The 130242-nt window shown below is 44.9% G+C and overlaps 3 protein-coding genes and 1 pseudogene across 21 annotated transcripts; 1 reads left to right on the top strand and 3 right to left on the bottom strand.

The window, feature by feature from the left end:
• Nucleotides 1-6: 6 nt before the first annotated feature.
• On the bottom strand, nucleotides 7-3807 carry LOC140629648 (protein DGCR6-like). Its single transcript, XM_072819155.1, has 3 exons — nucleotides 3615-3807; nucleotides 3357-3517; nucleotides 7-3069 (listed from the first exon to the last, which is right to left on the bottom strand). Exons 1-3 carry the CDS (start codon nucleotides 3722-3724, stop codon nucleotides 3035-3037), a joined length of 306 nt encoding a protein of 101 aa, XP_072675256.1. The 5' UTR covers nucleotides 3725-3807; the 3' UTR covers nucleotides 7-3034.
• A 21717-nt stretch (nucleotides 3808-25524) lies between these two features.
• On the bottom strand, nucleotides 25525-111911 carry LOC140629651 (nebulin-like). 3 transcript variants are annotated; one of them, XM_072819161.1, is made up of 23 exons: nucleotides 111760-111911; nucleotides 110781-111093; nucleotides 109366-109470; nucleotides 109155-109259; nucleotides 108211-108318; nucleotides 107324-107431; nucleotides 105974-107225; nucleotides 105195-105300; nucleotides 104994-105098; nucleotides 101641-101747; nucleotides 99966-100166; nucleotides 99557-99661; nucleotides 98823-98927; nucleotides 97788-97894; nucleotides 89582-89708; nucleotides 89380-89484; nucleotides 88426-88537; nucleotides 81258-81362; nucleotides 80515-80621; nucleotides 77297-77418; nucleotides 50171-50360; nucleotides 27240-31191; nucleotides 25525-27073 (listed from the first exon to the last, which is right to left on the bottom strand). In XM_072819161.1, the coding sequence occupies exons 10-17, from the start codon at nucleotides 101683-101685 to the stop codon at nucleotides 88532-88534; spliced, it is 801 nt and encodes a 266-aa protein (XP_072675262.1). In that variant the 5' UTR covers nucleotides 101686-101747; nucleotides 104994-105098; nucleotides 105195-105300; nucleotides 105974-107225; nucleotides 107324-107431; nucleotides 108211-108318; nucleotides 109155-109259; nucleotides 109366-109470; nucleotides 110781-111093; nucleotides 111760-111911; the 3' UTR covers nucleotides 25525-27073; nucleotides 27240-31191; nucleotides 50171-50360; nucleotides 77297-77418; nucleotides 80515-80621; nucleotides 81258-81362; nucleotides 88426-88531. The 3 variants fall into 3 exon arrangements, with proteins under 3 accessions (XP_072675262.1, XP_072675260.1, XP_072675261.1); XM_072819159.1 differs by lacking the exons at nucleotides 25525-27073; nucleotides 27240-31191; nucleotides 50171-50360 and having other exon boundaries at nucleotides 77363-77418; nucleotides 105974-106078; XM_072819160.1 differs by lacking the exons at nucleotides 25525-27073; nucleotides 27240-31191; nucleotides 50171-50360; nucleotides 81258-81362 and having other exon boundaries at nucleotides 77363-77418.
• Nucleotides 49862-78299, top strand: LOC140629653 (uncharacterized). Of its 17 annotated transcripts, XM_072819168.1 has the most exons (13): nucleotides 49862-50290; nucleotides 51808-52143; nucleotides 65221-65495; nucleotides 66727-66810; nucleotides 67315-67431; nucleotides 69445-69515; nucleotides 69981-70005; nucleotides 70930-70998; nucleotides 71412-71474; nucleotides 73760-73813; nucleotides 75587-75636; nucleotides 76026-76114; nucleotides 77275-78299. In XM_072819168.1, the coding sequence occupies exons 4-13, from the start codon at nucleotides 66747-66749 to the stop codon at nucleotides 77363-77365; spliced, it is 693 nt and encodes a 230-aa protein (XP_072675269.1). In that variant the 5' UTR covers nucleotides 49862-50290; nucleotides 51808-52143; nucleotides 65221-65495; nucleotides 66727-66746; the 3' UTR covers nucleotides 77366-78299. The 17 variants fall into 17 exon arrangements, 13 of the variants coding, with proteins under 13 accessions (XP_072675269.1, XP_072675270.1, XP_072675267.1 ...); XM_072819169.1 differs by lacking the exon at nucleotides 51808-52143; XM_072819166.1 differs by having other exon boundaries at nucleotides 49862-52143; nucleotides 65221-65450.
• A 7090-nt stretch (nucleotides 111912-119001) lies between the features above and the next one.
• On the bottom strand, nucleotides 119002-122969 carry LOC140629644 (peroxisomal trans-2-enoyl-CoA reductase pseudogene; annotated as a pseudogene).
• Between the last annotated feature and the right edge of the window lie 7273 nt (nucleotides 122970-130242).

Raw genomic sequence — 130242 nt, 5'->3', positions numbered from 1 at the left:
CAGCAAGGAGAGGAGTCACTGTGCCCAAGCATGGCATGGCCTCTGCTCATGGAGGCATGGTAGTGTCAGTCCCTCAGTGTTGCCCTTCAGGGTGGGCAGAGCTGTCCCATCTCATTCCTAGTGCCTTGAGGGAGTAGGGCAGGTACAAACTCTGAGAGACCCAAGGATGGGATGAGCCGTTAGAGGCCCTGTGCTGGGGAATCTGTGTTGCTTGGAGAGGGGCTCACCGAGACCACTGAGGACAGCTCCCACGGTCATCGTTAAATCACACCATAAATATAAGCAAAACCGTCCACTCTATTAGGACTGGTCAGAGAAGAAAGATATCATGGAATGAAAAGAAACCAATTACAAAATAGAATAAACTACACAGCCTAGGGGCATCTGGGTGGCTCAGTCAGTTAAGCATCCAACTCTTGATTTTGGCTCAGTTCATGATCTCGACATGAGTCGACAGTTCGAGCTCTGGGTTGGGCTCTGCACTGGGCATGGAGTCTGCTTAAGATGCTCTCTCCCTCTGCACCCCCCCACCCCCGCTTTTTCTCTCTCAAAACAACGGCCAAAACCAAAACCAAAACCCAACAACAGAATCCAAACTACGTGGCCCAAATCCTAGACCGGTATCAAGTGGCCAGATCTCTCCTATAAGGAAACACAAACAAAACGCTATGTCTTCATCAGGGGTTTGGCACCTCCTGTGCCCAGAAACTTCCCAATCTCCTGTTTCTTGGCATCCTGTGCATCCCATCAGCATCCCATCAGGATGAACCTTCAACAACGGCATTTATCACTTTAAATGAGTTTAAAACCAAGATCCACACTTAAGACATCTCAGGGGGTCTTCTGAGACAAGGCAAGCAAGATGCTCCCTGGTTAATGTTTATAAGGAGAGCACATATCCCTGCCTTATCTGTTTCCTCCCATCCCACCTGGGATATAGCATCTCCTTTACTCCATTTATCAAACATTGCTGCAAATCCCAAATTCCACTGGGTGGGCAACCATAGGTGAGAAGAGAGCTGTGGCCACTGCCCAGGCAGAAGGGGCCTGGCTTTAGCAATGACTAAGGAAAGCAATAGGAGCCAATCGCTACCACCTGCTCAGTCAAGGGGGGAAGGAAAAGCAGACAGCCAAAGCCACAGGGTGCTCACCCACTGCTGGTGGCATTAAAACCCACCTGAAACTTCCAAAGAACAAGTAGCAAAGTGTCTAGAGGGTTATCAAAAATGACCCACTAAAAGGAGCCAGGATTTTGTGGAAGAATTGCTGCCCACCTTCCACTTTTATTAATCTGAGTGCTTATTCACTCTCTGAACTACTAACCTCTGTGGAGATAAACATAGATCACCCAAAGGAGAAAAGGAATTACTTACTGACAGCAAAGATTAAGAGGCCACCACTGCCTGTATTTGGCAGAGACTCAAGCACAGGCAGGAGAGGTGGGAAAGCTTTATGGTGGTCAAAGGGGAAGGTTCATCCTGATGGGAGGCTGCTGCAGAAGCTGGAGGTGAGCCGAGGCAGGGAAAGAATGAGAAAACACCTTCCTGTGCCAGAAAGCAGGTAAATGCTCCAAGAATGATGGGGACACATCAAAAGTACAGGGGAGCCAGCCTCAGGGCTCTCCCACCGACCAAACGTGGCACAATTTGAGCATTACAAAGAATAATGAGCTATGTACCTTGGATTTGTGACCGTATGCATCTTACACCCAACAGGGATGTTTGCAAAGACAGTCACTCCAACAATGGGGAAAAGGTAATACCAATTCCATAAAAGTTGTTCTAGAAAATGAAAGAGAACAGTGACCCAATGCATTCTATGAAGCCAGCCTTACCCTAATACCCCATCCAAAGACGTTATAAGAAACTACAATGTCCATTATGAACACAGAGGCAAAGATTCTTCACAAGATTTTAGCAAATCAAATCCAACACAAGCAAAAAGGGTAATACATCCTGACCAAATGGGATTTATCCCAGGAATGCGGTTTATCCCAGGAATGAAAGAAATGAGTGTAACTCACCGTAGTGACCAAAAAGCCACATGATCATCTCCACAGATGCAGAAAAAGGGATTCAACACAACCCCATGTCCACTCCTGAGACACACACTAGTTTTGGCCACAAAAGCTTAAGCTGCCTATCATCATGCCTAGACCTGCTGTCCAGTTTACAGGGAACACAGAGGATGGACAGACGGTTCCACGACAGCAGGAGGAAGCAACCCGACAGGTCCAGAAGGGGGACATCCTACCGGTAGAACCCTTCCCAAACTCAATACCAGGGTACGTGGGGCTATTTCCCAGAAGCGGAAGAGGCCAAAGTAACCAACCGCAATGCATAAACCCAGGCTGGCCTCACAAAGCCACGATTGGCGACCGGCTGGATAATGCGACTGTGGACTGAAGCTCAGAAGACCCCCTGAGATGAGTAAGTTTCCAGGATGCCTCCGCTGCGCTCACGCTGGAGCCTTCTTGCTTTGGAGCATGGTTCTCAGTCCCGAGCCGAGGCTGACCCCCAAGGATGTCTCGGGACGTTTCTGACTGTCGCTGTGGGAACGTACCACCATCCTCTCACGGGCGGAAGCCTGGGATGCTGCTCAACATCTTGCAACACACAACAACATACTGTCTTACCATTAAGACTTGTTCAAGCCACAAAAGGCAGCGCTGCGCTGAAAACCCCAGGCTAGAGGGACGCTGAAGCCTCTCGGTGAAGCCCTTGGTGTTGCTTATGTTCAGGGGTGTCAAGAGCTTTGGCAAAATGTTGATTCCTGAATCTAGCTGGAGAGGATACCCTAACATTACCCTGTACTAAATGTTCTAACTTTTTTTTTTTTTTCCTTAATAAGTAAGCTGGGGAAAAACAACAAAGGTGGGAAAACGTGATGGGGCAGAGCTGCGCAGCATACCTTGCAGGGCTCCCCGAGACCCCTCAGTGGGGGCGCCTGCGAGGGGCCGCGGCTCACGAGGCTTCGGCTAAAGTGAGGACGTTTCCGGGTCCCCAGGGTGGCAGCGGGCATCCTGCAGGGGGCTCTACGGCTCTCTGTGCGGGTGGCGTGCGCTCCGCGCTGCAGGAGGGGGTCTGACCGTCAGGGCTCCAGCCGTACCGCTGACCGCCACCCCGGGGCCTGCCGGGGGACTGAGCGGGCGCGCGGGCAAGTCCCGGCACCGGGCGGGGGGCGGCCCGGAGGGACCGTGCGGCTGAAAAGACTGAACTGCCGACGCCTCCATCACCACCAGAGCGCTGGCAGTCTCCTGACCCTTGACCTGGTCACGTTACGGGGCGCCACCGGGGCGACCCCAGGGAGGGGGCTCGGCCTGGCGCGCAGGCCGAGGGGCGGGGGGCGGGGCGCACCTCGGTGCTCGTTCTGCAGCCGCAGGCGCTGGTTGTACAGGCTCTTCTCGGTGAGGTGCTGGATCTCCAGCAGCCCCTGCACGATCTCGAACACGGTCCCGTCCAGGAGCGCCAGGGCCAGGTCGCTGAGCGTCGTGTAGGACAGGCGCTGCTGGAACGAGCTGCGGGCAGAGGGGCGGTGAGCGCGGGCGGGGCCCGGGCCCGCCTCCGCCGCCCGCCCCGCCCCGGCCCGGCCCGGCCCGCCCCGCGACCGCGCACCTGGGCAGCTCTTTCACTAGGCTCTGCAGCGCGGACAGCAGCTGGTAGTGCCGCTCCTGCTGCCGGGCCCCATCCACAGCCTCGTCCAAGGCGCCCGGGTAGCGCTCCATGGCGCCCGAACCCCGCCAGCCGCGGCCAGGGCGACGTGCGTCCTCTACGTCCGTCCCGAGGGAGGCGCGCCCCGCCCACGTTACGTCCGTCTTGAACGCGGCGCGCCCCGCCCCTTTTGCGACAGGCACGTCCGGCGCTGCCCCCTTTTACGACAGTTGGGCGCGGCGCGCCCGTCCCCTGCGCCCGCCGGCACGAGGCTGGCTCCGCCCCTCCGCGGCGGTGCGGGGCGGGGTCCCTCTCGGTCGCCGCCTCTTGCTGCGCCCTTTTCCCCAAGCGACTTCAGAGGCGTCACCGCGCAGCCTCCATATCGCGAGATTTCAGAGAAGCGCGCTCTGCCGCCCTGGCGGGCTCGGAGCGCGGCCCCGCCCCCCGGCCGCGTGCCGGGGTGGACGCGGGGGTGCGAGGGGTCGCGTTGGTGTCGGCTGCTGGCGACCGGGCGCTCCGTGGTGCTCGTACCCAGGGCAGCCTTGCAGAGTGGGAGTCGGTTCTGCGGACTCTGCACAGATCCTGCATCCCTGCACCGCGGCCCCTTTGTTCCCCAGCCCACCGAGCAATGACAGTGACCGGTTGGTTGGGCAGAGAGGCTGCCTGGTGTCCGGTGAGTGGATCATTCCGTCCCCTCCATGCCTGGAGTCCCCCTCTGCCGATGTCACCCTTGGCCGCGCATTCACCGTGTTCATACGTCTCTCTTTTTTTCTCTCTCTCTTCCTACTCAATAAAGGTCTGTCCACACACCTCTTTCCCCAAGCTGGTCCCCAGTCCTGTTCCTTCCAAGTCCCTGACCGTCCCGCCAGGCCATTGGCCATAGCCCAGCCCTTGGCAATGGCACATCTGGTCATTTCTACTTTCAAGCAGAGTGCACCACCCGCAGGTGCATGGCTGGAAGTCCTGCCCCCTGGAAGGGACTCCCTGCACCACTGTCCTCCGAGGATGCTACAGGAGAGGGGCCCTAATGCTGTTGCTATCCATTTCCTGAGTATCATTCAGAGCCACCTGTAAACCAGGCCCCCATCATCAGCATAGGAAACTCCCTGCGTAGGCCATAGGTGCAGGCTGGGAGAGAAGGCAGTGTAGCAGGAGTGGGGACCATGGGCATTTGGGCCACTTCTTCATGTAACATACGTGTGTTTAAGGTCTGCTCGGGCCCAATGACACCTGTACACTTCCACTGGATGGTGAAGTGCTGCTGTGCATGCCCAGTGTTATGGTTTGGTGGATCAGATAGCATCCAGTTCATGAGGGGCAGCTTGGGTGGCATGATAACTTGATGGCCATACTCAAGTGCTCAGTCTCTATGAAGATCCAATAGCAGGCCAAGAGCTAGTTCTCAAAAGGAGTGTAATTGTCTGCGGATCATGGCAGGCCTTACTCCCAAATCCTGAAGGCCTGCACTGCAGTTCACCAAGAGGGGCCTACCGAAGGCTGCCGACAGCACTCTCCACCATTGATGCTTCAAGCACCAGCGACTCCTGGCCTCGAGGCATAGACTTCTTGTCCTGGCCAGCCCAGCCATGGCTACCTTCCGGTGGGGGAGCTGCCCTCTGTGTCCGTCCCCTTTAAGAGCACTCCTTTTGGATACTCTTGGGAAAGCCCACCCCTGAAGTCCTAGTGCAGGTGGATGGGTTCCGTGGAGTATTCTGAGTCAGAGTGACTGGGCTGGATTGGTGTCATCTGGGCAGGCTGGTGGCTCAAGGTGTGTGGGGCAGGTTGGGCCTGGGGAGAAGGGCAGTACGTAATGCCTCTGTGGCACGAGCTGAAGAATGGTGACAGAAGTCAATGTAATGCGGTGTGCATTTTGCCACATTTTTTTGTGCTAGCATTTGGGGAAAAATAGTGGCTTAGAGTGTAAAATTATTAGGTCAAAGGAATGAATCACTGATATATGATAAAGCATGGATGTGTCTCAAAAGCATGATGCTGAGTGTAAGAAGTCAGGCATAAAGGATATGAATAGGGCAGCCCAGGTGGCTCAGCAGTTTAGTGCTGCCTTTGGCCCAGGCCGTGATCCTGGAGACCCGGGATCAAGTCCCGCATCGGGCTCCCTTCATGGAGCCTGCTTTTCCCTCTGCCTGTGCCTCTCTCTGTGTCCTCTTCGTGAATAAATAAATAAAATCTTAAAAAAATAAAAAGGCCTGAATAGCGTGGTTTCATTTTCATGAAATACCCAGGCAGATCCAGAGATGCAGAAAAAAAAAAAAAAAATCAGATTGGTGGTTGTCAGAGCCTGGGGAAAGTGTGGGATGGAAAGTAATCATTTAGCAGGAGGGAGTTTCTTTTGGGGTGATGAAATGCTTTGGAATCGAGTAGTGGTGACAGCTGCACAGCTTTGTGAATAGATTATAAATCACTGAATTGTTCATTTTTAAGAGGGTGAATCTTATGGTATATGAATTATATCTCAATTTTTAAAATTGTTAAATAAATACATATATACATTTTTAAAAAGAATTAACATGGGGAACAGGTTAAGACTTTCTGAGTGCTTTGTTTGGTTCCCCCACTACTGAGATGAAGGAAGACCTCCCAAGTGACAACAAGCACCATGTATTCAGGGATCCCTGGGTGGCGCAGCAGTTTAGCGCCTGCCTTTGGCCCAGGGCACTATCCTGGAGACCTGGGATTGAATCCCACATCGGGCTCCCAGTGCATGGAGCCTGCTTCTCCCTCTGCCTGTGTCTCTGCCCCTCTCTCTCTGTGACTATCATAAATTTTTTTTAAAAAAAGCACCATGTATTCAGAACTTGCTCTATGTGGTGAGGGGCTCAGCCACTAGCACTTGCAGGGATTCCAAGGCAGGCAGAGGAGTGGGGAAGTTTTCTGGTGGGAAAAAAAAGGAAGGCATGTCCCAATGAGAGGATCAGGATGACGAGAAGAGGGGCATGATTTGTGAGGGGTAGCAAATCTGGCGTTCTCCCATTTGCTGTGTTGGAAGCCAGGACAAAATTGAGGGAAACTGCCAGCTATTGATCAAGTCCTGACTGCTCCCGGCCAGTTGTTGCAAAGACTGTGGTCTGACCTTCCAGGCTGGGAGCTGCAGGTAGTTGGAGAAGGCAGGCTCCTGGGCTCCTGAGCAGATTTAGAAAATTCTGTTAACCACATAGAATATTACTCAGCCATAAAAAAGAACAAAATTTTGCCTTTGCAACAACATGGATGGAACTTGAGGGCATTATGCTAAGTGAAATAAGTCAGACAGAAGCCGATAAATACTGTATGATCTCACTATATGTGCAATCTAGAAAAACAAAGCAAAACAAAACAAAAACAAGCTCATGGCTATAGAGGACAGATTGGTGGTTGCCAATCTAGAGGAAGGAATGGGAGGCTCGAGGGGGGTGGGTGTGTGAAGGGAGTCAGAAGGTACAAGGTTCCAGTTCTAAAGGAATGTCATGGGGATGCACCGCACAGCATGGGGACAATAGTTAATAACATCTTGCATATTTGAAAGTATCCAGAAGAGTGGATCTTGAAAGTTCTCATCTCATGCCTGGATATACAAATATCAAATCATCACGTTGTATAGCTGAAACTAATATGCAATGTTATGTCAATTCTATTTCAATTTCTAAAAAATTTTGTGGACTGAAACCCATGCTTCATCATTTCAAGTCAATCATATGCTCTTCTTGGATAAAGAAACTTCAGTGTTTTTACAACTACGATTAACCAGAAAAAAACAGTAACAATTACGATAATGATGAGTAATAGGAATGTTAATAGTAACAATCATTCTTCCTATAAATCTCAGGACTTCCATTCTCTATTTTAGTAACTTCCTTCAATTGCCTACCTTCATAGCCTATATGCCCTCCTGGCCTCCCATGGTTACTTGGAAACGTTCCCCACAAGGTGCCTCAGAAGAACCAGCTTCCAGAGGGACAGCTGACCCCCTGGGGTTCCCTTCTCAGTGCTCCAGGCCGCCCTGTGAACGAGGTCTTGGAGTATTTTCTGAGGGCACCTGCACGACTGGAGCCCAGGCAGGACGTGGCGGGCAGGTGGACGGCGCACTGAAGGGGCTCGTCCTGTGCTGGGCCATCCTTCAGCCCAGGCCGGCGCGCCTCCCCCAAGCTGCAGGCTGCTCCCCGGGTCACCCCGGGTCAGCTCTTGGAGCCCACTTGAGTGATCCCGCCCTCTTGGATGGCATCTTGGGGCTTGGCCTCGGGCATGGGGGCAGGGGCAGATCCCATGCCCATTTCAGTCCGCGCTCTGGAACTAAACTGTGAAAGGGGTCGCTAGGCGGTGCAGCACCACCAAGAAGGACTGCACTGGGGTGGATCTGGGTCCCTGCAACCAGTAGGGTGCCCTGCCTGCCTGTTGGGCCTGGCCTTGTCCAGGCCCCCAATGACGAGATGATGAGAAGGAAGACGGGGAGACCCAGTAAAGCCCTACGCAGGCCTCTTTGCATCGGCCATACTGGCCAGGCCACAGCTCTGGAGAAGGACTTGGAGTATTTGGGGGTGTTCAAAGATTGGGTCCCACAGAGGCCTGCACAATGGATGGAGCCCCCGACCTAGACTCACCTATGGGGCTCCAGCTGGCCTCCACCTCCAGGGTGGGACTCAGAAAAGCTGATGGGAGAGTCCGGCCACGGGGATCCATGCAGGCCCACCTGCCCAGGCCACCTGTGTGGTTAGGGCCAGCTGGGGTCTCTGGAGTGGAACTGAGGGAGGCTTGGAGGCACCTCTGGGCACCGGACCTCAGGAGCCCTGTTCTGTGCCCCTGCAACCCGCTCCGCTGCTGGACCACCAGGAATGGGGCTTGGGAAATGGGCAGCAGGTGCCTCTGACAGCTGGGATCTCTGCGGGCTGTTGGCTGAGCCTGCGAGGGGCATGCGGGCCTCCCCAGAAGGCCGGGTCCCCCACCTGGCCGGGGCGGACATGGCTGAGGGCCCTGATGCCACTGGCGGGGCGGGACACGGCCGAGAGCACCGAAGGCCCCTGGCCGGTCGGCGTGGGCGCGGAGCGCTGTCCCTGTCACCCCGCAGCGGCTCTGCCCGGTCCCTGCGTATCTACTCGGCAGCGCATGGCCGGTGCACCCAGGCACGACTGGCAGCAGGACCGGGAAGCCCCCGCGGGTGCCCTGGCCTTGCCGAGGGTCCCGGGCCTGGTTCTCCCGGGTCCGGGGAAACCATATCAAAGCGGCGGCCAGGTGGCGCCCGGCAGCCGTGCTTCACGTCTGAGCATTGGCACCAGATGGCCCGCGGCGAGGCCACACACCGCCACCCGGTGGCGCAGCGGCCTCCAGGCACCCGACCGCGTCTCTCCGCGAAGCCCGTGCCGGGTGTCGCGCGTGCATGGCCGTGCTCCTGGGTGCAGGGTGCCGGGTGCAAGGTCCCGGGTGCAGGGTCCCAGGTGCAGGGTACAGGGTGCTGGGTGCCGCGCGTGCATGGCCGTGCTCCTGGGTGCAGGGTCCCGGGTGCAGGGTCCCGGGTGCAGGGTGCCACGCGCGTTCATAGCTGTGCTCCTGGGTGCCGGGTGCAGGGTGCCGGGTGCCGCGCGTGCATGACGGTGCTCCTGGGGCTCCTTCTCCCCGAGGCGAGACCCCGGAGCGCGAGAAGCACTGGGATATTTTCCTGAGAGGCCGGCAGGCCGGGGCGCGCTGCCTGGGTTTCAATGAGCAGCCCCGGGGGCTCCCCGACTCTGGGGCACTTGGTCACTTCTATGGAGGCTCAGGGGGCAGGGACTGGGCAAGGGACACGTTGGAAGTACTCCGAGAGAACACGGATAAATCATTGTTATTTATCATTATGCAGTGGGGAAGGTCTTTCTAAAGCATGACACAGTCCAGAAGCCCTAAACCTCACCTCACAAAGTTTGAATAAGACAGATCTTTGCGCGTAGCAAAAGCAAAGTCAAATGACAACAGGGGTGGGGAACATTTATGCAAATACATGTAGACTACAATACTGATTTCAGTATTACTTATTATTATTATTATTATTTAAAGATTTTATTTATTCATTCCTGAGAGACACAGAGAGAGAGAGAGGCAGAGACACAGGCAGAGGGAGAAGCAGGCTCCATGCGGGGAGCCGGATGCGGACTCGATCCCCGGGTCTCCAGGATCACGCACTGGGCCAAAGGCAGATGCTTAACCGCTGAGCCACCCAGGCATCCCAGCATTACTTATTACAACCGAGGGAAAAAATTAGCTGTAAGATAAATTCCAGCACATCAATACTATGAATTTGTGTTTTACTTTATTTTTTTTTCACTTTTTAGAAGAGGCAGATCTATAGTTACTAACATGAGAAGATGTTGATGACCTGCTAAATGAAAACAGCAAATGGTAGAACTTCTCTTGAAAAACATGCACTTAAAAAAAGTACTTACAAGGGAGTGGGGCTCCTGAGTAGCTCAGTTGGTTAAGCAGCTGCTCTTGGTTTGGGCACAGGTCATCATCTCCTGAGTTGTGGGTTGAGCCCTGCTTGTGGCTCTGTGCTCAGTCCATAATCCCCTTCAGATTCTTTCTCTTTCTCCCTACTTCTCCAGTCCTCCCTGCACTTGTGTGCTCTTTCTCTCTCTCTCAAATAAACAGATACAATTAAAAAAAATTACATGGAAAGGCAAAGGAATTAGAATAGCTAAAGCGATTTTGAAAAACAAGGAAAAGCTCTCTCCTATTTTAACAGTTATTACATAGTTAATAAATTCTGTGTGGTATTGGCAGAGGGATAGACTAGACATGTTGATCAATGGAACAGAATAGAAACCCAAACAAAGATGTGCAACTGATTTTTGGCAAACATGCGTAAGTAATTCCTGGGCTGAAAGATGGTCCGTCTGTCAAACGGAAGTAGGGCAAGCAACCATCCACAGGCAAGCTAAACTACACTAAACCCCCAAACCTCACACCACATCAAACATTAACTCCAAGTGGACCACACACTTATTTATAAAATGTAAAACATTAGAAGAAAAAAGTCTATGAGAAAAACCGGGGATCTAGGGTTGGCAAAGAGATTTTAGACTTGACAACACAAGTGTGACCCATAAAAAGAAATGGATAAATTAAAATTTATTAGAAGTTAAAACCAAGGTTCTGTGAAAAACCCTTTTAAGAAGATGAAGCAACAAAATACATACTGAAGGGAAATATTTATATATCACACATCCAACCAAGGGCAGGTGTCTAAAATTAAAAAAAAACAACTCTCAAAATGTGCTGGTGAGAAACAAACGGTCTGATTACAAAATAGGCAAAAGACACGAAGAGGCACTTCGCTGAAGAGGATATGCAGATGATAAAGAAGCACATGAAAAAATTAAAATCACAGTAATATATCATGACATATCTATCAGAATGCCCTAGACGAGATGTGGGAAAACAGTTCCAGATGCTGGTGAGGGTGTGGAAAACCTGGCCACTCACACAGCGCTGGTACTAGTGTAAGATGGTATAGCCACTCTGGAAAATGGCGTGGCAGGCCCTCCACCTCCACCTCCACCTGTTTGCACTACAAATAAGCAAACACAACGATAAAAACATGCAAGTCCTGTCTGGCCCAGAAACTCAGCCCCAGGCATCTATTCCAGAGGAATGAAAATGGATTCAGTGCAGTCAAGGGTTGACTCAGTAGGTCTGGCATGTTTTACAGCTTGCACATTCCAAAGAAAGGTCTTGACCTCACCTGGCTCCTGGGAGAAAAGCTCTAAGACCTTTGAATGTCTTCCCTGGAAAGAGTGTCTTTGTTTAGTTGGGGCCTTGGATAGTGTAAGCCAACAAAGTGATTTATGGTGGGGAGGACTTGGGCCATGCAGAATCATTCTGACCTCCAGGAAGTCAGCTTCATGGAGTCCTGTGAGAGTCCTGTGAGTCTTTCTAGAGGGTGATGCATCTACCTGGAGGGTGGTCTGGAGGACTCCACCCTCAGGCCCAACAACACTTATATGAATGCGAGATCCTGGACATGAATGTTTATTTTATTTTATTTTATTTATTTTATTTTATTTTATTTTATTTTATTTTTATTTATGATAGTCACACACACACACACACACACAGAGAGAGAGAGAGGCAGAGACACAGGCAGGGAGAAAGCAGGCTCCATGCACCGGAAGCCCGACGTGGGATTCGATCCTGGGTCTCCAGGATCGCGCCCTGGGCCAAAGGCAGGCGCTAAACCGCTGTGCCACCCAGGGATCCCTATTTTTATTTATTTATGAGAGAGAGAATGAGCAGTGGGAAGGAGCAGAGGGAGAGGGAGAAGCAGACTCCTCACTGAGCAAGGAGTCCGATGTGGGGCTTGATCTCAGGTTTCCAAGATCATGACCTGAGCCTAAGAGAGATGCTCACCGACTCAGCCACCGAGGTGCCCAGACATGAATGTTTTTAGCATCTCTGTTCATCACAGCTCTCAAACTGGAAACAATAGAGAGGAATGTCAAGAAGTGAAATATTAAATAGTTGGGTGAAGGAGTGGGTGCCTGGGTAGTTGTGGAAATGGAGAGAAGTGTCTACCGACACATATCAGAGGAAGAATGGATAGGAGAGGGTAATGGATTGATTATGACATGGGCAGTGACAGGGTATAGAAATGCAAATGTTGGATAGGGTTACTAGGTGAACAGCGGGAGAATTTTTTTTTTTTAATTTTCATTTATTTATGATAGTCACAGAGAGAGAGATAGGCAAAGACACAGGCAGAGGGAGAAGCAGGCTCCATGCACCGGAAGCAGGCTCCATGCACCGGGAGCCGGATGTGGGATTCGATCCTGGGTCTCCAGGATCACGCCCTGGGCCAAAGACAGGCGCTAAACCACTGCGCCACCCAAGGATCCCTATTTTTTTTTTTATTTAAATTCAAGGGGCATGTGGGTGGCTCAGTGGTTGAGTGTCTGCCTTCGGCTCAGGTCGTGATCCCAGGATCCTAGGATCGAGTCCTGCATCAGGCTCCCTGCATGGAGTCTGCTTCTCCCTCTGCCTATGTCTCTGCCTGTCTCTGTGTCTCTCACAAATAAATAAATAGAATCTTAAAAAATAAAAGTGTCTGATAACCAAGGAATAGCAGAAATGGGAGGAGATGGGATTTTTTTTTCTTTTTTGCTTTAAACTCCCAGTTTATTTCAATGGATTTTTTTATAAATTTATTTTTTATTGGTGTTCAATTTGCCAACATATAGAATAATACCCAGTGCTCATTCCATCAAGTGCCCACAGGAGATGGGATTTCTAATCAAGAAAGAAACCTCTTTTCTTACCATGTTCGACTGATCCCTTTTCGCCCTGAAATTTTCCACTGTCACCTCTATTAGAGGGTGGGCCATTTTCTCTGCTAGAACTTGTTTTCATAAACAGAGAAGAATAGGGTGTGGGCCACCTTCCATTTTTGAGAAAAGACATTTCCTCTTAATGCCACAGTTGCCTGTGAGGACACCAGTGGGCCAGACAGCAGCAGCTGAACCCACAGTGTGCAGAGCTGCCCTCACTCTGAAAGTTCTATGATGACCAATCACCGATGTGATGATGCACATCTTTCATTCCATTCCAACTGTCACTCTCTGAGCCGATCAAGTGCAGTTTGGTAGCAAGTGAGAAGCTCCCCATGATGGGAAATCTGAATTGCTGTTCTACAGTATGTTCATACTGATTTTCTACAGGTATGATTTTCTACAGGCACTGAGGGGGACACTTGATGGGATGAGCACTGGGTGTTGTTCTGTATGTTGGCAAATTGAACACCAATAAAAAATAAATTTATTATTAAAAAATAGTAAGACATTCAGCATTGTAGGTTTAATTGCTTAAACCAGTAAGCCCCAGCCCAGATGCTACTTTCACGTTAATTCCCATTAACCACTCATCAGGATGGGTCTGTCAGTTGAAGGCAAGCTAATTCTTGGCAGGGTGGTAGTGTGACCATTGGTTTGGATGGCCTGGATTTTGAATCAGCTTGGGAGGCAAGAGGACCACCTGTCACAGTAGGTGGCCAGTGGGAAGGCTCTGGGTGACTGAGTTGACATTGCTGAGAGCTGGGGGAAGGTGGCCAAAGCTGCACTACCCTGGTCCTTTCCTGGGGCTTGATTTGGAAAAAACTGCATCGTATTTTCTGTCAGCGACTCAAACACAGGGCTGAGTTAGGACCGAGAATAATTTCATGGCACAGACACATTGCACAGGGCACCCACTCTCGCTCAAAGAGACATGTGCACACGGGCGCCTGGGAGGTACAGTCGATTGAGCATCTGCCTTCAGCTCAGGTCGAGATCCCAGGGTCCTGGGGTCCAGCCCTGCATCTGGGTCTCTGCCTGCATCCGGGTCCCTGCTCAGCAGGGAGCCTGCTTCTCCCTCTCCCTCTCCCTCTCCCCCTGCTTGTGTACACATGGGTCCATGTGCGGGCTCTCACTCTCTGTCACATAAATAAATCTTTAAAGAATAAAAAGAAAGAAAGACACATTGGCACAGGTGGATTTGAGAACGTGAGGACAGCTGTTGGTGCTAGAGTCCAGAACATTTTCTCAGGAGTTCTGGGCAGGTCTTGGGAGCTCAGGGATCTCTCTCACCAGGGAACCAATTACATTCCTGTCCAGAATCCATCACATATCAGTGTGGCCACTCTGGGAAGTTGCCTCATCTACCTATCAATGTCCACACTGTAAAGCATGGGTTACAGCCCCTGCTTCCCCTCCTGATGGTGCTGCTGTGGGGATTCCAACAGTGGGATGCTATGCATTCTCCATGAGCTGTAAAGTGCTGTTCCCACATGAAGGCTAAAAAAGGAGCTTCCATCCTCCCATGCTGGGGAGCCAGCCAAGCCCCCTGTCTAGATCCACCCATGACCAGATATCTAACCCCTTCAGTAGTGATCTAACCCCTTCAGTAGTGTAGTGTAGTGCACACCTACAGAGCAATTGTGAAGCACTCACCCTTGACTGTGCTCCAGACTCTAAATGTAGTAAATCCCATTTAGCCTCCTAACAGCACATTAGTGTGTAGGCAGTATGGACATTTCCACATCTCAGAAAAAGAAAATAAGGCACAGAGGGCCCTCCAGAACTCTCTCAGGTATGGGTGGGTTCTAAGTGGGATGAGAACCCAGGCCATAAGGTGTGGTCATGGTGCTTTGCTGTGTTTCTCTGCTAAATCAGAGTATTTGCCCACAAAACATGTCTTTGGGGAGTTTCAGTGCACACCACATTGCAATCTCTTCCTAAGTCCAACTCTGAGCCAGGGCACTGGCAGGGCAGCTGGTGAGTAGGGAGGGGGAACAGAAGGCCAAACTCTGAGTCAATTAGGACTAATCCCCCATGGCCTTCTGCCCACAAGATGCCAATACTACTCTCTATTGCTATGTATTTCCCAGGACCTTGTGTTGAGGTTGAGACTGAAATTATGCAGCCCTGTACAACCACATCACTCATCTCTGGAAGAAATTTAAGAAAGTGCGCTTCTGTCTGCCCAACCGTGTACACCTGATCAGTGACACAGATGAAGGTACTGTGGGAATTTACTCATTAAGTTGATTTAAGAATAATTCTTTCATTCAGTGACATAGACATAGCAGAAGAGCATAAAAATGCTGCGACACATTTTTCTATTATTTCAAATGTACAAATTTAAATGTATCAAGTCCATCACCATAGTATAACCATGGAAGTCAAGATGCATTTCTAACTGACATCTGTGCCCCCATGTTCGTGACAGCAGTCTTCCTAAGAGCTAGAGATAGATACAACCCCCAAATCCAGCATGTGATGAAAGGACATGTAAAATGTGATATGCACATTGGATGGAATGTTACTCAGCCATAAGAAGAACCCAAATGTTTCAATATGCTGCAGAATGGATAGACCTTGAATAACCAATAGTTTTTTGAAAGAAGGCATGCACAGAAAGATATAAATTCTTCAATTCCACTCATAGGAGGAAATTAGAGTAGGCAAATTCATAGAGCCAGAAAGTAGACACTTGGATGGCTGGAGGCAGGGGGTCGGGGGAGGAGGAACAGTCATCTCTTCATGGGTACAGAGATTCCTTAGGATGAAAAGGTTTGGATGTAGATGGTAGTGATAAGTACACGGCATAATGAATGTAAACAGGGCCGCTGAGCATATACTTACTTATTAATAAAAGCATGAAGCCATAAAAACCTAACAATCTGAAGGAATAGAGGACACATACATAGCAGCATGTATGAAGGCATGGAAGCTGAACTGGTCCTGTAACAGCTGAAGAAGTGGGAATGTGGCTGGCCTTTACAATGGGCAGGACAACTCAGGGGACTCAGTCATGAAATGCAAGGTGCATTGAATGTTTCCCATTTTGAGACTGATGATTTCCCACTGATTGGATCCCTTTAGCTTGAAAGCAAAGGCCCTGATTCCTTTTCCTTCCTGCTCCTCGACTTTGTATTTCTTTGTCCACCAAGGAGGTTGGCTCAGCAGCTTGCTCACTGTTCACACCCGTGCACTGTGTCCCCGTGTCCACATCAAGCAAAACTCCCCAAGTAATTCCTGGGCAACCAACCAATGTCCTGACAGCTACTCTATCTTCTTAGATCCCATGGAGGGACCAGCTGAGGACCTTTCCAGGGACTGGGCAGAGGAAGGCACCTCATCTCTGCCTGAGGTAAGCTCGCCTCTCTTTCTCTGAGATAGAGATGTTGCTTCACTAGTTTCTTCTCCAATGAATGCAGGACAAAATTCTGATAATACACCTTAGGGATGACACAAGCAGTCTCCTTTGTGGGGGGGGAATGAAAGTTTGTTACCAATGACAGTGGACACAAAAAGGGGGACGTAACAGGGCAGCCTCACTTAAAAAGTGTGTGGGATCCAACACCTTCGCCAGGAGAACATATTTGTCGTTCAAAAAGAATTTTGGATCTGTTGATCCGAATGGACTTCAGAGATCCGCCATGAAAAGCTCATGCATCTTTAAAAGCGTCCTCTTTCACTGGAGTGGGGGAACATTGACTCAACCCCTGTACTCCATCCAGTTTCCTGAAGGCCTCACCAAACAAAAGAGCTGTACAAACAGTATACAGGATGGTGTGACCCAGACTGTGTTTTCTTTTCTCCAATCGCAGTGGCTGCTGGGACCAACAAAAACTGTATGTATTTAAGAGTAATATCCATGGTGTTGCAATCTAGGGTAAAAAGATGTCTACCACATGATTCTTGGTTCCACCTGGGAATGAGGGGTGGGGTATAGTGAGAAGACATTGTCCACTAAAGCACTGAGAGTTTGTTATACAAGGCCTGGAGGCACTATGGTAAGAAGGAGGTGTTGGTGTGTGTGCATGTGGGTCGAAGAGCACCTGCGCCCACTCGAGCGTGTGTGTGTGTGTGTGTGTGTGTGTCTGTGTTGTGAATGTGAATGTCGATGTGTGTATTTCCCAGGAGGTATTCCCACACTTGCAGCACAATAAAGGTGTCACCTTTCCAAAGTCATCTCATCATTGTGACACCCATTACCTGCTCATCCTTCCCTCACCACAGCTATACCTGGAGGATGTTTCCATTTCCTTTCATTAGAAGGCAATGGTGCAGAGATGAATGACCCAAACCCTTGACCCCCTACATGGACAGCCAAGGTGTGAACCCAGGTGTCAGTTCGAATGTAGCTATAGGTTCTTGACCTGCACTAATCGCTCAGTCATGGGGTCATTATCTACAAATAGCTAGTCAGCAAAGCAGAGCCAGCATCTGGGTCCATACCTTAATATACTAGATTCTACCAAAGTCCCCTACATGGCCCAACATTACACAGTGGCCTCCACGGTCACGTAAACCAGGGCAGCTATAGGTGCACTTATCAATGATTTTGTCCTGTCACTGGTGTGAAGTGCACATAGGAAAGGCCATGTATTCCTGGTCAGCCCACAGATTCTGAAAATGTGAGTCCCCATCGAGGATAGCGCAGAGCAACATCTGTCATGGCTGAGGTTATTGTGTATACATGACCAATAGCAGATAAGAAACAAGGAGGTAATTTAGTCCACTTGATCACATAGGAACTGAATGTTAAACTTGGTTGTTAGCTTTGTGCCCAACACTCCCATTGCAAATCTCAGGCACGGCTGGGTTAGAGAGTGCCAGCTCTCACCCCAGGCCTCCTCTGTGTAAGGAACTTCCCATTTGTCTGATGGCCCCAGGCTAGCCTGACTCAATGGAGCCTGACTCAGGTCTTGTTTCCTTAGGACAGATGATTAGTAAAGAATCATATGAGGAAAAAAAAAAAAGAATCATATGAGGATACTTTCCCTAGGGTTGAATTCAGCCCCACAATTAAGGCTGCTTTTCATCAAGCACAAAATCTTACAAAGACATGATGAATACAGTAGCAGTATATGGGGATCCTGGGGCAAGAACTGATTTCCAAAGAAGAGAGGGACGGCTTAGCAAAACTTCAGTCAAGAGAGGTTATGGGACCGGGTCATCACATATAAGCCACTTTCGTGTTTAAACACTTTCCATGGACTATTTCACCTTGATCAGTCTCACTTAGCTACAAAGACAGCCCCTGTTCTCATTTATTTCCTGCTCCTCTCTCATTCCTTCCTCTGTCCACCAAGGAGGATGCCCAGCAGCAGTCTGTAACTTCCTAGCCAACCGCCAGTACACACTCAACTCATGTCCTCATCCATCTAAACTCCCTGATGAGTTCCCGGGCAGCCCCACCAGCATCCTCACAGTGGCGCTGTGTCCTCGTAGCTCCCCTCAAGGGCCTGACTCAAGAACTTCTCAGTTCAAGGCGGAGAAAGAAACCCCAGCCCTCCCTCAGGTAAAGTCATTTTCTGTGTTAAATGCAACTGATGCTTTATTTTCATATTCATGGATTTAAGACATGAACTTCCAAGCATGTGCATCCCAGAAGGTATATACAATTTCCTTGGTGCTGACAGTGGCCCTGAGTTTCAATCACCAACTGACACCATATTTAGAGGGGCTTTAAGAACACCGGTTACACAACAAATGGTAGCAAGCATTTTCCAGGAAATAATCTTCCTCCATAGTTTTGTGTTTGCTGATCAAACTGGACCTGTGAGATCTGACATTTAAAGTTTCTGCAGGTCACATTGAGCTTTTTTTTTTTTTTTTTTTTGTGATCACTGACTCAATGACTAGATCTCTGCTGCCTTACTAATGTCACCAAGAGAACAAAGGATATGTGCAGATGATGTGCACAGGGTGATGTGATCCTTATAGTGTTTCCCTCTCTCTAACTGCAGCAGGAGGCAGCCCAAGATGGTGGCTTTATGTATTCCAACATCTGTCACTTCTCAAGGAACAATCTAGCTTATGAACAAGGTGGGTCTTTCCCCTCTGCTTTGCTCTGGAGAGCTTCCCTGATCCTGGGTTCCTACTGGGAATGGAGGGTGTGGTTGTGAGAAAAAATGATTGTCCAGCTCTACAGACTCTGGAAGCAAGTAGGTCATTTAGGAGATACAGGTTGTCTATAGGAGGCTGGGTTTGTTCCTGTGTGACTGGATGTGATGTGATTGTATGAGTGGGTGCGTTGAGTGTGTGTGTTCCATCAGAAGACATTCTCACTTAGGCAAATCAATGCAAGTGTCAAATTTCTAAAAGTAAACCTCACCCCCACCAGGCACACCGCTTAGGACCCCACATTCCTCTCTCACCACAGCTGCACCTGGAGGTTTGCTTAGTATTCACTTTCCACAGACAGGGTTGGGGCAGAAATCAAGATCAGACATCTGTCCTGGCTGGGGATGTGTCTCATGCAGGGTCAAAGCAGAGAAGAATCAGGAGGATATTTCCATCTATTTCATAGCAGCATCATTAGCCTTAAAAATAATGAGTGAGAAAAAAAATAATGAGTGAAAATATCAGTGAGGGTGACAAAACATAAGAGACACCTAACTCTGGGAAATGAACAAGGGATAGTGGAAAGGGAGGTGGGCAGGGGGTTGGGGTGACTGGGTGATGGGCACTGAGGGGGGCACTTGGCGGGATGAGCACTGAGTGTTACGCTCTATGTTGGCAAATTGAACTCCAATAAAAAAAAATAATACTCAACATTTGTAAGCACACACTGAAGAGCGAGTGTCAAATAGGAGCTCAAAGTAAAGCTTTGCCATTAGCTTGGTGCCCACCACCCTACACGACCAGGGCCAGGGCCAGGTTAAACAGTGTCAGTGCTCACATAAGGCGCCCCTCTCCAAGTCCAGAACTTGCCACTTGCTGGTGGGCTCCTGGGAGAATGGGTCCCCACTGATGTGACAGACACCCACACATTGCACAGAAAAGGATGGATGGAAAGAAATAGCACTTTGTTGATGGTGGCCTTGTTGAAATGCAGGGACATCAGTATGTTGAAATCTTGTTAATAGCATTTTACTTATGATGATTAGTGAACAATTATAAAACCATAGGATAGTTTTTCTAGAATTGAATCAGCCTGCAGCACAGTGTTCTTGAAAGAGATGAGACACAGGTTGGAGCAGTGCCTGTTTATCCTGAGTCTTGAAGATGTCCACAATACAGTGGCAGCTTTGGTGAACTTCAAAGTGTCAGTAGGGCTCACCAGACTCTGTCAGTAACAGGTAGCATGCATTTTAGGGTTTAGCCTCATTTAGATTGACTATTTCATATGGATTCGATTCCCTGTAGGAAAGCGTCAGAGGCAGTGTTTCTATGTACTTTCCTGCTCCTCTCCTTGACCTTCCTTCATCCAGCAAGGATGGCCAGGCCTGGCAATCGGTCCATACTGATTGCCTACCCACCTAATAACATACAAAGACCCAAATTATCCACATCCTCAGCAACATTAGTAGTAGGTTTGGGTTTTGGGATTGAGTCCTCACCGTTCTAACAGATGAAATGATACTCATCGTCCTTTGGACTTGCATTTCCCCTCATGATGTGTTATGTTGTGCTTTTCGTAGGTCTGTTGGCCACTGATTTTTTTCCCTTAGGGCAATGTCTACTCAAGCCTTCTTATTGTTCTCCAATTTGGTATAAGTGTCTTTTTATTGTTTTTTTTTTTTAATTTTTTATTTATTTATGATAGGCACACAGTGAGAGAGAGAGAGAGGCAGAGACATAGGCAGAGGGAGAAGCAGGCTCCATGCACCGGAAGCCCGACGTGGGATTCGATCCCGGGTCTCCAGGATCGCGCCCTGGGCCAAAGGCAGGCGCCAAACCGCTGCGCCACCCAGGGATCCCCTATTGTTTTTTTTTTTCCATTTTGAAAAGGAACACCTTTTCTGATATAAGGGTTGCAAATATCTTCTCCAATATGTAGGATGCCTTTTCATTCTGCTCATTATTTTTTTTTTTTTATCATTCTGCTCATTATTGAAGAGGATAAACTTTTCCCATCATGTGGTCTCCTCAAGGATCAATATGGCATGAATGAGTGCATTTATTTTGGGGCTCTCTATTCTGCTGCAGTGTGTCCTTACTTTTATGCCAGGACACGCTGCTTGCCTAGTGTGGCTGTCTAATGTACTTGGAAGTCAGCAACTACCGAGCCATCACCTTGTTCTTCATTCTCAACAATGTTTTGGTACCTGTATTCCTTTGTGGTTCCATCTGTATTTTAGCAGCTTTTAGATTTCTATAATATGACAGACATTGTGATTGAAGAGTTGCTACATTGACCCTGTGGCCATTTATCCAAGAACGGGGTGTTCACCTCATTCTCTTAGTGTGCAAAGGCCTCCAATAGTGCCTGGCATGTGTGGGTGATCCCAGGAACAACCTACATGTGAATGGTCATATCAGGCCAGCAATTAATGTAATAGGAATGAGCAGGGGTTATGTCTTGCTCATTGTTGGACGCTAGTGCTCTGCAGTCCAAGGAGAGTCTGTCTATAGTCCATTTGACACAATCATTAACTCGATAATTACACTAAAATCATAAAAGAAAATAAACCCTCCAATTGCTCACTCACATTAGCCACATGTCAGGGGTCTCCATAACTGCTGGAATTTCACATGCCACATTTGGAGAGGAACACTGTAAAGGGCGAGTAGAATGGACATGATGAAGTGGATTCCTATAGCATCTCGGTCTCACTAGAAGGTTTGAAACTGTGATCCCTGTCATGTTGAAGGTCTCTGACTCCCCCAAGTCCAGTGCACATCTGAGAACACACCAGAAAGGTCAGGCAGGTAGATGCCTCACGACCCACAGAGAACTCAACTAGAGTAGATGAATGGGTGAGACCCTCCCTCCAATAACAGGATTGCTCATGCTTGTGTTCCTACAGATTTGTGTGTGGAGAGCATAGACGACTCCAGTGGTGGGGAGGAAGTCTCGGCAGGTAGGGAACAGGGCTCAGGTAGGGAACAGTGGCAGAGGGCTCCTGGGACCCTGGGGGTGCATCTCCTACTCCGGAGAATGGAGAAGGTGGGCAAGAAATCAAAAATGAAAGGGAAATACTGGCTAGCAATCTGATGCGTTCATCTCCTATTTTACTGACGTCATAGGACCAGAAATTGTGTCCAGGCGCCTTCCGTGTGTGCCGCATTTCTAATCCCCCTCCCTGGGTTTGCTGTTTTATTATTATTTTTTTAATAATAAATTTATTTTATTGGTGTTCAATTTGCCAACATACAGAATAACACCCAGTGCTCATCCCGTCAAGTGCCCCCCTCAGTGCCTGTCACCCATTCACCCCCAACCCCCGCCCTCCTCCCCTTCCACCACCCCTAGTTCCTTTCCCAATGTTAGGAGTCTTCATGTTCTATCTCTTTTTCTGATATTTCCTACCCATTTCTTCTCTCTTCCCTTCTATTCCCTTAAAGAAGATGTGGTTTATGTATACAATGGAATATTCCTCAGCCATTAGAAATGACAAATACCCACCATTTGCTTCGACATGGATGGAACTGGAGGGTATCACGCTGAGTGAAATAAGTCAATCGGAGAAGGACAAACATTATATGGGTTTGCTGTTTTAATGATCTAGCCCATACAATGTGTACTTCCTACCCTTCTCTGCTGCCAAACATCAAAGCTTGGTTTTGTTGCCCAGCACCACTCAGCAGTCGTGTGGCAGAGATTGGGTATCGTTCTTGTCATTGCCCTATGATGGACATGACCTGGGTGCCAGAGCAACACTCTCCCAAATCTGAGAACCAGGAAACTAAGTTGTCATGTGAGCTGGGAGGTGGATGAGAAGGAAACTCTGAAACCACAATGAGATACTACCTCACACCAGTGAGAATGGGGAAAATTAACAAGGCAGGAAACCACAAATGTTGGAGAGGATGCAGAGAAAAGGGAACCCTCTTGCACTGTTGGTGGGAATGTGAAATGGTGCAGCCACTCTGGAAAACTGTGTGGAGGTTCCTCAAAGAGTTAAAAATAGATCTGCCCTATGACTCAGCAATTGCACTGCTGGGGATTTACCCCAAAGATGCTGATGTAATGAAATGCCGGGACACCTGCACCCTTATGTTTATAGCAGCAATGTCCACAATAGCCAAACTGGAAGGAGCCTCGGTGTCCATCGAAAGATGGATGGATAAAGAAGATGTGGTCTATGTATGCAATGGAATATTCCTCAGCCATTAGAAGTGACAAAAACCCACCATTTGCTTCAAGGTGGATGGAACTGGAGGGTATTATGCTGAGTGAAGTAAGTCAACCGGAGAAGGACAAACATTATATGGTCTCATTCATTTAGAGAATATAAATAATAGTGAAAGGGAATAGAAGGGAAGGGAGAAGAAATGGGTAGGATATATCAGAAAGAGAGACAGAACATAAAGACTCCTAACTCTGGGAAACGAACTAGGGGTGGTGGAAGGGGAGGAGGGCGGGAGGTGGGGGTGAATGGATGACAGGCACTGAGGGGGGCACTTGACGGGATGGGCACTGGGTGTTATTCTGTATGTTGGCAAATTGAACACCAATAAAAATAAGTTTATTATTAAAAAAATAAAATGGCAAAAAAAAAAAAAGAGAAGGAAACTCTGTCCCGCGTAAGATACATGACGTGTAATAGACTTTCAGGCTCCTGACCCATTTCCCACACCTTTAAGTCAACTCCCAGCATTGGGGATGTTAAGGGACATCTCCTCTGTGGTCACTTAGGTAATGCCAGCTTCACCACACAAACCAGTCTGTCATAAACATGCTTCCATGAGCGAGAGGCCACATACTGAAGACCTGGAGACGCTCCTTGGCCACAGGGGACCTAGAGACCTGTGTGAAGGTGTGGCTGGGCCTGCTTCACACACACACACACACATACACACACACACACACATACACACACAACTTTTGACCAAGCATCCCGTGGACCTGTCACCAGGCATGGCCTAGACCTAGGGCAGAACATCTGCTAGCAGGGCTACAGGGTCACTGTTCCTTTCACAATCCAATTCTCCAGCCTCACAGCATAGGCCTTGTCCCCCTACACCCTACTTATGCCCACCCCATCACCTGTCCTCAGACCTGCCCAGGGCCCTACCACCCTGACCTCCCTGTAAGGTTCAGCACCAGCCCTGGCAGGCACCATGTATTCAGTGGGCTACCCTGTTTGATATTTTCCAGTACTTCACTTGAAAATTCAGGGGGAATTTGGACAACTGACTACCCTATCATTTCCACTTCTGCTCTATAACACTTCTGGGAACAGATGAGGTTGTTTAAGGCTGGCTCGTGTGCCAAGGAAGATCATCACGTCCCAAGAGCAAACACTGGATATGTGGACATGTGTGGCACCGTCTCATTCAAGTTCCCCAGCCATCCCAGACCAAGATAGCTTCTCCTCACACAGAGGGTTCAGGGGATTGACTGAGTGGGTGCCAGTATATCTCCTGCCAGTCCTTGGCTATCCAATATATTTCTTTTTAATTTTATTTATTTATTTATTTACGATAGTCACAGAGAGAGAGAGAGAGGCAGAGACACAGGCAGAGAGAGAAGCAGGCTCCATGCACCGGGAGCCCGATGTGGGATTCGATCCCCGGTCTCCAGGATCGCGCCCTGAGCCAAAGGCAGGCGCCAAACCGCTGCGCCACCCAGGGATCCCCAGCTATCCAATATTTAAGAACAATATGATTGGTGGAGGATGGAAAGGGGAAGGAAATGGAGAGTTGTTAGGAGAGGAGGAAGGGGAGTAGGGAGAGAGAAAGGTCAAGTCCTGGTCACACAGTCACAGGGACAGTGACCTCCCAGGGACAGTGACCTCCCAGAGGAGGGACAGGATGACACAGACATCATTCCTAGGTATGGAGAGAACCCAAAGGTGGGACAGGCAGCTGGGAGATGAGAGACCCACTTCCACCCTGTAGAGATGAAGGGACTAAGGGCAGAGAGGCCCCAGAGCTGAGGACCCATCATCTTGAGGTCAGAGTCCCTCATCCCAAGAGGAGCAAGCCATGGGTTCTCACCCCCACTAACTTTCCATTTCCTTTCTCATGGCCACGCCAACCTCATTGCTGCCCTGCCCACTGGAAGATGACTCCACGGATAGCAGGGATTCAGATGAAAGGAGCAACATTGTGCCTGTAATTAATTCATTTCCTCCTCTGTCTCTTGTACTTCCTCTCTCTGCTGCCCATAAGCACCTCTTCCTAGATATTCCCCAGATCCATCCTCTACGATGTCCCCACTGAAGACCTTTGGCTCCTGCAGGCACTTAGTCTTGGCACCTGCAGTGTCTATGGAATCACTCTACAGACCTCTTCCCCCCTCTTTCAGCATCACCCTCACCCGTCACCACTGAGTCTGGGATCAGCTCTGAACAGCCAAGGAGGGAGTGGGCCTGGGGTCAGCAGGGCGGAGCCCACCCAGGTGGGTAGGAATCAGGAAGGGGACCTGCTGTGTGACCCCAGCAAGTGCCCCCACTCCCTGGTTTGGTATCTGTAGTCATGCCTGATTTTGCTCTTCCTTTCAGCTCTCAAGAAGCATTGCTTCCACTGATATAAGGGAGGAAGCAACAGAAGAAATCGGTCACTCAGGAGAAAAAGAGGAACTAGGAAGAAGGTGAGTTTGGCAGAAAGAGAGGAAGCAACACAGACACATGTTCTCCACACCTCCCTGACATACTTGTTGGCAGCGCAGGAAAATCAACCAAAAAGCTGGGGTGCTGCTCTTCAGGGCTGAGAACGCAAGAGGAAGGTCATGATCCCTACAGGTCCTGAAGGATGCCCTGAGTACATCTCACAGGGAACAGGACCCAAACCCATAGGAGGCCCTGAGAGGGCTATTGTATGTCCTCCAGCTGCTGATGAATGTAGAGGGAGGGGACCAGAGAAGGCCTGTGCACTGTACTCCTCTGGCAGAGGGCCCCTGGAGTTGTGCACCCCCTCGCTCTGCAGGACCCAGCCCTGCCCTCCTAACTACTGATGGAAGCTGATATCTCACCCCAGAACATTATCAGTTGGGGAGGTGGCCTGAACCTCCACTTTAGATGTCTGAGGAATGAGTGACATCATACAGACCCCGAGGCCCATGCGAGCAGCACAGCTCACCTCATCCAGTGGTGCATCCCTGGGGCACAGAGTAGACCCCGGCACCATCGGGACACATAGATTGTCCCTCAATTGGGAGTTTCCCATCTCCTGGGGTCCCCTGAGCCTCAATGAAGCCTGTGGGACATGGGGGGGGTGGTCACCTCATGGCACATTTCTTGGTGTGAGTGTGAGGCTCTACTGTTCTGCTCAATCTGCAGGCCAGGCCATCAGGGGGTAGGCCGCGCCATCTGCTCCCAACTTACCCATGTCCATCCCTCAGTGTGAGTGTCATGCAAAGTCACTTCCTGTGCGAGACCAGAGCACATCATCCCTGCCAGGCTGCCTGCAATGCCCATGGCCACAAAGTTTCCTCCACAGAATAGGGCAGGTTGAGGGCTCCCAGAGTGGGCCACAGTCAGGGAAGGGGCCCCCGGGACACTGGGGATATAGCCTTCATTTAGCCCCGGGGGCCTGGAGGCTTTACTTTGCTCATGCCACACATGCGTCCTGCGGGCAACCTCCACCCCAAAGCCTCAGAAGGCAGGTCCAACAAGAAACCCTAGACTCCTAGTTAGAGCTGCCCCCAAACAACACAGCGCTCCATCTCCTACAACTGCCTCTGATGTTTTCTGCAGCGGCACAGCAGGACAGTCTGACCTCGTCCCAGAAGCTCCAGATTCTCCTGAGGTCCTCAGAGACGGTGAGCCACGAGATGCCTCGGCCTTGGTCTGCAGCTTTGGTGGGGACTCAGAGGATGGAAAGGCGTGAACTGGATGCACCTGGACACGAGGAGAAGCAACACGCCTGGAGGATCTGTTCCCCCGGACGTGACATGGCAGGCCTCCCCAACAAAAGACCTTTGTGCTTCTCACAAGCAGAATGGATGCCAGAGGACATGACAAAAGGATCCTCTGTGATGGACACCACACCCAGAGTGGGGGTTCCTCATGACTGCTGATTATGGACACACTGAAAAGGAAGCAATGATACAGGCTGTCAGGCATGCATTTTTGGGGTGAGACTGGCCACCTGGGACTGCGTTCAGCAAGCAGCCCTCCTGGCTTTCCCCCTGTCTGCTGGAGGGGATGCTCCTCCTCCAGTTCTCCCCCCACTCACCAGCAGAAATACAGCTTACCAGAGGTGCAGGAAGAAGCAGGACTGCCAGGACCCCAAGGCCACCCTGGAATGTGCTGGAGGGGCAAGCTGGCTGCATCCTTTCTGGAACAGGACACACGGCTCACCTGGGGCCCCACTCTCCCTGTCAGAGCCCCTTCCAGTTACGTCCTCATATTCACTCTCCTCAGCCCCTTCCACCCAGCTCACCCCTGCTTACTCCCCAGTATCAGGCTGGACTAATCATTGGGTCCCCAAGCAGCTGCCTCTGCCCTCTGGCCCACACCAGGCAGGGAGTCTGCAGGAGAAGCCCCACCCTCGGAAGGCCAGCTCCCAAACTCTACAGTCCCTTTCCTCTCCCATGTTAAAGGCAGATGCCGGTTCCGCCTTTCCTGCTACCGCCATACAACCCTCATGGAACCCCCACGTGATGTGCCCATGGTCTCCCGTCTTGCCCTAGCACAGCTCCGCTCCCACCAGGTTCCTGCTGAACCTCCCTCTGCAAGCCTGCCACTCATTTCTGCAGGCTCTTCTAGCTCTTCCAACAACACCCCTGCAGGCTGGGACCTCACTGAGGGGGGCACTTGACGGGATGAGCACTGGGTGTTATTCTGTATGTTGGCAAATTGAACACCAATAAAAAATAAATTATAAAAAAAAACCGGATTCAAGTGCAATCATTGTTGAAAAAGAAAAACTATAAGTTCCTCTATTTAAAATAGTGGGGACTGTGTGCCCGGTTGTCATGTTTACTATAAATGTCTGATTTTCAGGAGCAGGTAATGAATATCAGGTTGAGGTGACTGTATTTCATTTGTATTCTCTTAGTCTTGAATCATTAGCATGGTGCTAGACTTACTTTTGCTTCTGTAAAAAAGCAAAGGAACTAACTAAATAACAAAGAAGAAACCCTTATAGCTTCAAAATACTTTTATTTCTCTACTTTTGCCTTACTTCACCAGCTCACACGCTTGTGGGAATTTAATTCTTTATTAGTCAAAGAAATGTGTGCTTCCTCATCATGGCTTGTTTAAAACAGTGCTCTAGAAGCTATTATCTACATACAACATAAGGAGAATATGCTCCCAACCTCTATGAAAACTTTGAATTAATGGTAGTGTTACAACGAAACCACACTGCAGATTTGCGAAGTTATTTTATTTTAGATATACCATAAACATGTGGTTTGATGTCTTCTTATCGCATTTGATTACTTATCTTGTGCAGCACGGCTGTGGCCCCTGCAACCTATGCCACCTGGCTTTGAAATATGAAAGCCAGCCCCATGGCTTCACCCCAGCTCACATACATGAATTCCCCTCTATTTCTGGCCTCTGGCTATTTCCATTTATGCCTTAAGACACTTTTGGACCTAAGAGTCAGTCTCTGTGATATTGTTCATTTCCAACTGTTTAGACTGCATCAGAAAGACTGTAGGCAAGGTTCAGTATCTACAAGTGAGTCACCATGATACACAACACCACAAACACAGGATAAAAATCATGTGTCCTATCAATAGATGAAGGAAAATGATTATCAAAATTTGACACCCATGCATGATAAACGCTCGACAAAGTAGGTTTAGTAAGAACATACCTCAACATACTAAGAGCCATATATGAAAAATACACAGCCAATATCATACCCAATGATGAAACACTGAGAACTCTTCTGTTAAGATTAGGAACAGGACAAGAAAGTCCACTCTCACCACTTTAGTTCAACATATTACTGGAAAACCCAGCCAGAGCAATTAACAAGGAAAACAAGAGGCATCCATATTGGTAAAGAAGTTAAATGGCCACTATGTGAAGATAACATGATACTTTATACAGAAAACTCTAAAGGCTCCACCAAAAAGATATTTGGAAATAAGTGAATTTAGTAAAGTTGTAGGATACAAAATTAATACCCAGAAATTGGTAGTGTTTCTAGGCAGTAATAAAGTAGAAAGAAGAATTAAAAACACAACTGTATTCAAAATTGCACAAAAGGAATAAAATATATAGGAATAAACCTAATCAAAAAGGCAAAAGTCCTGTGGTCCAAAAACTATAAAGCACCAATGAAAGTAATTGAAGATGACACACACAAATGGAGATATCACATGAATTGGAAGAAATCAATCTTGTTAAAATGTCCATAGTACCCAAAGCACCTACATATTCAACACATTTCCTATGAAAATACTAGCAGGCTATCTCACAAAACAAGAACAAATAATATCCAAATAAGTATGAAAACACCAAGGACCCTGGACAGGGTCACCTGGGTGACTCAGTCAGTTAAGCATCTACCTTCAGCTCAGGTCATGATCCCAGGGTCCTGGGATGGAGCCCCACATAGGGCTGCTTCCTGATTAGTGGGGAGCCTGCATCTCCCTCTCCCTCTGACTGTTGCTCCTCCTACTCATTCTCTCTCTCTCTCTTTTTCTGTCTCCATCTCTCTCATGCTCTCTCTCTGAAATAAATAAATGAATAAAATCTTCAAAAATAACTACCAATGTGAGCAGCCAAAGCAATTCTGAGAAAGAAGAAGAAAGCTAGAACTACCAAAATTCCAGTTCTCATGGCATGTTGCAAACCTGTAGTGATCAAAACACTATGGTACAGGCACAAAAGTAGACACACAGAACAAACAGCACAGAAATAAACCCACAATGGATAGTCAACTAATTTATGAAAAGGAGACAAGAACATCCAGTCGAAAAAGATGATGTCAATTTATGATGTCAGAATGCTGGACAGTTATGGGCAAAAGAATGAACCTGGAACCCTTTCTAATGCCACACACAGAAGTAAAGTCAAAATGGATTAAAGACCTAGATGTGAGACCCGAAGCCTTAAAAATCCTAGAAGAGAACAGAGGGGGTCATTTTGCTGACTTCAACTGTCACATTTCTCTGGCTAGGTCTCCTAAAGCAAGAGGCGCTAAAGGAAGAATAAACTTTTAGGACTAAAACAAAATAAAAAGCTTCTGCAGAGCAAAAGAAACCATCACATACTAACATACAACCTACTGAATGGAAGGAGATATTTGCAAATGACATATCTGATGAAGAATTAGTCTCCAAATATGTAAAGAAATTAGGGAACCACACCAAAAAAACCCCTAAAGAATCAAATTTAAAAATGGATACAAGATATGAACAGATATTTCTCCAAAAGGACATACAGATGGCCAACAGGTACACAGAAGGATGCTCAATAGCACTCTTCATCAGGGATATGCAAATAATCAAACATGCTCCGAGATATCACCTCACACCTGTAATAATGGCTAAAACCAAAATCACAAGAAACAACAAGTATTCATGTGGATGTGGACAAAAGGCCACCTCGTGCGCTGTTGATGGAAATGCAAACTGGTGCGGCCACTGTAGGGAAGTTTCTCAGAAAAAGATAAAACAATAACCATAACCATATGGAATTCCTCATACCGGGTATCTACGCAAAGAATATGAAAACACTTAGTGAGGAAGATATATGCACTCCTATGCTTATGGCAGGGATATTTATAATAGCCAAATTGTGTAAGTACCCAAGTGTCCTTCCATAGATAAATGGATAAAAAAGATGTGGTATAGAGATATAATGGAATATTAATAAGGCATAAAAGAATGAAGTCCCAGGGTCTTGGGATTGGGCTGGCATCAGGTTCCCCACAGGGAGCCTACTTCTCTGTCTACCTATGTCTTTGACTTTCTGTGTTCTCCTGAAACAACAAATTATTTAAAAAACTAAAACCCCCAAAATTCTAATACCTCGCCACCCACATTCAGTCAAGAATCTTGTAAATTTCATTACAAAATATATATTTTAGGTTGAGGTGCTTCAGTCCACTGCTACCACTTTAATCTTAGCCATCCTCATGTAGTCCAGATGACCACTCCAAAATCCGGACCGTAGAACCTGAGCGAGAAATATGAGTCAGACAGGAATTCCAAAAGTATCTTGTGACACACCCTCTTCTCCCTGTACAGAGATACAGAAATCATTAACAAAATATATCTTAAATGAAAACACATGGATGGGAGCACAATCATAGTAAAATCAAGCATCAGAAGGCATAAGGAAACACCAACATGAGCAAGGCTTAAACATGTGCATAATGACCACTGTGTTATGAATAAGGTGAAGGTACCTGAGATCTCAGGTCCATGGGGAAATAGAAACTGAGTAATCCAGGTGAGATAGTCAGAGGCAAATTCAGTGTTTAAAACCAGGGGCCACAGGAGGATTCTCAATTTCATGAAAGCAGAGATGCCAAAATGGATGCAGATAACTTTGCAGGGCTACAGAAGGCTTAGAGTAGCATCCTGGGATTTTTATGATAACCACTAGAAACATGATTAAAAATAGAAATCCAGCTGATCCAAGATGGTGATGTAGAAAGACCCTGAATTCACCCTGTCTGTGGACATATCCTATCTCTACCAACAGCAAGACAGACAGAGACAATGGTGATGAGGGGAATCCTCACTCCTGACATGGCAAAATACAGTGGGGAGGGATAGTACTGAGGGTCCATGAGCAGATTTATTGGCACTGGGGCACAGAAGAAAAGCTGGGGTTGAAAAGAGCAACTAGAATATAAAGGAAACTGTCTTATAAACCTGACAAAAGGCAGGGTAGTGGCCAGGACTCTTGACTGGTTGTAGGGGCTGGCAAGAGCCATGATTTACAATATCCCCCCAACTTGACAAGGTAGAAAGGAGCAGGAGCTGGAAGTCCTCATATACCTATCAACTCAGACTCAGGCCCCCAGCCCACACCAGTGCCTGCCATTCCAAGAAGGCAGCCCCAGAGCAGCAGACACTGAGATCCCTGGACAGCACTCACTACACTACACCTGTCTTGCCGAGGTGCCATAGGCATAGATAACCTCATAATACTCCATGTCCACAGAAATTTAACTCCAGAAGGATTGCTAGGTCACCCGTGGTGTGGAGTGCTCTGGGGCCTCCTGGCTCATGCCTACTTTGGCTTCAGCCCCCCAGGCAGGGCACTTCCTTCATCCAGCACCTCAGCTTCCTGGCATGACACCCACCTCAACTCCAGGCACCCCACCAGGGCATCCTCTCTGGGAACACACTAGGACCCCCAATCCCACTTCAATCCTGGCTCCAATTGCCACCCCAGGTTTCAGCTGGTGCTGAGCATACTGAGACCCCAATTTGTACCCAGTTCACATTAAGCTGCCTTATTAGGATTCCCTCTGAACAGAGATCCCTGGGACACCACCCTGGCTCAGACACACTTCATTTTTTTTAATAAAATAATTTTTTTATTGGTGTTCAATTTACCAACATACAGAATAACACCCAGTGCTCATCCCATCAAGTGTTCCTCTCAGTGCCCGTCACCCACTCTCCCCCACCCCCCGCCCTCCTCCCCTTCCACCACCCCTAGTTCGTTTCCCAGAGTTAGGAGTCTTTATGTTCTGTCTCCCTTTCTGATATTTCCCACACACTTCTTCTCCCTTCCCTTATATTCCCTTTCACTATTATTTATATTCCCCAAATGAATGAGAACATATAATATTTGTCCTCCGATTGACTTACTTCACTCAGCATAATACCCTCCAGTTCCATCCACGTTGAAGCAAATGGTGGGTATTTGTCATTTCTAATTAGCCTTAATATTCTTGAGGAGCACTGGCCAGTTATAGAATAATCCTTAGTACAGGTTTGCCTGTTTCCTCACACCTGGATTCAAGGCAGGGGCTCTTGTAGATTTACAACAGATATAACACCGTGTTTTTCTCAGTTTATCATGTTGGGGAACATGTGATATTACCTGGTAATTTTATTTTTGATTGTTTAGTTAAGATGAAGTCTGATAGATTTGATTTCACCATTCTAAAGTGACTGCTTTTTTCTTTGGTAATTGATAAACTTGCTGGAGGAAGACACCTTGAGATTACTCAAATTTACTCTTCCTCACTCAAGTTCTACTCACCAATTTTAGTATCCACTGATTCTTGCCCGAAACACTCTTACTATGATGCTCACCAAACAGTGCTCCTTCTGTACTTTCAGTGCTCCTTCTTTGTATATTAGTTCATTTTCTACTGGAAGGAAGAACTTCTCATTCTTCTCTGTGAACGTCTGTATGACTTGACTTATGTAAATGTGGACTCGTGGGTACTTATTTATGGATGATAATAGTTTACCCTCACCTGATGCTGACTCTGTCTCCTGCACATGACTAACCATCCTCCCTCCTAATGCAACTACCATCACCTGACCCTGGACTGCTGTCACTAGAACTTTGTGTTGCCAGTTTTTGAACTTTCCCTAAGTTCAAAAGGGAACTTTTTGAAAAGTTTGAAAACATTTCAGATGTTTCTACTTTCACCAATACTTAGAGGACTCTTCTGTATCCTTTGGTAGATGTCTTTTGTGAACATATGTATGAATTTTTGTTGAGGATTTACCTGGGAATAGAACGTTCCATGTCATTAGATGCTACTCATCAGTTTTGTAAGATAGCTGCCGCAATGCAAATGCCCACCATCAGCTCAAGCATTCTTGCAGCTTATGGTCTTAAGACTTACTGTTAGAGACCTCATCTCTTTAGCTGTGACTGGTAGACACTCAGTATTCACTCTAGTACCCTTTCCTTGGCATGACCTTGTCTTCAATTTCTATCCGTCTCCCTCTGTGAGGCTATCAGTACATTTGTAGCCCCGAGCCACTCAGCTATGTTTACTGGAGTGGGCAGACACCTTGGCAGAAAGAAGCCCCAATTGCTGGGACGATCTGTCTGGATTCCCACTTGTCTCCTATTTTAATGCTATTACTGTTTATTGCCTGGATAAACTGGCTAAGCCTTAAACAGGCACCCCCCTATATTCTCATTAGCCTGACTACCTCTTCTCAGGAGGAGACAGGTTCATGCTCTCCCAGAAGCTGAAATTGCAGGAGACAGTGTTAGCTGGCCACTCTCAGGAAACTTCAGAATCATTAGATTAAAAAGTTAGAACCTAGAAAATTTTAAACTCCTATTTAAAAGCTTGACCTGTGTGGTGGTGGTGGTGGTGGTGGTGGTGGGTGGGTGTGTGTGTGATGTACATCAAAAAGATTAGATACTTTAAAAAGCACATCTGTTTTTAACACTGTCAGGAAGCTCCACACCACACAGTTTTCCAGAGTGGCTTACCAGTTCACATTCCCACCAACAGTTCAAGAGGGTTCCCCTTTCTCCACATCCTCTCCAACATTTGTTGTTTCCTGTCTTGTTAATTTTCACCATTCTCACTGGTGTGGGGTGGTATCTCATTGGGGTTTTGATTTGTATTTCCCTGATGGCAAGTGATGCGGAGCATTTTCTCATGTGCTTGTTAGCCATGTGTAGATCTTCTTTGGTGCAATTTCTGTTCATATCTTTTGCCCATTTCATGATTGGATTGCAGCAATAACCACAATAGCCAAACTGGGGAAGGAGTCTTGGTGTCCATCAAAAGATGAATGGATAAAGAAGATGTGGTCTGTATATACAATGGAATATTACTCAGCCATGAGAAATGATGAATACCGACCATTTGCTTCAACACAGATGGAGCTGGAGGGTATTATGTTGAGTGAAGTAAGTCAATTGGAGAAGGACAAACATTATATGTTTTCACTCATACAAGGATTATAAAAATAAGTGAAAGGGATTATAGGGAAAAGGAGAAAAAATGAGTGGGAAATATCAGAGAGGGTGACAGCACATGAGAGACTCCTAACTCTGAGAAAGGAACAAGGGGTAGTAGAAGGGGAGGTGGGCAGGGGGATCGGGTGACTGGATGATGGGCACTGAGGGGGGCACTTGACAGGATAAGCACTAGGTGTTCTACTATATGTTGGCAAATTGAACTCAAATTAAAAAAATAAAAATAGGGAACCCTGGGTGGCGCAGCGGTTTAGCGCCTGCCTTTGGCCCAGGGCGCGATCCTGGAGACCCAGGATCGAATCCCACGTTGGGCTCCTGGTGCATGGAGCCTGCTTCTCCCTCTGCCTGTGTCTCTGCCCCCCCCCTCTCTCTGTGTGACTATCATAAATAAAAATAAAAATTAAAAAAAATTAAAAAAATAAAAATAAGTGGAAAAATATACAAAAATAAATAAATAAAAAGCACATCTGTAAATTCATTTTGTCTTTGTCACTAAGTGATCCGAATGGACTTAGACAAATCCTAGGCAAAAAATGAAGGATTGGAATCTTATCAACCACACACACTGACCAAAGTCCATTATAATTAGAAATCATTAAACCACATACACTCAAAACCACAAAATCATTTTTAAGGAACAAGTGTAGTAGAGAGATTAGCATCGATGGAAATGAAAAGAAACAGCTATAGAACAGAGAGACTCCAGTGGTATGTATGCCTCAAACTGTGTGAAACAGCAAACTGGTAACAAGGGACCTGCAGCCATTGATGAATGAATGACAATGAACCCTGCATTTTAATGCACTAAAACAGGGTGAACTTAAATAGTAAAATAAACAATGAAAAGTAGAAACTAAATAGAGAACAATGAATAATTCTACAGATGAAAATATGAAAGTTTGACATTGCCAAGAGTGAAGGAAAAAAGTAAAAGGCTCAACATCATTAGAAACAAGAAGAGTTTACAACTGCAGATTCACTGGAGATTACAGAAATAGTAGTGGAAGCCATGGGCTAGAGGGTGGCACTGAATCTGAGGATTCAAAATGTAGTTTTTAGAAAAGTACAACCAATTAACTGTTGGTGAAGTGAATAAAAAAAAAACTGCACATAAATATGCAGATAATATATTTGAACAATGTCCACACCCTTTTATGTGGAAAGAACCTGTCTAGAATGAGAAACAGATTCCCTAATATGATCAAGGATGTGTGCCAAAATCTTCCTTAAGTACTACCATGTTAAAAAGTAACAAGAATGGCCATATTGCTGATTTTCTGAGCACAGTCAGAAACCAGCCAAGCAGGGAGGGATTTTCTTCAGTGCTCAAGGCCCAAGAAATGTTGGAAAAAACCCTACTCTGCTGCCTGTGAATGGGGCAGTTCCTCTAACTCCCAAACTTTGTTGCTCAGGGGTAAACCGGGATCCTAATTATTTGTCTCAGTAGGTTGCTAAAGAATGCTCCTTGTGCTGTGTTGATGAGCCCCTCATGGACAAGATATTGTTAGCCACCTGTTCTCCTGACATTCAGTTATGTTCCAAAAACATGTTTGTGGAAGGCTCTGTATCATCTTTCTATTGCTGCCTAACAAAGTATGGCAAATATGGCAGCTCAAGACAACCCTCACATGTTCCTGCACGGTTCTGTGTGCATTAGATGTCTGGCACTCCATGGCTCTCAGGGCTTTACAAGGCAGAGATTAAAATGTCAGACAAGCCATGGGCTCATCTAGAGGCTTCGGTTCCTCTTCCAAGGGCACATGGTTGTGGCAGAAGCCTTTCTTTCATTTTTTTTTTTGTGGTTGTCAGAGGCTCTTCTTTCCTGCTGGCTGCCAGCCAGCTACAGCCCAGTCTCAGCTTACACCACCTTACTTCATGCCCACCCCTCCCCCATCTGCCACCCACCAGAGCACATGGAATCCTCTTCCGCTTCACATCTCTCATTACCCTCTAAGGATTCACGGGAGAGATCTGTTCCCTGGGAAGTTACCTTGATGACTCATCCCATGTGTTCAGTGACTATAGGATTAGCCATGCTTTCCTGCCTGGACTCAGACAAAGAACGTAACTCCTCCGCAGGCCGGCTGCATGCAGAAGTGACTAAATCATCTAAAATTTAGGTTAAATGAGCAATTGCCAGGTACGTGTTTGGGATACGTGGGCAAATGTGGAGGGTGGGTCATTGTATAACCCAAGAGGCTATACAATGAACCTGGACAGGATGGCAATGACACCACCTCAAGCCTTGTCTCCTCCAATGCCCAGATTCCAGGAGAGACATCACTCTGCAGCCACCTGTGTTTGGAGCAAAAATGTAGGCACACAACACAGAAATAAGGAGAGAATGCCCATGACAGGTTGACTGGGCTTGGCTGTGACAATGGGGGAGATAGTGTAATTAGAGTGGCCATGGCAAGGATCTCACAGCTGCACAGAGGCTCATGCCTTCTGGGTGAGCAGATTTGCACAGAAGATGCGACCCAGTACCATGGGGTCAGGCCACTGGCATGCCACTATGCAAAGTTTAGTGAATACTCAAATGAGAAATACCTTCCAAGGACCTTCCATGAATAACAAATAGCTCCGTCCTTGTAAGCATCCCTAGGTGGTGCTGCAATTACTGTTCCTGTTTTATTTTATTTTTTTTCCAGTTTTATTATTGACTATAAGTTTAAGGTATACAATGTCGTAATATATATATCAAAATGATATAGATGTTGAAATTACATCTATTTATCAAAATGATTACCACAATAAGGCTGATTAACACCTCCATCTTCTCACAATTTTACAATTTTTTTAAATTTATTTTTTATTGGTGTTCAATTTACTAACATACAGAATAACCCCCAGTGCCTGTCACCCATTCACTCCCACCCCCCGCCCTTCTCCCCTTCTACCACCCCTAGTTCGTTTCCCAGAGTTAGCAGTCTTTACGTTCTGTCTCCCTTTCTGATATTTCCCACACATTTCTTCTCCCTTCCCTTATATTCCCTTTCACTAGTATTTATATTCCCCAAATGAATGAGAACATATAATGTTTGTCCTTCTCCGACTGACTTACTTCACTCAGCATAATACCCTCCAGTTCCATCCACGTTGAAGCAAATGGTGGGTATTTGTCATTTCTAATAGCTGAGTAATAGTCCATTGTATACACAAACCACATCTTCTTTATCCATTCATCTTTCGTTGGACACCGAGGCTCCTTCCACAGTTTGGCTATCGTGGCCATTGCTGCTATAAACATCGGGGTGCAGGTGTCCCGGCGTTTCATTGCATTTGTATCTTTGGGGTAAAATCCCCAACAGTGCAATTGCTGGGTCGTAGGGCAGGTCTATTTTTAACTGTTTGAGGAACCTCCACACAGCTTTCCAGAGTGGCTGCACCAGTTCCCATTCCCACCAACAGTGTATGAGGGTTCCCTTTTCTCCACATCCTCTCCAACATTTGTTGTTTCCTGCCTTGTTAATTTGCCCCATTCTCGCTGGTGTGAGGTGGTATCTCATTGTGGTTTTGATTTGTATTTCCCTGATGGCAAGTGATGCAGAGCATTTTCTCATGTGCATGTTGGCCATGTCTATGTCTTCCTCTGTGAGATTTCTGTTCATGTCTTTTGCCCATTTCATGATTGGATTGTTTGTTTCTTTGGTGTTGAGTTTAATAAGTTCTTTATAGATCTTGGAAACTAGCCCTTTATCTGATATGTCATTTGCAAATATCTTCTCCCATTCTGTAGGTTGTCTTTTAGTTTTGCTGACTGTATCCTTTGCTGTGCAAAAGCTTCTTATCTTGATGAAGTCCCAATAGTTCATTTTTGCTTTTATTTCTTTTGCCTTCATGGATGTATCTTGCAAGAAGTTACTATGGCCGAGTTCAAAAAGGGTGTTGCCTGTGTTCTTCTCTAGGATTTTGATGGAATCATGTCTCACATTTAGATCTCTCATCCATTTTGAGTTTATCTTTGTGTATGGTGCAAGAGAGTGGTCTAGTTTCATTCTTCTGCATGTGGATGTCCAATTTTCCCAGCACCATTTATTGAAGAGACTGTCTTTCTTCCAGTGGATAGTCTTTCCTACTTTGTCGAATATTAGTTGACCATAAAGTTCAGGGTCCACTTCTGGATTCTCTATTCTGTTCCACTGATCTATGTGTCTGTTTTTGTGCCAGTACCACACTGTCTTGATTACCACAGCTTTGTAGTACAACCTGAAATCTGGCATTGTGATGCCCCCAGATATGGTTTTCTTTTTTAAAATTCCCCTGGCTATTCGGGGTCTTTTCTGATTCCACACAAATCTTAAAATAATTTGTTCTAACTCTCTGAAGAAAGTCCATGGTATTTGATAGGGATTGCATTAAACGTGTATATTGCCCTGGGTAACATTGACATTTTCACAATATTAATTCTGCCAATCCATGAGCATGGAATATTTTTCCATCTCTTTGTGTCTTCCTCAATTTCTTTCAGAAGTGTTCTATAGTTTTGAGGGTATAGATCCTTTACATCTTTGGTTAGGTTTATTCCTAGGTATCTTATGCTTTTGGGTGCAATTGTAAATGGGATTGACTCCTTAATTTCTCTTTCTTCAGTCTCATTGTTAGTGTATAGAAATGCCACTGATTTCTGGGCATTGATTTTGTATCCTGCCACGCTACCGAATTGCTGTATGAGTTCTAGCAATCTTGGGGTGGAGACTTTTGGGTTTTCTATGTAGAGTATCATGTCATCGGCGAAGAGGGAGAGTTTGACTTCTTCTTTGCCAATTTGAATGCCTTTTCTGTCTTTTTGTTGTCTGATTGCTGAGGCTAGGACTTCCAGTACTATGTTGAACAGCAGTGGTGAGAGTGGACATCCCTGTCTTGTTCCTGATCTTAGGGGAAAGGCTCCCAGTGCTTCCCCATTGAGAATGATATTTGCTGTGGGCTTTTCATAGATGGCTTTTAAGATGTCGAGGAATGTTCCCTCTATCCCTACACTCTGAAGAGTTTTGATCAGAAGTGGATGCTGTATTTTGTCAAATGCTTTCTCTGCATCTAATGAGAGGATCATATGGTTCTTGGTTTTTCTCTTGCTGATATGATGAATCACATTGATTGTTTTACGGGTGTTGAACCAGCCTTGTGTCCCAGGGATAAATCCTACTTGGTCATGGTGATAATTTTCTTAATGTATTGTTGGATCCTATTGGCCAGTATCTTGTTGAGAATTTTTGCATCCATGTTCATCAGGGATATTGGTCTGTAATTCTCCTTTTTGGTGGGGTCTTTGTCTGGTTTTGGAATTAAGGTGATGCTGGCCTCATAGAACGAATTTGGAAGTACTCCATCTCTTTCTATCTTTCCAAACAGCTTTAGGAGAATAGGTATGATTTCTTCTTTAAACGTTTGATAAAATTCCCCTGGGAAGCCATCTGGCCCTGGACTCTTGTGTCTTGGGAGGTTTTTGATGACTGCTTCAATTTCCTCCCTGGTTATTGGCCTGTTTAGGTTTTCTATTTCTTCCTGTTCCAGTTTTGGTAGTTTGTGGCTTTCCAGGAATGCGTCCATTTCTCTTAGATTGCCTAATTTATTGGCGTATAGCTGTTCATAATATGTTTTTAAAATCGTTTGTATTTCCTTGGTGTTGGTATTGATCTCTCCTTTCTCATTCATGATTTTATTAATTTGAGTCTTCTCTCTCTTCTTTTTAATAAGGCTGGCTAATGGTTTATCTATCTTATTAATTCTTTCAAAGAACCAACTCCTGGTTCTGTTGATCTGTTGACCAGAAGACCACAGTTCTTCTGGTCTCGATTTCATTGAGTTCTACTCGAATCTTTATTAACTCCCTTCTTCTCTTGGGTGTAGGATCTATTTGCTGTTTTTTCTCTAGCTCCTTTATGTGTAAGGTTAGCTTTTGTATTTGAGTTCTTTCCAGTTTTTGAATGGATGCTTGTATTGTGATGTATTTCCCCCTTAGGACTGCTTTTGCTGCATCCCAAAGATTTTGGATGGTTGTATCTTCATTCTCATTAGTTTCCATGAATCTTTTTTTTTCAATTTTTTAAAATTTTTATTTATTTATGATAGTCACACAGAGAGAGAGAGAGAGGCAGAGACATAGGCAGAGAGAGAAGCAGGCTCCATGCACCGGGAGCCCGACGTGGGATTCGATCCCAGGTCTCCAGGATCGCGCCCTGGGCCAAAGGCAGGCGCCAAACCGCTGCGCCACCCAGGGATCCCCTCCATGAATCTTTTTAATTCTTCCTTAATTTCCTGGTTGACCCTTTCGTCTTTTAGCAGGATGGTCCTTAACCTCCACGTGTTTGAGGTCCTTCCAAACTTCTTGTGATTTAGTTCTAATTTCAAGGCATTATGGTCTGAGAATATGCAGGGGACGATCCCAATCTTTTGGTATCGGTTCAGACCCGATTTGTGACCCAATATGTGGTCTATTCTGGAGAAAGTCCATGTGCACTTGAGAAGAATGTGTATTCAGTTGAGTTTGGATGTAAAGTTCTGTAGATATCTGTGAAATCCATCTGGTCCAGTGTATCATTTAAAGCTCTCGTTTCTTTGGAGATGTTGTGCTTAGAAGACCTATCGAGTATAGAAAGAGCTAGATTGAAGTCACCAAGTATAAGTGTATTATTATCTAAGTATTTCTTCACTTTGGTTAATAATTGATATATATATTGGCAGCTCCCACTTTCGGGGCATATATATTGAGGATTGTTAAGTCCTCTTCTTGGACAGATCCTTTAAGTATGATATAGTGTCCCTCTTCATCTCTCACTACAGTCTTTGGGGTAAATCTTAGTTTATCTGATATAAGGATGGCTACCCCTGCTTTCTTTTGAGGACCATTCGAATGGTAAATGGTTCTCCAACCTTTTATTTTCAGGCTGTAGGTGTTCTTCTGTCTAAAATGAGTCTCTTGTAGACAGCAGATAGATGGGTCCTGCTTTTTTATCCAGTCTGAAACCCTGCGCCTTTTGATGGGGTCATTAAGCCCATTCACATTCAGAGTTACTATTGAGAGATATGAATTTAGTGTCATCATGATAACTATTCAGTCCTTGTTTTTGTGGAATGTTCCACTGAACTTCTTCTTAAAGGGGAATTTTAAGAGTCCCCCTTAAAATTTCTTGCAGAGCTGGTTTGGAGGTCACATATTCTTTTAGTTGCTGCCTGTCTTGGAAGCTCTTTATCTCTCCTTCCATTTTGAATGAGAGCCTTGCTGGATAAAGTATTCTTGGTTGCATGTTCTTCTCATTTAGGACCCTGAATATATCCTGCCAGCCCTTTCTGGCCTGCCAGGTGTCTGTGGAGAGGTCTGCCGTTACCCTAATACTCCTCCCCATAAAAGTCAGGGATTTCTTGTCTCTTGCTGCTTTAAGGATCTTCTCTTTATCTTTGGAATTTGCAAGCTTCACTATTAAATGTCGAGGTGTTGAACGGTTTTTATTGATTTTAGGGGGGGATCTCTCTATTTCCTGGATCTGAATGCCTGTTTCCCTTCCCAGATTAGGAAAGTTTTCAGCTAGAATTTGTTCAAATACATATTCTGGCCCTCTGTCCCTTTCGGCGCCCTCGGGAACACCAATTAAACGTAGGTTTTTCTTCCTCAGGCTGTTGTTTATTTCCCTTAATCTATCTTCATGGTCTTTTAATTGTTTGTCTCTTTTTTCCTCAGTTTCCCTCTTTGCTATCAACTTGTCTTCTATGTCACTCACTCGTTCTTCCACCTCGTTAACCCTCGTCGTTAGGACTTCTAGTTTGGATTGCATCTCATTCAATTGATTTTTAATTTCTGCCTGATTAGCTCTAAATTCTGCAGTCATGAAGTCTCTTGAGTCCTTTATGCTTTTTTCTAGAGCCACCAGTAGCTGTATAATAGTGCTTCTGAATTGGCTTTCTGACATTGAATTGTAATCCAGATTTTGTAACTCTGTGGGAGAGAGGACTGTTTCTGATTCTTTCTTTTGAGGTGAGGTTTTCCTTCTAGTCATTTTGCTCAGTGCAGAGTGGCCAAAAGCAAGTTGTATTGGGAAAAGGAGAAAAAGGAGAGAAAGAAGGAAAGAAAAGAGAAAGAGAAAAAAAATGAAAAAAAAAGAAGAAAAAGAGAAAGAAAAAGAAAGAAAGGAGAAAAAGGGGGGTGGGGGAAGGAAACAAATCAAAAAGCAAAAAAAAAAAAAAAAAAAAAAAAAGAACCACGGGGGAGTATCTTCTGATTCTGTGTACTTTAAGTCCCTTGGCTTCCCCTGGAAGTTGTCAGTCTAGCTGGTCTTCTGGGGGAGGAGCCTGCTGTGCTGATTTTCAGGTGTTAGCAGTTGGGGGAGCTGCTGTGCCCCTGCCTGGTGCAGGGCTCAGTGGGGGTTGTTTACCCCGTGAGGCCCCAGGAGCAAGAGCCCTAGTGGCGGGGCCAGCTCTGGAAACCTGGATTCAGCCCCCGCAGGAACTCCGGAGCGTCTGCAGGGCCTGAGGCTCCGGGGCGGGGCCGCTGATCTGCTCAGCTGGGGCAGGAGCGTCCTTGCTGTCCTGGGCCCTCCCGGCCTCTGCCTGTCCCGGGGGGAGGCGGGATCCTGGGCTGTGTCCCGGCGCCCTGTGCTCCGGTGCCTGTGCTGTTGGATTCGCGCTCCCGGGCCGCGCAACCCCCTCCGTGGAGCCGCCGCCCGAACCCCTCCGAGCTGCTCCGGGTTCCGCGCTGCAGCCCTTAGGGAGCTCGGCGCACTCTCCTGGGCGCGCAGTTGCTCTGTTACTGTCCCGGGGAGCCCGAGGGCATCCCCGCCCTCCTGGGTCCTGCTCCAACTCCCTGCGAGCCCCTTTCCACCCGGGAAGGTCGGTGCAGCTCCTGCGTCTCCGGGAAGGGGCTCTCCTGTCCTGGGGACACTCCCCCGGCCTCAGCCCGGCTCCTCGCGGGGCCCCTCCCCCTTGGAGGCCTTTGTTTCTTTATTTCTTTTTCCCCGTCTTCCTACCTTGATAGAAGCGCGAACTCTTCTCACTGTTGCATTCCAGCTGGTCTCTCTTTAAATCTCAGGCCGAATTCATAGATTTTCAGGAGAATTTGAAGGTTTTCTAGGTAATTTGGTGGAGACAGGTGATTTGGGGACCCTACTCTTCCGCCATCTTGCCCCTCCCTCCACTGTTCCTGTTTTAGACACCAGGAAACAGGTTCCTAGAGAGGTTTGTTGATCCTACCCTGGGTCACGTGGTGTGAAGGGCAGAGCCGGGCTTGCAGCAGACTACACAGATTCAGACGCTGCAGCATCCCCACTGTGCAGTGCTGTCTCCACTGCCTTGTCACCAGTCAATATCTGTCCTATTCACCAGGTGCAAGGAGGTGTGTGCAGCATGACCAGGTGAGTAAGAACTTCAAATTATCTGCCATCTTTGATCCTAATCATTCTCAGGAAGACACACATAATATACCCACACGATAAAAAGTCACCCACTAGGAGATCCATCAAACACATCACCTGGGCACAGCTCTGCTCAAGGAGATCTTGGGGTGGGGGAGGCTTTCTGGGAGGGGGCAAACAGTGCCTCCATCGGAGGAACACATTCAGGGTACCTGGAGCATAGCCTAGGTCATGGCTGGGCCAGGCAGTAAGGGAGACGATGTCTCTTGCAGAGGAGATGGCACTTGGATGGAATCAGGAGGTGGCAATGAAGACCACTTGCCACACACACAGCTGAATGATATTGATGTTTTCAATGGTCTCCAGGAAAACCAGACAAACATCAGCCACATCCTCCTGATGGCTGGAGAGAACCTTTGGGCAACTGGGGATGATTTGTATGTATTTTAAAGATATAATATGGCTTTACAATGACTGGAAGCTTTACCTCATATCATGGAATCCCTGCATGTGTTGTTTCTTTTTCATCAAGTGCAAGCCTTATCAACATAGTATTTGATGAAACATCCATGACCAAAAATAGTTTTTTAACTGTATCCAAAACAGCTCTTTTCTGTGAAGATTAATTAAATAAAAAAGTATTTACTTATTTATTTTTAAGTAAGTAAATAAATTTTTTGTGGAAGAAGTTGTACATAAACAAAACACCAAAATCCACCACTAAAAAATTGTACCTATAATAAGTTTAAATTTTTTTAAGTTGGAGGAGGAATACAATTCAACATAACTGTGTCTAACTCAGGATGTTTACAGTAGGCTGTTGTCCATATCAGCCAGAGGTGCTATGTCCTAATATTCACTATACAATTCTTAACACAATTTCTTTTTAAAAGACACTAACCTCGAAATAAGTCAATCGGAGGACAAACATTATATGGTCTCATTCACTTGGGGAATATAAAAAATAGTGAAAGGGAATAAAGGGGAAAGGAGAAAAAATAAGTGGGAAATATTGGAAAAGGAGACAGAACATAAAGACTCCTAACTCTGGGAACGAACTAGGGGTGGTGGAAGGGGAGGTGGGCAGGGGGTGGGGGTGACTGGGTGGCGGGCACTGAGGTGGGCACTTGATGAGATGAGCACTGGCTGTTATTCTGTATGTTGGCAAGTTGAACACAAACAAAAAAATAAATTTATTTAAAAAATGACACTAACCTCTATTTTTACCATGAATGTCATGTATGTGACCTAACAGTATCATGTGACTGCATGTGGCGTTTCACCTGAGATGATTTTTGTTTACCCCAGGGATCATGACCATGGCCTGAGAATATTCAAATGAATACGGTTTGGTCACTGACTAAGGTGAAAATGGCAGCTTAGAGACCTCCCAAAACTCTCTCTTCCAACAAAGCAATCAACGTACTGGCAACAAGTGCCACCATCATTATTTTCAGAATTCTGGCAATTAAACAAAACTTGCAGCAGTAGGGGAAATACTGAATCCAGGAAACAAAAGTTTAAAAAACCCAGCTAAGCCACAGTCAGAAAGACGCATGAGATTTCTGCTGTTGTCATTTGCTTAGATCCCATTCCCTCCCCTGCAGTCTCATGACAGTTCAGAAAAATGAGCAGCAATGTTCACAGTGCAAGTCAGCAATGTGGGATGCCTGGGTGGCTCAGCAGTTGAACCTCTGGCGTTGGTTCAGAGTGCGATCCTGGAGTCCCAGGATGGAGTCGCACATCAGGCTCTCTGCATGGAGCCTGCTTCTCCCTTGCCTGTGTCTGCCTCTCTCTCTCTCTCTCTCTCTCTCTCTCTTTCTGTCTCTCATAAATACATAAAATATTTGAAAAAATTTTTTAAAAAGAAAGTCATCCATATGGCAGCCACTGGAGAGAGCAGAGCTGGCCTGGAGCCCCCTCACCACCTCCCTCCTGGAGAATTATAGTAAATGGGCCAATCTGGTGGAAACTGTGTAAGACCCAATCTCTTCAACTGTCCACATTGAGTCTGACTGGGAAGGTGCCCAGAATTAAAAGCTTTTCCCTGGCATAACTGTCAAAAAAGACATAAAAGAGAAAAAGAAGAGGGGCAATTGTTCAACTTGTGATTGCTTAAAGTGATGGATAACAATTTGAGCAAACAATAGGCTAACAAAAGCCTTAAGCGAGCACTAAGGGGCTTTGAGAAGCTCCAACTTCTCAGGAATCCAGAACATGCACCTTGTAGGGCTGTGTGCATGCTCCGCAAACCTGACAAGCTCCCCTACACTGGCACCTCTGGCTGACCCTGATGCTGTGCACAAGCAAGAAGTGAGGGTTGCAGCAGAGTTTTCAGCTGTTGGCTCACTATGAAAGGCCCCTTGGCACAGATGGAGCCACTCCTCTGTTTGAGGCTGCTAATGCATACCCTACCCAGTCACCGACTGACCACCAGCATTCAAGCCAGGCCTACAGTGGCCACGCATGAGCAATTTGCCAGCTTGGAGAATTAGTTTAGAATAGACACTAATATCTTATTAGACAGCAATGACAAAAAGCAGTAACATCAACTCCGGGGGAGGCATAAGGTCTGATACCAAGAGTTTCCAAGTTCTATTATTTATTATTTTATTTATTTTTTAAATATTTTATTTATTGATTCATGAGAGACACTGAGAGAGAGAGAAGCAGTGACACGAGCAGAGACACAGGCAGAGGGAGAAGCAGGCTCCATGCAGGGAGCTGGATGTGGGATTCGATCCTGGGACTCCAGGATCACACCCTGGGCTGAAGGCAGGCACCAAACCACTGAGCCACCCAGGGATCCCGCAAGTTCTATTATTTTAAAGCCCAGCCTATACTTCCCTGCCTCTGGGACAACAAGAGATCTGGAAGGGAAATACAAATTCTGGCTCTATGTAGAAAAGCATTGGCACAGAGGATTGAGATTGCCTTCCTTACACAGGCCTGGCTCTTAGGTTGGCCGCCAGCTATGTCCAGTTGTAGGAGGGGCTCTGTTCCCAATGAAAGAGCTAGGGAATTATCTGTCTTTGCCTTTTTCTAGTTTTTGGTGTTTTCTGGAAACTCAGGGCTTTCCTTGACTTGAAGCTGCAGTATTGCCATCTCTGACATTCCATGCCCTTTGTCTCCGTGTCTGTGTTTCCAAACCTACAACAGCCTACATTGGACAACCTGTAAGGACAACAGCCATTCAATTAGGGCCCACCCTAGTCCAGTGTTAACTGTATCTCAACTGGATTATATCTGCAAAGATCTTATTTCCAAATAAGAACACATTCACAGGCACTGTGGGCTTTGACTCTTCTATATGGTTTGGGGGTAGGGGAGGACACAATTACAGCTATAGCAGGGCTGAACAGCAGACTTGAGCAGGAGGAAGACAGAACCAGTAAATTTGAAGGTAGGTCACTTGACATCCAGTCTGGTAAACGGCACATTAAAAAAAAAAATCTAAGAGCACGGGAAGAGAATGAGTGGAGTCCCAGAGCCCAGAGACCTGGGTACTACTATCAAGCATCCCAACACAGGCACTGAGACAGTCCCCAGAAAAATAAAAGACAGGAAGGGATACTGAGAATACATGAAGGAGTAATAGCCCAAATCGTAGCACATTTCATGCAAAACAGTCATCTAAACATTGAAGAAGTTCAACAAAGATAGGATAAATCCATCCCCTAGCACAATGTTTCAAGGCCAAAGACAAAAGCTGAATCACTGGAAGTGGCAAGAAAAAGGAAAGCATCATCATGTAGAGGCTCCTCAATAAGGTGAATGACTTATTTTCATAAACTACAGAGGCCAGAGGCATCAGGGTGACACAAAAAGGTTCTGGAGGGGATCCCTGGGTGGCTTGGCAGTTTGGCACCTGCCTTTGGCCCAGGGCATGATCCTGGGGTCCTGGGATTGAGTCCTGCATCGGGCTCCCTGCATGGAGCCTGCTCCTCCCTCTGCCTGTGTCTCTGCCCCCCCCCCCTCTCTGTCTATCATAAATAAATAAATAAATAAATCTTTTTAAAAAAATAAAAAGGTTCTGGAGGAGAAAATCTGTCAAGCAACAAATGTGCATCTAGCACAGATATCCTTCAGCAATGAAGGACATGTCAAGACCTTCCCAGATAAATAAAACCTGAGAGAAGCCTCTGCCGTCACCAGCTCTACAAGAAACGTTAGGGGGGAGTCCTTCAATCTGAAAGGAAAAGACAACAGAGTACCTCAATTCTCCACAGAGAAATAGTCACAGAGGGAAACATACAAGCAAGTATAAATGCCTAGGAGGGTAAGATGTATATGGAATAAACATATAAAAATATATTCTTCTGATTTTCAAGAACACTACATGAAGTAAATAAAAATGGGTGTTGATCAGCACACAAGGTAAAATGTAGGGTGTAGGACAATAATGGTACAGGGAAGGGATATCAATTGGCTAAGGTCGATGAATGCCTTGGAAATGAACCTGGTCTTAAGCCAATTAGACTGTCATACATAAAGAAGTTAACTGTAATGCCCAGGAAAGCTACTAAAACTATAAGCCACAACACATGGGAAAAGCAACATGGGGATTTAGTAATTTCTCTAGAATAGAACACCAAGAAGAGCAATAATGTAGGAATGTGAGAACAAAAAGACATAATGTATAGAAAACAGATGGAAAAAATGAGAGTACGCAACGCTACCTGAAAAGTAATTAGGTAAATTTACACAGTCCATTAAGAGGCAGAGACTGGAAGAGGGAATAAAAATCTGTCATCTCTCTGCCATCGTCCAGAGTCCCCCTTTACGTCCAGGACACAAGTAGGATGAGGCTTAATGATGGGAAAATGGGCACCAAGCAGATATTAACCCAAAGAACTAGACCAGCTTTGTTAATATAAGACAAAACTTATGGCATTTTTTACAGAAAGGAGGATGATTTATAGTAACAAAAGTGGCCACTCTTCACGAATTACGAACGTGTCACACTTAACGAGAAGGCTCCAAAATACATGACATGAAAGGATAGAATTGAAGAGAGGTACGGACCCCTCAACATAATGCTTGGAGGCTACAATACTTGACTTCTGACAACTCAGAGACTGTTATTTCTTGTTATGCTCACATCAGCACCATGGGGTGGGCAGAGTGTGGGGCTGGGGGCCATAATTTAAGGTGAAGGGCACAGAAGCTTGGAGAGATGAAGTGACTTGCTCAGGGTTGCAGCACAGATGAGGGAGGGTTCTGAGGTGGGGGCAGCAGATGGTTCCCTGGTCACCTGGATATGAGCTCATACCCTGTGCACCAAACCAAGCCCTGCCCTCACTTCCTTGTCCACATCCTCCTGCCCAGCACTGTTGCAAGGACTGCAGCTGCCCAAGAGAATGACCCAGATCCCGAGCCATCTCTTGGTTCTGCATTTCAATTCCTGACACAAATGCAATGTCTTTCCACCAAAGAAGACCCCCTAGTGGACTGAGGGGAATCCAAACATGTCTCCACCTCCTTCTCACTTAACTCTGCACCCACACAAGTTGATTCTCTCAGCAGCCCTGCTCTGAGAATTCCTGATTCGGGTGACCACCCTGGATGACCAGTAGTGTTCCTGACTCCCAACTGTCGTAGAACCCAGGACATTCCAAACCAACTGCACACATGACAGTTCCCCAGAGAATTAGCTTGGATCTTCAACTGACCAAACCTCATTGTGAATCCATTAATGAACGAGGACAGGGGCTCCTGGTCAGGCTGGTGTTCGGTGGCTTACTGCTTGAAGTCTACAAGCCCCCATGTCTCCTAGACTAAAATCTGTACAGCCTAGACTCAGGCCTTGTGAGAAGGCCTCGTGCAGGAAGTAGCTGCACTAGCTCTGAGTGGGCACCTTCCCAGCTCCTTCTTTCATCCCAGCGTCTAGGCTCTGCTGCACAAACTAGTTACTTCTCTCGAATCTACATACTGATTTACCCCCACAGTACCTTCAAAGCTGCAGTCAGTGGAAGTGATACTCGTGGCTCTCCCTTGTTGATGGCCAGATGCCCCTGTGGGTGCTGTGGAGCCCACTGATGGGGAAATCCAGTAGAATTTATTGGCTGCAGGTGGTTATGCTGTGACTCCCGTGTTTCAACTCTTTATGATCTTTTTCTTCTCATAACAGGAGTCATGATCCTGGAAAATACACCAAAGATAGAACCATTAACATGCAGCTCGGGAAGACCGAGGAGGCAGGTCATCAGGGTGCCTAGGGCACGTGTGTGTGAAGCAGGCCCATCCACACCTTCACACAGGCCTCGAGGTCCCCTGTGTCCATGGAGGGTCTCTAGGGCAGCTGCACAGGGGCCTCTCTTCCACGGAAACACGTTCACACATCAGACTCTGGAGGGGTGTGCAGGCTGGCATGAGCTAAGGGACAGGGGAGCCTATGTAGTGACACCAGAGGAAATATTTGTTAACATCAACTACTCTGGGAGTCGTCTTTCAGGTCCAGCAAACAGGACAGATCCATGAAGTTTTGCACAAAGGCCTGTAAATCACAAAGGGGAGAGTTTACCTCTCCACCATCTCCTGGCTCACACTAGAACTCAGCCTCCGGGTTCTCACATACAAGAGAGGGGGGCTGTGGCCCTCAGGTCACGTCCCCTGTAGGTCAGTGACAAGCCCTACAGTCTCCCCAGCACAAGTCCCAAGAGGCTTCACCAAACAAACCCCACTTGGACATGTGGTAGTGGCAGAGGGAGGGAAGTGCAGACCTGCTGAGACCGATAATTTTCAAATAGCAAGAAAAGATGACTCCAATATAGCACAGTCAAGCTCATGAATCCAGTTCCTCTTACAATTACAGCATTCAGAAACGTGACAGGAGAAGATCAGAGTTCTGCACAAATTTCCACTACCTTTGGGATTTCTTATCCACCTTCCTCAGCCTCCAGAGGACTATGGTCCACCCCACTGTCCCAGAAGTCCTGACCCACTGCCTGCTACCTGAGGGCTCTTCTGATGTTGAGTTAGAATGCACCCTGACTTCTGTCATTGCACTAATGATGCCCTTAATACATTTAAAATTGTTCTTTGAAATAGAAAACACGAGGCAGCGTTTTGGTAGCTTTCTCTGAAGTATACAGCACCGATGTAACGATAGCAATTATCCTTGAAGTAATGAGTCAACCTCCGCAGTACCTTCATCTCTTTCAGTTTATGGGGTGTACCCGGGTGGGTGTACAGAAGCGCATTTTCTTGAATTTCCAACTGGAAGGGAGAGATGTGGCTGTGCAGGACTGCGTGACTTCTGTCTCCACCCCAACACACGTCCTGGGAAATGCACAGCAATAGGGAGCAGTGTTGGCCTACTCACTAGTGTGCTATAAGGAGGCTAAATGGGGTTTGCTACAAGTAGGGCCTGGAGCCCAGGCAAGGATGTGTGCTTCATAATTTCTCTGTAGATGTGTAGCAATTGAATGACTGGTTAAGGAGTTAGACATCTGGTCATGGGTGGATCTAGAAAGCGGGCTTGGATGGCTCCCCAGCACGGGAGGTGAAAAGATTATGAAGTTTTTCCTCTGATCTGTTAAATTGTCCCACTCCAAAAGTTTATCTTCTTCTTGTTTTGTTACTCAAGCTGGAACCCACTGGTCAGTACAGAGGCAGCGTGCTGCTGACAATGCTGCCAACCACCTGTCCTCTAAGTCACTGTGTGTGGTAGAGATCTTCAGGGATGGCCTTGGAGACGATGCTGCTTTTGGATGATGTTTTGAGAGCTGCTGAAAAGACCTCCTACTGCTTCCTTCTGCCACAAATCACACAATTCAGAACATAATCTGTAAACATTGGGGTGCAGGTGTTCCAACATTTCATTGCATCTGTATCTTTAGGGTAAATCCCCAGCAGTGTAATTCCTGGGAATCAGTGAGGGTGACAAAACATGAGACACTCCTAACACTTGGAAACAAACAAGGTGTGGTGGAAGGGGAGGTGGGCGGGTGGTTGGGTTAACTGGGTGATGGGCACCAAGGGGGGCACGTGGTGGGATATGCACTGGGTGTTATGCTATATGTTAGCAAATTGAACTCCAATTAAAAAAATAGAATAAGAAGGGAAAAAAGGGATCCAAGTCATTTAGAATCAGTAACAATTTTGCAGTCTTGTCAAATTTCAAAACAATAACACTTCATTTTTATTTTTTATTTATTTTTAAATTAAAAAAAAACTTATTTATGATAGTCACAGAGAATGAGAGAGAGAGAGAGAGAGAGAGAGAGAGACAGAGACCTAGGCAGAGGGAGAAGCAGGCTCCATGCACTGGGAGCCCGACGTGGGATTCAATCTCTGGTCTCCAGGATCGCGCCCTGGGCCAAAGGCAGGCGCTAAACTGTTGTGCCAACCAGGGATCCCACACTTCATTTTTAAAATGAAAAAAAAAAAACCACACAAACTTTTTCAAGTACTGAAGACTTTTCATCCTGAGTTTGTTACAATATGAACACCCAGGATAGAAAGCAGCTGTCATCCAAATATTACCGAGGTGCCCTCCTGCAGCCACTGGGGGGACAGGTGGAAAGACCCGGTGGATTCATCACCACTGGGCCTTGGGGAAGAGCTCACAGCAAGTGGGCATCGCCAATGGCTGTCGACACCTGCTCTGGTTCAGAGGGACAGTGGCTCCTGTTGGACATGGCTGTGAAATTCTCAGGAAAGAGGAGGGGGAAGGCAAAGACATTTGGAACTGGTGAGCATCTTCCTGTGGGATTGATCTTTGTCTTTCCCAAGTGATTTATAATCTGTCCCACCTGCCTCTATGCTCACATGCCAATCACTGTTTTTTTTTTTAAGGACAGTTAGGATCTTGTACCAAAGCATCTGGTACAATTTCATTCTCCTACATGCCAATGTGGAGACACTGCCCCCTCTCAGACGTCGTGACCCTCTTGCTCAGCTCTTGCTCTGCGTCTGCAAAGTGTGTTGACCACAGTGGGGAAGAAACAGTAGAGCCATTCTGTGAAATGCTTAATTTCCACTTACCATATGAGGGGCACACCTCAAGGCCCTGAGGGGCACACCTTAGGGCCCTGAAACACTGGCCTATGGTAAACTGTGTACAGACCCTGTCACGGAGATTAGAGCTGTTTACATCGTTAGGCATAAGTTACATCATGACCTAAAGGATGGAACCGAGCCTCTCCTTTGCCTTCCTGGGCTTCGCTTTCAGCCCAGAGGGGCAGTGCCCCCCTCTGACTATGCCTCTAGGGTTCCTTGCTTGGCTAATGGACAGTCAGACGGGCTCTCCATCAAGAACAGATCACACATTCCCTTTGTCACATCCCTGCCTCCTGACATCATCTTGTGGAGTGAGAGACATGTCCTCTTGCCATGCGAAGGGGTTAGCTAGCACTGGAGTCCTCTGGTTCCTTGGACCCCCGTGTTCTTCACCATTGCAGACCTTGAGACATTGGAGCACATATCAAAAATGAGCTTGCCTTTTTAATGTGTTTCCTTTCAGTCTTGGTTAGTCCTCTGGGGTTGGAAAGGAATGTTTGTATATGCCGCCCAGCTAGTTCAAAGACATACAGCATTGTACTTCCTTTGTGGTATCTCACCCCCTTGTGATTTCCTTTTTTCTTTTTAAAAATATTTTTTTATTTATGATAGTTACACACACACACACAGAGAGAGAGAGAGAGAGAGAGAGAGAGAGGCAGAGACATAGGCAGAGGGAGAAGCAGGCTCCATGCACCGGGAGCCCGATGTGGGATTTGATCCCGGGTCTCCAGGATCACGCCCTGGGCCAAAGGCAGGCGCCAAACCGCTGTGCCACCCAGGGATCCCCAAAAAACAAGTCTTATCAAAGTATGAAGAGATTTTAAATGCTACTGATGATTAAAGAAAGTGAACACAGGGATCCCTGGGTGGCGCAGCGGTTTGGCGCCTGCCTTTGGCCCAGGGCGCGATCCTGGAGACCCGGGATCGAATCCCACATCGGGCTCCCCGTGCATGGAGCCTGCCTCTCTCTCTCTCTGTGACTATCATGAATAAATAAATAAAATCTTTAAAAAAAAAAAAAGAAAGTGAACACAAAAGCATACGAGAACATCAGGCCGTGTTCAGCGCGACATCATTTGTTCTTCCAATTTCGATTTCCTAGAGTTCTGCTCTAATATTGTTATTTCTCTTCTGCTGCGTGGTTTTAGCTCCCATCGCTGTTCTTTCTCCAGCTCCCATAAGTGTGCAGTTAGCTTGTGTACTTGAGATTTTTCATTTCTTGAGGCTTCTATTGATATGTCCTCCCTCTAATACCACCCTTGCTGCATCCCAGTGGTTTTGAACCATTGTGCTTTCATTTTCATTAGTTTGCATGAATCTTATACATTCTTCTCAAATTTCCTGGTGGACCTATTCATTCTGAAGGAGTAGGCTCTTTAACCTCCAAGTGTTTGTGTTCCTCCCAAATGTCCTCTTGGCAAGGAGTTGAAGTTTCAAAGCACTGAGGTTTGAAAAATACACAAGGAGAAGTCACAGTCTTGTATCAGTTCATGAACGCTGATTTGTGACCCAGTATGTGATCTACTCTGGAGAAAGTTGCCTGTGCAGCTGAGAAGAAGGTGCACTGTGCTGCATTAGGATGGAATGTTCTGTATCTATCTGTGAAGTCCATCTGGTCCAGTGTGTCATTCAAACCCTTGTTTCTTGGTGATCTTCTGCTTGGTGACATGTGTGTCCCTTGCTGAGTGTGGAGTATTGACCTCTTCTACTATGAGGGTTTCATTATCTGTGTGTTTCTTTAATTTGGTTATTAATTCTATTGGAAAAATCAGGCATCAGATGACCTGAAGGAGGAGGAGTTGCAAAATCTGAATAGACAGAGCTGAAAGTTGGATTATTAGATCCGAATCGGACAACACGTGTGCCTATGAACAATCTACCTAATTGCCTAAAGGAAAAGGCATAAAGTGGAGAAACAGTTCTTTTTTCTTATACCAATCTTTTTTTTAAATAAATTGATTTTTTATTGGTGTTCAATTTACCAACATACAGAATAACACCCAGTGCTCAACCCGTCAAGTGCCCCCCTCAGTGCCCGTCACCCATTCACCCCCACCCCCCACCCTCCTCCCCTTCCACCACCCCTAGTTCGTTTCCCAGAGTTAGGAGTCTTTATGTTCTGTCTCCCTTTCTGATATTTCACCCATTTCTTCTCCCTTCCCTTATATTCCCTTTCACTATTGGAGAAACAGGTTTTTAATAGCATCATTCAAGCTGACAACTTCTAATTTTGCCTCCATCAGGAATTTGTCTACTGAGCCTCTCAAATATCCATCCACCTTCTAGGTTGGTAGGTCCACTTCTAGGTCTCCAAATGTTTCATCTCTGGGTGGTCAGAAGGAAACTAAATTGCAACCCCTTAATAAACAAGGTTTCTCTTCTAGTCTCTCCTACATCAGCAAATGACTCAAAAGTTATCCAGTAATCAAACCAGAGGACTGAAAGCTTCTTTTTTAAGCTCTTTTATCAGGACACCTGGGTGAATCAGTGGTTGAGCATCTGTCTTTGGTTCAGATAGTGATCCCAGGATCCTGGGATGAAGGCCCACTTCAGGCACCCCACAGGGAGCCTGCTTCTCCCTCTGCGTATGTCTCTGCCTCTCTCTGTGTGTCTCTCATCAATCAATAAATAAAATCATTTAAAAAACCCTCTAATACATTACCACCCACATACAATCAAGACATTTTATAAAATTAATTATAAAATATATATTTCAAGTCCAGGTGCTTCTCTCGACAGCCACCACTTTAATTTTAACCATCATTTTCTAGTCAGGACCACTACTCCAAATCCAGCCAGTACAAACTGAAAGAGACTTGTCAGGCAGGAACTGGGATGGTATGTTGGGAGACACCCTATTTTCTTCTACACAGATATATAAAAGATTAATAAAATATTTTTAAATGATGACACATGGATGGGAGCACAATCATGAGAAATACATGTATCAAAAGGCAAAAGGAAACACCAATGTGAGCAAGGCTTAATCCACGTGCATAATGCCCACTGTATTATGAATAAGGTGAAGTTTGCTGAGAGCTCAGGTCTACAGGGAGATAAAACTGAGTGATCCAGGTGAGATAGTCCGTCAGATGCAAGCTCCATGTTTAAAACCAAGGACCACAGGAAGATTCTCACTCTGATGAAAGCAGAGGTGCCAAAATGGATGCAGATAACTTTGCAGGGCTACAGGAGGCTTAGAGTAGCATCCTGGGATTTTTATGGTAACCACTAGAAGCATGATTAAACTAGAAATCCAGCTGATCCAAGATGGTGATGTAGACAGACCTGAACTCACCCTGTCTGTGGACACATATCTCTACCAACAGCAAGAGAGACAGATACATGCTCATGAAGGGAACCCCCAGTCCTGATACAACAATCTACAGTGGGGAGGGATAGTACTGAGGGGCCATGAGCAGATTTGTCAGCACTGGGGTACAGAAGAAAAGCTGGAGTTGAAAAGAGCAACTAGAATATAAAGGAAACTGTCTTACAACCCTGACAAATGGCAGGGTGGTGGCTGGGACTCTCTCCTTGTTGGAGGCGCTGGCAAGTGCTGTGGTTTACAATATCCCTCCCAACTTGACAATGTAGACAGGAGCATGAGCTGGAAGTCCTAGCACACCTACCAACCCGGACTCAGGCTCCCAGCCCACACCAGTCCCTGCCTGTCTAAGAAGGCAGCCTCAGAGCAGCACACACTGAGAAGCCCTGATCAGCACTCACTACATATCCGGCTGTCTTGCCAAGGTGCCACAGGTGTAGACAACCTCAGAATAGTCCACGTCCACAGAAATTTCTCTCCAAAAGGCTTGCTTGGGCCCTCCTCGTGTGGAGTGCCCTGAGACCTCCTGGCTCCTGCCTGCTTGGCTTCAACCATCCAGGCAGGAAGCTTTCTTCATCCAGCACCTCAGTTTCCTGGCATGAATCCCAACCCCAGCCACTCCACTAGGGTTTCTTCTCTGGGGAGCACACTAGGACCCCCCCTGGCTTTCCAATCTAGCCGAATTCCCACACCAGGGTGACCCTGGTGCTGAGTGCACTGACAGACACCAGTTTGCAGCCAGTTCACCTTCAGCTGCCTTACTAGGGTGCCCTCTGAACAGAGAAACCTGGGACCACCCTGGCTCAGACCCCTTTCAGTTCCAGCTATTCCTCTAGGCAGCCCCAGTACAAAATGCCCTACGCCTCCCAGCACATGCCATCCATAGCTCCATCCAGACAATCAGTCACCAGGTGCACCAGGTCTACACAGGGAATGACCATACACAAGACCATCCCTTCAAGTTAGGAGAAGATTTTATATTTATTTATTTATTTTTTTTGAGAAGGAGATTTTAGGCCTAATTGTTTTTTTTAAATTTTTAATTAATTAACTAATTTATGATAGAGAGAGAGAGAGAGAGAGAGGCAGAGACACAGGCAGAGGGAGAAGTAGGCTCTATGCACCGGGAGCCTGATGTGGGATTTGATCCCGGGTCTCCAGGACCGCGCCCTGGGCCAAAGGCAGGCAGTAAACCACTGCGCCACCCAGGGATCCCCTAGGCCTAATTTTTAAAACAACAACAACGACAACACAGGAAGTCGAAATGAGGAGAAAGAAATATGCTTCAAATGAAAGAACAATAAACTTCAGAAAAGAAACTAAATGAAACAGAGATAAGCAATAGGTCTGTTAAAGAGTGTAAATTAATGATCATAAGAGATGATCACTGGATTGGATAGGAAAGTGGAAGAACTCAGTAAGAACTTCAACAAAGAGAAGGTATAAACTAAAAAAAAAAACATTAAAAGGACTCATACATTTGGAGAATATAAAAATTAGTGAAAGGGAATAAAGGGAAAGGAGAGAAAATGAGTGAAAGTATCAGTGAGGGTGACAAAACATGAGAGACACCTAACCCTGGGAAATGAACAAGGGGTGGCAGAAAGGCAGGTGGGCGGGGGGACGGGGTCATTGAGTGATGGGCACTGAGGGGGGCACTTGACTGGATGAGCACTGAGTGATATGCAATATGTTGGCATATTGAATTCCAATAAAAATATACGAATATATAAAAAAATGAAAAAAGAGCTAAAGAATACAAACAGATACAAAAAATACAATGGAGAGAATCTAAACTAGATTTGTGGGTTCCAAAGAACAGATTGGCAGTCTAGAAGACCAAGTGATGGAAAGCTTGGAAGCTGATCAGTGAAAAGAAAAAAATAAGTATACAATATGAGGATAGATTAAAGGATTTCTTTTTTTTATAATAAATTTATTTTTTATTGGTGTTCACTTTGCCAACATACAGCATAACACTCAGTGCTCATCCCCTCAAGTGCCCCCCTCAGTGCCCATCACCCATTCACCCCCCCCACCCTCCTCCCCTTCCACCACCCCTAGTTCATTTCCCAGAGTTAGGAGTCTCTATGTTCTGTCTCCCTTTGTGATATTTCCCACATATTTCAGATTAAGGGATTTCTTGGGCATCATGAAGCAAAGAAACTTTCACATTATTGTGGTCCCAGATGGAGAAGAGAGACAGGGCAGAAAACATAGTTGAAGAAATATTCTATGAAAACTTCTTTCACAGACATCCAGATTCAGGAAGAATGAAGAGCTCAAAAAAAGCAATCCAAAGAGACCCACACCTGACAAAATAATGAAAATGTCAAAAGTTAAGGATAAAATAGACTTAGAAATAGCAAGAGAGAAAACAACAAGTGCTATGTAAGGGAAATGCCTTCAGGCCATCAGTTGCATTTTTCAGGAGAAACCTTGCAGCCCAGAACACAGTAGCAAAGGAAAAATCCTACAGCCGAGACTACTCCACTCAACAAGTTGATCATTCAGAATTGATGGAATTGAAGAGTTTCCCGGACAAACAGGACTCAAAGGAGATTATCGCCCCTAAAATGGCACTACAAGAAATGCGAAGGGACTTCTTTTATGTGGAAAAGAAAAGGTCATCACAGACTTAAGAATATTAGGAATATCTTTTAAAAAGGAGAAAAAATGTGTGGGAAATATCAGAAAGGGAGACAGAATATGAAAGACTCCTAACTCTGGGAAACGAACTAGGGGTGGTGGAAGGGGAGGTGGGCAGGGGGTGGGGGTGACTGGGTGACGGGCACTGAACTGGGCACTTGACGGGATGAGCACTGGGTGTTATTCTATATGTTGGCAAATTGAAAATTATTTTTCCTCCCTGCCACACTCCAGGCACTTGGCTGGTTACCTCTCCAGAATAATCGCAGCCCTGGTCAGCTTTTGATTCATTTCCTCCTCCTCATTTCCCCATGTATCATTGGCTCCAAACTCTTTCATGATCCCTCTTCTCCCTCAAACCTGTCTTGCTCTCCAGTCAACTCTCTGCCTCCTTCATCACTGGATTCCATGGATTCCATGTGCCAACCATCTGTTATTCCCTCTTGTAGCCTTGATCATCAACCCCTGCTACACCTTCATCCAGGATACTGCTGCATCTAGTCTCTTTCAAGAACCATACTGCACATTCCCACTTCACCTACAGAATATCTGTATTTGAGGTAAACAAACAAATATGTAGAGGATTCCCACTCAGCAAAGTTGTGAGAACAAACTAGCTCACTATGTATTTCCTCTACTGAAGTCCATTGCAATACTGAGCTTCTGTTCACATGAGTGAGGTTGGTGCATTACAGATTTTGAAATATGCCACTTAATATTTTCTTCTACATGCCAACTTGCAAAACAGTACAATATGATGGCATCTCATTTGTGTAAAGATGGCATACACATGGTCAGATAGGGGTACAATGATTGAAGGAAACAAAGACTGAAAACAACCCTGTAGAAAACTGCTTATATAGCTAACAGGATTAGCAGGGACATTAACTTTGCTTTAAATGTTGCATATATATCAGTGTTTTTTTGGATTCATTGCTTCATAATCTAGATTGCTTACATTTTACGTACTACCTGCACTCAGGTCAGAAATATTTAACAACAGAAGAAAAATATAGAGAATGAACTGAGACCCTATAGTTGTTCACAGGACTTTACCACTGGAATGAAAATCTACATAATTTATCTGCATCTGAGAACTTCACTACTGACTAACATCATTAATTAGAGTATCATGACTAAAGAAATGAAATTAAAAGTGAAAATATTTTATGCAGTGAGAATCACACTTTTCCTTACATTTAAACGATGATGTCCAAATAAAAGATTTCACAGAATGGCAAGACATATCAAGGGCAAAGTCTCAGAACATGTAGCTCAAGGCAGAAATTAAGCATGAGGGAGAGAACCAGGATCCAACAAGTTTGATGGATGCCTTTTCTATTAGCGATTTTAGTTTTTAGCTTCACTGCAGAATAATATATGTGCCAATGCTGCACATTGAATATGTACATATTTAGGAGCGAGAACATAACACACCCTGATGCGCGAGTGGAGAAAGCAGTTTCTCCACAGACCAACGGTTAACGTAGGCAGACATTGGGATATAAAAATTCTGTAAGGCTGATCTAAATGTGTCCACTTCACCAACAGCTCGTAATAGTAGAGGCAGGAGTCCAACCCACCTTGGCCTTCCACTAGGCCCTCATCCAAAGGGCTATATGTCCTGCACCACAGACTTTGGAGGGCTAGCATGGCTGGCGAGAAGCTTTAAGACTTTATATCCATGAGGCAGGATAAATACTGGCTTGTGATTTCTTGGATGTTCCTCCCATTGAGAGGTGGGGATACGCACTTCGCTGTAATCAAAGAGGAAATTGGCGCTTACTTGCCACTGCAAGGTCCCCTGGACACAACATGGTGTAACATTCAAGTTTATGCTGCAAAAGCTCATCGTTTCCATTGGCCACTTGGGTCACTGCCCTGAGGAGCCCTCAGCCATCAAGTTAGAGGTTGGCTTGCTCTGAAGAAGCCCTGACAGTGGCAGGGCTCCTGTAGGCCTTCTAGCCAAATGCAGCCTCAACGACAGACATGGAGGGAGTCACCTCCAGAGGATTCCAACCCATAGCCAGAGAGTCTTCCTTACTGAGACTCCCCCAAATCATAGAACAGAAATCATGCATTCCCAAACTATGCCCTGTTTGATTTCCTCACCATGACCAGAGTAAAGTGGGTGTCTCATGCCACCAATTGGAAGGGGGGATACGTTAAAGCACACTTTTTATAATAAGGTCGACAAAAATAACACACATCTAGAAAATATAAATGCTATCATAGACCATACACTGACATCACAGTTTCCCTTCTGCTCCTCTCTGCTGCCTTCCAGGTTCTCCTGCTGGAAGCAACAACCATTGCCCTTCTGGACATCCCTCCAGATGTATGAATTCAGAAATTAGTAGCTATGACACCACAACAAGTATTACCTAAAAGCCTCTGCTTCATTGCGACTGTTCCCCCCAAATGAGAGTAGAGTCTGAACATTTTTTCATTGCTCTTTTAATGCTGCTCCTCTGGTCAGATGATTACACTTTCTTAAGTTTCCTGTAATTGATTTTCGTTTATTCCCTCAAGTTCTCTACACAGGCACGCACTTTTTGATCTAGCTGAAGATCATATAAACTCCCTCATTCCTTTCTTTCATTCATTTATCTTTTCAGTCATTTATAAAGAATTTCAGGTAGTCCTAAAAATATTCTAGCACTATGAGTCATATAATAGATGCAGAGTATATATATTCCATGATATAACCAATTGGAATTGAGTTAATTCCTCGCATTACCTAACTGGAAGTTTGCTCATCTGATAGTACTTCAGATGGCAGTGTGGCTGCGCTTGCCCTTACTCCTGTGTCCCGCTGCCACCCTTTGTCCTTCACTCAGATCCGTATGCCTGGCTCAGTTGTCATGAGATCGTCCTTAGAGGGCACTTGCAATATCGAATCCAGCTATGGGAACTTGGGCAGATTGCCTGTGGAGAAAGAAAAATGCCCTATTCTGGATTCTCCTACCACATGTGGCTGCCACAGTGGATTTTACCATCGACACCCCGATACAAGAGTGGTTTGTGTGTGTGTGTTTGTTGCCCCTGTTCTGGCTCTTGTGTCACATTTACTCCATTCCCAGAGACCAGCACAGGGTCTGCCTAGGGCACATTAGCAGATGGGTTTTCAGTGAGTGATTCATACTATCCTCATGTGGAATACAATGTAAGCACAGCATTCCTTCTGCCATACATGGGATACTATTTGGAACCAATTTTGCGACTTACTGGCAGCTATGAAGAACCACGTCTCCTACAATAGGTCAGTTCAAGCTCATATCGGCCCATGCATCTTGGCTCTTTGGCTGGGGACCAGGCACTGCCCAATGCTGCCACTCCGTTGGATGGGTGGGGAAAAATCAAAAGACTTGAGGCCGTGGCATCATCAGGTATTAGGTACAGAGAAGCTCCCTTGCAAATTTTAAAAAAGAAAACCGTATCTGGGGGCATCACAATGCCAGATTTCAAGTTGTACTACAAAGCTGTGGTCATCAAGACAGTGTGGTCCTGGCACAAAAACAGACACATAGATAAATGGAATAGAATAGAGAACCCAGAAGTGGACCCTCAACTTTATGGCGAACTAATATACGACGAAGGAGGAAAGACTATCCATTGGAAGAAAGACAGTCTCTTCAATAAATGGTGCTGGGAAAATTGGACATCCACATGCAGAAGAATGAAACTAGACCACTCCCTTGCACCATACACAAAGATAAACTCAAAATGGATGAAAGATCTAAATGTGAGACAAGATTCCATCAAAATCCTTGAGGAGAACACAGGTAACACCCTTTTTGAGCTCGGCCACCTTAACTTCTTGCAAGATACATCCACGAAGGCAAAAGAAACAAAAGCAAAAATGATCTATTGGGACTTCATCAAGATAAGAAGCTTTTGCACAGCAAAGGCTACAGTCAACAAAACTAAAAGACAACCTACAGAATGGGAGAAGATATTTGCAAATGACGTATCAGATAAAGGGCTAGTTTCCAAGATCTATAAAGAACTTCTTAAACTCAACAGCAAAGAAACAAACAATCCAATCATGAAATGGGCAAAAGACATGAAGAGAAATCTCACAGAGGAAGACATAGACATGGCCAACACGCACATGAGAAAATGCTCTGCATCACTTGCCATCAGGGAAATACAAATCAAAACCACAATGAGATACCTCCTCACACCAGTGAGAATGGGGCAAATTAACAAGGCAGGAAACCACAAATGTTGGAGAGGATGTGGAGAAAAGGGAACCCTCTTACACTGTTGGTGGGAATGTGAACTGGTGCACTGTTGGTGGGAAAGGGAACTTGTGCCGCCACTCTGGAAAACTGTGTGGTGGTTCCTCAAAGAGTTAAAAATAGACCTGTCCTACGACCCAGCAATTGAACTGTTGGGGATTTACCCCAAAGATTCAGATGCAATGAAACGCCGGGACACCTGCACCCGATGTTTCTAGCAGCAATGTCCACAACAGCCAAACTGTGGAAGGAGCCTCGGTGTCCATCGAAAGATGAGTGGATAAAGAAGATGTGGTTTATGTATACAATGGAATATTACTCAGCCATTAGAAATGACAAATACCCACCATTTGCTTCAATGTGGATGGAACTAGAGGGTATTATGCTGAGTGAAGTAAGTCAATCAGAGAAGGACAAACAATGTATGTTCTCATTCATGTGGGGAATATAAATAATAGTGAAAAGGATTATAAGGGAAGGGAGAAGAAATGTGTGGGAAATATCAGAAAGGGAGACAGATCATAAAGACTCCTAACTCTGGAAAATGAACTAGGGGTGGTGGAAGGGGAGGAGGGCAGGGGGTGGGTGTGAATGTGTGACGGGCACTGAGGGGGGCACTTGTCGGGTTGAGCACTGGGTGTTATTATGTATGTTGGTAAATTGAACACCAATAAAAATTATTTTATTAAAAAAATAGAAAGATGAGTGGAAAAAAAATAAAATTCTATGTTTAGAACAATGTCCTATTACCTGCTCTTTCCCACCCAATCACCCCTCAATGAGGTAATTGTTAGAGAAAATAGAGAGCCATGAGTACTAATGCAATTTTCTGTGTACTTCCTAAATGACCCAATGATTCCTTAGTTCTAGATGCTTGGAATGAATCTGCAATGTCAGAGATTTGTCTCATAGCATTCTGTAGTGTCGTGTATCTCCTTCATTTTAAATTATGGCAACTCCCTCGGTGTATGCTGCAATGTTCACTTCTTCTATTTTTTGGGCACTGGTCACTTACATCTGTATGGCGGGGACTTGTGACCACAACACGAGGATGGGGTTACTTTCTGATGCATGATGAGTGTGAACACAAAGATAACCCTAGAGTTTCGTTAGCTAACATGCTTCGATGAAAGAAAGGACTGACCCTGTGTTTTCATGGAACCCTCCAGTGAGGCTATTTGGAGTCTCGTTTTCTTACTCGCTCAGTGAATAGTAGGTCATCAATAGGCATAGCACCAGGGAAATACTCAAGCAATTCATAGCGATTGAGATAACTAAGTGTACAAGTTAAGTTGCATACTAAGGAAAAGGATAAAACTTAATAGAATAGGGGACTTTATCTAATTTGATAATTATGTGTTGAGAGGGAGAAAATGGCTTTTTAGGTTTTGAAATTCATTTATTGATTTATAATTCAAAATTTATTTTAAATTCTAGTTAGTTAATGTATATATAGTGTAATATTGCTTTCAATTGTAGAATTTAGTGATTCATCACTTAGATTTATCACGTAGGACTCATCAAATGGAAAGGATTTTAAAAACTCAATTCAAATTACTGTTCTCTATTGCTCTTACAGCAAATGTTAATGTTGTCTCTAAAAGTGTCTGATAACTGAGGAATAGCAGATATGGGAGGAAGGAGGATTTCTAATCAAGAAAGGAACCTCTTTTGATACCTAATATGATTGATCCCTCTTGACCTTGCAAGTTTTTACTGTCACCTCTATTAGAGTGTGGGTCACTTTCTCTGCTATCATTGTTCTCACAAACAGGGAATAGGGTGTTGGCCACCTTCCATTTTTGAGAAAAGACATGTCCTCTTAATGCCACACTTGGTCTGTGAGGATACCACTGGGCCAGACAGCAGCAGCTGGAGCAGCACGTGCAGACCTGCCTTCACTCTGAAAGTTCTATCATGACCCATCACCACGGTGATGTGATGATGCTCACCTTTAATTCCAACTGTCACTCTCTGAGCCAATCAAGTGCAGTTTTGTAGCAGGTGAGACGCTCCCTACAATGGGAAATCTGAAATGCTGTTTTAAAGGTATGTTCATTCTGATTTTCTGAATTCTGTTCTCTCAAGTTGGCTTGCTGACTGGTTCAGAAACTCTTCTTCTTCTTCTTCTTTTTTTTTTTTTTTTTTTTTTTTTTTTGCATTTTCATTTCCACCGTCCCATTTGTCCACATTGTAAGATGAATGTATTTTTCTGGTTTTCCTGCATTACTTAATTTTGATTGTTTGATGAAGCTGGCTTCCTTATATATCTTCTACATTTAAAAGAATGTCTACTTCTATATGTCAACTTTGTCCATATTCTTATAAAGAACACACTCAGGAAACACACCACACTGCTCTTATGGATCACCTGGCAACATATGACGGGGAAAGGTCAGCTCTTCTCAGTGTAGATGTCAAAATCTGAAAGCAAATGTGAGCAGTCTAAATCCAGACATTTTCAGATGGAAGGAAACTGGGATTCCCTGTGGTATTTTCAGGGGTTGATGTGGATGCTTTCAGTGGCTGTCTGAGCAATGCCTTGGAGTGAATGAGAAGGGACCTGGCCATCGGGGAGGTGGAGTGAACATCTGTAGGCGAGTCATGGATGGTTGGATGGTCCTCAAAGAGAGTCCTGGGATGGAGTCTCGAGGCCGTGCATAGGCAGGGGACTGTCTAAGAGGAGACAGGAGCCTGCCCCCTGCCCTGACAGGGTCTAGAGAGGATGAAGAGAGCTGGGAGTAGAGAGAAGGTGTGAAGGAGGGAAGAAGGAAGGAGCAGGGAGGCACTCCCTCCAGCCAGGGTAGCTACGTTTACCCTTGGACAGGCTTTATTCCAGGTCCCTAGACCATACCTTAGATCAAATGCAGAACAGTCAGCATCATGAGTTTAATTCCTGTCCATGATCCATCACACAACAGTGTGGCCACTCTGGAAAGTTCCCTCATTTCCCTATCTATCAAAGCCTACATTGTAAACCATGAGTTATCCCCCTGCTTCCCCTCCTGATGGTGCTACTATGGGCATTCCAGCAGCGGGTTGTCACGTGGCCTCCATGAGCTCTAGAGCGTCATTTCCATATGAAGGCTAAAGAGGGAACTTCCATCCTTCCATGCTGTGGAGCCATCTGAGTCCCCTGTCTAGATCCACCCAAGACCAGACCTCTAACTCATTCTGTAGCCATTTGAGTGCTGCATACCTACAAAGCAATTGTGAAGCATCCAACCTTCACTGTGCCCAGGGCTCTACTTGCAGTCAATCCCATTTCGCCTCCTAACAGCACTCCAGTGAGTAGGTGGTATGGACACTTCCACATCTCAGAACAGGGAACCGAGGCACATTGGGCTTTCTGGAACTCTGTCAGGTACGTGCACCTTCTAAGTAGGATGAGAACCCAGGACATAAGGCCTGCTCATGGTGCTTTGCTGCGTTGCTTTTTTGTTTTTTTAAACTTTTATTTATTTATGATAGTCACACACACACACAGAGAGGCAGAGACACAGGCAGAGGGAGAAGCCGGCTCCATGCACCGGAAGCCGGATGTGGGATTCGATCCTGGATCCCCAGGATCGCACCCTGGGCCAAAGGCAGGCGCTAAACCGCTGCGCCACCCAGGGATCCCTGCTGCGTTGCTTTAATGTCTCTGATAAATCGGGGTATTTGCCCACAAAACCTGTCTATGGGGGTGGTTCAGTGCACACCTCAATGCAAAGTCTTCCTAAGTCCAAGTTGGAGGCATGACACTCCATGGGGCAACAGTTGTGTAGGGGGAATAGAAGGCTGAAACAAGAGTCAATTTGGACTAATTCCCCATGGACTTCTGCCCACAAGATGCCAACACTGCTTTCTATTGCTATGCATTTCCCAGGAACCTGTGGGGAGGATGAGACAGAAGCTGCCCAGTCCACTTCGAGAAAGAAGAGATTTAAGAAAGTGCGCTTCTCTCTGCACAACCGGGTATACCCGATCAGTGACACAGAAGAAGGTATTGTGAGAATTTACTCATTAAGTGGATTTAAGAATAATTCTTTCACTAGTGACATACAAATAGCAGAACAGTACAAAATGCAGTGACACATTTTTCCATGACTTCAAATGTACAAATTTAACTGTTTCAAGTCCATCACCTTACTATAACCATGGAAGTCAACATGCATTTCCTTTTTTTTTTTTTTTTTTTTTATTTTTATTTTTTTATTTTATTTTATTTTTTTATTTATTTATTTTTATTGGTGTTCAATTTACTAACATACAGAATAACACCCAGTGCCCGTCACCCATTCACTCCCACCCCCCGCCCTCCTCCCCTTCTACCACCCCTAGTTCGTTTCCCAGAGTTAGCAGTCTTTACGTTCTGTCTCCCTTTCTGATATTTCCCACACATTTCTTCTCCCTTCCCTTATTTTCCCTTTCACTATTATTTATATTCCCCAAATGAATGAGAACATATAATGTTTGTCCTTCTCCGACTGACTTACTTCACTCAGCATAATACCCTCCAGTTCCATCCACGTTGAAGCAAATGGTGGGTATTTGTCATTTCTAATAGCTGAGTAATATTCCATTGTATACATAAACCACATCTTCTTGATCCATTCATCTTTCGTTGGACACCGAGGCTCCTTCCACAGTTTGGCTATCGTGGCCATTGCTGCTAGAAACATCGGGGTGCAGGTGTCCCGGCGTTTCATTGCATTTGTATCTTTGGGGTAAATCCCCAACAGTGCAATTGCTGGGTCGTAGGGCAGGTCTATTTTTAACTGTTTGAGGAACCTCCACACAGTTTTCCAGAGTGGCTGCACCAGTTCACAGTCCCACCAACAGTGTAAGAGGGTTCCCTTTTCTCCGCATCCTCTCCAACATTTGTTGTTTCCTGCCTTGTTAATTTTCCCCATTCTCACTGGTGTGAGGTGGTATCTCATTGTAGTTTTGATTTGTATTTCCCTGATGGCAAGTGATGCAGAGCATTTTCTCATATGCATGTTGGCCATGTCTATGTCTTCCTCTGTGAGATTTCTCTTCATGTCTTTTGCCCATTTCATGATTGGATTGTTTGTTTCTTTGGTTCAACATGCATTTCCAAGTGTAATCTGGGCACCCATGTTCGCGACAGCAGTCTTCCTAAGAGCTAGAGATAGGCACAACCCCCCAATCCAGCATGGGATGAAAGGACACCTAAAATGTGATATGCACACAGGACAGAATGTAACTCAGCCATAAAAAAAACCCAAATGGCTCAATATGCTACAAAACGGATAGATCTTGAATAACCAATATGCTGTTTGAAAGAAGGCATAGGGAGAAAGAAGTAAATTACTTGACCCCACTTAAGGGATCAAATTACAGTAGGCAAACCCATAGACCCAGAAAATCGACACTCGGATGGCTGGAGGCAGGAGGTGAGGGGAGGAGGAACATTCATCTCTTTATGGGGACAGAGATTCCTTAGGATGGAAAGGTTTGGATGTAGATCAGATGGCAGTGCTAAGTACACAGCACCATGACTGTAAACAGGTCTGCGGAGCATTACTTACTTATTAATAATAGCATCAACAACGTCTATTTCATCACACAAAAATAACCATCCAAAGGAATAGAGGACACGTACGTAGCAGTATGTGTGAAGGCATGGAAGCTGAACTGGTCCTCTGACAGGTGAAGAAGTGGGAAGGTGGCTGGCCTTTACAGTGGGAAGGATGACTCAGGGGACACAGTCATGAAATGCAGAATGCATCGAATGTTTTGCATTTTGAGACTGACAATTGCTCACTATATAGATCCATTAAGCTTGAAAGCAAAGTCCAGATTCCTTTTCCTTCTTGCTCATCTGCTCTTCATTTCTTTGTCCATCGAGGAAGTTAGCCCAACAGCAGGTCGGGTCTTGCTTGCTCACTGTTCACACCTGAGCACCGTGTCCCCGTGTTCACCTCAAGCAAAACTCCCTAGGCCATTCCTGGGCAGCAAAACCTATTTCCTGACAGATACCCTGTGTCCTTAGATCCCACGGAGGGACCAGCCGAGGACCTTCCCACGGACGAGGCAGAGGAACGTGCCTCATCTCTCCCTGAGGTAAGCTTGCCTCTCTTTCTCTGAGAAGGAAGGTTGCTTCATTGGTTTCTACTTCAAGGAACACAGGACCAAATTTGGATAATACACCTGAGGGATGAGACAAGCAGTCTCCTTTGTGGGGAGAATGGTGAATGAAAGACTATTGCCAATGACAGCAGACACAAAAAGGGGGGTATAACAGGGCAGCCTGCCTTACAAATTCTGTGGCATCCAGCACCCTCAACAGCAGAAAGTACTTCCCTCTCAAAAAGAATTTTGGATCAGTTGATCAGATTGGATTTCAGAGATCTGTTATTGAAAGCTCAAGCATCTTTAACAGGGTCCTCTTTCACCGGAGCGGGGGAACACTGACCCAACCTTTGTGCTCCACCCAGTCTCCTTCAGTTCTCACCAAACAAAAGAGCTCTGCAAACAGGGTACATGATGGTGTGATCCTCACTGTTTTTCTCTTTTCTCCAATCGCAGGTGGATGCTGAGACTATCCAAAACTGTATGTATTTTAAAGTAACATTTTTGGCAGTGAAATCTCGTGTCAATAGAAGTGTGGCCTCTGATCCCGGATTCCTCCTGGGAATGAGGGTCCGGGTGTGGTGAGAGAAAACTGTCCACTAAAGCTGTGAGACCATGTTGTACAGGGCCTGGAGGAACTATGGCATGTAGGAGGTGATGGTTTGTGTGCATGTGTGTCAAAGGGCGTCTGTGTCCACACTAGCGAGTATGTGTGTGTCTGTGTATCTATGTGGTATGTGAACGTGAGTGTGTGATTTCCCAGGAGGTATTCCCACACTTGCAGCACAATCGAGGGGTCAGCTTTCCAAAGTCATCTCATCACTGTGACACCCCTTACATGCTCATCCCTCCCTCACCACAGCTATATCTGGAGGATGCTTCCATTTACTTTCCTGAGAAGGAGATGGGGCAGAGATGAATGACCCAAACCCTTGACCCCCCCACGTTGACAGCCAAGGTGGGAACCCAGGGGTTGGTCCGAATGTGGCTCTGGGCTATTGATGCTCACTAATCACTCAGTCATGGTGTCATTAGCTCTCAAAGTAGGCAGCAAAGGAGATCCAGCAACTGGGTCCTTCTCTCAAAACACCGATTCTACCAAAGCCCCCTACACGGCCCAACATTACCCAGAGGCCTCCATGGTCATGTAAACAAGGGCAGCTATAGGTGTACATATCAATGATTTGGGCCTGTCACTGGTGTTGAGTGCATATAGGAAAGGCCACATATTCCTGGAGAGCCCACAGATCCTGGACAGGGTGAGGCCCCATAGAGGGGAGCGCAGTCCGTACTTCCTAGCCACCCACATGCACACACTTGACTCCTGTCCTCATCCTTCCAAACTCCCTGACAAGTTCCCAGGCAGCCCCTCCAGCATCCTCACGCTGGCTCTGTGTCCTCCTAGCTCCAGTTGAGTCCCTGACTCAGGAAATTCCCAACTCAGAGGCGGAAGAAGAAACCTCAGCTCTCTCAGGTAAAGTCATTTTCTGCATAGGAAATGCAATTGATGCTTTCTTTCCATTTCCAAGGAATTAATTTCCTTGGCACTGCCAGTTAGTCCCGAGTTTCAATCACCCACTGATACCAAATTTAGAGGGGCTTTTAGAACCATCACCATTGGTTACACAACAAATGGCATCAAGCATTTTCTAGGAGTTGCTTTTCCTTCATGTCACATAGCTTGTTTGCTGAACAAAATGGAGCTATGAGATCTGACATTCAAATTTGGAGCCTTTCCTGCAGGTCACATTTACTACTTTTTTGTGATCTTTGACTCGAGGACTGTACTCCAAGTCACTTGCTAATGTCACCAAGAGAACAAAAGTCATGTGCAGATGTGCACAGAGGGATGTGATCCTCATAGTGTTTCCCTTTCACTAACTGCAGGAGGAGGGAGACCAAGATGGTTTATCAGACACTTCTCGAGGAGGAATGTGACTGATGCACAAGGTGGGTCTTTCCCCTCTGCTTTGGCCTGGAGAGCCTCCCTGATCCTGGGTTCCTACTGCGATGGAGGGTGGGGTGGTGGGAAAAAAATGACTGTCCAGTAAAAAAAAAGGTTGACTATGTTCTACAGACTCTGGAAGCAAGCAGGTCATTTAGGTATTGTGGCTTGTGTGTATGATGGCTGGGGGTTGGTCCTATGTGAGTGGATGGGACGTGACTGTGCCGGTCAGTGCGTTGAGTGTGTGTGTTCCTTCACGAGACATTTCCCAATTATGCAAATCAACCCTAGTGTCCAGTGATCAAAAGTAAACCTCACCCCACCGGGCACACTGCTTAGGATGCCACATTCCTCCCTCACCACAGCTGCACCTGGAGGTTTGCTTAGTATTCCTTTTCCTCAGAGGGGGATGAGTCAGTAACAAAGGGCACAACATCAGTCCTAGCTGGGGATGTGTCTCATGCAGGGTCCAAGCAGAGAAGATTCAGGAAGATATTTCAGAGTATTTCCTAAGAGCTTCATTATCCTTAAAAATAATGCTTTCAACTTATAAGCCCACACTGAAGTGTGAGGGGCAAATAGGAGCTCAAAGTAAAGCTTTGTCATTAACTTGGTGCCCAACACCAAGTTGTTGCAAATCGCCTACATGGCCTGGGCCAGGGCCAGGTAAAAGTACGCCAGTGCTCATGACAGGTGCCCCCACACCCAGTCACACACTTGCCACTGGCTGGGTGGCTCCTGAGTGAAGGGATCCCCAGTGACCTGAAGGACACCGGCATTTTGCAGAGAAAAGGACTGGAAAGAAATAGGATGTAGGCCTTGTTAAAATGCAGGGATGTCGGTTGGTTGAAAGCTTATATACTTAATTTTCCTTATGATGAATGATTAATGAACAATTATAAAACTCAGCGGAGGTTTCCTTGGATTGAATGAGCCTGCAGCAAAGTGTCTTTGAATCAATTCCCATCTTATGGATGAGCTGAGATGCAGGTAGGAACGGTGCCTGTTGAACCGGAGCAAAGCAACGGTCTTGAAGAGGTCCGCAACGCAGTGGAGCTTTGCTGAACTTCAAAGCGGCGCCGGGCTCACAGGACTCTGTCTGTAACAGGCCCTGTGCGTTTGGGGTTTACCCTCTTTCAGACAGACTATTTCATAAGGATTCGATTCCCTGTAGGAAGGAGTCAGAGGCAGTGTTTCTACGCACTTTCCTGCTCCTCTCCTCGGACCTCCTTCCTCCAGCTAAGATCGCCTGGCATCAGCTCGGTCCATCTTGATGACCTCCCTGCCTAATAACATACAAAGCCTCAAATTATCTACATCCTCAGGAGCATTGCTGTGGGGTTCACTTTCGGGATGCCTTTTCATTCTGTTCCCTGTTGAAGAGGGTATCCTTTCCCCATCCTGTGGTCTCCTCAAGGATTAACAAGGCATGAACGAGTGAATTTATTCTGGAACTCTCTATTCTGCTGCAGTGTGTCCCTACTTTTATGCCAGCACCGTGCTGCTTGCCTAGTACAGCTGTCTCAGGTACTTTGAAATCTGCAATAACCAAGCCACCACCTTCTTCTTGTTTCTCAACAACGTTTTGGCTATTTGTGTTCCTTTGTGGTCACATTTGCATTTTAGCAGGTTTTCCATTTTTTTAACGTGACATTGTGACTGAAGGCTGTGACATCGCCTCTGGGGGCCATTTATCCTAGAAACGAGGTGTTCACCTCAGCCTTTTAGTGTTCAGTGGGCTCACATAGTGCCTGGCACCTGTGTGTGTGACCAGGACAACCTACACGTGGATGTTGCTAACGGGCCAGCAGTTAAAGCAGGAGGAATGAGCAGGGGTTATGTCTTGCTCGTTGTTGGACGCTAGTGCTCTGCAGTCCAAGGGGAGTCTGTCTATACTCCATCTGTCACAATCATTACCTCGATAACTACATGAAAACGATTACAGAAAATAAACCCTCCAATGCTCACTCACCCTAGCCACATGTCAGGGGTCTCCATAACTGGTGGAATTTCACATGCCACATTTGGAGGGGAACAGTGTAAAGGGCGAGTAGAATGGACATGATGAAGTGGATTCCACAGCTGCTTGGTCTCACTGCAAAATTCGAAACTGTGATCTCTGCCCCGTTGAAGGTCTCTGACTCCCCTAAGCACAGTGCACATCTGAGAACACACCAGAAAGGTCAGGCAGGTAGATGCCGCATGACCCGCAGAGAACTCAACTAGAGTAGGATGAATGGGTGAGCCCCTCCCTCCAATAACAGGATTGCTCATGCTTGTGTTCCTACAGATTTGTGTCTGGAGAGCATAGACGGCTCCAGCAGTGGGGAGGAAGACTCGGCAGGTAGGGAACAGGGCTCAGGTAGGGAACAGTGGCAGAGGGCTCCTGGGAACCTGGGGGTGCATCTCCTACTCTGGAGAATGCAGAGGGTGGGCAAGAAATCAAAAATGAAAGGGAAATACTGGCTAGCAATCTGATTCGTTCATCTCCTATTTTACTGACATCATAGGACCAGAAATTGTGTCCAGGGGCCTTCGGTGTGTGCCGCATTTCTAATCCCCCTCCCTGGGTTTGCTGTCTTATGATCTATCCCATACAATGTGCACTTCCCACCCTTCTCTGCTGCCAAACGTCAAAGCTTGGTTTTGTTGCCCAGCACCACTCAGCAGTCGTGTGGCAGAGATTGGGTATCGTTCTTGTCATTGCCCTATGATGGACATGACCTGGGTGCCAGAGCAACCCTCTCCCAAATCTGAGAACCAGGAAACTAAGTTGTCATGTGAGCTCAGAGGTGGATGAGAAGGAAACTCTGTCCCGTGTAAGATACATGACGTGTAATGGACCTTCATGCTCCTGACCCATTTCCCATACCTTAAAGTCGACTCCCAGAGTTGGAGATGTTAAGGGGCATCTCCCCTACGGTCACTACATACATGCCTGGGTTGCTTAGGTCATGCCAGCTTCACCACACAAACCAGTTTGTCATAAACATGCTTCCATGAGTGAGAGGCCACATACTGAAGACCTGGAGATGCTCCTTGGCCACAAGGCACCTACCGGCCTGTGTGAAGGTGTGGCTGGGCCCGCTTCTCTCTCTCTCTCTCTCTCTCTCTCTCTCTCTCTCTCTCACACACACACACACACACACACACAGTCTTTCCCAAGCATCCCTCGGACCTGTCACCGAGAACGGCCGAGGCTGAGGACAGAACATATGCTAGCAGCGCTACAGGGTCACTGTTCTTCTCACCATCCAATTCTCCAGCCTCACAGCATAGGCCTTGTCCCCCTACACCCTCCTGATGCCCACCCCGTCACCTGTCCTCAGACCTGCACCAGGGCCCTACCACCCTACCCTCCCTGTAAGGTTCAGCGCCAGGCCTGGCTGGCACCATGTGTTCAGTGGGCTACCCTATTGGATATTTTCCAGCACTTCACTTGAAAATTCAGGGGGAATTTTGAAAATTGACTACCCTCTCATTTCCACTTCTGCTCTATAACACTTCTGGGAACAGATGAGGTTGCTTAAGGCGGGCTCGTGTGCCAAGAAAGACCATCTTGTCCCAAGAGCAAACACTGGATATGTGGACACGTGTGGCACCGTCTCATTCAAGTTCCCCAGCCATCCCAGACCAAGATAGTTTCTCCTCACACAGAGGGTTCAGGGGATTGACTGAATGGGTGCCAGTATATCTCCTGCCAGTCCTTGGCTACCAATATTTAAGAACAATATGATTGTTGGAGGATGGAAAGGGGAAGGAAATGGAGAGTTGTTAGGAAAGGAGGAAGGGGAGTAGGGAGAGAGAAAGGTCATGTCCTGGTCACACTGTCACAGGGACAGTACCTCCCAGAGGAGGGACAGGATGACACACACATCATTCCTAGGCATGGAGAGAACCTACGGGTGGGACACGCAGCTGGGAGACGAGAGACCCACTTCCACCCTGTAGACATGAAGGGACTAAGTGCAGGGAGGCCCCAGGGCTGAGGATCCATCATCTTGAGGTCAGAGTCCCTCATCCCAAGAGGAGCAAGCCATGGGTTCTCACCCCTGCTAAGTTTCCATTTCCTTTCCCATGGCCATGCCAACCTCATTGCTGCCCTGCGCACTGGAAGACAACTCCACGGATACCGGGGATTCACGTGAAAGGAGCAACACTGTGCCTGTAATTAATTCTTCTCCTCCACTCTCTCTTTCACCTCCTCGCTCTGCTGCTCATAAGCACTTGTTCCTAGCTCTTCCCCAGCTCCCACCTTGATGATGCCCACCCTGAAGACCATTGTCTGCTGCAGGCATTGGGTCTTGGCACCTGCTCCGTCTATGGAATGATGCTACAGCCCTCTTTACCCCTCTTTCAGCATCACACTGACCCTTCACCACTGAGTCTGGGGATCAGACCTGAACAGCCCAGCAGGGAGTGGGGCTGGGGTCAGCAGGATGGAGTCCACCCTGTAGGAGAAGCCTAGGGAAGGGTACCTGCTGGGTGACCCCACTCAGTGTCCCCACTCCCTGCTTGGTTATCTGTGGTCATGCCCGATTCTGCCTCCCTTTCAGCTCTCAAGAAGCATCCCTTCCACGGACATCAGGGAAGCAGCGAGGGAAGAAATATTTAAGTTGGAAGAAAAGGAGGAACTAGGAACAAGGTGAGTTTGGCAGAAATAGAGGAAGCAACACAGGCACATGTTCTCTATCACCTCCCTGACCTACTTGTTGGCACCTCAGGAAAACCACCCAAAAAGCCTGGGTGCTGCCCTTCTGGGCTGAGCAATAAGAGGAGACAAGAGGAAGGCCATGATCCCTACAGGCGCTGAAGGATGACCTGAGTACATCTTACAGGGAATGGGACTCAACCCATAGAGGCCCTGAGGGGGCTGAGCCATGACCAGCAGAAGCTGCTGAACCTGGAGGGACAGGACTCAAGAATGTCTGTGCACTGCGCCCCTGTAGCAGAGGGCCCCCAGAGTTGTGCACCCCCTTGTTGTGCAGGACCCAGCCCTGCCCTTCCTACTGCTAATGGCAGCAGACAGGTTGCCCCAGAACATCATTAGTTGGGGTGGTGGCCTGATCCCACACTTCAGGTGTCTGAGGAATGAGTGAACATCACACAGAGCCCCAGGGCCATGCGAGCAGCACAACTCAACTCGACTAGGGGTGCATCCCTGGGGCACAGAGCAGACCCGGGCATCAAGCAGGGACATGTGGATTGCCACTCAATTGGGAGCTGCCCATATCCCGGGGTCTCCTGAGCCTCAGCGAAGCCTTGGAGGATGTTGGGGGGTAACCTCATGCACCGTTTCACCATGTGAGTGTGAGGCTCTATCGATTGTTCTCAATCTGCAGGCGGCCATCGGGGGGAAGGACCCGCCGTCCACTCCCAATTTCACCCATGTCCATCCCTCAGTGTGAGCACCGTGCAAAGTCACTTCCTGTGCGAGACCAGAGCACATCATCCCTGCCAGGCTGCCTGCAATGCTCATGGGCACAAAGTCTCCTCCACAAAATGGGCAGGTTGAGGGCTCCCCGAGACAGTGGGAAAGGCACAGCTAAGCAGGAGGAGGACCCGGCAGTCACAGTGGGCCACAGTCAGGGAAGGGGCCCCCGGGACACTGGGGATATAGCCTTCATTTAGCCCCGGGGGCCTGGAGGCTTCACTTTGCTCATGCCACACATGCGTCTTGCAGGCAACCTCCACCCCCAAATCCTCAGAAGGCAGGTCCAACAAGAAACCCTAGACTCCTAGGTAGAGCTGCCCCAAACAGCACAGCACTCCATCTCCTACAACTGCCCCTGATGTTTCCCGCAGCAGCACAGCAGGACAGTCTGACCTCATCCCAGAAGCTCCAGATTCGCCTGAGGTCCTCAGAGATGGCGAGCCACGAGATGCCTCGGCCTAGGTATGCAGCTTCGGTGGGGACTCAGAGGCTGGAAAGGCGTGAACTGGATGCACCTGGACAGAAGGAGAAGAAACACGCCTGGAGGATCTGTTCCCCTGGACGTGACATGGCAGGCCTCCCCAACAAAAGACCTTTGTGCTTCTCACAAGCAGCATGGATCCCAGAGGACATGACAAAGGGACCCTCGGAGATGGACACCACACCCAGAGCGGGGGGTCCTCATCACTGCTGATGATGGACACTCTGAAAAGGAAGCAATGATACAGGCTGTCAGGCATGCATTTTTGGGGTGAGACTGGCCACCTGGAACTGCGTTCAGCAAGCAGCCCTCCTGGCTTTCCGCCTGTCTGCTGGAGGGGCTGTTCCTCCTCCAGCTCTCCGGTCCTCCCCTGGGGGGACCTGTCCTCGCAGTGAGCGGCGGCCTGGCTCCCGTGGTCGAGGGCCAACCTGTTTGCAGGGTGGCCACTAAACGCCTCCCGTCTGGGACACATGTCTGCCTGCCTTGATTCCAGAGGCTGTCCCAGGATCCTTCTCATAACCATCACTTACCTATCCCGATACAAGCTGGTATTTTGGCAACTAGTAAAAAAGATCACTGGCTAACTCATCGGTTGGGAAAAGAGCGTGCAATACAGTGGAAGCTGCTGGACAACAAGTCTTGTCTGACCCCACACCCCCGTTGGAAAGTCCCGAGTCTCTGACAGTTTGGGTAACTCCTCACCCTTACTTTCCTTATTTTCTTTGACAATGTCACAGCAGGGAAAATACTATCATTTTCAATGTTTATTAATGTATTCCTCACACAATTTTAATGATTATTAATAGAACTATGAGTTAATACACTTGATTAATGTGATTGTTTCTGCTTTTATTTGTAAGGCCTTTTAAATAATAAGAATATCCCAAATTGCAAAAAAAAAAAAAAAAGGCGGCAGGTGGGGGTGACTGGGTGGCGGTCAGTGAGGTGGGCACTTGGGATGAGCACTGCATGTTATTCTGTATGTTGGCAAATTGAACACCAATAAAAAATAAATTTATTATGAAAAAAATAAAAAAAATAAAACCCTTAAAATAAATAGATAGATAAAACTCAAGCAAGCAAACGAAAAGCTGATTGGGAGGAGAAAAAAAGTAAACAATCTTGTGGAGCCAAAGACTTATTAATGTACATGGAAAGAGGACAAAGATTTGGTTTCTAACTCCAAGTATCAAAATACCTTCTCCATGAGGCAGTCCTGAAATTTTATTTTATAATCTTGATCTTTGTGGTATTTCAAGAGATGACATCTCTTAACTTTAAGAATGTCACAGAAGATTAATCCCATTTACACAAGATGAGTACTTCTCTGAGCAGTCGGTTTTCAACCTCAAGTCTTTTGGGTAGCTGAACCAACCCATAATTAAAGCGGTCTTTTCTCTGACATCGTAACTTTAGTTTTCACATGAATAATCCCATAAAGTTGCTTAGCTCCACTTGGGGGGACAGACACCGTAGAAAAGCCAAACTCAATGCCAGATACCATCCTTGTTACATTGGACTATTTTGAAGGTTAGAGTTATCAGTACTGGTAGGAGAGAGGACTAGGAGTAGGGTCGGGCTGTCCATTGGGGTGTAAGGAGCCCTGGGGCCAATTTCACTTAGTGACCACCCCAGAGAGGGGTGATGTAGAGAAGGCTCGTTCAAATTATCCTTGAAGTGATAAAGATTGGGGATGTCACAAGAAGACTAAAATTATCCTAGGGGATGGACTTTGAGGGTAGTATACAACTCTCTCAGCTTCTATTTGAAGCAAAATGGTCTGCCCCTGGCCCCCAACAATAGAGAACCAGTGCCTTGGTGTGTTGGTACAGTGCAGCTTTGAGCAGCACACATGTGCATTATACATTTAGGGAAGAGCATGCTAACTACCTTGGATGTTTCGGGAGATGCCAGCACTATGTGCTCAGCCCACTGGATCTCATGCCACTAGACACCAGGGGTGGGATCTACATGTCTCACAGGGTCAGGGGACAAGGTGCTAGTCCAACTAGCAGACTCCTTTCAGCTCCAAATGAAAATTATGGAACTGAGATACTGTTTCAATTCTGCTGTTTCAATTCACATTTCTCTTTAGAGATCACTCTAATGACTTTAAGATGCCTTGAAAGCCTAGAGCAGTATATTCTTAAATTGAGGGGTTATGAGACGTTGATTGGTCTTTTGTCCGAGTTTAAGTCCCAGTGTGCAGCCAGTCCTCTAGGGATTCCAGTTCTGGTAATGGGTGTAGTGCATCTGTAGGTGGGCTCTGAAAAATATGCTGCTAAGAACGGACTGTCTACCCTGAACTGATTCATTTCATATGTTTTTAAAGATACTATTTGTTTGAGACAGAGAACAAGAGAGAGAGAGAGAGACCTTGAGCACAGAGGGGGAGAGAGAAGTAGACTCCCCACTGAGCAGGAAGCCTGACTCAGGGCTTGATGACCCATGATATTATGACCGGAGCCACCCAGGCTCCTCTAGTTTCAGATCTTTACCAACAGGTAATCTCATTATCATTAAAAGCCAGCTGCGTCCTTGATCATGTGGTATGGGAGATGAAAGCCTGTCCCCTCCTAATTCTAACCAATGTGTCATTCTCACGATTTAGGTGGTCAAGAGAAGAAAGGGAACGAACTTTTTCTGAGTGTCCACTAAGAGCCCATCTCTGTGCCAGGAATGTTATATATGATACCTTGTTCCACCTAATTTAATTATCGTGATTTTTAACCATAGTCCACATATAAGAAAACAGAGGCTCAGAGATATTAAGTAAATCATATAGAGTCATAGTGGGCAGGTGACAACAACAGGATTTGAAACCATGTTTGGCTGACTCCAAGACCATGACTTTATGGATAAATAGCAATGACTTCTCAGGAGTCCCTAGCAAATGCTACCAAGGAATTATAAGAAGGGGTCCTAGCTTTGCTAACTGAGAGGACCAATGAGAAAAACAACAGGCCTTTAGCATCTCTTAGCATCATTCTTGGCTCCCGTGCCCGACTGATACTGTTGGTGCCTTTTGTTGTTTCAGTGGTGTTGTTTCCACGATCCATTTGAGCCACCCGGGCACCCCAGGATATTTTTCTTTAACCCAGTGTACCTCGGTGCCAAATTCCCAACTTACCTCACTGACCATATATCCTTTACGTCTTTAGCGTGTTTCAGGGCTTTGGTCTGTTTCCCAGCATGATGGTGGGGTCTCTCTTTGGTGGCAAGTTCAACATAAAGATACTAAATGATCAGAGAATAGGGATCAGATGTTATAGAGACAAAACATTTGTTATTTAGTATTCAGTCATTTTCATTCACTTCTAACCCTTAAATGGGAGTGTCTACTTGTTTTCGTCCTGATGTTTTCACGTATGATATGCATTTCTTTTCATTTGTTTCCCTGTTTCACATTCAGAAACACATACACACACACCCAAGTCACCTAATACCCTTACTGTTGAGTGTGGCCTGATCTAAATCCATGTGATAAAGAATGCCGATGGAAGAATGAGAGGATTCTAACAAAGCTCTCAACACATTCTCCCCCCATTTTGTCTGAATGCATAAAAGTGGTCACGAACAATAGATGGGTCCTACAGAAGGAATCAAGCAGTTCGGTCCACAGACCGTTCATCCACCCAATGACGAAAGTTGTACACGATTTAGAAAGACAGACGTGGTATTGCTTGCTTAGGTAAAACACAGCCACAGTTATGATGGCCCCAAAGAGAATTGCTTGAAGTTAAGGGCCACGAGGCTGCATCAAGGACAACCCAGTGTGACAATCTGTTGCTGGGCTGCAGTGGGCAAGTATACATAACCACCCACTGTGACGCCAGCGCTGCAGGTTTGTGAGGCTCTGCTTATGAATCTCGCCTGACTCTGAAGCTTCTGCCCTCGCTTGGCTCTTCAAAGATCAGGAGTATCAGGAACTGAGGTGAAGACTGACTTCTGCTTTTTGCCTGCAGCCCTGTACAATACCTGGACATAAAATAGTCATTATCATTATTTCTGCTTTATTTGCATGTTATGGTCTCTGCTGAGAGATGCCTTTACTGCTTACTTCATAGAGAAATCGGGGATTGTCCTACTGTCCTACTGCAACAATCTTGGTTGCTGCTCAAAAAACCAATAATATATTTACCTCCTTAGCCCTCCCTTTCTTTTATCCTTTTTTTTCTTTTCTTTTCTCCTTTGTGTCAAACGAAGACACATTCTGTAGCTTGCCCATGATTCAAGCCTCCTACTGTGTTCTTGGGTCCTGCTCTCCCCTGTCCCATTCTAGGAGCCTCTGCCAGCAATTATCCGCTTCCCCTCTATATCTTCTCTATATCTTCGACCTTCCTGTTTCTTCAGTCCTTCATCTGCAAACAAAGTTTGCTCCCTTCCTTCACTAAGCCTTTTCCAATCTCTACCAATGATTTTGTTTCTTTCTACCTTTCACAGCCAAGCCGACTACGTATTTCTTCTTTTTCTCCTTAATTAATTTCTCAAGGTAACAGTATGGCTTCCGTGCAACCACACCAAGGTAGTCACTGTCCTTAGGACCGCCAAAAACTTCACAACGACCAAATGCAAGAAAGGTTCTCTGTAGCAACTGAAACTGCTCAGCTGTTTCATTCCTGAAAATGTTCTTCCCTGCTCCCCATCCTGGTGCTCTCTCCTAAGTGGCCTTCCTAGGAACTCCTCCATCTATGGTTCTGCCCTTCCCCAAGGTTGCCACTAGCTGGAGTCAGGGTTGGCTTCTTTTACCGGATACGTTCCCCTTGGGTAATCTCGTCTGTTCCTGTGATTTCAATCATTAATGTGAGATGGAGGATTTCCAAATGGATATATCCAGTGTTTCTCCTAAGTCAGGCCCAAATTTTCTTTTCTTTTTTTTTTTATTGGTGTTCAATTTACTAACATACAGAATAACCCCCAGTGCCCGTCACCCATTCACTCCCACCCCCCGCCCTCCTCCCCTTCTACCACCCCTAGTTCGTTTCCCAGAGTTAGCAGTCTTTACGTTCTGTCTCCCTTTCTGATATTTCCCACACATTTCTTCTCCCTTCCCTTATATTCCCTTTCACTATTATTTATATTCCCCAAATGAATGAGAACATATAATGTTTGTCCTTCTCCAACTAACTTACTTCACTCAGCATAATACCCTCCAGTTCCATCCACGTTGAAGCAAATGGTGGGTATTTGTCATTTCTAATAGCTGAGTAATATTCCATTGTATACATAAACCACATCTTCTTTATCCATTCATCTTTCGTTGGACACCGAGGCTCCTTCCACAGTTTGGCTATCGTAGGCCCAAATTTTCAAAAATGTTCTGAACTTAACCATGTTCAATGCAGAATTTTTTATATTATCTCCATCTCCAGCCCAAATTTGCTTCCTTATCTATTTTCTCTACCTTGCTAAAAGACTCCTTGATCTCCCCGTCATGCAGACCAGACACTTGGGGGAGTCATCCTAGACTTTTCCCTCATTCCCACAACAAATGATCACGAGTTCGGGGCTCCTAACTTTGTGACAGCCTTTAAGTCTGACCCACCTTCTCCTTTTTCACAGATACAGCCCTAGTTCGGCCTCTTATATCATTTCTTCTCAACACATCTTCAAAAGCCTCCCAAAACACCTCCTCCGTTGGACCACTCATTCATCTTTCACAAGTCTGAGAAGGAGATTTTCTTAAGGCTCTGATCTAATCATATCTTAATGCTCAGAAAGAATTCTTTTTTAATTAATTAATTAATTAATTAATTTATGATAGTCACACACACACACACACAGAGAGAGGCAGAGACATAGGCAGAGGGAGAAGCAGGCTCCATGCACCAGGAGCCTGACGTGGGATTCGATCCCGGGTCTCCAGGATCGTGCCCTGGGCCAAAGGCAGGCGCCAAACCACTGTGCCACCCAGGGATCCCGCTCAGAAAGAATTCTAATTCCACATATGAGAAAGGTCATATGATATTCGTCTTTTTCTCTGCATAGTTCACATTGCTTATGCCCTTGAGGTCCATTCAAGTTGTCACAAAGGGCAAACTTTCATTCATTCTGATATTTGTAGCTGCCTCCTACAGGACACCTCTTAGTCACTTGGCTCTGAAGGTCAAGGAAGCTTGTGCTCTTGATCCCATGAAACTCTTATAACAAAGAACACCCAGAAAGGAGCTCATAGCCCTGTCTGGGGTCTGATTTTTAAAACTGTAACCAGGAGACACCCCTCTAAGATCTAGGTCTGGTGGCTGGTATGGCTTACTCTTGTGGGTCCCCTAGGACTGTAACCAATGGAGAAAGAGTTCTTCAATAGCAACCATCCCCCAGGGCATAGCTAGAGAAAACAGAGTCAGGAGCTCAGTCTTCCTGTAAAGGAGGCATGTTAGCTAATCGTTGTGACTGCAGCTTGAGGGGCAGGCTTCTAATTAAAAATGCATCTTGGGGCGGACTATAATCCTTTTCAGAGAATTTAGAGGACATATTCTATCATCGTCTTTAACCCTCTGGTGTGCTTCACAGTGCCAATATATCCTGGAAGGAAGATTTCTACACACCTGGTCCCTGGTTTATGCAGCTGCCACAGGGGATACCCCTTGATTGCCTGTCACTGGTAGCCTGGGGGGCTTGTATTCCTGAGTTCCACAGGACTATGGTAATTGGAAGGACAGTTTTTAGCAGGCTACCACCCCAAAGGCACTGCACAGACAGCATACTCGGGCAAATTCCCAGTCTTTCTGAGCAGGAGGCCTCTTTTCTTGTCCTAGATCTTTGGCCTGAGGGGTAGGTCTTAGGTCTGACACACATCTAGTGGTCAATAGAGCTGCTAAAAAGGAACGCAGGGTGTTGAATGACCTACAGTATTCATTCATGAATGAATGAATGAACATAGTAAGAATGTCACAAGAAGATGGAAAATATAGGAAACTATGGAATAGAAGACACAGAGCTGAATAATACAAAACTGAGCTGAAAAATACACTAGAGGGTTTCAACAGAAAATTATAGATAAGGCAGAAGATCAATTAACTTGAAGATAAGACAGGGAGCTCACCTAATCAGAACAGCAAAGGAGAAGGAATGAAAAAAAAAAGTGAAGATAGCCTTATAAACTTGTGGATAGCATAAAATGGACTAACATTTGCATCATAGGGCTTCCCAAAGTAAAAAGAGAGAAAGGGACAGAAATCTTATTTGAAAAAATAATGGCTGAAATACTAAATTCCCTAACCAGGAGAAAAAAAACAGACATCCAGATCTAGGAAGCACAGAGGGTTTCAAATTAGGGGATCCCAAAGAAATAAACACCAAGACACATAATAATTAAAATGTTAAATTTAAAGACAAGAAGAAACCATTAAAAGTACCAAGAAAAAAATAATTCGTTACATACAATAGAACACACCCCTCTCCCTGCGCCCCCCCCCCCCCCGCCATAAGAGTATCAGGTATTTTTCAGCAGAAACTTTGCAGACCAGAGGGAGTAACACAATACATTCGAACGGCTGAAAGAGAAAACCTTCTGACCGACACTAGTCTACTTGGCAAAGTTATCATTCAGAAGTGAAGGAGAGAGACTTTTCTAAACAAGCAAAAGCTAAAGGACTTTCTCACCATTAATACAGCCTTACAAAGGATGTTAAAGAAAAAAAAAAAGCAGAAACAACCCAAGAGATGCTAAAGAGATTTCTTTCAATTGAAAAGAAAGGGTGCTAATTAGTGTTTAGAACACATATGAAGAATAGTTCTCACTGGAAAGGTGCATATGTGGTAAAAGACAAATAATAAAAATAACTGATTACAATTAAGTAAGGGATACACAAAAGAAAAACATGTAAAATGTGACATCAGGAACATAAAACATGGGGGGAAATAATGTTGAGCTTTACAATGGGATCAAACTTAAGTTGTTATCAACTTAAATAGACTGTTATAGAAGTTGCTTCACGATAGCCATAAAGGAAAAACCTATAGGAAATATGCAAAAGATGAAAAGAAAGAAATACAAGCATACCACTAAAATAAATCAAAGCACAAAGGAAGAGAGCAAGAAAGGAAGAAAGGAAGAGATCAAGACTATACAAACAGCCAGAAAACAATTAATAAAATAGCACTAAGCCTATAATACATAATCAATAACTAGTCAAAATGTAAATAGACTCAATTCCCCAATCAAAAGACAGAGTGGCGAAATGGATTAAAGAACAAAATCTACCAGGGCACCTGGGTAGCAAAGTCAGTTAAGCATCTGATTTTTGGTTTAAGCTCAGGTCATGATCTCAGGGATGTGGGATTGAACCCCAAGTCAGGTTACATGCTTGGCACAGAAACTGCTTGAGATTCTCCCTCTCCCTCTGCCCCTCCTGCTCACGCTTGTTTGCTCTTTCTCTAAAATAGGTGAATAAATCTTTAAAAAATAAAATAAAAATTAAGACCTATCTGTATGCTGCTTACAAGAGACTCACTTTATATGTAAGGACACAGAGAGACTAGAAGTGAAGAGGTAGGAAAAGATATTTTGTGCAAATGAAAACCAAAAGAAACGTGGAGGAGTAGCTATACTTATATGGACAAGACAGACTTTAATAAGAGACAAAGATGGGCATCATATAGTGATAAAGGAGCCAATTCAACAAAACATATAACATTTGTAAATATGCACCCAACATAGGAGCACCTAGATATATAAAGCAAATACTAACAGACCTAAGCAGAGAAACAGCAATACAATAATAGCTGGAGACTCTAATTTCGCACTTATGTCAATGCATAGATTATCCAGACAGAAAATCGATATGGAAACACTGGCCATACAGTAGACCAGATACTTAAAAATATTCCATCTAAAAGCATCAGAATACACATTCTTTTCAAGTGTAGGATACTGAACAACAACGGGACAAAGAAGAAATCAAAAGAGAAATAAAAAAAAAAATCTTGAGACAAATGAAAATGTAACATACCAAAACTTACGGAATGCAGTTCTAAGGCGAAAGTTTATAACAATGCCTACCTCTAAAAACAAGGACATTTTCAAAAAGCAGCCCAACTTTACACCTAAAGGAACTTGAGAAAGAAGAATAAATAAGCCCAAAGTTAGAGAAAGGAAGGAAATAAAGATCAGGGAAGAAATAAAATACAAACTAAAAATACAATGGAAAAGATCGATGAAAGAGCTGGTTCTTTGAAAAGATAAACAAACTCGACAAACCTAGACCTAGACTCACCAACTAAAAGAGAAAAACTCAGAATGAAAGAGGAGATGGAATACTGGATACCACAAAAATACAAAGTATCAAAGAGATTCCTATAAACAATGATGTGCTACACAAACCGGACAACTTGAAAGAAATAGATAAATTCCTAGAGGCATACAACACCCCAACACTGAATGATGGTGAAATAGAAAATCTAAACAGACCAATGATGAGGAAGAAGATGGAATCAATCATCAAAAACCTCCTAACAAACAGAAGTCCAAGATCAGAAGGCTTCATTGCTAAATTCTACCAAACATTCAAAGAATGAATACCAATCCTCTCAAAGTCTTTTAAAAAATAGAGGAGGTGGCTCAGTATTTTATCATGCTCACATCATTGTTCCAGTGAGGCAAGTGTGGGAGAAAAGGAATGACTAAAGGATAGCCAGTCTTATTCCTCAATGTGGATGCACAAGACACACAAAATCCTAACAGGAATTGGGAAAAGGAGAAATGGAAGATTTAAATAATTCTGAATCCAAATAGCCAAGAAAAATAAAGGTATTTCAGAGATCCCAATAACCATCTCAAGTTACCATACAATGTTTTACGACGTGGTAGCTGGAGGACAGGCGTGCTACTTAAAGCAGTGCTTTCCAACACTGGCTGCATATTAGAATCATTATTAGAATCATTATGGAGCAGCTAAAAGCACGCAGATGCCTACATGCAGAGAATCAGAAAGTCTGCTGTGAGGCTGGGGAGTCAGAGCCCACTCAAGGGAGGTTTAGAAATACTTCCCAGGTGGTTCTAATATATGGCCAGTACAGAGAAGCACTTTGCTGAGATACAAGAACCTAGGCATTCCTGGCTAAGTGCTGGTGCCAGGGGAAGGGATGCAGGTAAGCTTTCAGCAAAGCAAATGGGCTCAATTTAGCATTTATGAAAGCTAAAGAACTTATCACCCTCTGCCGCTAGCTCACTAGGAGTGTAGGAAGCTGCACACCCCCACCCCCTCACTGCAGGCAACCTTTGGTGTGCCAGGACATCTTTAAGTCTAAGAGCATAAGTGATTCCTAATAGGCAGCCACTAAAACTATTGAAAATGGGGAGTCAGTCAAGTGGCCTGACTGCCAATGTGTGGCTTCGCTCAGTGAAGTCTGATGAAGCTACACGACAAAGATGAGTTGAACGAGAATAGCCAACTCATCTGTAATAAGAAAAGCATTTACATTTGTGGAACGCCCTTACCTTTAGAAAGCACATTTAATCACTGGCCAACATGGACATCTATTACAGCCAAGGCACTATGGGACACACATCTAAATAAGACGGGGTCCAACCCTCAAGGAACGAGGAATGGAGGGGAGAGCACAAGATCTATACCCAACTAGCTGTGATAGACTGGAAGCCCCGAGGCCAACTGACAATGAAACAAAATAGTTCAGAATTTGGTGTGTGGGCTGCAGAGCAGGGAGCCATGAAAGACTTTTCAAATGGCACCACCAAGGTTAGGGTTTCTGATGACAGGGATTAAAGAGCAAGTTTTGAAATAAATTAAATAAATTTGGTTTGGAGACCACAACAATAGTGTAACATAGGCCTTTCCAATTTATAAAATTAACTCTCTGCAGCTCCAGTCACAGGTAGTCAAGTACCAACATCCTTATCTTACCAAAAGGGGACAAAATAAGGAAACTGAGGCAAAACAAGGTCAACTGACTTGCTTAGTTAGACACGGTAGGCACTCCATAATTACATCAGAGGGGAGACTTTTTTTTTTTTTCTAAGCGCAGTTGCCTGTTTGACAGAGGAATAAGTCAGTTGCAGTGACAGGTTCAGCATCCTTACCTCGCTCAGCTGTGTCTTCAGTTCCTGTACTTTTCTGTATTCTGGAGTGTCAAGCACCACTTGGTATCTGTCTCACATCTTCCTCGCCTTATCAGTGTACAGGTAGTTAGACCTAAAGAAAAAAAAGAAAACAGAAGCACAAGTTAATCAGTCATTGAAAGAATTATATTGAGGCTGGTGACGTGGTAATGGAAGCTGTGCCAGGGTAGCTATGTGTCATGAAGATGTGCACTCGCCCAGAACTTGCGCACGTGCCAGCAGCGGACCGTGTCAGGAATGTCACACAGGAAGCAGCCCAGTCCCGAGGATCTGCAAGTCCTCCTTATATTAAATCTGTGTGGCAGAAACAGAAATAAAGCTGGCCAGGATTAAATGCAAACCAGGAACCAATAAGAGTAGTGAGACCTTCATGTTGATACAGGTTTCATTTTGGTTGAACACGTCCACCCTATACTCTTAGTTGGCTTGCACTCAAATGAATCACAGGTTTTTAAATTTAATCCTGAGCTAAGGAAAATATTGCTATTTGTTGTTCTTATACTGATGGGAGGAAAGCATGGATTGAATGGAGTGGCCTTTCAGGAGATGGAAACATTTAAGGAGAAACAAACATGGGAGGAGGAAGTTGCTAATGAGTATGGGCGTGGGGATGAGCAGGAGAAGGATACTACATGGGACCCAGGACGAGACGAGGTAGGGTGAGGGGCCGGTCATGGTTCAGTGTTGAATTCAGAGTGGTGGCCAGCAATGCTTGTAATTCCTAAACGTTCTTCCTACTACTGTTTCCGTGGTTGGAGAAATGCGGGGTCCCGCTTCCACACAATTTCACCTCCAAGCTGTATACCCAGTGTAGAAGGACTCAATGCAGCAGGCAGTTCAAAGATCACCAGTTGGCTTACATGTACACAGCCCCTTGGTATGAGCTTTTCTGAAAGACCCAGACGAGATGCTTACGTCACTGGTGATGTCTCCCACGTAGCGGCAACGGATCACTTGGGGTGTGTAAGGCAGTGAGATCACGTGGCCTTGCATCTTGAAGAAGTCTGATTTGTAGATCAACTGAAAAAATGGCCCAAAACACACACATCAGAGACCACATGGCTGACATTCCTCCTGGGGTGCCACAGCCTGCCCTCTCTCTTAAGAAAATACTCACCTCACTGACAGCCTCTTGTGTCTTCTTGACTTGGCGGATTTCAGGTGTATCAGGAGTTGTGTGAATCTTGTCTTTCAGTCTGTGGTACAATTGTCCATACACGTGGATGGAACTGGAGAGTATGATGCTGAGTGAAATAAGTCAATCAGGGAGGACAAACATTTTATGGTCTCATTCATTTGGGGAATATAAAAAATAGTGAAAGGGAATAAAGGGGAAAGGAGAAAAAAATGAGTGGGACATATCAGAAAGGGAGACAGAACATGAGGGACTCCGAACTCTGGGAAACGAACAAGGGGTGGTGGAAAGGGAGGTGGGTGGGGGGTGGGGGTGACTGGGTGACAGGCATTGAGGGGGGCCCTTGATGGGATGAGCACTGGGTGTTATGCTCTATGTTGGCAAATTGAACTCCAAAAAAAAAAAAAAACTGTCGATACTATCTCTACACTGGAAGCAAAACCACTGCAGGTATTTAGTGTGGGAAGATGAGGGCAACTGTTGACTAATCAATAATCAAATATTCTACACAAAGAGCCATTAGAGGAGCAATTAAGGATCAAGGAAGTGTCTGACAGGAAAAAAGAGGAAATGGTACTTATTTTAGTTAGGTGAAGAATTCTGAGCATAAAGTCTTCCACATTCTATCAGATGGTTGGATATGGTCAGATATACAGGCCAACCATGTATATAGAAAACCAGGGTCACGAATTAGACTAAAATGCAAATTCATTAGTAATTGTTTCATAACGAATCTCAAAAAAGGAATTAATTTACATCATAATCTGTGAATTGGGATTGACAATGGCATTGCCAAATACAAAAAGACGTCACCGATGGATACAAACACCAAAATGGTAACAAAAAGGACCCTCTCATTCCTTGATGATACAGAGATTTCTAACTAACATATAGTACAAAGCCGTGGCCTCTGAAACTCAATACCCCCCCCCCCCCGCAGAATCAACATTCACTGTACCTCACTGGTAACATTGTTCACCCTCTGGACATGGACAAATGGGATTTCTTTAGGGCCAAGTGTGTATCTGTGTGCCTTGATGTGTTCCCACTCTTCTCTGTATTTGTACTGGGAAGGCAGAGTCAGAACGAGTTCGCTGCTGGGTCACAAAGAGTAGCTGTACATTCCTCACACAGGAAGGAGCTGCTGCTTACATTTGAAAATCACTCTCCATGGATTAAGTACAAGAAAAAGTCAGGGACAAAATGTCACCAGTAAACAGGACCTTGGCAATTATTTTCTTGGCTATATAAGCCAGGTGCAGAGAGGAATAAAATTCAGTGTTGCCTAGAAAAACCTGCTGGCAGGCAGCTATGAAAATAAAAGGGAAACCGTGTGTTTTTATGTTTTTTAAAAATTTTTTCTTGGTGTTAAATTTGCCAACATAGAGAATAACACCCAGCGCTCATCCCATCAAGTGCCCCCGTCAGTGCCTGTCACGCAGTCACCGCCAACCACCGCCCACCACCCCTAGTTCGTTTCCCAGAGTTAGGAGTCTCTCATGTTCTGTCTCCCTCCCTGATATTTCCCACTCGTTTTTTCTCCTTTCCCCTTTATTCCCTTTGACTATTTTTTATATTTCCCAAATGAATTAGACCATAGGATGTTTGTCCTCCTCCGACTGACTTATTTCACTCAGCATAATATCGTCCAGTTCCATCCACGTTGAAGCAAATGGTGGGTATTTGTCATTTCTAATGGCTGAGGAATATTTCATTGTATACATAGACCACATCTTCTTTATCCATCCATCTTTCGATGGACACCGAGGCTCCTTCCACAGGTTGGCTATTGTCGACATTGCTGCTATAAACATTGGGGTGCAGGCATCCCAGCATTTCACTGCTTCTGTATCTTTGGGGTCAATCCCCAGCAGTGCAATTGCTGGGTCGTAGGGAAGATCTGTTTTTCACTCTTTGAGGAACCCCACACAGTTTTCCAGAGTGGCTGCACCAGTTCACATTCCCACCAAGAGTTCAGGAGGGTTCCCCCTTTCTCCACATCCTATGATTTGTAGTCTCCTGCCTTGTTAATTTTCGCCATTCTCACTGGTGTGAGGTGGTATCTCATTGTGGTTTTGATTTGTATTTCCCTGATGGCAAGTGATGCAGAGCATTTTCTCATGTGCATGTTGGCCATGTCTATGTATTCCTCTGTGAGATTTCTGTTCCTGTCTTTTGCCCATTTCATGATTGGATTGGTTGTTTCTTTGCTGTTGAGTTTAAGAAGTTCTTTATAGATCTTGGAAACTAGCCCTTTATCTGATATGTCATTTGCAAATATCTTCTCCCATTCTGTAGGTTGTCTTTTAGTTTTGTTGACTGTATCCTTTGCTGTGCAAAAGCTTCTTACCTTGATGAAGTCCCAATAGTTCACTTTTGCTTTTGTTTCTCTTGCCTTCGTGGATGTATCTTGCAAGAAGTCACAGTGGGCGAACTCAAAAATGGTGTTGCCCATGTTCTCCAGGGTTTTGATGGAATCTTGTCTCACATTTAGATCTTTCATCTGTTTTGAGTTTATCTTTGTGTATGGTGCAAGAGAGTGGTCTAGTTTTGTTCTTCTGCATGTGGATGTCCAATTTTCCCAGCAGCATTTATTGAAGAGACTGTCTTTTTTTCCAGTGGATAGTCTTTCCTACTTTGTCGAATATTAGTTGACCATAAAGTTGAGGGTCCACTTCTGGATTCTCTATTCTTTTCCATTGATCTATGTGACTGCTTTTGTGCCAGGACCACACTGACTTGATGACCACAGCTTTGTAGTACAACCTGGAATCTGGCATTGTGATGCCCCCAGCTATGGCTTTCTTTTTTAATATTCTCCTGGCTATTAGGGGTCTTTTCTGATGCAACACAAATCTGAAAATAATTTGTTCTAACTCTCTGAAGAAAGTCCATGGTATTTTGCTGGGATTGCATTAAACATGAAAATTGCCCTGGGTAACGTTGACATTTTCACATTATTAATACTTCCAATCCGTGAGCATGGAATATTTTTCTATCTCGTTGTGTCTTCCTCAAATTATTTTAGAAGTGGTCTGTAGTTTTTAGGGTGTGGATCCTTTATCTCTTTGGTTAGGTTTATTCCTAGGTATCTTATGCTTTTGGGTGCAATTGTAAATGGGATTGACTCCTTAATTTCTCTTTCTTCAGTCTCATCGTTAGCGTGTAGAAATGCCACTGACTTCTGGGCATTGATTGTGTATTCTGCCATGCTCCCAAATTGATGTATGAGTTCTAGCAATCTTGGGGTGGAGTCTCTTGGGTTTTCTGTGTAGAGTATCATGTCATCAGCAAAGAGGGAACGTTTGACTTCTTCTTTGCCAATTTGAATGCCTTTTATTTCTTTCTGTTGTCTGATTGCTGAGGCTAGGACTTCTAAGACTATGTCAAATAGCAGTGGTGAGAGTGGACATCCCTGTCTTCTTCCTGATCTAAGGGGAAAGGCTCCATGTGCTTCCCCATTGAGAATGATATGTGCTGTGGGCTTTTCGTAGATGCCTTTTAAGATGTTGAGGAATATTCCCTCTATCCCCACAATCTGAAGAGTTTTGATCGGGAATGGATGCTGTATTTTGTCAAATGCTTTCTCTGAATCTATTGAGAGGATCATATGGTTCTTGTTTTTTGTCTTTCTGATATGATGAATCACATTGTTTTATGAGTGTTGAACCAGCCTTGCGTCCGGGGATACTTCCCTCTTGGTAATGGTGAATAATCTCCTTAATGTACTGTTGGATCCTATTAGCTAGTATCTTTTTTTTTTTTTTTTTTTAGAAAGTTTGTTTGTTTTTTTTAATTTTTTAAAAATATTTATTTATTTATGATAGTCACAGAGAGAGAAAGAGAGAGAGGCAGAGACACAGGCAGAGGGAGAAGCAGGCTCCATGCACTGGGAGCCCGACGTGGGATTCGATCCCGGGTCTCCAGGATCGCGCCCTGGGCCAAAGGCAGGCACCAAACCCCTGCGCCACCCAGGGATCCCTATTAGCTAGTATCTTGTTGCGAATTTTTGCGTCCATGTTCATCAGGAGTATGGGTCTATAACTCTCCGTTTCGGTGGGGTCTTTGTCTTGTTTTGGAATTAAGGTGATGCTGGCCTCGTAGAACGAGCTTGGATGTATTTCATTTCTATCTTTCTGAACAGCTTTAGTAGAATAGGTATGGGGTTTTTTTTTTTTTTTTTTTGGTTTCTTCTTTAAACGTTGGAATAAATTCCCCAGGGAAGCCATCTGGCCCTGGACTTTTGTGTCTTGGGAGGTTTTTGATGACTGCTTCAATTTCCTCCCTGGCCTGTTCAGTTTTTCTATTTCTTCCAGTTCCAGTTTTGGTAGTTTGCGGCTTTCCAGAAATGCGTCCATTTCTTATAGATTGCTGAATTTATTGGCGTATAGCTTCTCATGTTTTTAAAATTGTTTGTATTTCCTTGGTGTTTGTAGTGATCTCTCCTTTCTCATTCATGATATTATTAATATGAGTCTTCTCGCTCTTCTTTTAATAGGGCTGGCTAATGGTTTATCTATCTTACTAATTCTTCAAAAGAACCAACTCCTGGTTTTGTTAATCTGTTCCATAGTTCTTCTGATATCTATTTCATTGAGTTCTGCTCGAATGTTAATTTGTCAAATCTCTTCTTCTGCTGGGTGTAGGATCTATTTGCTCTTTTTCATCTAGCTCCTTTAGGTGTAAGGTTAACTTCTGTATTTGAGTTCTTTCCAATTTGTGGATGGCTGCTTGCATTGAGATATATTTCCCCCAAGGACTGCTTTTGCTGTATCCCAAAGATTTTGAATGGTTTTATCTTCATTCTCATTAGTTTCCATGAATCTTTTTAATTCTTCCTTAATTACCTGGCTCACCCTTTCATCTTTTATCAGGATGGTCCTTAACCTCAACGTGTTTGAAGTACTTCCAAACTTCTTGTTGTGATTTAGTTCTAATTTCAAGGTATCATCCTCTGAGAATAAGCAGGGGATGATCCCAATCTTTTGGTATCGGTTCAGATCTGAGTTGTGATCCAGTATGTGGTCTATTCTGGAGAAAGTTCCATGTGCACTTGAGAAGAATGTGTATTCAGTTGCATTTGGATGTAAAGTTATGTAGTTATCTGTGAAATCCGTTTGGTCCAGTCTATCATTTCGAGCTCTCGTTTCTTTGACATGTACTTAGAAGACCTATTTAGTGTAGAAAGCGCTAGATTGAAGTCACCAAGTATAAGTGTATTATGATCTAATTATGTCTTAACTTTGGTTATTAATTGATTGATATATTTAGCAGCTCCCACATTCGGGGCATATATATTGAGGATTGTTAAGTCTTCTTCTTGGATAGATCCTTTAAGTATGATACAGTGTCCCTCTTCATCTCTCACTACAGTCTTTGGGATAAATTTCAGTTTATCTGATATAAGGATGGCTACCCCTGCTTTCTTGTGAGGACCATATGATTGGTACGTGGTTCTCCAACCTTTTATTTTCAGGCTGTAGGTGTCCTTCTGTCTAAAATGAGTCTCTTGTAGACAGCAGATAGATGGGTCCTGCTTTTTTATCCAGTCTGAAACCCTGGGCCTCTGTATGGGGTCGTTAAGCCCATTCACGTTCAGTTACTATTGAAAGATATGAATTTAGTGTCATCATGATACCTATTCAGTCCCTGTTTTTGTGGATTGTTCCATTGGACTTCCTCTCCAAGAGGAATTTTAAGAGTCCCCCTTAAAATTTCTTGGAGAGCTGGTTTCCTGGTCACATATTCTTTCAGTTCCTGCCTATCTTGGAAGCTGTTTATCTCTCCTATTGTGAATGAGAGCCTTGGATAAAGTATTCTTGGCTGCATGTTCTTCTCATGTAGGACCCTGAATATATCCTGCCAACCCTTTCTGGCCTGCCTGGGTCTCTGTGGAGAGGTCTGCTGTTAATCTAATATTCATCCCCATAAAAGTTAGAGATTTCTTATCTCTTGCTGCTTTAAGGATCTTCTATTTATCTTTGGAATTTGCAAGCTTCACTATTAAATGTCGAGGTGTTGAGCGGTGTTTATTCATTTTAGGTGGGGGAAGGCCTGTGTTTTTAGTCCCAGCACAGCTTGGAAGTTAGGACCTGCAGGGAAGAGAGGAGCAACTATTTTTGAGGCCAACAAGTGGCTTTCCAGATGGATTTACCAGAAAAAAAAAGACATATTAGGTGGTTGGATCTGCAAGTGTCTGATTTGGATACTGTAGGTTTGGGTCTTTGGTTTTGTGTACTGGCTGGCCGGCAAGCTTGGGTCCCAAGACTCCGAAGGCAGCAGAAGAGGGCTGCAGGCTGTGTGCAGCGCCCCCGGGCTCTGCCCTGCATGGGGCTCCCTAGCATCCCCAGCATCCCTGCAGGGTGGTGGGAGCCACTGGGCTAGGAAGCCCCAGATAGCAGGAGCCCCTTCACCCCCAGCTTTCTGCTCAGTGTGCAGAGGGCATGTGGTGGGGCCAGTATCGGAGCCAGCTAGCCCACAAGCAGTCCTGTCTGCCCAAGGGACGCACACAACATCCTGTCCCCAGGCAGCTGCAGCCGCCCATGGGGTGCCTGGGGTCACAGGGATGCTCCTACGCTTCTTGAAGCAAAGGCGCCGTGATGACCACACTCAGCGGGGGCCTCCACACACCCCCCCGGCCCCCAGGGGCCCAGGTCAGCGCCCCTCCCCTGGCAGGCCGTGGTGCGGGGAGGCACCTACATAGGTGATCTGGTAGTGCTTTTCCCTGGAATGCTGGAAGGCGGCTGTGTCACCAGGGAGCCGGTATCCTGTGCGCTGGTCACGTCGGCCGGCACCTGGGTACAGGTCCTGCGGAGGGCGAGGGGTCAGGCTGCGCCGGGGCCCATCGAGTCATGCGCATCGCACGCGGCCCATGCCAGGCTTTCGGTCGGGATGCAGCGTGTTCTTGTTTACCAGGCCGATGTCATGAGGAGTCAGAGGAGTTCAAAGGGCCAGGTAACTAATGCATCATCCTTGACCCCCTGCTTCGAAACCGACAGGTGCCTGCGTGCTCCACTGCCCAGGCCTTGGGCTCAGGTCACATCTCTGAGCCCATCAGTCTCCCTGCTCGACCCCCACCCTCCTCGCTAATGCTCCCTCGCTTCCACTCTGTCGAGTAAATAAACCAAATCTTTAAGAGAGAGAGACAGAGAGTGAGAGAGATGCCTGGGGGTGCTCAGGGTGTGACGTTGGGTCATGGGATTGAGTCCCCAACGGGTTCCCGCAGGGAGCCTGCTTCTCCCTCTGCCTGTGTCTCTGCCTCTCTCTGTCTCTCTCATGAATAAATAAAACCTTAAAAAAGAGAGTGAGCGAGTGAACGATGAGTGAAGGGGCCCATAGGAAATAATTCTTCTATGTTTTGAATGTATGCCCAATTACCTGCATGGAATCGAGCAAGAAAACGGGAGCAGTAGAGAGAACAGGCAGTCAGTGCCGCCTGTGTCGTGAACCCTTAGGTGGCATTCACATCATCACAGTCCCGGAGACAGTCATAATGATAAGGCACATCCCTGGAACCCCATTCCTCCAATAAACACAGTGTCAGGCCATGAAGAGGTCACGATTCCCCAATCCCTGGCAGATGGGGGAAAGGAGTTTCTGACCATGATCCTAAATAGCCTGTCTTTGGGGGGGAGATCCAGGAGTAGGAATAGTATCAGAGACATCAAAGAGCAAATGTTTTTCAATATTCAGTACAGGAGAGTGACATCAAAGAGGGAAACCAATGTTGCCTGAGCAGGTAACACCCAAAAGGGATATTAAGTACGTGAGTGGAATCCAGGTCTTTCTCTTCTGAATTCCAACAGTAATTTCTAGCCCTTTCTCTTACTACTAGTAGTCCCTTATGATTATGTGTCTTCTCTTTGTCATCTTGGTTTTAAGTTGTTTGAGAAAGGTTGGCTTTCTTTCTCCCTCGTATCTTGTAGATGTAAATGCAATGTTGCTCTAAGAATGCCCATTGCTTGCGTGGTGTAAGAATCCCACCAACCAGGAGGGAAGACAGACTGTGTACTGTTTGGGTTTTTTCTTTGTTTTTTAACTCAGGTGAATGGAATAGCATTGACAACTGAGAAGGTCAGGCTGAGATAAAGCACAAGCCAAGGAGGTTTCTGCAAAAGCCAGTGGCCTGGCCCTCGGAGGCCGCCCCTTAGACTTCTGCTGCCCCCTGCACTGGGTTCTCACTGCTCACCTCACTCTGGAGCTTGTGTGCATGAAGGGCCCATCCAGTTCCATGGTTTTCATAGTTGCAGCCACCTTGCCTCTGACGCTATCCATGTAGTCATGGTGGTAGATGGCCTGTGTCAGATAGAAGAGGGGTCAGCTGATTCTGATCACAGCAGCATCATTGGAAAGAAGCAAAGTAAATGGAAACCTAAGTCTCTCTTAAAGGAAGGAAGGAAGGAAGGAAGGAAGGAAGGAAGGGAGGGAGGGAGGGAGGGGAAGGGGAAGGGGAAGGGGAAGGGGAAGGGGAAGGGGAAGGGGAAGGGGAAGGGAAGTAGGTAGGTAGGTTTCCCTTTGCCTCAACAACTGATCCATCATTGTCTTGTCCACAGGCTCGCAAGTGGGCATGTGGACCCCACAGCATGAGAGAAGCAGAGGACATGGCTCAGCAAAGGGAGGGAACAGCGGCTATGGTACGGCTCTAAGTTTCAAAACAATGGGTTTTTACATTCTAACTCGCTGGTGGGATTTGATATTTACTTACTAATTTGCGGGCTTAGTTAAAAGAAAATAAAAGAGCAGCCGTGTGCTGGCTCTGCCCCCCAAGTCAGAGAGTGGATGTGGCATGGGGCCGAGGCTTGGGCACCGGGCCTTCCCAGACCACGGACGAGGGGCCCCACGAAACCCACACCGCTCACTGCACGGCCTGCCCCCTCCTCACCCTGCCATGACCAGCTCTAATTTTCCAGAGGGCTGACCAGCAAGATACAACTGCTGCTCTTGACACGAGGCCTCAAAAAACAACTTTTAAAGCAAAAAACTCTAAAACACTGAGTATTCCATAGAATTATAGCATTTCTACCTCCACCTTGGGAACTGATTGAACACACCAGGTTTTAGGAAATATGAGCAGAACCATAAGTACTATCTAGGACACTAACTCTGGTCTCCCAGTTAGCAAAAGCCACTTACTTTTTCTTTTCTTTTTTTTTTTTTTTGCCACTTCTGTTTGAGTGGTGGCCCCATTTATTACTGTCCACACGACTTCCCCACGGGGACTTACATCACTCAGTTGTTTCCCACTTTTCACAGCCTGCACATAGACTTGTGTGTCTGTGACCAACTTGTAGCCATTCCTGGTCTTCTGTGTGTGAGATTTGTACTTGATCTGCCAAGAGGAATAAAAGAAGCCTGTGGTAGACCGTTTACGGTTCTAGAAATTGCTGCTTTCATGGAGGGTTTGGTTGCTTTTAACTCATGACATTTACTTTCATTAGCACATATTCAATCGACCAGGAGGCATTTGAATTTTAGGACAATCTGCATAATCGATGCTTATAGTCCTATGGAGCTTCTAGAGCCTTCTAGCAGGCTTGACAACTGCTCTTCTAGGAACATTTACGCATTTTTACTGAAACCTTTATTACAGTGTTAATTTGCTTAGCAAATTCTCTCTTTATAAATAGGTCCTGTCTATAGCGTCACAAACACCTCACAAGTGAGATTTCCCTAATAGGAGAATCATGTGCTTGATAGATCTGAAATAGTCCAAATGTAGAGAGAGGTTCCAGGGAAGGACAACAGGACAGCTCGACCGTGTTGTTGAATAGAGAGCTACGCGCATTCCAAGAAACAGCCGTTCCCTGCTCCTTAGCATTCTTCTCCAGATCAGCCATCCTCAACACCATTTAAGACATAGCTGGTCTGTGACAATGTACATAACTCCCCCTTTGACTTAGACTACGTAGAAAAGGAAATACACTTTAAAAAAAAAACCATAAGATAGGGCAAACTCACATGGTTACATAGAACATAAGCATGCTTGGCATGAAGAATTTCAGGAATGTCCGAGATGTAGCATCCAATGCCCTTTAGCCAGCTGAGGTCATCCTTGTATACAATCTAAAGATTGCGGTGGATAGAGGGAATTAGAAAAAAGAAACTGACCGTAACTCAAACACCAAAAACACAGACACCCAGTGGGCCTGGGAGGACTTTATCGAATGACATTCGAAAGGTGTTATGCAATGAGGCTGTGGGTGCCGTGAAAACACTGGCACACAGAGCCCTGCTTCCAGGGACAGACCCATGGGTACAGAGGACAGCAACGCTGGAAGAAGGCCAGGGTACATGCAGGTGGGTCTGCTTCCCCTCAGGATGGGCATGTGGAGCCAGCACGGGGGACCTTCACAAGCAGTGGGCTTACGTTGCTGTAGATCTGATCTGTGACTTTCCTGATGTGGCTGTTGACTTGCAAGTCAGGGTGGCAAATCCACTCACAGAGGTGTAGGCAGTAATCAATCTCACTGCCTTTCTTCTGAGATTCCTTAGCAGTAACCATCTCCACCATGTCAGGCACGATGTGGATTCTCATCTTGTTCTTTTCATAAACTGATTTATATAGGCGCTGGGAAGATAAAATAACATGCCAATTATGTAGGAAATTGTGCAAGGTCTCAAGGCAATCTGGTTCTTAAATCCTTCTTATACACCAGAGAAGTCGAGGTAAAGAATGTATGGCAATCAGGTGGGATCTGGTAAATATTAAATTAATTCCGTATACTGTCTAACAAAGTCTTTTACTAAATACGCATCTCTAGGCCAGAAGGCATTGAAAAATTTTATTGGACCACTAGCATTTAAACGAATGGAATAGAATTGAAAAGATCAGAGTGTATTGCCTTTAGTTTGGCAGTACATAGTCTTCTGTCATATGTCAGAAGGAAGTCACATAAACGTCAGCTGTGTGTGTGTGTGTGTGTGTGTGTGTGTGTGTACTTGATACAACATTCTCACTGGTAAAAAACAGGGTTTGAGAAATACTGATCTAAAATGCTATGTAAGGGACGCCTGGGTGGCTCAGCAGTTGAGCATCTGCCTTCGGCTCAGGGTGTGATCCTGGGATCTGGGATCGAGTCCCACATCGGGCTCCTTGTGGGGAGTCTGCTTCTCCTTCTGCCTGTGTCTCTGTCTCTCATGAATAAATAAAATCTTTAAAAAATAAAATAAAATAAAATGCTATGTAAAAGGTTCACAATTAAGAGGTAAAAGTCTCTAAAGGAGGTTAACTTCTGAAAGAGAACTAGCTTCTTAGGACTGCAATGAAGGTTATAGGTAATTTTACAATAAAAGGCTTTACTTAAGAACATTCTGGGCATAAAGGGTTGAAGTTCATAAACTTTTTTTAAATATATTTTTTATTTATTTATGATAGTCATACAGAGAGAGAGAGAGAGGCAGAGACACAGGCAGAGGGAGAAGCAGGCTCCATGCACCGGGAGCCCGACGTGGGATTCGATCCCGGGTCTCCAGGATCGCGCCCTGGGCCAAAGGCAGGCGCCAAACCGCTGCGCCACCCAGGGATCCCCGAAGTTCATAAACCTTAATACGATATCTAGATAGCTCATTGTAATTTTAGATTTTCTTTTACAATATACACAAACATATAATATATAAAACACATGTGGATGGAACTGGAGGGGATTATGCTGAGTGGAATAAGTCAATCAGAGAAGGACAAACATTATATGGTCTCATTCATTTGGGAAATATAAATAATAGTGAAAGGGAATTAAAGGGAAGGGAGAAGAAATGGGTAGGAAATATCAGAAAGGGAGATAGAGCATGAAGACTCCTAACACTGGGGGTGGTGGAAGGGGAGGAGGGCGGGGGGTGGGGGTGAATGGGTGGCGGGCACTGAGGGGGGCACTTGACAGGATAACCACTGGGTGCTATTCTGTATGTTGGCAAATTGAACACCAATAAAAAATAAATTCATTAATAAATAAATAAAACACATGAATCAGTAGAAAAATTCTAGGAGCGGAGAACTGGGGAAGGTAGAGGGTGGGTGAGAGGCCATCACAATGCACTTGACTTACATTGCTAGCCAGATGCTTCTGGTTCTTAGCATGCATCAGGGACATGGTACTGGTAGGCAGGATGTAGCTGGTGGCTTCACTCCATCCCAAGCTTCCTTGTACAGGTTCTACAGGGGTTATAAACCATTTTGTGAGTACAGAAAATGCACTCTGGTTGGATCTTTAGAAGGGGATTTTTCCTGTATCTTTTTTCAGACACTGCTTAACAACCCCTGATCTTCATACTCAGCAGGACCCAAGTCCCCCTCAGTAAATAATGGGTTTAATGCTGTGACCATAATTTTATGGTCCATTATTCTGTTCTCTTCCATAGTAATTATTTCAGTTTGGCAGTTATCATGGAGCACTGCATCTTGACAACAGTGGTGAATGTATGAATATGCATTTGTACAGCTATAGTACTGTAGGCCACAAAGAGTGACATTTTACTGTATGGAAACGAAAACAAAGTTTTTGACGCTGTGTTCCTTTGCTCTAGGTCTAGGAATTCCTGAAGGGTGAAAACCACTAACTTAAAATCTATTTATCCTATCTTACATTTTTGTAGCTAGTGGGAGCTCAAGAAAGATTTCCACTCCTAGGTATTTATTTACTCAAGAAAACAAAAATTACATATGCACAAAAACCTATACTCAAATGTATATAGCAGCTTTATTCATAATTGTCACAAACTAGATACAATCCAGGTGTCCTTGGACTGTGAATGAATAAATTGTGGTATATTCATACAATGGAATATCACACTCTGCAATAAATCCAATAAACTACTGGTTTTTACAGCAATGTGTAGAGTACACATGTGGATTTTACTAAGACAAAGAAACAGACCTGACGGCTGCAGACTTCATAATCCCATTTGCAGGACATTCTGGAAAAGGTTTTTCAAAGTTTGTTTCTTTAAAAATAGGTCCAGAAAATGCTTCTATGGGTCTCAAAGAAGGAAAAGGAAGAGGGTAATTTTGAGGTGATAGATTTTCTGTGGCTTCACTGGGGTGAATACATGACTTTGCATTTGTTGAAAGCCATAGTCCAGAGGCACCTGGGTGGCTCAGTGGGTTAAGCATCTGCCTTCAGCTCAGGTCAAGATGATCTTGGAGAACGCTGCTCAGAGGGAAGTCTGCTTCTCCCTCTTCCTCTGCCCCTCTTCCTGCTCATGCTCTCTCTCTCTCTCTCAAATCAATAAAATCTTGTTTTAAAAAACATCCTGTAGTACTATATACTACAAAGAGTGATTTACTGTGTGTAAATTAAAACAGAATCAAGCTGAATGGGGAAGAGGACGCCAATGGAATAGAAATCATAACAAATAAACCTAACTGTGTTACAAATGCATAACAAGACTATGCTGAAGGAAGTGAGTTAGAAAACAATTTAGTTTATTTTTGAAAATGGTATTTTGACTCATTAAGCTATAGACAAAAATAACCAAATAAGATACTGTAGTTACTACATTTGTTTCTCACAGGAATATGGGTTAGCAATTCTCAAAACTATGTGCCGATAAAAGTTGAACAAATAGGAGCGCCTGGGGGGCTCAGGGGTGAGTGTCTGGCTTCAGCCCAGGGCGTGACCCTGGGGTCCTGGGATCGAGTCCCGCATTGAGCTCTCCTCAAGAAGCCTGCTTCTCCCTCTGCCTGTGTCTCTGCCTCTCTCTGTCTCATGAATAAATAAATACAACCTTTAAAAAAGTTGAACAAATAAGCAAACATGTCATAGGTAATGAGGGCCAGGCTTTCTAGGAAAAAAAAAAGCCACAAGTTGGAAAAATAAAAGATAGAAGTCTAAAGTCTGTAGTGTTGAATGATATAGGAAGCATCAATAGGAACTCATGGTTCAAAGCACACATATAATTAGACAAATATAGAAATAAATACTGATATGTATGCATATAGAGGTTAGTATCCATAATATATTTCTAAGCTCTGTCCATAGAAGGGTCCCAGCAGCAGTGAGCACGCCTAGTGCTGAGATTTTTGCCTTTGAAATGCCAATCCTTAATATATAAATCAGGGCTCCTTGGAGAGGGGGTATCTGGAGCAGGTAAATACAAGATGAACATCTTGTGGTGCCAGAATGTAAGGAAGCACTCAAAAACAATGACAGAGTATGTTAAGTTCTTATAGGAGCCACCCTGAAAGGCACCCAATGGGGAAAGGTGAAATGATTTGAGCAACAAAATAAATAGCAGTATTAGACTACATCACGTAGAAGAAATTAAATATCCATGAGTTCAGATATAATTACTTACTGATACAAGTAAAAAAAAAAAAACCCAAATGGTAGGAAGAAAGAGTGGTTTCTTACCGAAGAATTCCAATTGATAAATGTAGGAGGGATGAAAAAAAAAAACAGAAAATCACCAATAGGCATATTTTATACTAAAAGTTGTTTCAGGCAAGACCCATCAATAGATGGTAAAATACATGAGAGAACATTTGAAGAGAAACAGGCTATCTGCAGTCCCAAAATATCTCCCTCCATGATATGTATTAACAACAAAGGGAAAAATCACGACATTACAGTAGAGAAGCTCAGCAGCCAGCCACCTAACCAAGTCACCACGTTCAACATCACCAGTTACCGGCATCACGTCCCACCTGCCATGATGCCGGAGAGAAGCTTTTGTGTTAAACTCGCCAAAAATGGACTGTCTTGATCTAATCATAAGAAGACATCATATAAAACCAAATGGAGGGGCATTCCACAAAATAACCGGAAAGTATTCCTCAAAAGTGTTACAATCAGAAAAAGACAAGGGAAAACTGAGAAATGATCAGATTGAAGAAAGCTAATGAGTCATATGAATTAAATGCAAAATGGGATGACAGGCTGGCGCCTGACATAGAAAAGCACATTAGTGGAAAAACCCTGGTGAAATCTGGATGAAGTCTGTAAGTTACACTGCAACAAGGTTAATTTAGTTTCCATGATTGTATTACAGACAAAACTATGCTGGAATTCTCTGGACTCTTTCTGCAAGTTTTCTGGAAACCTAAAAGAGTTTCAAAATAAAGTTTTAAAAAGTTTGTTGAATTAACCAATTCAGAGGAGACAAAAAAAAAGTGTCTTTGTAGGCTGTACGCCCCTTGTCCCTGGAGAAGCCAGGGAAGGACAAGTCCAGGGTGAGGTTGGCCTAGTTTCAACAGTGCTCACCTGCAATAAGGAAGGAGCTTCCAAATCTGTGCCAATGCACAGCATGGTGTGATATTCCACTTCGGGCTCAATGAATTGTCACTAGGACTACTGAGGAGATAAAATAGGAAACTGGAAGTGCCTGAAAAAACCTGGGCGGTAAGGTGCTTATCCCAACTATTCCGTTATTGTCTCCAGGGAAGAAGAGAAAAATAACTCACTCTGCTGTAAAGATTCTTCAGGTTCTTGGTTCTGTCATAATCCACTGTTTCTAGGACTGTTGTATCTTTGTCCTTAATCTGATGATAATTTTCTTTACATTTCACCTACACACAAAAAAGATGGGTTATTCTTTTCTGCTGTTCAAAAATACAGAAGGACAGGAATGGCTTGTGTCGGGAGAGAAGTCCAAGAAGACGCACCTCACTGGCATTAATGCCACTTTGAAGAGCAGTCACCTAAAGTGGTGTATCTGTGACCAGGTTCTAATTCTGCAGATTTTCTTTACCTGCTGCCATGTACCCGTATCTGTAAAGAAAAACCAGGCACCGGAAATGGTAAAATACACGTCTGCCATCAGCATGAGCAGTTTGTGCCAACTTAGATGAGCCTTTACTTCATTCTGGGTTCCTGCTTTAATACTAACAGAGACACAGTCGTTCTGTGTTCCTGCCAACTTTGTAGGGTTGTCAAAACCTGGCTCTTTGCCAGATCCTCTTCACCATTTTGTTGCCTTTTCCATGCATGCACCCCCATCCCTGAGTGCCTCAACCGTCCGTGAACCTGCCCTAGGAGAGCTAAACCATATCCTGGGGACATTTTCCAAATATCTACTTTTTTACTTCAGAACTTACCTCCCAAAGGTCAAAGCATGCATTTGCATTCTACTCTCTGCAGGCTAACCTAAGCAACTTCTGTATAGATGCTTGAGGGTGGTTCACTCTGAAACACCTCACGGGAAACGTTCTGGGTAAACCTCAAATGCTTAAACCCCTGGAGAGACCAAAACCGAGAAGGTCCCACACCAGAGCAGGTCACCAGGAGAGGCTGTATCAGGCAGGGGCCTCTGGTTTCTGTGGCTCACGTACTGTTAGAGCAGCTTTCTCTAACCCGGGCACAGGGCTGGCCTGGTTGTCACCCCACTGAAAGCACCACGATTTCACTGATCCACAGAGAGCCAGTCCTTCTGGGAAGATCTCACCTGACTCTGGAGATCACAGGATTTCTTGGCCTGGAGGATCTGAGGCATATCCCAAATGTAGCATCCCATGCCTTTCAGCCGATTCAAGTCATCCTTATACACGTTCTGCAGGAAAGAAGGGATGATGAGAGGTGACAGGTACTAACTGAATTTACAATCGGGCATTTTGATAATTTCCCATCAGCCATTGGCTGTGCTGAGTGCTTAGCAGTCATAGGGTGGGCCCCGCACCAGCTGGAGGGCTTTCCCGCTCTGACCTAAAGAAGCCTAGGAGGAGAGGAAGAGCTAAAGTTTTGTCTGCAGTAAAAAACAGGTTAAATATTTAACACAGGGGTCACATGGTTCAGAGGGGATTCTCACACCAAAAAGTGGTTATGCGTGCCACTGTGCTTTAAAAAGCAGTACAATTTATGAATACGGGGACAAGTGGAGCATAGGGGGCCAAGACACGGTTGAGTGAAGGTGTAACTAAGTCAAGCTGCAGAAAGGGCATCGTATATTGCTCAGGATGTCCTGCATGCTGTGGGCCCGAATTACGCCGGGTTCTTCTGGGAGAGACATCCACTGGTGGAAGTAGTGTTGGTACTCTAGGTCACGGAGGATGTACTGACAGTGTTTGGCCAGCACGTGATTCATCATATCGATGGGGATGTGCACATTTGCTTTGGTATCCGCATAATCTCTTCTGTAGTTCAATTAAGCCCCCTTTTTTTAAAGACAAAAAGAAGGATTAAAATGTTAATTATTCAGATCCATCTCTCTCGGGGTCTTATCCCTAGTATAGATCAGTACCTTTAGGATGAACAAAGGCTAAAGAAGATACTTTTTAAATAGATTCTTCATTCCCAATGTCCCTTCCTTTCAAAACACAGGGGTAAGTAGTCACCTTGTTGCTTTCTCCTTTTTCCAAACACAGGTACTTCACTGTGGGTTTGGAAGTGCAGAAGGGAAGGAAAGGGAGGAAAGCCCATAGTTACCAATGGTAACTGGCAGGGGTGGGGATGAATCTCAGGGAAGGAATGACTCCTTCCTCACCACCCCATGCCTCTCTCAACCGAAGAACGGTTCACAAACAGACCCCCTAATAGCACCCTCCAGGGTACAAATCCTCCGTCACAGTGAGCTTTGCTTTGCTTACTGCACTCCTCGTCTTTTGGAAATCCAGGCACTGGACCACACCAGGGAACTCACTGATTTCTTTTCCAGCCAGGTAGTGGCCCTTCTGCTTCTCATATGTCTCTTTGTATTTAAGCTGTGAAGTAGGCACAACTTAGTTGAGAATCTCTGGGATTTTTGGACCAGCTCCCCAGAGAAGACTCTTAAATGCACGGAGGAAAAACCACCACTGACCTCGCTGTTCACATAGTTGGCATGCTTAGCTCCCACGATGGGAATGTAGCGCCTATGCAAGGTGCAGCCGTAAGCGTTGGTCCCTTCTCAAGCCCCTTTGTACAGTATCTGGAACAAAGGAATATGTGTCAGCAAGTTTGCAGTCAACTTCCTTCAGGTATTGCTAAAAAGAAAATGGTAAAACCAAGGTAAAATATTTATGTTTAAAGGCCAAGAGCCCTTACTGCGTCTACCTAAGAGTATGGGAGAATCTTCTATCTTACTGCAGATTGAATCTACAAACACCAGGGTGTTCTAGGACATCTATAACAGAGAATAACTGTATTTAAAGTTATGGTAAAAGTGGAAATACATTTTCACATAGGTAGAGAATCACCAAAGACTGCTTCCCATTGGGCATACACACAGACACAGGGCACGCGCGCACACACACACACATCATCCTTAAATCAGCTGAATTAAATTAGTCTTCCGTCTGTTGGCTGGAGATATTTATACATGACTGCCAGAGAGGGACTGGCCTTTCCTCTCTTTTCCCTGTTAGTGGGTGTTCAGTCCTCTGCGCACCTACAGCTGGTATAGCACCTGCTACCTTATTATCTATTTGCCTGTCCATCTCCCTCATTGGCATGGGCTCCTGAGGGGCTTCTCTTACTGAGTGTTAGCCCCGTAGCACTTCCTCCAATGCCTGGCCCATTACTGGAGCTCAAAAAGAAAAATACCAGCTGAATAAATGCTACTTCTAATAAACAACAGCAGTTATTTCTAAGAAGATTAAATGCAATGATAGGTCTTTTAAGTTCAGTTGTTCACAAAATCAGCCAAGAAGATGAATTAAGAGCTTAAAATTAAGAACTGAGTTGTAAATCAAATAAAATAGAACTTACAGTACTGTAGAGTTTTCTCATGTCTTTGGAGTGGGTGATATATGGTGTATCTGGAGAAAATAGATACTTGCCCTTCAATACTTTATTAAATGTTTCTTTATGTTTTACCTAACAAGAGAAAACAAGACAAAACCAATCCACATCTTTGGTCAATATAAATGCATATTTAAAGTTTCATAGTTTCGGGGCAGCCCGGGTGGCTCAGCGGTTTAGTGCCACCTTCAGGCCAGGGCATGATCCTGGAGACCCGGGATCGAGTCCGGCATCGGGCTCCCTGCGTGGAGCCTGCTTCTCCCTCTGCCTGTGTCTCTGCCTCTCTCTGTGTATCTCTCATGAATAAATAAAATCTTTAAAAAAAATAAAAAAATAAAGTTTCATAGTTTCTACCCAAAAAGATAATAACCAGTCTACATTTGGAGATTTAAAACAAACTAATTGGTTAGATTTCAGTTCATTTTGCCTAATACAATAATTTGGACAAGAATATGGATGCTTTTTAAAAGAAGAAATGGGTAGGAAATATCAGAAAGGGAGACAGAACATGAAAGACTCCTAACTCTGGGAAACAAACTAGGGGTGGTGGAAGGGGAGGAGGGCAGGGGTTGGGGGTGACTGGGTGACAGGTACTGAGGTGGGCACTTGATGGGATGAGCAATGGGTGTTATTCTGTATGTTGGCAAGTTGAACACCAATAAAAAATAAATTTATTATTTAAAAAAATAAAAAAAATAAAACCTGCATTCTCACTCTGAAAAAAAAATGTTCGTACAGTACATCTCTTACTAGGGACTTTAAAGACATGCCCACCAGAGATGATCTTCTAGTTTCCTGCCCCACTGTCCATTTTCTTACAAGCAGTTACCTGGAGGTGAGCAAATGCAGTCAATGACACACAATGAACTCCCCAGTCCATGCACACATCACTATACACAAAGAAAACTTACATCACTTTGACTGACTGAGTTAATCTTCACCAAAACAATCTCTGGAGGATCCACCACACTTGTGAAGTTAGGACAGTTGTCGAGATCAGCCTTCTTGTATTTTATCTGCAAGGAAACAGAGATGATTAAGACTGGTCTCCTTCCAGTGGGTACCTGCCCCCACATGACAGGCAAGGCGGCCAGGCATTAGGTAAGAACAGGGTTTGTGTACCTGATTCACCATTTCCTGGTTCTTCGTAACCCTCACGTAGTCCACAGAGTCCACGGGTATCCAGACAATGCCACAGAGCCACTCCAGGTCAGCCTTGTAGACATCCTGAGAGCAGGAAGAGAGATACAACGCAGGCATAAATGACTCAGGCACAGGATTCCAGACTGTTGGTCTGAAGCAACTTTTTCAGGAGCTTTTTAAGGATTTCCCTCTAGTGACTGTCATCTCTTGATGCAATCATGATTTCACCTGTTCACCAGAGAGGTATCCTGTGAGCCTATTATTATGAGCAAAGTACTGTACTAGGTGCTTTCAGAGATAAGTACAAAGGAATCTGGTGTGAAGAGAAGTCCTTTATAAGTGGAGAGTGTAACAGCAAGAACACTCAAGGGCTATGGGAGCTACGGGCAGGGAGCCATTGTATCTAGCATTGAGTCCAAGGAAGGGTTTTACCAGGGAGGGTGGGTTTTTAGAAGGATTTATATTTAATTACTTGGTACGTGGGAAATTTAGACTAACTACACAAAGGAAGTGATACAACTAAATGCTCCTGTATGGTAGAGTAGGGGACACATGCCCCTGGCCAGGCCTAGCTCTCCCCCTCCCCACCCCACATCAACCACAATGGAGCTGCTGATCTGGTTAAATGTCCATGACCATCGTTCTGCTGCAGCAACAGGGAGGTGGCAAGTTCAAGCTCACCACCTGGTGGCAGGCAGCCTCTGATTTCCTGTTTCCAAAGTGGTAATGAGAAGACCAGGTGGGTTAGCTCCAGGGTATGTCTGAGCATCAGGTCGATGCATGGAGTTTCTGTTCCTTAGGAACTGCTGGTGGCAGCTACACGTCTGGGCTCAGGCCTCACTGCAAGGTGGCCTAGGTCATGTATTCTCTTCCCTACCCTCACCCAAAGCTCTGTGCAAGCAGATTCTGGGCCCTCAGGTAGTTTATCAGGATTTTGTTTCTCTTTTGCTTTGATTCTTTGCAAGCAAGTCCTACATCAACACCTGAAGAAGAGACGCTTGGCAAAGGGCATACCCAGGTCTTTGCCTACACTAACTACAACCCCCATTTACTCTCCATTCTCACCCCAAGCCATTTATTATTTTAAATCAGCTGATAATCTCCCAGGCCAATGTGAGATGTTGGTGATGTCAAAGATGATGCAAAAACAAAAAAAACAACCAATGAAAAAAATTGGCTTTGAACGATACTCGGAAATAAGTCGTCAAAAAGGCAAAGCTGTCAATCACTGCTCCTGGTCTTTCTCTACAAAAGATTCAGCCTCAGTTCCCTTCTGGGAACAAATTCAGTATTTATGGCTCAAAGTTTCAAAGCCCGGTGCTTCCAAAGTACTGCCTGTAACTCTCTGAGTACACCATACATTCCTAGGTCATTAAGAAACAAAAATTACTTACATTGCTCTGTAGGTCAGAGGCCTTCCTTGCCTGGATAATGTCATTTTGGTCAGGATGACACATCCACTGGTGCAGGTAATTACGGTAATCAATATCACTGACGAGGTCCTGCCCATGCTTGGCAGCCAACACCGACACCATATCAGCGGCTATATATTGATCTTGGCCTTTGTTTTATGGTAGTCCTCTCTGTATAGTCTGTCATTCTGAATCTGGCCTGTGCGCTCAAACCAAACCAGTTTAGGATCATCTCTCATCGTCGAACACCAACATAATGACCTCTTTGTTTTACATGTTCAGCTTTGTAGTTCAGCTGGTGGGAGAAAAAAAAATAGAGATTCCATCGGTTGTGACAAGCTCTCAAGGAAAAGGGGAGCTTGAAACATCAGCACACACAGCCCCTCAGCCTTTTGTCACCTGCCTCCCCGAGAATAAAGAACAAAAAGCACTGACATAATAAATATGAAGAAATACCGATTTAAAAGTAGGAAAAATACATTCGTTTTCTAATTCTGCCTATGTTTTATTGGAAAGCTTAGAGATTTTAAGGAAGTGAGGGAATAGAAGAGAGTAAACACTCAGACCATAGCTTTTAAAGAAGCCAACAAAACAAACACTCTCAAAGCCCAGAGAGGACCAGAAGGGTAGAGGACTCCAAACATCCCCAGGCCTCCTAGCTCCAGGAGCCCCCAGCGTGCGCTCCTAGAAGGATAAATGACCTCGCTCTGAATGTCACCAGAGTGATGGGCGTGAACAAATGGTACGCGTCTGGAGGCAAAATGTAACCCGTAGCCCGTAGCTTTTTGTTTCTCCCAGCCTTCCTTGTAGAGATAGTAAAAGACAGAGAGCCACAACAGAGCTTAACCTAAGGAGTCAGAAGGGCACTGGTCATGTGCATACATCTCCCCACCGTTACATTCCGGTCCTCGGTTCCCCCTCCCCCGCCCAGGAGTATCAGGCATCTGGCTGAAACCCATACCTGGTCCAGCATCTGGGCTGTCTCCTGGGCAGTGTGCAGCAAGGGGGTCTCGGTGAGGGTGTACTGTGATTTGGCATCATTCCAATCTTTCTGGTATTTACTCTGGAATTGAGAAGCCAGAGGTTTAACATACTTGATATTAAGAAATCATAATGTTGCTCGGGAAAATGCTAGCATCATCTCATGATTACAGTCTGTGTCTCAGACAATGACTGCACGCTGAGCTAAAGTAGGTGAAAATCGGGATCCCTGGGTGGCGCAGCGGTTTGGCGCCTGCCTTTGGCTCGGGGCACGATCCTGGAGGCCTGGGATCGAATCCCACGTCGGGCTCCCTGCATGGAGCCTGCTTCTCCCTCTGCCTGTGTATCTGCCTCTCTGTCTCTCTCTGTGTAACTATCACGAATAAATAAATAAAATCTTTAAAAAAAATAAAGTAGGTGAAATTCTTTGGAAATGACATTTCATGATCGGGTAATTTTAGAATGACAGGTACTCACATCATTTAGGATCTCACCGCTTTGTTTTGCAGTCTCGTAATCAGCTCTATCATCCACGGGAGTAAAGTTGAGAGTTTCTATTTTTGGGCGGTATTTTTTCTATTGGAAAGAAAATATCTTTCCTCTCAGGCAGGACAAAGACACACTAGATTTAAGGGTCTTTCTCTACTAGAAGCACAGAGAGCCATATCTGAACGGCACCCTTCGAGACAATTTGACCTTTTTCTTACCATTTTATTTTATTTTATTTTATTTTTTAATTTTTTATTGGTGTTCAATTTACTAACATACAGAATAACCCCCAGTGCCCGTCACCCATTCACTCCCACCCCGCGCCCTTCTCCCCTTCTACCACCCCTAGTTCGTTTCCCAGAGTTAGCAGTCTTTACGTTCTGTCTCCCTTTCTGATATTTCCCACACATTTCTTCTCCCTTCCCTTATATTCCCTTTCACTAGTATTTATATTCCCCAAATGAATGAGAACATATAATGTTTGTCCTTCTCCGACTGACTTACTTCACTCAGCATAATACCCTCCAGTTCCATCCACGTTGAAGCAAATGGTGGGTATTTGTCATTTCTAATAGCTGAGTAATATTCCATTGTATACATAAACCACATCTTCTTTATCCATTCATCTTTTGTTGGACACCGAGGCTCCTTCTACAGTTTGGCTATCGTGGCCATTGCTGCTATAAACATCGGGGTGCAGGTGTCCCGGCGTTTCACTGCATCTGTATCTTTGGGGTAAATCCCCAATAGTGCAATTGCTGGGTCGTAGGGCAGGTCTATTTTTAACTCTTTGAGGAACCTCCACACAGCTTTCCAGAGTGGCAGCACCAGTTCACATTCCCACCAACAGTGTAAGAGGGTTCCCTTTTCTCCGCATCCCCTCCAACATTTGTTGTTTCCTGCCTTGTTAATTTGCCCCATTCTCACCGGTGTGAGGTGGTATCTCATTGTGGTTTTGATTTGTATTTCCCTGATGGCAAGTGATGCAGAGCATTTTCTCATGTGCATGTTGGCCATGTCTATGTCTTCCTCTGTGAGATTTCTGTTCATGTCTTTTGCCCATTTCATGATTGGATTGTTTGTTTCTTTGGTGTTGAGTTTAAGAAGTTCTTTATAGATCTTGGAAACTAGCCCTTTATCTGATATGTCATTTGCAAATATCTTCTCCCATTCTGTAGGTTGTCTTTGAGTTTTGTTGACTGTATCCTTTGCTGTGCAAAAGCTTCTTATCTTGATGAAGTCCCAATAGTTCATTTTTGCTTTTGTTTCTTTTGCCTTCGTGGATGTATCTTGCAAGAAGTTACTATGGCCGAGTTCAAAAAGGGTGTTGCCTGTGTTCTTCTCTAGGATTTTGATGGAATCATGTCTCACATTTAGATCTCTCATCCATTTTGAGTTTATCCTTGTGTATGGTGAAAGAGAGTGGTCTAGTTTCATTCTTCTGCATGTGGATGTCCAATTTTCCCAGCACCATTTATTGAAGAGACTGTCTTTCTTCCAGTGGATAGTCTTTCCTCCTTTATCGAATATTAGTTGCCCATAAAGTTCAGGGTCCACTTCTGGATTCTCTATTCTGTTCCACTGATCTATGTGTCTGTTTTTGTGCCAGTACCACACTGTCTTGATGACTACAGCTTTGTAGTACAACCTGAAATCTGGCATTGTGATGCCCCCAGATATGGTTTTCTTTTTTAAAATTCCCCTGGCTATTCGGGGTCTTTTCTGATTCCACACAAATCTTAAAATAATTTGTTCTCTCTGAAGAAAGTCCATGGTATTTTGATAGGGATTGCATTAAACGTGTATATTGCCCTGGGTAACATTGACATTTTCACAATATTAATTCTGCCAATCCATGAGCATGGAATGTTTTTCCATCTCTTTGTGTCTTCCTCAATTTCTTTCAGAAGTGTTCTATAGTTTTGAGGGTATAGATCCTTTACATCTTTGGTTAGGTTTATTCCTAGGTATCTTATGCTTTTGGGTGCAATTGTAAATGGGATTGACTCCTTAATTTCTCTTTCTTCAGTCTCACTGTTAGTGTATAGAAATGCCACTGATTTCTGGGCATTGATTTTGTATCCTGCCACGCTACCGAATTGCTGTATGAGTTCTAGCAATCTTGGGGTGGAGACTTTTGGGTTTTCTATGTAGAGTATCATGTCATCGGCGAAGAGGGAGAGTTTGACTTCTTCTTTGCCAATTTGAATGCCTTTAATGTCTTTTTGTTGTCTGATTGCTGAGGCTAGGACTTCCAGTACTATGTTGAACAGCAGTGGTGAGAGTGGACATCCCTGTCTTGTTCCTGATCTTAGGGGAAAGGCTCCCAGTGCTTCCCCATTGAGAATGATATTTGCTGTGGGCTTTTCCTAGATGGCTTTTAAGATGTCGAGGAATGTTCCCTCTATCCCTACACTCTGAAGAGTTTTGATCAGGAATGGATGCTGTATTTTGTCAAATGCTTTCTCTGCATCCAATGAGAGGATCATATGGTTCTTGGTTTTTCTCTTGCTGTTATGATGAATCACATTGATTGTTTTACGGGTGTTGAACCAGCCTTGTGTCCCAGGGATAAATCCTACTTGGTCATGGTGAATAATTTTTTTAATGTACTGTTGGATCCTATTGGCCAGTATCTTGTTGAGAATTTTTGCATCCATGTTCATCAGGGATATTGGTCTGTAATTCTCCTTTTTGGTGGGGTCTTTGTCTGGTTTTGGAATTAAGGTGATGCTGGCCTCATAGAACGAATTTGGAAGTACTCCATCTCTTTCTATCTTTCCAAACAGCTTTAGGAGAATAGGTATGGTTTCTTCTTTAAACGTTTGATAAAATTCCCCTGGGAAGCCATCTGGCCTGGACTCTTGTGTCTTGGGAGGTTTTTGATGACTGCTTCAATTTCCTCCCTGGTTATTGGCCTGTTCAGGTTTTCTATTTCTTCCTGTTCCAGTTTTGGTAGTTTGTGGCTTTCCAGGAATGCGTCCATTTCTTCTAGATTGCCTAATTTATTGGCGTATAGCTGTTCATAATATGTTTTTAAAATCGTTTGTATTTCCTTGGTGTTGGTAGTGATCTCTCCTTTCTCATTCATGATTTTATTAATTTGAGTCTTCTCTCTCTTCTTTTTAATAAGGCTGGCTAATGGTTTATCTATCTTGTTAATTCTTTCAGAGAACCAACTCCTGGTTTTGTTGATCTGTTCCACAGTTCTTCTGGTCTCGATTTCGTTGAGTTCTGCTCGAATCTTTATTAACTCCCTTCTTCTCTTGGGTGTAGGATCTATTTGCTGTTTTTTCTCTAGCTCCTTTATGTGTAAGGTTAGCTTTTGTATTTGAGTTCTTTCCAGTTTTTGAATGGATGCTTGTATTGCGATGTATTTCCCCCTTAGGACTGCTTTTGCTGCATCCCAAAGATTTTGAACGGTTGTATCTTCATTCTCATTAGTTTCCATGAATCTTTTTAATTCTTCCTTAATTTCCTGGTTGACCCTTTTATCATTTAGCAGGATGGTCCTTAACCGGAGGTTTTCTTTCTTCACTCATGAAGCATCAGGTTAATTTCAGGTCACTTATATTCTTTCCACGGCCTAAACCCTCCTTTCTTCCTAGGCTTCCTAGGCTTTCTTCCTACACTTCCTAGGGAAGTGTAGCCCCATCCCATTACCCTCCAAGGCCACCCAGGCTACAGAGCAGATCTTTGTGCTGTGACAGAGATTTTCTAGACCCGTGCTGTCTGATGTGAAAGCCATGAGACACATGTGACAACAGACCACTTGAAATGTGGCTCATGGGACTAACTCAATTTTTAGTTTTATTTAATTTCAATTAATTTCAATTAATAGCTACATGTAGCTACATGCTACATTTTTGGAAAGTACAAAACTAGAATCTATAGAAGTCAGAGACAGGAAACATTCATTCGTAATCTCACCAAGCTATGAAATCCACTCCTATGATGCTATTATGGCGTTGGCAAGAAAACTGAGAAATATAATATGTCCCTTTTTAAGGAACAGTGAATATTTGCAATTATTGGCCAATCTCACTTTTTTATAAAGATATTTATTTATTTATTTATTTATTCATTCATTCATTCATGAGAGAGAGAGAGAGAGAGAGAGAGAGAGAGGCGCAGAAGCAGGCTCCATGCCAGGAGCCCGACACGGGACTCAATCCCAGGACTCCAGGATCACGCCCTGGGCCAAAGGCAGTTGCCAAACCGCTGAGCCACCCAGGGATCCCCTCACTTTTGAAGCTGGATGTAAAAGTCCTAAACAATGAAACACTGACAAATCGTTCTCTTAAAAAGATGATCATGTATGATTGATACCAGGAATGCAAGAAGGGTTAATGTCATTAATTATTTAACTGTGTCAATGGCGACAGGAAAATCAAGTAAGGGATAGGAAGAAAATTCCTGAACCTGATATTTAGTAGTGGTGTTCTATATACACTGCCTTTAAAGTCAAATAAGAGCCACCATTCACATCCTGCACACCTGATGCACCCTGCACGTCCAATTCAGGGAGTGTCACTGATCCAGGGCCCACCCTGTTGCCCACAAGAATCCCTGGCAGCCTGGAGCAAGGGCCACACCTCACATGTGTTGCTCTGCACCAAGGACTGCGTGCAACAGACTAGCTCCTGGGAGACACTTTGGTTTGAGGACTTGCCAAGGACTTTGCTGAACCTGCTTGAGAGTGCCTGGTGGATCTGGCACACTTCCACCTCACCTTGCCTCCCTAATTGCCTCATCGCCTATGTCCATCTGTAGCTCTCCAAGCCTTCCTTGGCTCCTTCCTCATTTTCCTTCATAGACAACTCCCCTAGTAAAATCCTTGCACATTTTCCTATCTTAGCATCTGGTTCCTGTGGGGCCTGGACTAACTCAGATGTCATATCGCTGCTTCTATTCAACACTGTACTGGACATCCTGTCACACTTTTACAAGGAAAAAGGTTGTATGAGAACAGGAAAAGAAGAAACAAAAGTGCTAATAAATGTAGATCATATGACTCTTTACACAGGAAATCCAAGACAATCCTAGACAAACCTACAGAATAATAGAGTTCAGCCAGGTTGTGTCACATAAGATTGACATATAGACATCAGTGGTGCTAGTATGTATCAGTAACAACCATTTGAAAAATGTAATCGTCATGATTATAAGGTCCCAATCACAAGTGTACTAGATGGTCCTTAATAAAAGCAACAACAACAACAACAACAACAAAATAAATAAATAAATAAATAAAAGCAACAAATGTTTCTCAAGATGTCTTTAAAAGATTTCAAAATTTTGGACCAGAGTATATATAACGTGACAATCACTTAAATTGACTTTTAACTTTCTTATAAGTTCTAGATAATAACAACCATAACGCACAGATTGTTAAGACAGCAAAAGGACACTGCTGGGGGGCTGCATGGTGGTGCAATCAGTTGAGCGTCCACTCTTGGTTTCTCCCAGGGGTTGTGGGATTGAGCCCTGCAGAGGGCTCCAGGCTCTGCGCTCTGCATATAGTTTGCTTGAGACCCTCTTTCCCTCTTCTTCTGCCCCTCCCCACCACCCTCTTGGGCTCTCATAAATAAATAAATAAATAAGTAAGTAAGTAAGTAAATAAATAAATAAATAAATAAATAAAGTAATTAAAAAAGTACACTGTTGGGAGAAATAAAATTTTTTTTGGGGGGGGAGAAATAATTAAATAAAATCTCCTGTCAGGGGATCCCTGGGTGGCTCAGCGGTTTAGCACCTGCCTTTGGCCCAGTGCGGGATCCTGGAGTCCCGGGATCGAGTCCCATGTCAGGCTCCCAGCATGGAGCCTGCTTCTCCCTCCTCCTGTGTCTCTGCCTCTCTCTCTCTCTCTGTCTATCATAAATAAATAACTCTTTAAAAAAAATCTCCTGTCAACCCAGTACAACCCCTTCACAAAATGTAGACAAGAATGAAAGTTTTGTTATTAAGCATTAAACCAGACCATGATGCCTATCACAGGCATTCAGCTAAAGAAATTGGAATGATAAAGAAATCTCACCCTTTTAGATAGCTAGGCAGAAACAATCCATTACATACATACAACTGTCTTAGTCCAAAGGAAAAATTAAAACTTGGAGCCAAGTGCTTGGACAAAACTTCCACAGAGTTAGGGAGACAGAACCCCACACTCCTCTGTGTTCACCTTTCACAGAGGTGGCTCCAGAAAGACACACCTAGAATGCAAAACTGGCAAAAGGCTTGTTCAGCTTTTTAAAAGATTACATATGTGTGAAAAGAACAAAGAAGATTAGGATCACAAATTTTCTTTTTTTTTTTTTTAATTTTTATTTTATTTATGATAGTCACACAGAGAGAGAGAGAAGCAGAGACATAGGCAGAGGGAGAAGCAGGCTCCATGCACCGGGAGCCCGACGTGGGATTCGATCCTGGGTCTCCAGGATCACGCCCCAGGCCAAAGGCAGGCGCTAAACCGCTGCGCCACCCAGGGATCCTGGATCACAAATTTTCAAAAGGAAATGCTGGAAAGAAAAGCAGGGGAAGAAAGTGTTCTTTCCCTTTTGGCACGAGGGACACATCAAAGTTCTTGAGACTAAAGCAAAGTTATTTGTTTTGTATATTTTTTAATTGGAGTTCAATTTGCCAACATATAGTATAACATCCAGTGCTCATCCCGTCAAGCGCCCCCCTCTGTGCCCATCACCCAGTCCCCCCGCCCCTTCCACTACCCCTTGTTTGTTTCCCAGAGTTAGGTGTCTCTCATGTGCTGTCACCCTCTATGATATTTCCCACTCATTTTCTCTCCTTTCCCCTATAATCCCTTTCACTATTTTTTATATTTCCCGAATGAATGAAACCATATAACGTTTGTCCTTCTCCAAATGACTTACTTCACTCAGTGTAATACCCTCCAGTTCTATTCATGTTGAAGCAAATGGTGAGTATTCATTGTTTCTAATGGCTGAGTAATATTCCATTGTATACATAGACCACGTCTTCTTTATCCATTCGTCTGTCGATGGACACCGAGGCTCCTGCCACAGTTTGGCTATTGTGGACATTGCTGTAAAGTAAAGTTTTTAGTTAGAGGCAAATTCATAGTCAGATTCTTCAATTACTAAAGAACACCGAACATATAAACTCTACAATTCATTTAATAAGAATAAAATCAACCACAAAGGCAGCAGAAGAAAGGGCATAATTACGAGCACTTGAAGATAAAATAATTAGCAGAAAAACAGCATTAGGAGAAAAATAGGCAGACTGTAAAGAAGAGAAAAAGAACTAATCAGAATTAGAAATGGCAAAGTGACTATACCTATGGACACGGATCATATCATGAGAACCAAGAGAAACAAAGACAGAACGAGCAGCACTATCAGTATTTTGTTGATGTTTGAATTAGGACAAGCATACACACTATCAACACTGGGAAAGCTGTGGCCAATGCAATATGACATGTAATGCTGGTGCTCTCAATAGCAATTAAAAGAAAAAGAGATAGAAAAAAACCCATGTATTTCAGTGGAAAACTATGCATCCTTTATAATGTATACCCTTTTAGATTATCAGATTCTAGATTATCAGCTCAGATTCCTGTTCATTATCTTTGTGCGATTTTGTAACTCCTTGTATGTTGTAGGTAACTGATAGATATATAATTCTATCTAGCCTGGTAGTGACTTTCCGCTAATTTCCACCTGTGGAAAAGCAGTTTTATCTTTATTCATAATTCATCTCACCATCCCTTTATGTCATATAACTGCACTGTTTGGATTCTTCTTTTGAATTGGCTAGAACATCTGCCTCACATATTCACTTTATAACTCTATATGAGAGTCATGATTCTACCTTTTTTACCAATAGAAAGCTAAAAGAAAAAAATTTTTTAAAGGCTAATATAATAAGAATATTTTTATTGATGTGACTGGATGGGAATGTTGAGTATATCCAGCAAGAACTGAATAGTAAATGTACAATGGCAAAGTAACTTAGACACATGAAAGAAACCACACCCTAACCAGGCTATCACTAGGGATGACATTAATAATAAATATGTGAAATAAAATTAAGAATAGCAAATTACTGATGTAATGGAATAAAATTAACAAAACTAAAGACTTGTCAATGGGCAGAAAGCAAATATTGAAAAGATATAAATTCTTAACTTATTGTTATAATCAGAATATTTTTGGTAATCTGTCTAAATAATTATAACTTTAATCTAGAAGAAACAACAAAATAAGAGAATGCTAAAAGATACTAACTTTACCAGATATTTGCATAAAGTAATATTGACCCAAGAACAAAAACCAACTGATGAACATAAATAAAGGAAGCTCTCCCAAGAGCTCACTGTATTATTGAAGGATCTAGTCTTCAGGGGATCCCTGCATGGCTCAGGGGTTTGGCACCTACCTTCAGCCCAGGGCGCCATCCTGGAGTCCCAGGATCGGGTCCCGCATCGGGCTCCCTGCATAGAGCATGCTTCTCCCTCTGCCTGTGTCTCTGCCTCTCTCTCTCTCTCTCTCTCTATCATGAATAAATAAATAAAATCTTAAAAAAAAGAAGGATCTAGTCTTCAGTATCCAGATTGTTGACTACAGATAGCTAAGACAAAAAGACGAGCTTCTTTGGAGAAGATTCCAGTGAAAGGTGGCTCAGCAAAGTGAGGGAAACTGCCTGTCACAGTTAAGGTTTAGGCAGCAGGAGAATCTGGCAGCTAACTCTTCGTCCTCCAACCTCCACTCTCAGAGCTTTCCCACAAATCCAGCAGCAACAAACCCTCCGCAATGCTTCCCTGTCTCAGGGACACCTGGGTGGCTCAGGGGTTGAGCGCCTGCCTTGGGCCCAGGGCATGATCCCGGATTCCCCGGATCGAGTCCCACGTCGGGCTCCCTGCATGGAGCCTGCTTCTCCCTCTGCCTGTGTCTCTGCCTCTCTCTCTCCCCCCCCACCCCGTGTCTCTCATGAATAAATAAAATCTTTAAAATAAAATGCTCCTCTCTTCACAAACATCGGATAGCTTTGAGAGAGATGAATTTGTAAGATGCGGGCAGCCCCGGTGGCGCAGCGGTTTGGCGCCGCCTGCAGCCTGGGGTGTGATCCTGGAAGCCCGGGATCGAGTCCCGCGTCGGGCACCCTGCATGGAGCCTGCTTCTCCCTCTCCCTCTGCCTGTGTCTCTGCCTCTCTCTCTGTGTCTATGAATAAATAAATAAAATCTTTAAAAAAAAAAGAATTTGTAAGATGCATCACATAGGAAAGAAAAAAATCCACTACCAATAAAACACCCAGTGAGGGTAAGGCCCATACTGATTACTGAGATGCCAATCCCTGATGTATCCATGATGCACAATGAATAGGACTTTTTGGTAGGTGGACGTATAGCGTGAAAAAATAATTTTCTAGAGGGACACCTGGGTGGCTCAGCCGTTGAGTGCCTGCCTTCGGCCCAGGGCGTGATCCTGGAATCCTTGGTTCGAGTCCCACATTGGGCTCCCGGCATGGAGCCTGCTTCTCCCTCTCCCTCTGCCTGTGTCTCTGCCTCTCTCTCTGTGTGTCTCTCATGAATAAATAAATAAAGTCTTTAAAAAATAATAAATAAAGTATGTTAATTTCATTCATAAAAAAGTCTTTAAACACAGGCTAAACAACATTGGTTGGGGCTTAAGAATGCATTTATTTCAGGAATAGTTTCTGCTTGGGCATAACTGATAACATTCAAAAGGCAGAAAGTGATTTTTCCGTACAAATTATTATAACTCTAAAGTACCAAAGGGCATTCTGGAGATACTAAGACATTTGGGGATAAAAAACATATGTAGTTTCCATAGCTTGGCTTTATTCCTGAAAGACTCCCTCATCCTTTTGACAACAGAAATATCCCCCGCTCGCTAAGGCCAGTTGTATATCAAATACTCCCATATACAAAGACTGGCCCCATCCCCATCCACCAATTTTCCAGTGATAAGAGAAGCTACAGGAGACAGCAGGAAGCAGACCAATAGGGAGATCTCTCAGGAACTCCAATTTGCTTCGCTGGAATTTTCTTAACCGTCCAAATACGTCTTTTGCCAAAGAGCCATAGTTGTCAATAGCAGTCAGGGAATAAATGACGCCAGGGGCAACACAGTTGCTCCTTACTCCGTTCTGGCCTATTCTACAGCCAAGGATTTGGTGAGATTGTAAACACCTGCTCTGGCAGCTGCACTATACACAAGTCCTGGAAATCCATTTTAAACCAGGATAATATTATTCAGAATGGATCCTCCATGCTCTTTCATCCAGGAGTTGTAAACTGCTCTCCACATGTAGAAGGTGCTCATCAATTTGGTTTCGATCACAGCATGCCATCCCTTTGCACTGATGTGTTTTGCAGGAGACCTGAACTGACCTCCTCCATTGTTTACAAAAAATTGATCTTACCATAAATATCTAAGGTGGATTTGACCAAATTGTTCACCGCCTTTTCTTTGCAGATGTTGCATTTTATGGGAGTGACCTGAGCCTGGTGGGCTCAGTTCATCTGCAGTAGATTTTAGTCAATCAAAGTTACGTGACGCAATGACCACATTACACCCCAGCTGCAAGATCTTGGTCATGATGGCCTTTCTGATACCTGTGTCCCCTCTGGTGATGATGGCCAATTGGTCTTGCAGCAAGCCAGCAACCAGCCAGCTCTTGCCCTTGTCCCAAGTGCCCATCTCCACCAAGCATCTGAGTCTTAGGAGTGCTAAAGTCACTTACATGGTAAAAAAAAATAATAATAATAATAATATTTTTTACTTTATTTATTCTTGAGAGACACATACACAGAGAGGCAGAGACATAGGCAGAGGGAAAAGCAGGCTTCCTGTAAGGAACCCAATGTGGGACTCCATCTCTGACCCCGGGATCATGCCGTGACCCGAAGGCAGAAGACACTCCACTCCTGAGCCATCCGGGTGTCCCTACAGGAAAATTTTTATGTTTAAAAAAAAATCAATAGCCTGTCTAAATTATCTCATTTTATTAAAAATAGATTATCATTTTAAATACTGATATTCCGTCAGAAGTCTCTTATTGACAGTTATTTTGAATTTCAAACTATAAATAACCCAGAAATAAATTTTGTTAAATGCCTTTACCCAAATTTCAGGTTATTGAGTATATGCTTCCTTTACATCTTTTTCTCCTTTATGGAGATGATCATGTGGGATCTCTTCCTCTCTTTTGTGTCAATATGGTGAGGTTTGGTTTTGTCTTTTTTAAAGACTTTATTTATTCATGTCAGAGAGAGAGAGAGAGAGAGTGACAGGCGGAGGGAGAAGCAGGCTCCATGCAGGGAGCCCGATACGGGTTCGATCCTGGGTCTCCAGGATCAAGCCCTGGGCCGAAGGCAGGCGCTAAACTGCTGAGCCACCCAGAGATCCCCAATATGGTGGGTTTTATTAAAAGATTTCCTCATATTGGACTATCCTTGCATTTCTAGTATTTCTCACTTAGTCACATGCTATTATGACTATCAATGCCATTGCACCAGTATTTATCAATGAGATTCGTCTGTAATTTTCTTTTAGAGACCGTTTTGTGAATTTGTGTTTGGGATTTTTTTTTTTTTTAGTGAAATAGCTCTGTCAATTTTGATCTGTGTTGGACTTTGACTTGAATCTAGTGTGGTCTGGGGTGAATGAGCTGGCTGAATGACAGACCCTATCCTGTGATAGGTGGAAAGAGGATACTTCCGTGAAAAACTATGCATTGCTCATATCTTACTTGTTCAGTCTAGTCTTCACTATTTCCTAGTCTTTCATGGTTTTTAAGCTACTTCAGAAGACAAGTGATAGCAATGCAAAATAATTCTTGTCTCTGGACATGTACATTCTGTCCTATTCAATTGACTTCTCCTCACTAGCCGGTTAAATAAATCTTTAACACTTGTTCGTTTTTGTATCTGCATGAGTCATGATTTTATCATTTTTAAATAATCTATTTTTATTGTAAAAATATATTTATATTATGTATATTTATGTAAAATATACATAAAATTGCCATCTTAACCATTTTTTAAAATATGCGGGTCAGTGGCATTAAGCACATTATTGTGCACCCATCACCACCATCCATCCCCAGAACTCTTTCATCCTACTAAATTGAAATTGTACCCAGTAAATAATAACCCTCCATTCCTCTATCACCTAAGCTCCTGGGAAACCACCCTTCAACTTTCTGTCTTTATAAATTGGACCGCTCTACATATCTTTGTAAGTGTGCTAGGAGGAAACACTTCCTACCAATTCAGATGCAGTGATCTAGAGACTATTAATTAACTGACAGATTTGGGATCCCTGGGTGGCGCAGCGGTTTGGCGCCTGCCTTTGGCCCAGGGCGCGATCCTGGAGACCCGGGATCGAATCCCACATCAGGCTCCCGGTGCATGGAGCCTGCTTCTCCCTCTGCCTGTGTCTCTGCGTCTCTCTCTCTCACTGTGTGCCTATCATAAATAAATTAAAAAATTAAAAAAAATTAACTGACAGATTTACAGGAGAAAAGACAAGATTAATTTACACACTCACGCAGGAGCATTCAGATGAAGAGGCTCCCTAAAGAGCTGGAGATAGACGTTTATATACCAACTGAACAGGGGAAAGCGATGGAAAGCAAAGAAAGAGCTTCTCTGGAAAAGACTAAGGAGCTTTTAGGAAAACAAATGGAAAGTATGATATTGTCATGTTTGCCACTTCTCAGATGCAAGTGGTCCAGGCTGAGAGTGAAACTACCCCAAAGAGGGATTTATGGCAGCTTCTCTCTCAGAAGGATAAGCCTTTAGTCAGATACATGAGACCCAGAAAGGCTTCTGCATTTGCTGTGTCATAAATGACTTCAGTTTAAAATAACCTTGCTCCAACTCAAGGGGTATAAGTGGATCCATACAAGTGGAATCATACAGTATTTGTCCTTCAGTGACTAGCTTATTTCATTTAGCATAATGTCCCCAAGGTTCATCCATGCTTACAATGTGTTAGGAATTGCCTTCCTTTTAAAGACTGAAATAAAATTCTGCTGTACTTATATATTACCTCGTGTTTATCCATTCATCCATTGATGGACACTTGAGTTCCTTCCGCCTCTTAACTATTGTGAATAAATGTGCTTATGAATACAGCTGTACAAATTCTTCAAGACCCTCCTTTCAATTCTTTGGGGTATATACCCAGAAGTAAAATTGCTGGATATATATATTTTTAAGATCTTATTTATTTATTCATGAGAGACACAGAGAGAGAGAGAGAGAGAGAGAGAGAGAGAGAGGCAGAGACACAGGCAGAGGGAGAAGCAGGCTCCATGCACCGGGAGCCCGATGTGGGATTCGATCCCGGGTCTCCAGGATCACGCCCCTGGGCCAAAGGCAGGCGCCAAACCGCTGCGCCACCCATGGATCCCCCAAAAGGTTTTAATATTTAATTGTAAAGGTGGGCAATAAATCTAAATTGTGGTATCATTATGATTTTTTCTTTTTTAAAGAGTTTACTTATTTCTTTTAGAGAGAGAGAACACAAGTTGAGGAGGGAGAGGGACAAGCAGTCTCTGCACTGAATGTGGAGCCTGATGTGGGATTTGACCTCATGACCCTGAGATCATGCTCTGAGTCAAAATCAAGAGTTGGATGCTCAACCGAGACACCCAGGTGCTCCTCATTGTGATTCTTAAAACGAGAGATACACAGTGACTTATTTTTCATGGCAAATATTTTTAGATCCATAAAGCTTTATGGTAATTATCCATGTGTTATTTGTTTTGGTCATGCTGTCAAATTTGTAATAAAGCTTCTTAACCCAAAGGAAAAATAAAGTTATGTGTAGCAAAAAAAATTTTTCTCTCTGTAGTGTGTTTGAATCTATTAAGATATATATGCTCCAGGGGCATCTGGGAAGCTGTCAATTAAAATGTTTGCCTTTGGCTCAGGTCATTATGCCAGGGTCCTGGGATCAAGTCCCGTGTTGGGCCTGCCTGCTGCTCCCCCTACTATTCTTTTTCTGATTGATAGATAAATAGATAGATAAATAAATAATCTTTTTAAAACAGATATATATGCTCCAAACAAACCTTAAAGAAAAAACAGCAAAATGTTATTGTTTTCACTCTTCACACACTGCTATAAACATTCTCATTAGCTCACACAGTCCTTCCAGCTGGCTTACGTATACTTACTTCCCTTCGGCTTCAGGGATTGGGGGAATGGCTGGAAGTGCACATGAGGCTCTTTTTGTGATAAATTGTAAGCAGGCATACATTCAGCCAGAAGCCTTCCAGATTGGTCATATAAAAACATGGAGAGCAACAAGAAAATGGAACTGAATGACTACCAAATTTCTACTCAGTACAGAACATTTTAGACTTACAACAGTAACTCTAAAAGCTCCCATTAAGCACGTTCAATATTAGTTTATAACCATTATCTCATTTAATCTTCACACACATACAATTTATGTGGTATATAGCATCTTAATTCCCATTTCAGAGCTGAGGAATGCTCTGCTTGAGGTCATGCAGCTAGTAATTGGAGCTAGGGGTTCTTAACATTGCATACTCTTTTCACCCTGGGGATGCTACTGAACTCAAAGGGCAGTTCTGAGGATTAGATGTGCTGAGGCACATTGTTTCCTTAGCCTCCTGCCTGCCATGGAGTAAGTAGTCATTATATGATCGCCATTAGTATTGAATCATTACTATTTAATATTAAATTATATTAATACAAATAAAACAATTAAGTTATTAATTGTGCATATCTGGGTCCTATGTATAGGTTTTCCAACCGTTTTATTCAATTCCTGTACTTCAAGATCATATAGCACACAAGTGAGAATATCTCCAACTTTGTGATTATAAATTAATAAAGGGTTAAGACTAGGAATACAGAAGTACTCACAGTTCAAATTTTAACTCACCATTTGTGAAATTGTGGGTCAGGATGATGTTGTAATAGGTAATAGGGCCATCCTAGTTGCTGGACAATGTTCTGGTCAGGAGTCCATCGGCAGCACTTTGGGATGGGTACTCCATTCTGGAGTCTGACTTTCAACACTTGCAGTCCAGAAATTCAACTTAGTCAGTCTATGGAAAATTACTGAGGCTCTTGGAAATTATTAAAATGAACCAAACTAACCAAATAAGTAATCTTTAAATCATATTATCAATTGTGTATATATAATTAGAGACATACCTCTCCTAGAAGGGGCTATTCTATCCCCTTATTGTCCTAGCAATGAGAACAAATTCTTGCTCACAGGTGGTCCATTGGAAATCACTTCCCTAACCAGAGTTAGGGAATCTCCCTAACCAGAGTTCTTCCTCCCCAAATCTCTCCCCTATTATGTGTTTTGTTTTCTGGTAGCAGTTATCACTACCTAAAATTATCTTACTTCCTCCTAGATTGTCTGCCTTCCTCCATTAGAATGGCAGGTTCTCTGATGTTTGTTCACTGCCATATCCCTAACTTCTAGAACGGAGCTTGACACATAGCAGGAACTCAATATATGCTTGAATGAATTAATGTCATCTGGAGGTTGTAAACCCAAGTTAGATGCAAGTCAACTTAAGCTTCTTTCCCTCAACAGGAAATAGTTGCCCTGTCACTGAACTGAGTTTAGGGACAGTCCTCAGAGATGGGTCGGCCCCCTCGGACTCAGACCCCAGAGCAGGTGGAACCTGGCCCAGCCCAGTGATCTGTGTGTCTGCTCTCTCAGCTGCCCTCCAAAGCCCTGGGATCGACTTGCCACACTCACTTGCACCCTGAGCCACAGCTTCTGGTATAAGCAGAAACCACGGAGCCTCCCAGTTTCTCTTATTCCTTTCTTCAGGTTCAAGGACCCCTAAGGCTCTGGGTCCCTAGTTGGTGTTCTGGACCTAAAGATATGGGCATCTGCTTATATCTAACTCTAACCTGTTGTGGCCCAATGATCTCCTCCCTGCAACAAAGAAGGACTGAGATATGTAGATTGAGAACTGTGATCCTTCTTGGTTGTTAAAATAACTTACAAGTTATTATGGTACTAATTTTGGGGAACAGCCATGGATACTGAGTTTGTGCTTAATGCTCATCGACTGTTCCCCTCCCATATTCCCATTAAATATGTTTGAGAACTCAAAAGGCTAACTCCCAAGACCACCCTGAAATAGAGTCCTCCAGTCTTTTTTCTTTTTTTTTTAAGATCTTATTTATTTGAGAGGGAGAGTATCTGCACACAGGAGTGGGGGGTAGAGGAGACGGGAGGGAGAGGGAGAAGCAGGCTCCCCGCCTGAGAGGCTGCAGCGCCTGGCATTCCAGTAGTGCTTTGTGTGGACTCAGGGGACCATTCCCCCGGTGACTTTGAAGGGAAGCCTTCTGAGAAGCTTGGGACCAGAAGAGTTCAGGTGCAAGAGGAATAGGGATGGTGTGGACCTTGAAGACCCTGATCCCATCATAGAATGTTGTGGTGTCCTGGGGGTCTCATGCAGGACTGGGGTGCCAAAGTAGCAGACACTCTGTTCAGCTTTGTCGGGGCACGATGGCACTGTGTATCCAGGCTCCAGCTGTTTTCTTTTTTTTTTTCCAGCTGTTTTCTGAGAGCCACTTGTTATTGTCTTCTCCTCATAAAAGTGAGGGGAACTGATTCTTCAAGTTGGTTTTATAAGATCACTTGAACTACTTCTCAAATGACTGAATTCACAAGCCAGGTCACAGACTATCCTAGTTCAGGTAACAATGACCTGCAATGCACACGTAAACCTCTTATCCACCAAGTCCACTGCGTACTCCTAGCCACAGACTCTTTTACTCTGGACATCACCCTGATCCTGGGTGGCTAAATACATGTCCATCGTTTTCACCGGATTGTCCCGTCTTTTCATGGTTCTACTTCTGGTTTCTTCTGCATCCTGTTCTGTGCAGTTCCCTGCTGCTCTGGATCTATGCAGTCCCTTTAGGGGAATGTGCTGACCTCAAGATGCTCCTGGCACGAAGGTGGTAAGTGACAGCATCCAAAACCTGGTTCAAAGTTCATGCTATTCCATGATGTCACAGGAGCTGAGGCCTGTCTACACAGTGGCCTACTTCACAACTCCCATAAATAGCCTATATTCCATAAAACGCAGGGGTTGGTCACTATCAGGAGATTGGAATGAAACTTAAAATAACTCCACCAATCCAAATAGGAGGGGTCTGCCCTCAGTTTGTTTTGATCTTTTTAAAAAAAATCTTTATTTTATTTTATTTTTTATTTTTTTGAGAGAGACAGCATGACCAGAGGGTGAAGGGCAGAGGGAGAGGGAGAGGCAGAGAATCCCAAGCAGGCACCACACCCAGCTCGGTGCCTAACTAACATAAGATCTGATCTCACGACCCTGAGGTCATGACCTGAGCCAAAATCAAGAGGAGGGCACTTAACTGACTGAGCCACCCAGGTGTCCCTCAGTTTCTTTTTCTATTAACCCTTTAAGATAGAGATCTTTTGTATAAGTGAGCAGTAGGTAGAAGAATTGGTGGCACCAACAAAGACCAACAGGACTCACAGCAGGGTCGTCTGTCTTCAGTGGTGCTGGGAGCAGGTCTCTGCGGACTTAACACTCCCTGCATATCACGGGGAGATGGCCACCTATCGCTCAGGTCCTTAAAAATGTTTGTTAAATTCGTTTAGGCAGGGGTAGAAGTACTTTCTAGAAACTGAATTTAATAGCACCTGTCAGGGAGAAGAAAAGCCTATTGTTCAGATCGAAAAGGCTCACAGAGTCAGAAAGTCTGAGGAACTCAACAAAATAGCCTCTGATGTGCGGCACCATGGGGGGAAGGGTTCCAAGGTCCTGGGGGAGACAGGAGAACCGGAAGTCAGCATCTCTGTTGCCTGAGACCTCAGCCAGCTCACTCCTCCTGCCCCTTCCCCATCCTGGGCAAGTGGCGCCTCTAACAGTGAACCCAGGAAAGGAAAAGACAGCAGGAAAGGGAAAACAGGAATAGAAAAA

This window comes from Canis lupus (genome assembly GCF_048164855.1).
Source record: "Canis lupus baileyi chromosome 27 unlocalized genomic scaffold, mCanLup2.hap1 SUPER_27_unloc_5, whole genome shotgun sequence".
Lineage (NCBI taxonomy): Eukaryota > Metazoa > Chordata > Mammalia > Carnivora > Canidae > Canis > Canis lupus.
This window is presented reverse-complemented; position numbering and strand designations above follow the sequence as displayed.

What these genes read in the sequence shown, in the direction of transcription:
- LOC140629653 (XM_072819162.1), top strand. Translation starts at nt 67,194, where the DNA reads ATGGGGCAACAGTTGTGTAGGGGGAATAGAAGGCTGAAACAAGAGTCA. An exon ending in TGCTGAGACTATCCAAAACT is followed by an intron (nt 70,006 to 70,929) that starts GTATGTATTTTA and finishes GTGTCCTCCTAG; the next exon opens with CTCCAGTTGAGTCCCTGACT. An exon ending in AGAAACCTCAGCTCTCTCAG is followed by an intron (nt 70,999 to 71,411) that starts GTAAAGTCATTT and finishes CACTAACTGCAG; the next exon opens with GAGGAGGGAGACCAAGATGG.
- LOC140629648 (XM_072819155.1), bottom strand. Translation starts at nt 3,724, where the DNA reads ATGGAGCGCTACCCGGGCGCCTTGGACGAGGCTGTGGATGGGGCCCGG. An exon ending in CTAGTGAAAGAGCTGCCCAG is followed by an intron (nt 3,518 to 3,614) that starts GTGCGCGGTCGC and finishes CTCTGCCCGCAG; the next exon opens with CTCGTTCCAGCAGCGCCTGT. An exon ending in GCTGCAGAACGAGCACCGAG is followed by an intron (nt 3,070 to 3,356) that starts GTGCGCCCCGCC and finishes CCCCTCCTGCAG; the next exon opens with CGCGGAGCGCACGCCACCCG.
- LOC140629651 (XM_072819161.1), bottom strand. Translation starts at nt 101,685, where the DNA reads ATGTCCCTGATGCATGCTAAGAACCAGAAGCATCTGGCTAGCAAT. An exon ending in AGAAGCATCTGGCTAGCAAT is followed by an intron (nt 100,167 to 101,640) that starts GTAAGTCAAGTG and finishes TTATCTTCCCAG; the next exon opens with CGCCTATATAAATCAGTTTA. An exon ending in CTTATGTTCTATGTAACCAT is followed by an intron (nt 98,928 to 99,556) that starts GTGAGTTTGCCC and finishes TCCTCTTGGCAG; the next exon opens with ATCAAGTACAAATCTCACAC.